Consider the following 144,179-nt stretch of genomic DNA (forward strand, 5'->3'; position numbering starts at 1 on the left):
TCGTCTGCTCGATTGGAATGACACTGACAGACATTGTCGCCACTCTGTATACAGTCACTCTAATTACCAGAAGAAAAAATGACAGGTGGTTGCTTGCATTCGAGTTGTCAAAATTTCTTCGGTAAATAGCAAGATTTTTTCTTGAGCTGTTTTCTTTTCAGCAGCGTACCCCGCTTTATAAAGTGCAACCATAGATAACAGACATCCAAGCTAGAACAAAAAGCTTCGTAAACCGTGTGTAAAATGACTCTAGCGACATCTAACTGCTTATTGCCACTTGCATTCTCTTAAGTGATTGAAGCGCCCGCTTGCGATACCTGCAGCTGGTGTTGGGCAGAGCTGCCAGATATCCCGCTTTTTTCAGCTTACCACATATTGTACACATATATTATAAATACGGCATGGTTAAAAGATATGTTTATATTAGAAATCAATATAATTCCAAATAGATGAAACAGAATGCACAAAATCATTGTTTCCGTGATTCGGCGTTAAAATTCGATAAAAAATAATTCTTTTAAAAAATATCTGGCAGCTCTGCAAAGTGTTGCTGATATTTTGAGGTTTGTTCATGACAAAAAAGGAAGGAAATATTTTTTCCTTTTGTTTATCTGCCCGTTTAAGATTTCGTGCAAGTGCGAGCAGGCTCTTCCGCGAAACTAAAAAAGGATGTTCAATTCTTTTCGCACTCACACGAAATCTCATTGTGGATTGGCAATGCGTGCGTGATGTCAAAAGTAAAATATTTCCTTCTGTTTTTTTCTCGCTAAAAAGCTAAACATCGATGATTCGCGGTTTTGCTGATATTGTTCAGGCGTGAGAAAAAAAGAGGGAAGTATATTTTTGATTTTTTCGTTACTCACACGTTGACAGTTCGTTACGAGGTTTCCTGTAAGTGCGAGCAGCCACGAAATCTCTTTTACTGCTTTCAACGCGAATTCGTGACTACAAAAGTGAATGAAATTTTCAAGCCTGTTCGCACTTACACGAAAACCCATGCCGAATTGTCAAAACTTGTGGGAAAACAATAGCAAAAATACTTCCTTCTCTTTTTTTCTTACAAAAACCAAACAAATATCAGCAACTTCGTAGTCTCGAATATGTGTCGACCAACATTTGAAAGGGGCGGATAAGCCAACTGTCAAACAGAACGAGTGAGAGTTCATTTTCCTATGCTGCTCCAGCAAAAAATAACTCTCGCTCGGTCTGTTTGACAGTTGGCTCTTCCGCCCCTTTCAAATGTTGGTCGACATGTATACAAGAGATCGTGTAGGGTGTAGCATCGTAGTCGCGAATGTGTACCTTATGGGGTTTCCTGTATGAGCGAGCGGGTGTCGATTTCTTTTAATATACACTAGGGCCCCCAGCTATATAGGATTTTGTGTTAGTGTGAGCAGGCTTCAAATTGCTTTTGCGCTCATGTCTTCGAATGAACATTTTAGGTGATCGCAGTGCCACCATACTGCTTATTGCCACTTGCGAAAAACCGTTGCAAGTTTTTACACACGGTCCAAGCCTAGCTTGGATGTCTGTTATCTGTGGCTTCAGTTTTCGGATGCAACACCCGCCATTGAGATGCGACCGTGTTTGGTTAGAAACGCACAGAAATTTTTGGTCTGCCGTTCGCTCTACTGCTGATTCACATCGGAGTAGCAGAACATACCAATCTGATTGATAATACGGTGCCAGTTTCGGTTGGCGTTTTTTTTTCATACTGTTCTGCGGGGTCGATTGTACCGAGATTATACTGTTGGCCATCAGTTTGACATCGTTTAGACATTCTTAGCGCAAACTAGATTTGGACAAAGCCTAGCACCGTGAATCGATGGATTGGAATACATTACCCGAATCAAAACTTTTATCCGATAACTAGTATAAATTTGATGTCCCACTTCCTCACGCACGACCAGCAAAACGCAGACAAGCACATCAAGAGACAACTGCGAAGCTGTAACTGTCAAAACGACCAGCTGCTCTAATGTCAAACCAGAGTTGCCAGTGAGAAAAAGTTCACGGAGCGAAAAAGCTCCAGTTTGTTTCAAACAAAATGATTGTTGCTTTAAGCCTCAATAAAATATTTTTATAACAACCTGAAAATATTGTTGTTTCAAAACGAGATTCTGATTGAATCAAGAAAATAACAGTTTTGAATTAAAAGTAAAGTATTTTCAAATTTGAAGTTAAGATTGATATAACAATAAATAATTTCATTTCAATCATATATTTCAGTTTGAAACAAAACGAAATTTTTGTTTGTGCGTAAAACAACCATAAATATGGTTGAAACTACATTTTTATTCTCCGTGTTATCATTGTTGCCAGAAACGTGTTATTTTCGTTATGTCAAGGAAGATCTCTACCCCCCGCTTAGGAAAAACTCGGATGCCCAGCAGAAATCGAACAGAATCAATATGGCGCCGGCAAAATTTGACATTCAGAACCGGTTCGTCTTCTTCGTTTTTCGCTCGCTTTTCTGTATGTCAAAAATGACATTTTAAAACGGGAGATACGTGCTTCACACGATGCTGCCTAATGTTGCAGTTCCGCATTATAGGTAAGAAAATAATATTCAACCTGTTTCTGCGGGATTTAGCCGCTTAGGCGCGTCCAGCAGAAATCGAACAAAAATCTGGCAGCGAAAAACTTTTTCTGCCAGGCATTCTGCCAGATTTCTGGTCGCCGTCACCCGTGAAAACTAGCAGAAATGCACCCAAGCAACCAAAAGTTCGAATATTACTTGACACGCGAACTCGAAAGTTCATAATTAGTTCAGATTCAGTTCCGTGGAACTTTCTTGCTGATTAGTAGTGTATATTAAGTATACGTGGAACCACAGATAACAGACATCCAAGCTAGGCTTGGACCGTGTGTAAAAACTTGCAACGGTTTTTCGCAAGTGGCAATAAGCAGTATGGTGGCACTGCGATCACCTAAAATGTTCATTCGAAGACATGAGCGCAAAAGCAATTTGAAGCCTGCTCATACTAACACAAAATCCTATATAGCTGGGGGCCCTAGTGTATATTAAAAGAAATCGACACCCGCTCGCTCATACAGGAAACCCCATAAGGTACACATTCGCGACTACGAAGCTACACCCTACACGATCTCTTGTATACATATTCGAGACTACGAAGTTGCTGATATTTGTTTGGTTTTTGTAAGAAAAAAAGAGAAGGAAGTATTTTTGCTATTGTTTTCCCACAAGTTTTGACAATTCGGCATGGGTTTTCGTATAAGCACAGAGAACAGACATCCAAGCGAAAGGTCCCCACTTGGATAAAACTTATGTCAAATTAGTTGGGAAACTATAGTGATGATGTCGCTAAAGGCGCATAAAATTCTACAATAAACTCACAACAGCTAGCTTCTGGCACTAGCATAACGGTTACAGTCCATATATACTAGCGCCAGAGGAGCCAAAGGTTGTCAGTGTGCAAATCAAAAGAATCATTTAGTTGGGAAACTATAGTGGTGGTGACGCTAGCATATTAGGTGATTTTAATTTGAAATTTTATCCAAGAATTCCCGAAAAATTTGTTCCTGAATGGATGTCTGTTCTCTGTGGTGTAAGTGCGAACAGGCTTGAAAATTTCATTCACTTTTATAGTCACGAATTCGCGTTGAAAGCAGTAAAAGAGATTTCGTGGCTGCTCGCACTTACAGGAAACCTCGTAACGAACTGTCAACGTGTGGGTAACGAAAAAATCAAAAATATACTTCCCTCTTTTTTTCTCGCGCCTGAACAATATCAGCAAAACCGCGAATCATCGATGTTTAGCTTTTTAGCGAGAAAAAAACAGAAGGAAATATTTTACTTTTGACATCACGCACGCATTGCCAATCCACAATGAGATTTCGTGTGAGTGCGAAAAGAATTGAACATCCTTTTTTAGTTTCGCGGAAGAGCCTGCTTGCACTTGCACGAAATCTTAAACGGGCAGATAAACAAAAGGAAAAAAATATTTCCTTCCTTTTTTGTCATGAACAAACCTCAAAATATCAGCAACACTTTGCAGAGCTGCCAGATATTTTTTAAAAGAATTATTCTTTATCGAATTTTAACGCCGAATCACGGAAACAATGATTTTGTGCATTCTGTTTCATATATTTGGACTTATATTGATTTCTATTATAAACATATCTTTTAACCATGCCGTATTTATAATATATGTGTACAATATGTGGTAAGCTGAAAAAAGCGGGATATCTGGCAGCTCTGCCCAACACCAGCTGCAGGTATCGCAAGCGGGCGCTTCAATCACTTTAGAGAATGCAAGTGGCAATAAGCAGTTAGATGACGCTAGAGTCATTTTACACACGGTTTACGAAGCTTTTTGTTCTAGCTTGGATGTCTGTTATCTGTGGTGGAACTAAATGCTTTAAGAAGTGCTGCGAGTACTTCATAGATACTTCAAAGCTATTAGGATGCTACATGAAGTTCTGAAATAACTTTAGTTGCTAACAAGTTCTGCGTGCTGCTTTTTTGTTTATATTTCTGGTGATCAAACCAGCAGAACCTGAAACTATTGGAGATTAATTATTTTTATTTCATTTGAATAAATTTAATCCTCGCACATTTCTAATTACAAATATAAATTAGAATGTAATGCTCTTCATTATTGTGTTGTGTTGTGTAGCATATGCTGTCGGTATCTCACTACTATAATTAATTGCCTGGCTCCAAACTTTATGTTCTATAATTAACTCGCGCTGCATAAAGCTGCTGCAAGTTCTAAAACGAACTTTTACTTAACAACTCATTGGCAAAATTCACATCGCTTGTATACGACAAAGGTGACGCAGTGGATCGGTATAGGTTTACAACGCGGAACACCCGGGTTCAAACCCACCAGCAGGCAAATGCAACGAATATAGAAGTTAGGTAGAAGTATAAAAATAGAACATAGAAGTGCTGCTAAATTTGTTTTTTCTTAAATTTTGACAGTTTATTTCGAAGCTGCTTAGCGTTCTATGCAGTGGACCCAAGACAGCTTGAAAGTTCGGTTAATTACTTAAAAGTGACGCTGCTTAGCAAGTTATAGATTGATACATACATAAAGCTGTTTAACGCTTGTTAGACACCATTATTCGAACTCTTGGTTACTTGGGCAACAACCGATTCTGGCAGAAATTTCGCCTAACGGTTTTGTCTGCCAGATTTCTGTTCGATTTCTGTCAGCCATGTCGAACAGAACCGTTACCGAAACCGATTCAACCGGTTTGTTTTTTGCGTAACTTTTTGATTAAAAAAAGCTGTCATCATAAATAAATACAATACATACATTTGCGCATTTCACACTACTTTATTGTTCATTCTTACGTTCAGCTTATTTTTGTTAGTTTTCGGTGCATTTCAGAAGCTGAAACCAGATGAGCGGGACCTTTGGTTTGAAAACAAAAAGAATGCACGGAGCACGCACGTTATTGGAATCGACCATTTAAAATGTTTCGTGAGGCTTTAAAAACAGAAACTAAATCCCGCAGAAACAGGTTGAATATTATTCTCTTACCTGTAATGCGGAACTGCAACATTAGGCAGCATCGTGGGAAGCACGTATCTCCCGTTTTAAAATGTCATTTTTGACATACAGAAAAGCGAGCGAAAAACGAAGAAGACGAACCGGTTCTGAATGTCAAATTTTGCCGGCGCCATATTGATTCTGTTCGATCCGCTGGGCATCCGAATTTTTCCTAAGCGGGTAATGTCAAGGGAGAATAAATTACAATATTTTTGTTTATTTAATTTTTTAGTGCTCTGCATCTTTTTAAAAAAGAAAAAACTATACTCTGGTAGTCATAATGGGAAGCTTTATCGTTCCTTCTAAAAAAATCATCTTTTTATCACAAATTTTAGGACCCAATTATCATTCCAATTTTGACATTGTCGCCACTCTGTATATAGTCACTCTAGTCACTCTATAGAGTGACTATATACAGAGTGGCGACAAGTCATCCCAAATGTATGCAATGCGGTTTTTCCAAGGTTTTTCTTTCTCTTTCCTGCATACGCGTTGGATAGGTCGTCTGCTCGATTGGAATGACACTGACAGATAATTATCATTCCAATTTCGACATTGTCGCCACTCTTAGAGTGACTATATACAGAGTGGCGACAAGTCATCCCAAATGTATGCAATGCGGGTATTCCAAGGTTTTTCTTTCTCTTTCCTGCATACGCGTTGGATAAGTCGTCTGCTCGATTGGAATGACACTGACAGATAATTATCATTCCAATTTTGACATTGTCGCCACTCTGTATATAGTCACTCTAGCCACTCTGTATACAGTCCTCTATAACTACAGACGGTCGATAATCTACAGACGCGCAAAGAGCGTGGCATAAAACACCAATCGAACCGTCAAATCGAGACACCAAATGAGCAAAGTAAACAAACTTGTGTTTCCTATAGGCAGGGAAGACTAAGTTTTGTAATCTACCTGAAATATTAAAACTTTAACTATTGATCTACTAACAACATATGGATTAGTTACACTCGATATATCATATATTGCTTTGAAAAATTCAATTGGCTTGTTCAATTTGCAAAATATGCGTCGCAATTCGCGAAGTTCCATGGAACATACCTCGCGATTCACGCAACTTACTGCTGATTATAGGGAGATTGATCCAATTCTGACTGGTTGCCAAAACTGTTTAAATAAAATAAACAAAAAAAAGTGTTGCCGAATTGGTAATTTTTCTCTTTGCGCGTCTGTAGATTATCTACCGTCTGTATCTATAACCAAGTCTAAAAATATCGATAATTTTCGTAATCCGAAAAGTTTATCGATATTTTTGATTCATCGGAAATATAGATATTATCGATAAGTATCGATATGTCTTCCATCCCTAATTTTGATTTGGTTTGCGGGATTTGCGATTGCGATTTGCATTTGGTAACAAGAAGTCTGGTTCTGACTCTCTCTCTTCGAAGAAGTAAGATAAAAAAGCTCGTAATTAATTACGTACTTCAGTTTTTCAGTAGCCAATTTGAATAAGAATGAACTACAACGCTAGTAGTCGCATCCGTAAGTTTTAAAAATAAGTTGGACGTGGCGTTTCATGATCAGATGTTTGCTCAGAGTATGCGTACTAAGATTGTATCAGTAATAAACTAATTGCTTCACTTTACTTTAATTTTGCAGCATTAGGTTCAGGTCCAAAAAAGCCCAAACGAGTAAGCGACGTAAACGCCATGGGTGCGCCGGTAGCGAGTTCATTTGATCAAACAATGCAACCTGTTACAGGCAGTATTGGCTTCGTTCCTCCAAACGCCGGAGCAAGTTCATACATGTCGAACAATACATATGAGTTTCAACAATACGCAAGCTATCCCGAAGTCTCACAGCAAACGCATGTGCCACAACGATCAACTATGCCTTCAAATCAACAGCCCGGAGTCGATCCAGGGTTCCCAAGTCAGTTTGTAGTTTTTCAACAACCAATTGTGCAAGATATGGCATTGCAGTATGGTCAGAAATTAGCTGACCAGGGTAAAGTCCTCATGAACACCCAATTCGAAAAATATGTTCCAGTCACTAAACTTAAGTACTATTTTGCGGTTGATAACAAGTACGTTATCAACAAACTCAGGCTAATATTTTTCCCTTTTTCTCAGCTGGTAAGTTTTTACGGTAGAAATTTTCATTATAATTCTTACATATTTTGATTTCAGGATTGGTCCCTAAAATACGACCATGACAATCCGGTTCAACCGCGATACGATATAAATGCTCCGGATTTGTATATACCAACCATGGCATATATTACGTATGTTGTTCTGGCTGGGTTGGTGCTAGGTAAAAAAATATTGATATTCCTATTAGTACATTTGCTATATGCTTTTTATATGTTCAAGAATTTGATATATCGTTACTAGTTGCATGTAAGTACACAATAGGAATTCCTTTCATTGTACCAGGGGTGGTTCGATCATTTTGATTCATTTTTGGTCCATTTGTCAGCACATAGTACCGTCTCTGCCTAGCAATAATATAAAAGGTTACGATTTGGAACGTTAAACGTAAAACGTAAACTAGTTACCGTGAACGCGGGTAATTCCGATCAGCACCTAATTCCGATCACTCAACTAAAGTAGTCGATTTTTAGAAGATGGAATCAAAAACCATAGTTTATGGGAATCCTCATGATCAAAGCTTGCCAATAAGCTATAGATTTCAATTCAATCTTTTAAAAATCAGTTACTTTAGTTGAGTGATCGGAATTACCTGCGTTTACGGTATTATCTCAATGTTGTTAAATAAACATTTACTGTATCTTTTGCATTTACGGTGCTACAATGCTGTAACCCCGTTGCGCTGGTAGCCAAGTGAACGGTTATCAACAGGGTAGCAGCCGTATGGCATTATAAATACAAAACATGCAGCCTAGATATAGGGGTAATAGGGGCAAAATGGGCCACCGTTCGTTTGGGCATATTGGACAATAAATTTCGCTAATTTGATTAATAAACTTGTTGACAGGGTTAATTTGCTCTTTTTACTTCTGTTTTGCAGCGCCTCAGCCAAACAGAATTCGGAAAAGTAATTTATAGAAGAAGTGTAGAGTTACTTATTATCTACAATATTATTGAAGAAAGTATAGTTTAATCTTTTGTATTTATAGCGTTACAGAGCTGCAATGCCATTGGTAGCAAAAAGAGTCCTCTTTTGGCTACCAGCGGGGTATCAGCCTCATAGCGCCATAAATATAACAGATAGAACTATACTTTCTTCAACAATATTGTAGATAATAATCAACTCTACAATTGGCCTATGCATTACTGTTTCGAATTTTGTTTGACTGGGACGCTGTAGTCAAAAGAGCAAAAATAAAGTAAAAAGAGCAAATCAAGCCTGATTGTTGATAATGTTCTTAATAAGCATCTCAACAAAAACTGCACCCAAATTCGTTGATATGTCTGAGATATTGAGTACAATCTCAAGCCGACTCAGGATTGTAAAAATACTATAAGAATTGCAACCCACAAAACAAGCTGTATAGCTATTTGTTGCGTGCTCTGGACTTCTCCACTCCATATATATGGTTACTATTACCATATATGAACAATCACTTTGTATAATTGAGATATTTTTTGTTTTATCGCATTATTATAATTATTTTTGATTAGCATAGCTGTAAGGGGCATAATGAGCATACCTGGCAATGTTAGCAACATAAGGCTGAAAATCATAAGGCCGAAATTCGAAAGGCTGAAAACTAAGTAACGCCTACATAAGGCTGAATGGACAAAAGGCTGAAATCTCATAAGGCTGAATAACGAATAGCTGAAACTTAGAATAAACAATGTGTAGGTCATGCTAAAGGCAGAAATTTCAGAATTTTTCACAATTTTAACTTAAATCGAAGAAAACTTAATTAATTTCCCTCCCATGGGTAGGTGGTTTGTCGTGCTCTTCGGCATCATCCTACAGCTTAGTTCCGCATGTAGAATGTAATATAGTTAAGGTTAGATATATGTGTAGTTATGTAGTATTGCATAATTTACCTTTACGTGTAGTATGTGTCTCGTTAAGCGTAATGGAGCGGAATTGAACGGATTTGATTTGAAATCAAATCCGGTCAGGCCGAAGCACCGGGAGGGCTTACTCAGTTCCCTAGATGAAATACTGGTATGCACAGAAATTTCTCTAGAACACTAAAACCAAATCCTACCTACCATTCATGAGATTTTGACTTACTCATGAAAATTAAAATTTATCGCTAAATAGAACGAACGAGTGTTCAAAAATGATGTGTTGTCTTTATTTGCTTAATCGAGACATTTTCTATGAGATTGCCATAAAATTTGTGGCTGTTATGCGATTATGGACAGCGCAGCACTGAAAAATATATACACACGTACATTGTATACATGTGTATGCATGTATGAGTGTGCATAGGTGTATAGGTATGAATGAATATATGTTTGAGTGTTCTATGATGAGTCGGATTTTTTTCTTATACCTATGCTGCCAAACTACAATTATTAATTGGAAAGAAGTTATAGTCAGTAGCTGTGTTTCCTGTGTCATTTTCCTATGTTATTACTATTATTACTAATATTGATATCATTGTTGTTACTGTCACGTCTATTGTATTGTTTCGGATGTACTTAATTATAATTATTATTGTTATTTTCTCATTTCCCTCCTTTATTAGAGTGATTTGCATTCATGATAAAACTATCATGAATGACGCTGCTGGTCTTCCAAAGTCCCTCCTAATGTTGATGAGCTACTGTTGAAGAATCCATAAAGTCGGACGGTGGCAACTCATCGTCGGACCTCAGTATACCATCATTGTTTCTTTTCAAAAAAATATGGTCGTAGTGCTTTAAATATGGCCATGATATTCATATTTCAATCGGATTTGTCGCTTCAATATAATTCTCACATAGGGTTAGCAACTTTGCTAACATCTTACCCAGTCTTGCTTCAGTGATTGTTTGCACATAACATGATATATATACATATCTCAAAGTAAAGTTCTACATGATCCATCACCCACATCCTATCTCAGTGATAGGGATGCTTCAGTTTGATGACTATCTGACGAGTATACCGATAAAATAGGTTGACTACCGCTACAAATACGCAATGACTACCGGGAATAATACGAACGAGTGCTAGGCCTCCATTATATCACATCTGCTCTGTTTTTCAATAGTTCAGTTTCAGTTCTGGCAGTTTTTCAATAGTTCTAAGCGATAATATTAATATTGCTCTTGAATAATGTTCCGCACAAAAATTCGGAAATTGACACCAACAGCTATAATACTACTGATGGCATGTAAGGTAACGGCTGTGGTTTTTAACCGTTATGTGTGTAACAGGGTACCCGGGTACCTTTTCAGTTTTAAAATTGTTATAACTCATTCAATTTAAAACATACATCATTGAAATTTTGCGACATCGTAAAACTCGTTGATCTTAAGTAATTGAGGTTTTTTTTGGTGCATATCCATAAAGGGGATTAGCAATGAGAGGCACTTGAAATTTTTTATTACGTAGGAGGGCGACAAGGGTACCCGGGTACCCATGATTTGCTATGTTCATAACTTTGGCTATTTTGAACCGATTTGGATGAAACCAGTGACATTTGATTCGCACATTTGTCTAGTTTCGATTAGATAAAGCATTTGGTCATCAAACGACAGTTAGTTCCCGGGAATCGGTAATTCCGGAACAATGTCCGGTAAAACGTGGGAAGCCGCTTGTTTTGAAAGAATATCAGCTTTCAGCAAAGCTATTAGCTTTGAACATGACATTGTGGACCCTTTTTTCATCTTATTATATAAATTGGTGACTGTAGATCGTACTGGACATTCCAGAATTGGGTTCCTGCAGGGTTACAGATGGCCAGTTGGGTGCCTAATCCAATATTAGAATTGGTTTAGCGGATCTTTTAGATGTTATGAACTGATTTGGCCAGTTTAGTGCTGATTAATAATTATGGAACTGGTTCCAAATGTATAACAGATGGTTCTACGTTTTGAACTGTTCTGATAATGCTAAGCATTATCTTGAATCCTGCGGTATCATCTGGGACCCCGTAGAAACCATTTTCGAAATAACCAATCAAAATACATCGAAATGTAAAAAATATCACCTACCGAACTAATTCCAAGAACTTTGATACCCATATTGTTAGGTTTTACCTCTAATTCTAGACTGGCCACGCATGACCCCACAGGAACCTACTCCGGAATGGCCAACCTGATTCATCTCGTTATATGAAATAGTACATTGTATGAATTTTTAAAGTTTTTATATCCGCATGACTGATTTTCCTGCACAAACAATCAGTTCTCTACCTCACAGCGGACACTCTGTCGGAATTCCGGATTTTTGAGCCCCGTATGTCTTATAATGGCCAAATGGCCAAATAATTCAAAACTAAATAAATTAACGAATCAAATGACACCTATTTCATCAAAATCGGTTTTAAAATTGTTGATGTTATAACAATATCAATTTTGGGTACCCGGGTACCCTTGTCGCTCTGCTAAAGGTGTTTTTTTTTGTCGCACACATAACGGTTAAGGAGCATAGGTGATTAAAGGGCGCTGGGTGGTCGTTGACACGGGTAGTTGGAGACATGAGTAGCGTCCATTCTAGCGAGTAGTTAATAGTAGGATACGGGTACACATAGAATCTTAGAATTCTCGTGATATTACTTACCCGAAAACTGCAATCATCGTGTTGAGTAAAATTCTCCCCTTTTCTTTTCCTTTTCTTTTTATTGTCTAATGTCTATTGCTACTCCTCACGACGATAATAATGTTGTCGTGAGGGGCGGCAAGAGACCAATCATAGGTGACTGCTATAGAGAGGACGGCCTGGAGACGTCGAAAGGCTAACATGTGTTTGGAAACGCGAACCAGACAGACTGAGATAGGCAGGAAGCGGATATACAAAAGGAAGGAGAACATCAAGATAAGTACATTCATTCAATTTAATACTATTTATTACACAATTATAACGGGTATGGAAAGAATCAGGTTCTGTCATTCTTCTTCCTCCTCATTAATTCATCATCACCAACGCATTATGGCGCTAGCGCTGTCCGCTTGGACTCTTTTATCATTATCACAACAACCTTATCTCAGCCCTGGACAGACTTGGCTTTAACTGCCCCACCTCGTGCTGCAAACAGAAACAGAAACAGAAATGGAAGAAAACTTAATTAATTTTTGATAATTTTTTATAAATTATGAAAAATAATTACACTAAATGTTATTGGACCCAACGGGCCGAACGTGTCATTTAAGCTTAACCTGTGCACTGAGAAGGCATTACATGCTTTTCATCTCGATTCAATGTGTTCCAGTAAATTTTTACAATGATCCCATGCTTAGGTACCAAACACATATCTACGACTACGTCTTTGTTTACTATACTGGGACTGGGTAGCACTTTGTGAAAAGCAAAATAGAAGTGTAACGTTTGAATGAAAGATTTCAAATGCTAATAAGTACTAAACTACTGAACGAAACTGAACAATTTCTATGTCGTTGGATAGATAAAAAGACCAGCAATTTAATGCGGGGATAAGAGAGCAATTTCAAGGAGGGCGTAAGAGGTGGGACTCCTATACAAATGAGACACAAATTTCCTCATAACTCGAGAACTAATCAAGCAAATGAACCAAGTTTGGCATGTGGTGGTTTTTGGAGGTAAGAGTTTTTTCTATGGTAAACTGAGACCTCTTCCCTTTCTAAAGTCAAGTGTCCACTATAGAGTTATTTTGGTAGAGTAAAAAGCGTAGAGCGTAGAGACCAGCTGTGTGTACACTATAAGGCATCTCTACCACTTTACCGCTCTACCTAGAGAAGCCGTAGAGAAATTTTACGTAGAGCTCTACCACGCACTCTACATGGTGTGTCCACTGGGGAAACTGTAGAGCGTAGAGCTCAACCACACAGTACATTAACATTCTTGAATATCGTGCCCGCGTGTTAATATCCGCTCGGTTCATAACACCTTGTAGCGCTATGGTGAACAGCAGGCATGAAAGACCATCACCTTGACGAAGCTCTCTGTGTGATTCGAATGAACTTGACAATCCACCCGAAATCCGAACACAGCACTGTGTACCATCCATCATAGATTTAATCAGTTTGATGAGCTTCCTGGGGAAGCCGTTCTCGTCCATGAGTTTCCATAGCTCTTTCCGGTCGATGGTATCATATGCGGCTTTGAAGTCAACGAATAAATGATGCGTGGGAACTCTGTATTCACGGCCCTTTTGGAGGATTTGCCGCAATGTAAATATTTGATCCGTAGTAGACCGACCTTCGACGAAGCCGGCTTGATAAGATCCCACAAATCTATTCGCAATTGGTGATAGACGGCGGAAAATGATTTGAGACAGCACTTTATAGGCGGCATTGAGAACGGTGATCGCTCGATAGTTCTCACAGTCCAACTTGTCGCCCTTTTTATAGATCGGGCAGATAACCCCATCTTTCCACTCCCCCGGTAGCTGTTCCGTATCCCAAATTCTAACAATTAGTCGGTGTAGACAAACGGCCAGCTTTTCTGGTCCCATTTTAATAGGCTCCGCTTCGATGCCATCTTTTCCGGCTGAACGCGTCATGGGACGCCATGGCCTAGGAGAGATGAGCGAAAACGGGGAGCTGTTTACAGAATTCTGTGGTAATAACGACATGGTCATTGGTGGATCGCTCTTCCCCCATAGACCAGTACATAAAGTCACGTGGGTTTCCCGCGACGGCCGAACAGAAAACCAAATCGACCACATCTGCATCAGCCGGAAATGGAGAAGGAGCCTTCTTGATGTACGCAACAAACGCAGCGCTGACATTGCATCCGACCATCATCTTGTTATCGCTGAGATACGTCTGCGCGTCGCACGTGTCCAACGACGGGAGGAGAAAGTTGGATGCCGCTACGACGTCCGCCGATTGGAGAATCCTGAGGTGAAAAGGGCCTTTGTTGAACAACTTGAATCTCGAGCCTCGGAGTTGCCATCTGGTGGAACCGTCGAAGAGCAATGGACCGGCATCAAGAACGCCTTCATCACGACCAGTGATGAAACCCTCGCGCAGTGGGCGGAGGGAGTGAATTTCGGATGAAACTTGGAGGAAGATCGACGAGCGGAGAGAGGCGAAAGCCGGCATTGAGCGAGCGCGGACCAGATCGGCTAAGACAGCTGCCCGTCAACGATACGCCGAACTGGAGAGGGCTGTTAAACGTGCTTGTAGGCGGGACAAGAGAGCCTGGACTAACTCCTTAGCCGAACAAGGAGAAACCGCCGCCGCCAATGGTGATATCCGCTTGTTGTACGATATTTCTCGCCGCCTTAGTGGTGCCAGGATGAATACAAAGATGCCGCTAAAGGACAGAGCTGGTCAGCTATTGACTGACCGTACAGAACAGCTTAAGCGATGGACTGAACATTTTGAACAACTCTTCCGAGTTTCAAATATCAGAGACCAACAAAACCAGCAGCGTACGACGCCTACAGTTCGTCGAATAAATCGCGTGAACTCGGAGGCGCCATCGCTGGATGAAATTGTAGCAGCCATCAAGAGTATGAAATCCAATAGAGCGCCAGGGAAAGATCGTATTTCAGCCGAAATGCTCAAAGCTGACCCATCTTTGTCAGCCCAGATGATGCATCAGCTTTTCAGCAATATTTGGGAAACCGCAACTTTTCCGGTGGACTGGATGCAGGGCATATTGGTCAAAGCCCCTAAGAAAGGAGACCTAACGGAATGCGGTAACTGGCGTGGCATCACGTTGCTCTGTATTACTCTCAAAGTACTCTGTAAGGTAATCCTCAACCGGATCCAGGAGAAGATCGACGCTACTCTCCGGCGGCAGCAAGCTGGATTCCGTGCTAGCCGATCATGTGTAGACCATATCACAACGCTCCGCATTATATTGGAGCAGATCAACGAATTCCAGGACTCTCTTCTGCTGGTGTTCGTTGACTTCGAAAAGGCGTTCGACCGACTCAATCACGAAAACATCTGGGGCGCACTTAGGCGTAGAGGAGTTCCAGATAAGCTAGTCCATCTCATCGAGGCTCAGTACGAGGCGTTCTCGTGCAAGGTTTTGCACGACGGCGTCTTGTCCGACCCCATAAGGGTTACTGATGGCGTGAGACAGGGCTGCATTGTATCACCGCTTCTGTTTCTCATCGTTATGGATGAGATATTAGTTGGAGCAATTGACAGTAGACCAAATCGAGGATTGTCTTGGAATCCTCTAACGATGGAGCAGCTAAATGACCTCGACCTAGCCGACGACATTGTCTTGCTCGCACAACGCCGAAACGATATGCAGAGCAAGTTAGACGACCTCTCCGAGAGCTCCCAGGCAGCAGGTCTCACAGTCAATGCAGCGAAAACTAAGTCTATGGTAGTGAACACTGACAATTCCACCAACTTTACAGTAGCGGGACAACAAGTTGAGCAGGTAGCCGTCTTTCAATATCTTGGTAGCCAAACAACGCCCGATGGTGGTGCCAAGACTGATATAGCCACACGGATCAGGAAGGCCAGGGGTGCCTTTGCAGGTCTGCGAAACATTTGGCGCTCAAACCAGATCACTCTACGTACGAAAACCCGAATCTTTAATTCAAACGTTAAATCCGTACTGCTGTATGCCTGCGAAACGTGGTGCGTCTCAGTGGAGACAACGCAAAAACTGCAGGTATTCATTAACCGGTGCCTGCGATATATTATTCGTGCCTGGTGGCCTGATAATTGGATATCCAATGAGGAACTCCATCGTCGGTGTCATCAACGGCCGATAGCCACAGAAATTCGTGAGCGTAGGTGGAAGTGGATCGGACACACCTTGAGGAAAGGAGCGAACGAGGTTTGCAGAGCAGCACTCGACTGGAATCCACAAGGACAGCGTAGAAGAGGCAGACCCAGAGGCTCATGGAGACGGAGCTTAGCCAACGACATCCGGGCTGTAGACGAGAACCTGTCCTGGCGACAGGTAAAAGCCATGGCGGGTAACCGTCAGCAGTGGAGATCTCTAATTTCATCCCTTTGTTCTGCCGGACCGGCGGACATGGACACATAAGTAAGTAAGTAAGTTGTTCTTTAGCTGCAAGATGGCCTCCTTAACTTCGCCTATCGTTGGGGCTGGCACCTCTTCCCCGTTTGTTGCACCGTCGAAATCGCTTTCCCCGCCGCCATGGCTCTCCGCATGGGCGCCATTCAGGTGTTCGTCGAAGTGTTGCTTCCACCTCACCATCGGTCACCTCACGATCGTCCGTCAGAATACTGCCAGTCTTATCCCGACACACTTCGGCTCGCGGCACAAAGCCTTTGCGGGATCCGTTTAGTTTCTGGTAGAACTTTCGCGTTTCCTGAGAACGATGCAGCTGCTCCAACTCTGCATATTCCTGCTCTTCCAGGTAGCGCTTTTTCTCCCGAAACATGTGGTTTCGCTGCATCTTCTTCTGTTTGTGTATTTCCACGTTCTGTCGTGTGGCACTGCGCATCTTGGCCGCCCGCGCAGCGTTCTCATCCATCTCCCTCGTACATTAATCGTCAAACCAATCGTTCCGCTGATTCCGGGCCACATGCCCGATGGAGCTCTCCGCTACACTGCTGATGGCTGTTTTGATAGTGCCCCAACAGTCCTCGAGAGGGGCTTCGTCCAGCTCGTCCTCTTCCGGCAGTGCAGCTTGGAGTGAATGCGCGTAGTTTGCGGCGACATCTGGCCGCGCGAGATCTAACCGAGGCTGGCGTCGGTACCGAATGTTGTTCACAACGGAGAGTCTTGGGCGCATCTTAACCATCACTAGGTAGTGGTCCGAGTCAACGTTAGCGCTTCGATAGGATCTGACGTCGATAATGTCTGAGAAGTGCCGACTGTCGATCAAAACGTGGTCGATCTGTGATTCTGTCTGATTTGGTGACCTCCAGGTGTACTTATGGTGGATTCTGTGCTGGAAAAAGGTACTACGTACGGCCATATTCTTGGAGGCGGCAAAGTCGATAAGTCTTAGGCCCCTTTCATTGGTCCGTGGGTGTGCACTGAACCTTTCAATTACCGGTTTGTATTCCTCCTCCTGGCCGACCTGAGCATTGAAATCCCCAATGACGATCTTGATATCATGTTTCGGGCAGCGGTCGTATTCACTCCAACTGCGCGTAGAACTCATCCTGTCATCGGTACTTCTGAGGTGAGTGCTGTGCACGTTGATGATGCTTATATTGAAGAATCGGCCCTTGATTCTCAACCTGCACATTCGAGGATTGATTGGCCACCACCCAATCACCCGTTTCCGCATCTCGCCCATCACTATGAAAGCTGTACTCAGCTCGTGTGTGTTGCCGCAGCTCTAGTAGATGGTATGTCCATCTCTGAACGTACGTACCGTTGAGCTCTTCCAGCACACCTCCTGCAGCGCTACGACGTCGAACTTGCGGCTCTTCAATACGTCGGAGAGCACTCGAGTGCTCCCTTGGAAGTTGAGAGATCGGCAGTTCCACGTCCCGAGTTTCCAATCCATAGTCCTTTTTCGCCGCGTGGGTCTATTCCGATTGTTCCAGTGAGAATTTATTTGTTCTTCGTTTCGTGCTTTAGTATTTTTCGTGGTGACGGCTTGCAAAGCCTGCTACACCAACCCCCTGTTTCGCCGGAGGGCCAACGAAGCTCGAAAGAGCCCTCCTTTCCTGTCAGCATACTACCGCGGTCAGTTACCCGATCTCCACCAAGGTTGCTCGTATCCCGGCTGGTACCACGAGGAGGTAGGAATAGGAATTGCTGAATAAGAGGCTATGAACCACTGTAGGGTCTATTTTATACCTACACGTGCGCAAGGCACCGACGGTATGCATTATTCAGCCGTTTACCAGCCGGACTACTTGACTGAACGGCTTGATTCAACTTGTCGATTCGACTGCTTGACTCGACTGCTTGATTCGACTGCTTGACTCGCCTGGTCGACTGGACTGCTCAACGTGATATCAAATCAGCTCATTTGAAACAGAAAATCTCGGTACCAGCTTTAAAAAAAGGCCTAACTGCAAAATGTAAACAAACCGAGTGAGGGTTCTTTTCGCTATACTATTCCAGCAGAAAACCAGCCTTATTCTTGTTTTCGTTCGAATGACATTCGTTCGAAAGTTAAGCCGATTCGTATTCTTGTTTTCGTTCGAATCAATTCGAACGTTCGAACGCCCCTTCCTTTTGCTCAATCGAATATGAGAATATCGTCCGATTCGTTCGAAACAACCTATTCGTGCGAATGCAGGATACGGTCGTAAACAAGAATAAAGGTGAATAACTCTCACTCGGTTTGTTTACATTTTGTAGTTGGGCCGGTTGGGTAGTCGTGCTAAAAACCCGCGCAAAATAGACTTTAGCGTATCACGGTTTTTGTAAAAATGAGAACCACCCTACAAGGCATAACCAAACTAATGGAAAACGTATTTAAAATAAATTAGTTAATTATATTAAAATTATTAAAAATTAGTTTTACAATTATTGCAAAAATTAGATCCACCCCAATAAATTACATCAAAAGGAAAGCCGTTCTGAATGAAAAATTTCTTTTCCGGATACTGAAATGCCGTTTTCTTCTTATTTCATAGAAGAATATAATTTTGAATTAAATGTCCATTTCTATGAAAAATAAAGAAATTTTTGACATTCATCTTATATACACACTTCATATATGCATATATGCATGCCAGATTTGTTTGCGTCGGTTGCATCAGCAAAATATGGCGTCATATTGCGAAATAGTTTCAAGAAGGAAATCGTTCTCTACCGAGTTCTCTACAGCTCTACCTAGCAGGTTAGATAAAGCGTAGAGTATATGTAGAGCTCTACCAAACACAAAACGAACGTGTATACACTTTAGAGTTTTTTGTAGTCGGGAACTCTCCCATAGAGTTGCTGTAGAGCTCTACCAGTGAGCTCTACAGGGTGTATACACTACTCTACCTAACTCTACGTGAGATTTTTCTCTAGCTCTACCTGAAAAACTATAGTGGACACTTGGCTTAAGAGGGGGGGCTTCCATACAAATAAAATACAAATTTTCTCATAACTCTAGAACTAGTCAAGCAAATGGAACCAAATTTGGCATGTGGAGGTTTTAGAAAGCAGGGTTTTTTCTATGGTGTACTGAGACCCATTCGTCTTTTAACAGGGGGGCTCATATACAAATGAAACACACATTCCCTCATAATTCAAGAACCAGTGCTGGAAAAAATCACTTTATCGAAACTCAAAATGATTGATTTTGAGTCAATACAATATCAAAAGTCCCGAAGGAATATGAATATCATTGGAATAAAAATTCATTGATAAACCAAGCCACTGAGTTTCGATGTTGCTGTATATTCGTTTCGAAAAATTCATAATGCGTTACAAAAAAGTCAGAGCTGAATATCATTTTCAGTTCCATGGCAGTGAATATGAATATCAGTTTCAGCGCCTTGCACTGAATATTTATATTCTAGTGGTTTGGGACGCAACAGATTGCAGTAGGCTTTGTGATAACAATTTACTTTAAAGTTGAGATAACTGTTTGTGCGGTTTGCGTTGAAATCAAACGTTTATGGTGAAAACAACGCTTAGTGAAAATATCAACACCTCGAGATGTAACTGACATTTCTGATACTGAGTATCATTTTTCTTTTCGAATTCGTTGATACTGATATTTGACATTCAGTTTTAGAGATGGAATAATGATTATCTGTTCCAATAATATCGTGACTGGATATTGAAATTGATTTTCTTGCTGATAAATATCAGCTACATAGGGAGCGAGTTGATATTCAATTTTATGAGTATCAACTGATAATTTTAAGCACTGTCAAGAACTAATTAAGCAAATGGAACCAAATTTTGGCATGGAAGGTGTTTTTGGAGGCAAGATTTTTTCTATGGTGAATTAGGACCTTTGCCTTCTTTAAGAAGGGGGGATTCCCATACAAATGTAATACAAATTATCTCATAACTCGAGTACTAATCAACCAAATGGAACCAAATTTAATATATGGGAGTATTGGAGGCATGAATTAATGTTATGATGGTTTGGGACCGCTCGCCCCTGTGGTAGGAGGATAAGGATTCTCATACAAATAAAATAGAAATTTTTGGATATGTGCCATATTTTCTGCTATGTAACAAACGGTAAGTTGTGAAAGTTAACCAGTAAAACCTTCTCGGAGCAAAAGACAGTGAATCGACGCCGCTAACTTACGTGCCAGTTGACATTCATGTCAAAAGTGAAGGACATTCGAATGACACGTCATATTTCCGATGAACGGGCTTTGGCCGTTAATGTTATTTGGAATCAATAACCCTTTAGAAGGTCACAAGCGAGTTAAAGTAAGATTATTGAAACATGTCAAGCTACGCATAATCATATTTAAAATAATAATCTGGGCTGGTCATTCATTACTATTTCAATCTTTATGATGCACACAAGTGATTTTCAAAAGAAATCTCTATGTCTCAATGGTTGCAGGCGTTGCACTTATGAACCCCACGTATTTTCAAAGCCACCATTGCATTCAACGAAGAGTTGAATCTGAATATTTCGCTCTTTTCTTTTAAACATTCACTTAAACAATGGCGCTCACAGAAAACAAACATACTTAGCCAGAAATGCAGTTTACATTAGTCTTTAATCTAATGATCTGGTATAGTCCTACGTCACCCTTTCGTACAACCCTCAGGGCTGTATACCTTGTAGTTTTTATACGCACAAAATTTGCACATATACCCAATTCTTTTTTTGTACGAATTTTTTTTACACGGATTTTTTTTGCACGACTTTTTTTGCACGGTTTCTCGAAATAACACGGTTTTTCTAAAATTTCACCAACAACAGTTGTACACCCAATTCTTTTTTTACACGGATTCTAGTACGCGGAATTTTTTTGCATGACTTTTTTGCACGGTTTCTCGAAATAACACGGATTTTTTTACACGGTTTCTCGAAATAACACGGTTTATTTTTGCACGTTTTTTTTTACACGGGACGCATCCCCCGTGTAAAAAAAGAATTGGGTGTACAACCGTTGTTGTTGAAATTTTAGAAAAACCGTGTTATTTCGAGAAACCGTGCAAAAAAAGTCGTGCAAAAAAATCCGTGTAAAAAAATCCGTGCAAAAAAAGAATTGGGTGTACTAGTTACAGTTTTCCGCAAAATGTATTCTTTATTTTCGATTCATTGTATTGCATTGTAATCATTTTATTGTTTGATCTCCTTAGCATCTCATGTGTTCTTGCTCTTCCCAAATCACACAGATAATTTAGATGAAATGGTATAAATTTAAAACGTGTTTAAAGCAATATTTTTCTGTGAAAGCGGTCATGCACCGCGGTTCGACTGCAGTTTTCTGGTCATATCACTTTTCCCAAAAAACTTTTTTCACGAAAAGGATTTTCCCGAATAAATTATCCTAATAAAGTCTTTCCCTAATAGACTACTTCGTCGAATTTTTCCCCGAACTCACTGTTTTTGCCGAAGCTGTACCTCGAATAATATTGATAAGAATAATTTAACCCCCCGCAGAAACCACCTCTATTTAGGTGCAAGCATTTTCTTAGGTTTACTGACTAGTAGGGGTTATCCCTTAGTTGAGTCCGAACGAGCGGCAGCGAGTAAGGACAGCATATAACGAACATTTGTTTTATATGACATACTCGCCCGTATGAATAAAACAGTTTGCTTTGCTATCCCCTGACAAACCTTATAGACGAAGTAAAGCATACTCATTCACTCATGCGGGAATTTTTTAACTGCAATAGTTAAATCCAATGACTCGAACTATTCCATTCTATAAATCACAAATTAATGCTTTGCCACTGCTTAAGTGATTTTTGGGACGCTGTTGATTAATAAATATTTTCAAAGAAATTTTGCACGAAAAAATTAGGTTTAGAGAACTGTAATGCAATAGGTCAAGTTATATGATCCGAGAACGATTTTTTCTTAAACATTTGAAAGTATTAAGGGACTCAAGAAAGCCAAGTATTTCAACTGGAAATTACTTTAAAGTACTCAAACACGAAAAAGCACTACCTTGGCGGATATTCTATACTCGTAACGTATTGTAATATTATAATCCTACTGATAATATATATTAAACGGTTTATGGGGTTTTTAAGCGAATTTCAGGAATTGCGCGATTTTTTACGCGAATTCCAGAATTTATGCATCTTTTTACGCGAATTTCGGGATTTTCGCAGAACGCACCCTTTGCGTAAAAAGTGACTTGACTATACAGTATTGCCGCATAGCGCCACTTAGGGTACGGGAGGGTATTTCCAGCAGGTTTCTAAATTCAGCCTGTTTGCCTCTTCTTTCGCCAATAAAAATACTTTGCCGACATACAATTTTAATATGTTATAACTATTTTCTCAAGACTGTAAGTAATATACTATTTTTTATTCATAGAACACCAAAACCACCTGTTCTTCCACTAGAACTAGGCCATAGACCGAAAAAATAGATGCCATCGCTTAATAGGCTGAAAATACCCTCCCGTGCCCTATATTGCTTACTGTTAAATAAATTTCTTGGAGAAGAAAAAAAAGCATGGAATTGCTATTTCCTAACAATGTAGAATGTCGCTTCCAAACCTAGAAGGAAAACCTATCCGTTTTAAAATCGTGTTCTATGAAAGTAGTCACTCATTTTCTACAACCTGCTTTTTGGGGAACTGGCATTCGAGAAACTTATACTTAAAATATTTTTCGGGGATATTGTTTTCGAGAAAAAGCGGTTCGGGAAATATTCGCGCATACGAAACTGTAAGGTGACGGACACGAATTTCCTATGGACGGGCATGTCAATTCTCATTTGTCCCTCCGTCTGCAGAGTGCTTTAATTTTAATTCCGAACGAGCGGCAGTGAACAAAGGATATTTCCGGAGTGATTCGCGATTGGGGCGCAACTTAATAATAGGCTTTAAAACTTCGCAGAGCTCTTTAATGTATTATATTGAAGCTGAGAAAAAATAATTTTTATTTCACTATTAGGGGTATTAATCACAATATAAATTCCAACAGACGATAGAACTTTTTATTTCAAGAAACTTTCAAAGGTTGTATGCGCATGTTTTTTTGGTGCATTCCTGCATTGTATCGTGACGCGTCCTAACTTCTTGCGGCTTACTTTGAGTGCCTCCATGCATAAAGAGGAAAGTTATTTATTTATTTATTTATTTATTCGCTTAAGATTCATCTGACGTTGTTGTCTATATGAATAAAAAACACTTACTTTATAACTTATCTAAAATCACTAGAGAGCAGTAGTTGTTGCTTAAAATTACTACTAAAATAGAAATCGAAGAAATTGTATACGCTATTAAACAAACAACACATAACATGAATGGGCTCATTCTGGCCATACTCGGTGCGTCTGAAGTCCGGTCGAAGAAACTCTCTAATACGAAGAGGGCGTGGGATGACACTGACGTTGATTTTAGCCAAAATTGCGGGGCAATCCAATTCGCCGACTAATACCTTCCCAACGAATACGACCCTTTCAATTTTTCGTCTTCTCTCCAGTGTGTCCATATTCAACAAACGACAGCGGTCTTGGTACGGAGGCAGATTAAATGTGTTTCTCCATGGGAGATATTTAAGCGCGTGTCGAATAAATTTGTGCTGAACGGCTTCCAACCTTGACGACCAGATATCTGTGTAAGGGCTCCACACCACAGCTGCATATTCAATTACGGAGCGCACGAGAGAGTAGTAAAGAGCGCGCAGGCAATATGGATCCCGAAATTCGTTGGTGACTCGAAATATAAATCCCAAATTTCTGTTGGATTTTGCAATTATGTAAGAGTAGTGCTCACGGAACGAGAGCTTTTCATCAAGGTGTACACCGAGGTCTTTGATAACGGAGACTCTATCCAATGACTCGCCATCGATGTTGTAGTTCCATATAATCGGACTCTTTTTGCGGCTGAAAGAGATGACCGAGCATTTACGCACACTGATGATGACCTCGTTTGTTTTGCACCAGTCGACGAACATATTGACAACCCGCTGGAGCTCGCGACAATCTTCAATGGACTTAACACTGAGGAAGAGTTTCAAATCGTCTGCATACAAAAGTCTGCATCCTCTCGGTAACACTGCGCATACATCATTGAAGAATAGTGAAAAGAGCAAAGATCCCAGATTGCTCCCTTGTGGGACACCAGATCGATTACAAAATGAACTTGACTGTGCGTTTCCTAGCCTCACAGAAAGACGCCGGTTAACTAGATATGATCTTAGCCAGTCTACAAAGTTAGACACCGCACCCATGTGCTTTACTTTGGCCAACAGCAAATCATGGTCCACTCGGTCAAAGGCCGCCTTCAGGTCTGTGTAAACAGTATCTATTTGAGTACCGTTTTCCATATTTTGAAGGCAGTGTGATGTAAACTCTGTGAGATTTGTAGTAGTCGATCGTCCTGGAAAAAATCCGTGCTGGTCACAGGAAATGTGACGCTTAGCTTCATGAAATAAAAGCTTATTTACAAGAGTCTCCAGTAGCTTAGATCCTGCGCATAAAGAAGTAATTCCGCGATAGTTTTCTACAGCTGTGCGATCGCCTTTTTTGAAAACAGGAAATAGAAACGATTCCTTCCAGGCATCTGGAAATGTTGACTGACTCAACGACAGGTTGCATATTACGGTTAAGGGTGTACATAGAGATTCTGCACAGTTCTTGAAGATGATTGGAGGTATACCATCCGGTCCCGGTTGCAATGACGGTTTAAGCTTCTTGATTGCTGCTGCAATATCTGTTTCGGAGAAGCGAATATCCCGCATCTCAAGTATTTCCTCTGGAACATTTTGAAGAGCTTCATCGATTATTCGTGTAGCAACTTTTTCAGTCTTAAAGACACTAGAGAAATGATTTGCAAATAAGCAACAGATTTCATCGACAGAGCTCGCAGTGTCTGCCCCATGTGACATTACCGATGGGAGGCCTCGCTCTTTCCGTTTTCCATTCATAAACGACCAGAACCGTTTGGGATTCCGCTTCAGGCTTCATTGAGTACGCTGCACATGTAAAGTGTAAAGCAATTGATTGTAGGTTCTGTAGCAGTTACTGGCTAACACGAATTCTCGTCTCGTATACGGGTTGCGATGGTTAGAGTAGTGTCGAAGCGCTTTAGCACGTCCTCTTTTTAATTCTCGTAATCTCCGATTAGCCCATGGAGGTTTCTGTTGTGGACGAGCGACAGGCACGTGAAAACTGAACATTTCATTTAACGTGTGTAACAGATAGTCAACCGCTTCATTGACATTGTTGGCATTGTACAATGGGGCCCAATCAACCATCATTAAGGAACGGTTCAACGCAACAAAATTAAATCTTCGGAAGTCGAACTGAAATTCCTCCTCAGGTTCGGAAAATGAGGCAGGCAAGGAACAATTCACGGTGGTTGTTATAGCTGGGTGGTAGGAATCAAGGTCTACAAGCGGTTCAACAGCCTGGAGTACAGCGCATTCACGGACGACATACTCATTTACAAAAACTAAATCGAGTATACGATTTTGGTTGTTCAAGACCGAATTCATCTGCTTCATGTCTAATAATGACATACCGTCGATAAGAACTGAGCTGGGACCGCTAAATAGAGATGTCGATGGATCTGGGAATAACCAATTTTCAGTGCCTTTTTTCCAGACGAGACCTGGCTGGTTATAATCACCATACAGAAGATGGGCGTCATGAGTGTCCAGTGAATTGACAACAGCGTCAACACATTCAATGTGCCGTGCAAGGTAACTAGAGTCTAGTTCAATGTGCCGTGCAAGGTGACTAAAGTCAGGGGAAACATATGTTGCACCAATGAATACATTCCTATCGGTAGTGAAAATGCGAACCCATAGCTGTTCAATGTCGTCATTGCCAGGTAAAGTTGGAATTTTTTTCGAACCCAGACGGTTCGACACTGCAATAAGGACGCCTCCGCCTCTCTTTTTCTCGGTACTATCTACATCACGATCCCTACGGTGTACAGTATAACAATGGCCAAACAGTAGCGGTGAAAGAAATTCCTCATTTAGCCAAGTCTCAGTAAGAACGATTACATCGTAGTCCGCATCCAATACAGCCAGATAAAATCTGTCGACTTTCGTACGGAGCCCTCTTGTGTTTTGGTAGTAGATGCTGAGAGTATTCACCGGAACTGGCATAGCGTCTTTGGTGTGTGTAGCAAAATCCGAAATTGTACTCGTGTCACGTGGAGATCCCGAGCTGGAAGCGGGAAAAGGAACACGACTATCAGCTGCTGGCAGGAACTCGGGGGATCTTATGATGCCAACATCAATGCCACTCATATGATATTGAGGTGATGACTGTCCAGAAGTTGGTAGAGGTTGAGATTGGCTGGAAGCGATCAATAGATCAGGCGAGGCAACGTTCACAACGGCACTATACTTGCCTGAGAGTGGCTGTCGGGAGATCCCGTCACCAACCACGACCGAAGGACCAGGACGACTCTGTTGGCTGGAACTGAATAGAGCTCGATGAATATGAAGGCAGCAACTATCAGGATACTCGACTTGGTCGGGTGGCTCAGGGACTCCCTTAGTATCGTGAGCAGTGCGTCCTGGTTGACCATGAAAGCAGCAATCAGAAAGCGAGTCGTAAGCAATGGGAACTTTGCTGATAACAGGTTCACTGCAGCTGTAACGTAAGAAGGAATCAGGCAGATGGACGATGCTGGAACTCGCATACTTGCCTGAGAAAGGTTTACGGAAGTACCCGTCACCAGCCACGACCAAAGAGCCAGGACGACTTTGTTGGCAGGAACAATTACGAGGATCCGGGCGATTATGTTGACAGGAACTACCAGGATGCGCAGCTAGGTCGGGTGGCTCAGGGACTTCCTTGCAGCTGTAGGCAATGCGTCCTGGTTGCGGTGTCAACTGGGTATGCACTAGTTGCTAGCAGGAATAGTCGATGCGCTGCTTTGCTAATTTTAGCCGTTTTTTATGAAGCGGGCAGTTGTGACTCCAGGCAGCATGGGCAACGTCGAGCGGTTCTTCATTCTGCTTGCAGAGACGGTTTTGTTCTTTGCAATTGATGCAAACTTCAGTCTGTGACGGACAATCGCGGACGTTATGCTCTCCGGAACACTTGGGGCAGCAGAAAGTGTTCTGACAGGAAGATGATTTATGGCCGAATTGCGAGCACTTGAAACAGCGCATTGCGTCGATGACTTCGTAGATCAGGCATCGTTCCCATCCAATATAGACATACCGTGACTTCATTAATGAATCGAAAGCCACTGCATTGCATTCAAAAAAGGCAGTGAATGTTTTACCACATACAAACTCGATAAGTGTTTTCGAACTCAATAAGTGTTACGCTGTACCAACGCTGTGCCGTGAGTTATAACGTGATAATTTGTTTGTGAGAAGGACGTGACATATTTCATTCAGACTTTAAGGACTCTGATTGGCAATCCACTCCATCATCCAGCCTTCCACATCACATATAAAATATTAATAATAATGATATTAATAATATGGTTACTTTTCTTTTTCGGCTACAATTCGCTTATTGAATCTATGCCGAATTCAGGAGCCGTCTTCACATTACTCGGTCTTGGGCTGCCGCTCTCCAGTCGCCCTAACACCCGCTGTTCCTCGCCAACAGCGCTCATCCAATGGGTACGGGGTCTGCCTCGAAGTCGTCGGCCTCTGTCGGGTTCTCTGCTAAATATTGTTTTCGCTGGTCTCTCATCCGGCATCCTTGCTACGTAGCCAGCCCATTGTAGCCTGCCCTATTTTAATTGCTTCACAATATCCGCATCTCTGAATACTTGGTATATTTCATGATTTATGCGCCTGCGCCACACTCCTTCGTCTAATATGCCCGCAAGAATTGATCGCAGGATCTTACGTTCGAAAACGCCAAGAGCTCGTCGCACAGTGGGACCATTCTGGAAAAAGGCGGTCAAAAGTCTTTTCTCGCTTTTCCTGACGTTTTCGAGCTTAGGTGTCTTAGGAGAAGTTTCATAAAAAAGTATTCTGCATCTAATGACATTTTCATATAATTATATATTAAGGGGATAACAAATTTGAAAATATTAATTTTTTATAAAAACTAGATAGCATGGTCATGTGTTCGGCAAAGTTGTAGAACTTTGAATTTCATTAAATTTTGCCGAAGATACTAAGTATCTGCATCATATGGTTTGTGAGATATAATTGACTTTCTGTTGTGACCCCCTTAAAATCAGTTTCTTAAACTTTTTGTACATAAAACCTCATCTAACAGGTTCGACATGTTCTACAAACTTTTGGATACTATCAAAATACGTAACTTTCTAGAAGGTGTATATATCATATGTTGCTTTATTTGCTTTAAAAATGGATTTGAAGCATAAATTCTACCGTTTTTACAAGTAATTTTTTCCGCAAATAGGCACCTACTGGCAGCTAAAGTTAGCATCGCTTGAACCGCCATAGAATGTAGTATAAGTGTGCCAAAAAATTTTGGCCGGGTCTGGCCGGGCATTTTGGTTATTTCAATTATGAATTACATACATATATGCTGGTTTTAGTAAGTTATCAGGGTTTTATTATTCGTACATGTTCATAATGAGCACAGGACCTCGTCCACGTCTGTTTCGCTATCTGTTGCAGAATTATTTTCGTTCTGGGATTTTTGTAAAAGTTTGTATGCTGCTGGTAACAACTGCTTTGATTTTTTTACTGTTGGTCTTCTTAAAGTTGAAATCAATGGACCTGACGTCATTAACAATTTTTTGAAAACATTTTCGTTTGTCGATATTCTGTTCAGAAATCAGATTATTTCAATAATTGCATACAATCATGATTCATTACTGTTAACATACCTTGAACATTTACGTGCACGTTTTTCTCTAAAACGTTTTATGTCTTCGATACGGCACTCTTAAGGTTCTTCCGAAAGACGACCGACTGGTAGAACAGCTGCATCTATTATTTTTTCTATTACCGTGAATTAACGACAATATCGACAAACGAAGCTGTTTTCAGAAGATTGTTAATGACGTCGGATGCATTAATTTCAACTTTAAGAAGGCCAACAGTAAAAAAATCAATGCAGTTGTTACCAGCGAGCAGTATACAAACTTTTACAAAAATCCCAGAACGAAAATAATTCTGCAACAGATAGCGAAACAGACGTGGACGAGGTCCTGTGAAACTATTATGAACATGTACGAATAATAAAACCCTGATAACTTACTAAAACCAGCATATATGTATGTAATTCATAATTGAAACAACCAAAATGCCCGGCCAGACCCGACCAAAATTTTTTGGCACACTTATACTACATTCTATGGTGGTTCAAGCGATGCTAACTTTAGCTGCCAGTAGGTGCCTATTTACGAAAAAAATTACTTGTAAAAACGGTAAAATTTATGCTTCAAATCCATTTTTAAAACAAATAAAGCAACATGATATATACACCTTCTAGAAAGTTACGTATTTTGATAGTATCCAAAAGTTTGTAGAACATGTCGAACCTGTTAGATGAGGTTTTGTGTACAAGAAGTTTAACAAACTGATTTTAAGGGGGTCACGACAGAAAGTCAATTATATCTCGCAAACCATATGATGCAGATACTTAGTATCTTCGGCAAAGTTTAATGAAATTCAAAGTTCTACAACTTTGCCGAACACATGACCATGCTATCTAGTTTCTATAAAAAATTAATTTTTTCAAATTTGTTATCACTTTAATATCCAATTATATGAAAATGTCATTAGATGCAGAATACTTTTTTATGAAACTTCTCCTAAGACACCTAAGCTCGAAAACGTCAGGAAAAGCGAGAAAAGACTTTTGACCGCCTTTTTCCAGAATGGTCCCACTGTGCGTCGGTCGCTCTGTTTCAACGTCCACGCTTCGTGACCGTAGAGTACCACTGGGAGAATTAACGTCTTATAGAGCGCGAGTTTTGTACGGAGTTGTAAGCTACGGGACTTCAGCTGGCTACGTAATTCGTAGAAGGCCCTGTTGGCAGCCGCTATCCGCCTTTTTACTTCACGGCTCACATCGTTGTCACATGTAACTAACGTTCCAATGTAAACAAATTCGTCGACCACTTCAAAGGTATCTCCATTTATCACCACCGCAGTTCCAAAATTCAAAGGGCCACCACGCTCTCTTCCAGCTGCCATATACTTTGTTTTGGTAGAATTTATGATAAGCCCTATCCTCGCAGCTTCCTCCTTAAGATGCGTGTACGCTTCTTCCGCAACTCTACGGTTAAATGATATCGATGTCGTCCGCGAACCCTAGGAGCATATGAGATTTCCTGATGACGGTAACGCTTCAAACAGCGCCTTTCTATGCAATGTTGAACAGCAAATTTGATAGTTCGTCACCTTGTTTCAAACCATCTAACGTCACAAACGAGTCCGATGTCTCACCCGCTATCCTGACGCTTGATTTTGAACCATCAACACGGTGGAAATTTTAGTTACGTCTTTTCATGTACCGTAAGTACGAAAAACAATGAAAAAACGACGAAACACTCATTGCAAACTACGTGTTAAACCACCAGTTCACGAAAAAACCTGTAGAAAGTGTTCTACACATTTCAGATTCAACATTACACGATCTTTACAGTTGCTGGAGAGTTTAGTTTGAAAGTTTAAAGGGCGTAAGTACATTTTATTAAATATCTAATATGTTAAACGTATAAATTCGACTACCATTAACGTTAATCAGTTCTATATAGAAAAGAACAATACAATTTATCAAATTTCACTTTGTAGTAGGTGTACTAGTGCCAGTGTTGACAAGTATCACCAGTTATCTTATATATAAAAATGGATTTCTGTCTGTCTGTCGGGATGTTTCTTATAGAATCGAAAACTACTGACAATCGGCGTGAAAATTCGCATGTAGAGGGTTTTGGGGCTAGAGAAGGTTCTTTTGATGGTTAGATACCCCTCGCCCCACTAAAGGGGGGGGGGGGTTCCCAGACAAATGCAACACAAATTTCTGCATAATTCGAGAATTAATCAAGCAAATGGAACAAAATTTGGCATGTGGGTGTTTTTGGTGACAAGAATTTTTTCTATGGTAAATTGAGACCCCTACCCTCTTTAGAAGGGGAATTATGACTCCTCTCCCCTTTAAGAGGGGGAGGGGACTTCCATACAAATGATATACAAATTTCCTCTTACCTCGAGAACTAAGCAAGCAAATGGAACCAAATTTGTCATGTGAAGGTTTTTGGAGGCAAGAATTTTTTCTATGGTGAATTAGGAGCCCTCCCCACTTTAGGAGGGGGGCTGGTAGGGGGATAAGGGCTCTCAAACAAATAAAACAGAAATTTCGAACCAAACCAAAAACCTCACCAAAAACTATCAATTAGGTTTATTTATTTTCCTAGGTCTACTGACCTCTATTCAGTTGGGTCCAAACGAGTGACAGTGAGTAAGGAGAGAATAGCCCCTGCGAAATGGTACTTTCCACGAAAACATTTTCCGTGAAATGGTACATCCCGCGAAAGGCTTTTCGCGAAATGGTATTCCGCGAAACTATATTCCGCGTTATGGTCAACCGAGAAGTGGTGTTCCGCAAAACAGTATGCGGCGAAATGTTATATAATCATGGCGAATATTTTAATGCTATCCGTTTTATTTTATCAGACTAAGCAATGTTTTCTACTTTACTGTGAGGAAAATTTGTATATTAAACCACCCATGAACTCCTCAGAAACTTGCAAAACTCGAGATTGTGACAAAAGGTCATCCGAGATTCACGATTTATGAACAACACAGTTTAATTTGTGGCAATACGAAGTTTGTCGGGTCAGGTAGTATCCTGTAAATTGAATTATTCAATTAATTTGTAAGTTTGAACCAATTCAATCAATATTCAAAACCATAACAATGCATGTCTGGCTGAGTGCGGATTTCTTCAGAACAAACACGTAATAAGTGTTGGTATTTTGTTTTAGGGAGGTAAAGCACTGTTCGTATACTTTTCGCTGCCTCTCCATCACTTGGCATCGTGAACGCGGTTTTCAAAGTAGTACGAAAAGTAGATAAAGGTCGGGCTGATTTGCGGGTGAACTATAGCCATGTCAGAAATCACAAGACCCAGACGGTCATTGATGGGCCTCCACCTAATGACACGCTTCATTTGTTTTCCATGTAATACGAATTCCAGGTGGCTTCGAGGTATGACGCTGGCCTAATAAGCCAGTCGTATGTTCGAATCTCGGCTAGGAGAGGTTGTTAAAGTCACTAGGATCGTAGCAACTGGCCCTGCGATTGTCCTGTACTCTAACAGCTGGCTGCGAAGTCTGTCGTATAAAAACAGAAGGTCAAGTTTCGACAACGGAATGTAGCACCTAGGCTTTGCTTTACGAATCCGACTCCATTCTTTGCTTTATATCCGCCACTGTAATAGATACTTACTTAATCAGCTTCAGGTCGTGGTTTCCTTTGCTGTACAAAGAAGTCGTCTCCATTCTACTCGGTCCATGGCCGCAATTCGCCAGCCACGTAGTTTGCGTAGGGTCCGCAGGTCGCCTTCCACTTGATCGATCCATCTTGCTCGCTGCGCGCCCCGCCGTCTCGTTACAGTCGGATCGTTATTGAGAACTTTTAACCGGGCTGTCGTCCGACATCCTCACGACGTGCCCAGCCCATCGCAGGTGACCGATTTTTGCGGTGTGAGCGATGGGTGGTACCCTAAGCAGCTGATGCTATTCATGTTTCGTTCGCCTCCTCCAAGTTCCGTCTTCCATCTGCACTGTAATAGATGTGTTACTTGAATGTCGTGCCTGCAATAGGATCTACGCGAATTCCGCGTTCTTTCGTCTTCGGCCATCGCACTTCCTAAATGGTTGCAACCTTTAAGGTACTAGTACACTGTTTGCTGAATCATCCAATATTTGATCTATTTCATCAAATAAATTTGAAAACCCGTGTACTGACCCAACCAAATATTCGAACAAATTTTATTTTTCAAAATGTCGCCGAGCTTTTCCAATAAAATTTGGCGGTTTGTAAAACAGTGTAATATGCCAATCAAATTAAATTTGTTTTCGCAACATTTTGCGCTGTTCGCCGGTTTGTTTGCTTGAAACTTATCAAAAAAGCTCTCAATGTTTATTATTTGAACTGCTGTCAAAATAGAATTTGGTACAGGAAAAATCGTGCAGAAAGGAAGTTTTGCAAAGGAAATGACACTGGAATAAATCAGGACATTATTAAATCAATAGTGAAAAGTTAAAAAGATTATGAATAATGAGGAGATCACTTAATATACCTGTTTTTCGAACATGATTTGTTTAACGGGAAAATAGCAGTCATTAACTTTTCGTCGGAGAGCCCAATTTCGAAAGCAGTTTTTGGGCCCAATAGCTGGGGTCTGGTTGTAAAAATATAAATACTGCCTTCTTCTTGCCAATCTGAACACAGCGAATATATTTTCATTAACAGAATTTTTGTTTCAAACAAAAAAACTGCTTTTGAAATTGGCAGAATCGATGACGACTAATTTCACCTTAAATACCCTCTAAAATTAGGCACTACCACGTATATAATACTACATATGTGAAACATTATTCTAGTAAATCTAGTAAATAGTCAGCATGTAAACGTTCATTTCATGATCGAAAGGCTACATTCTGTTTCTGTTAACATGGATAATTTACTAGAAAATATGAACAATAATTGTATGCATATCCACCTTTTCGCGCGCTTAATGGCGGTTAGTGGGTACGTTTTTCGACAATGTTTATTTGCTTTTGGGAACTTCGCTCACGTATGCTTGAAAGTTCTAAAACGACAATTAAGGCTGGAAATATTAACTTAACGTGAACAAAGCTGCCAAAAGCATGCTAACGTTTTCCGAAAGTTGTATCCAATAGCCGTCATTACGCACGCGAATAGGTGGATAGCTGTGTGACATTCAATTTTATTCTGGTTTTGTGTGTCGCAAGTAGTGCGCTGTAATCGCACAGTGATGCGCTATCCAGCTTTTTACACCATCTGACATAATAACGGACGGTATCAGGATTGCTAATGTGCGACCAATACAGTGGTTTGTGTGCATCGTGAAAAATATTTCGCAGCGAAAAAAAATTTGGAGATGCAAACAAACCGCGTATACGTATACGCGGCGAACTGTGCGTGCGGTAAATGTCAGCAATCTCTATAATACGTACTAGTACTTCATAAACTATGTACATTATAGCAAAAATTAGACTGCAAAAATGAAATACTGCGGAAAAATAATGTCCCAAATTTATGTGCATGCATAAATTTGGGACATTATTTTTCCGCAGTATTCATTTTTCTTGAATAGCAGGGGTATAGATTACCGGGTAATAAGCGCTTGATTAACTGTTATTCAACAGAAATGTTGGATATATCTGGCATCTGCTTACGACCTTTTGAAAAGTTGGTGCCGAACTTATTATATACCAAGCAATGCCCTTATGTAAAGAGCATTTTACGTGACAAAGCGACATGCTGACTTGTTGATATCGATGTTGCGCTTTCCCTGTGCTGTGCTGGTACTTTGACAATCCGCAGATGTCCCACGGGAAAGCAAAACAGAGCTGCCACAAATACAGATATTTGTGCATACATAAATTTGGGATTCATCAATTATTTCAGTTGCTGTGATTTCTGGCGCTACTAATGTTCCTGAATTTTAAAGTAGTCCATAAACTATTTATGTTATTTAAAAGAATTGGTGAATGACCAATTGGTTAAAACCACATTAAATAGCAATAAGCAATTATTTAAAAGATTAGATTGAGAAAATTAAATACTCCGGAGAAAACGGTAGGGTCCCAAATTTATGCATGCACAAATATCTGTATTTCTGGCAGCTGTGAAGCAAAATCAATATCAGCAATGTTGTTATGGTTCGTAAAATGGTCAATTCGGCTGATATTCCAATACCAATATCAGCGACACGGCTGACATTGGTATTGATATTAGTGATGTCCGAAATTTTTAATTATTCGATTGCCGATTAATCGATCGAGTAGGCACTGGTCGATTAGTTCAGTGTTCGTGCTAGTAGTAGTGTTCGACGTCGGAACGAAAATTGAGGTCCGGGTTCCGGTCCGGTAAAAATCGGCACGAATTTTCTTATTCCGACTTTATTCCGGTCCGATTTGGCTCTGTTCCGGTTCCGGAACCTGAACAGAGCCAAATCGGACCGGATTATTAGTTTTTATAGTCGGAATAACAAAGTTCGTGCCGCCTTTTAACCGGACCGGACCGGAACCCGGACTTCAATTTTCGTTCCGATGTCGAACACTAGCTACTGTGTTACCTGACTCACTGCGCATAGCGTTGTATTCGCGGTATCGTGTTGGTTCGAAAGGTTTCGAAAAATATCGCCCTTGTATCGAAAATATCGTTAATTTTGATCACTAAAAATAACGTACTTAAACGTTATATTGCAAGTGCTAGTAGTACGCAATAATTGTATTGTGAAACTGAATTGTTATTTATGCAACTTTTTACAAGTTAAATGCAATAACAAAAGCACAACTTATAAAAAATCGGTTGTTATCGATATTAGCTGCATATGCGTTATAAACGAATAAAACGCATGGTGACGTTTTATTTCAATAACACGCATATTCGCAGTGAGTCAGGTAAAACAGTAGTAGTATTCGACTATAAATATTCGAATATTTCGTTAAATTATTCGATTAATCTTACGATTATGAACGATTAATGGGGATTATTCTCATTTTTTTAATCTTATTTAAACTATTCGATTAATGAATTACTCGTGCCGGCAGTATTCGATTACAAATTATTCGATTATTCCATGCTGTAATAGTGATGTCCGTTAGAGTGACTATATACAGAGTGGCGACAATGTCAAAATTGGAATGATAATTATCTGTCAGTGTCATTCCAATCGAGCAGACGACCTATCCAACGCGTATGCAGGAAAGAGAAAGAAAAACCTTGGAAAAACCGCATTGCATACATTTGGGATGACTTGTCGCCACTCTGTATATAGTCACTCTAATGTCCGTTAATCGTTCGATTAATTCAACTAATCGAATAATTATAAAAATATTCGAATAATTTTTAATCGAATACTGCCAGCACGAGTAGTTGAATTAATCGAATAGTTCAAAGGAAATAATATGAATGCGAATAATCCCCGAATAATGGCCGCTAATCGTTTATAATCGTTCGATTAATCGAATTAATGAAAAAAATATTCGAATATTTCTAATCGAATACCACTAGCACGAATAGTTGAATTAATCGATTAGTTCAGACAACGCTCGCCGATTAATCGCTAATCGAATAATTGAAAATTTCGGACATCACTATGCTGTAATCGATTAATCGAGAAATTACCGGACATCACTAAATGTAGAAATTGAATTTACACTCAAGTCGCTTTTTACGCGAAGGATACGTCCCGCGTAAATCAAAACCGCGTAAATTCAGAAAACCGCCCAAATTCCGAAAACCGCCTAAATTCCGAAAACCGCGTAAATTCCGAAAACCGCGTAAAAAACCGCGTAAATTCCGAAAACCGCGTAAATTGCGAAAACCGCGAAAAAACCGCGTAAATTCCGAAAACCGCGTGAAAATAGTCGCGTAAAAAATCGCGTAAAAAGCGACTTCAGTGTATATAAATTGCATTTTTTCATACCGCAGTAATTTGTATTAATTATTTTGAATTAATAATAATGCCTGTATTAAAACGTGTTTAAAAAAATTAAAATGGCTTTCAGCTTCCTGTTAAATGAATAGCCTCACTTTCCGAGCGTACTTTTTTTTGCGTATTTGCTCTGTTTGATCTGTACAGAAATCTGCTGGCGCAAACATTTTCGGGCCGAATGTATTTGATAATCTCACGAATTTCATGCTGTTTTGCAAACAGTGTACTGGCCCCACAAAATATGTCAAAATTTATTTGATTTTGTAACACGGGTAACGTCTCAGATCGAATTTTTGACATCAAATTTGACAAACAGTGTACTGGGCAAGACAAATATGTCTGTCAAATACCAAAATTTGCCCAAATTCTGACAGGAAGAAAATTTGACGATAAAGCAAACAGTGTACTGGTACCTTAAGCTTCATCTTCTGCAGCTCTTGCCAGGATACCCGCGCGTGCTGGTACGAGTAAACTCCGGACCAGGGATGGAAAAAAATCGCTTCTAACGATTAAGATCATAGGAGCGATCAGATTCAGATTCATAGACATCACTACTCGTAAGCGACAAACACTTTGTCGCGATCCGTACAGATTATGACAAACCTCATGTCAGATCATGTTCATTGCATGATTGCGTTGAGAAATATAACATACAGACGATTGGTTGTGTGCATCGTATGAATCGCAATACAAACAACATGTTTGTCCTTTTTTCTCGCAGCTAGGTAAAATGTAACACTATGATCAACTGCTGAGACTGTTTAGAGAACAAAATCTTGTGATCAACGCTAAAGATTCACTGTTTGTCATGAACGTGTGGCGATAACTCAGATTTTATCAAAATCACTGATCTTCCATCCCTGCTCTGGACATTCCATTGGTTTAATCGAAATAGTGTCTTCAGCAAAGTTGTAGATAATAAAATTGCCCTTCTAAAAAAATATGTGCACTGTAAAAATTTTTTTTGTTGATAAAAAACAGAAATAAAATTAAAAACCCGAATTAATCCACCTAGCGGCGTGACCTAGCCTTTCTACTGCCGCAATAATCATTACATAATTTCTCAGGAACATCTGTAATTAACTTGACTATATTTTTAAATATCCGTTCTGTATTCCTCAAAATCCTTATTTGCCAGTAAAATTCACAACGTATTGCGTACAATAATTATATTTTCTTTCCTTGGGTGCAAAAATACTTGTAAGTGTCATTTATGTTACTTGATGAACACCTTATCTAGTTTTATAGTATTTACGTGATTTATAGAAATTTATAGATTTAGAGATTTATGTAAATACCAAAGATAATGTTTGCAGACTTGAACGAATATATATAGAAAATTAGAAATTAACCCTCTAACGGGTCTACAGACGGCCATAACTTTTGGGCTTCAGAGCCACATACGAAACTTGTTTTGAATTGACAATATGAAATATGTGTTCATAGCAGATTTTTTGATATTTTGATATTAATACCATGCGTTCAAAAGTTAGCATCTTTGAAAAACAAGAGTTCAGAAAAATTATTATTATGCTTCGCTTTTGAAGAAAAACGAAATCTACAACAAAATGATTAATCTCAAAACTTTGCTATTAGTTTGGTTGGCTTGAATTTTGCAATATATCTGAATTAGAAAAAATAATTGAATAAAGCATTAGATATGAAAAAGAGAAATTGAACTTTTTCTTAGTTGGCGCTCCTTCAGATAATGTTTTTGCATGAAAATCAAAACTTAAGCTTCTTTTGAATGTACTTTCATGAAAAGATAGTCATTAGCTTGATCGCATCGTTTTTACAATGTATCCCGTTAGAGGGCCAGGAAAACAAGATGAGGTCGAATAGTGCAAAAGCTGCGCCATAAAGACGCTTGAGAATGGGAAATATGATCGATATGATTTCCAGTGCTTGTCAATTCGATTTATTCATTAAAATATGATACATGACATAAGATTTCTGTCATTTAAAGTGTCACTAACGAAAACAAATCGTACAAAATTACTACCGTACAATCTTTTTCCTCCTATTTTTCATATAAAATTTCTAAGCTCTAGTACCTATTGATTGGAAAGAGCATCTATTGATGCGCCGAAATCGTTTGAAGTTTATTTGGAAAAATCAACTCACTAGTATTTTTAATCCCATACACCACAATACCTCATATGCTTAAATTAACTGCTTTTCTTCGCCTTTTGCTTTTCTTGTACAATTGTGAGTAACAGCAAGTGAAGAAAATGGCAATTGAAATCTGAAATCAAAGAAAAGAAAAAACTTTCCGATTGAATCCCACTACAGTGGGATTTCGAATTTGGCATGGTTCGGTTTTGGCAAACACAAAACATTTTACTTCCAAAAGTATGCTTAAATATCAGTCAGTTTCCGCATTACTTTAAATAACGAAAAATTATTGGCCTAAGAAAAGAAGTTTGCGGTTATAGAATGTTTCGAACAATAATATTTTTATTGCCGTAGAACTACGTCTTACCGTAGGTCGCCAAAAACTTACTTGCACCGCACGGATAGCTCTTGGCGGATTTTTTGACATAAAAAGGTTGCAATCGTTGATTTATAACATTTAGTCAATTTCATTCAAGATTTTGTCATATCAAAAAAAGATCTCGATTTTGGCACGGTTTCGACTTTGGCAACATAGGTGACACGCATTTCTTGCCAAATTCGAAATCCTGTATTTAATATTTTTTTGCGACAGATACGTAGTTCGCCTACAACGTGCAGGCTTCATTAGTATCTTATTTCGAAGCGTATACGTATCTGTCGCGAAGAAATATTAAATAGTGGAATTTAGTCGGAAAAAGTTTTTTCTTTTCTTTAATTTCAGAGTTCGTATTCCACATTCCACTAAGAGACTTCAAAAACTTCAGACAATTGACATGTTTCTCACTTTTCTTGAATTTCAATGCAAATTCTAAAATTGCAAATTGTCATCACAAACACACATGTACATACATACGTACATACATATATACATACATACATATATACATACATACATACACACATACATCACACACATTGAATACAATCAACATTTGATTGATATATTTTGCTTTTACACGTTTTAACGGTTTAATATACGGTGCTTAAGTGTTAAAGTTTGAATAACTTTTGAATGAACCGTCCGATTTTCAATAACTCGGTTTTGTTTGATAGATCTCAACAGTAATTTTCAAATAATAATAAATTGTGTGATGTTTTACATTGAATTAATGCTTATATGTTACAAAAATATGTTTTAACCTTCCGTTACTCGCGCCAACTTTTGTAACACGGATACTCGCGCGTTGTATTTTGTACAACACTTTTTATCTCGGAATATCTCGGAATCCTGGCTATATAGAAAACTACTGTCTTCAGCAAAGTTAATCAGTAGGCCAATACCGATCCTTTGGGGGATAATATTTTATAAGTTTGTCAGCAGACGGCGCTCAAAAGCGCTGTAAATTGTACATCCTACAATTGCAGCCATATACAGGTTGTTGCATTAGGAAAGATCATTTTATCATTCCTAAATGATGTAATATTCTATTGAATAGATATTTTTCTAGTAGTTATCATGTTTTCTTAGATGTTTTTCACATAAAACATAGTATGATATCATTTCTGCTGTTGGCAGCTTAAAAAGTAGGGCGATGGGGTGTTTTGATTCGCTTGGGCAGGAATGTTTAGAAAGTGTTTGCACAGTAATAATACATAGTGATTATTTAAAAGCGAAAATTTAAAACTTTCGTTCATCTGCCTAGCGTTTTTGGTCCACTAAAACATTGTCTGAAAGCAAGACCTTGCGAATAAACAGATTCCGTAGATACAACACATTCAGAAAGCTGACCCATACACTAGCGCCGTGCAATAACGAAATTGCGAACTTTTGCACACCTTCGGAATGATCATTAACTACTGAATAATTTTGCTGCATACAGAAACTATTTTCCCTTATGAAGAAACAAGAGAAAATTCCAGTAGAGAGACCGTTTGCGGTACCCCTCACACGTCGCTTGCATCGTTTCTGCGATTTCGATTTATGCTAATCTATTTTTCTGAATATTTAAAGCATTAATGTATTGAATAATTATATCATTTTGTTCATGATAAGTTTATTGAAGAATACACATTGGTTTGACATCGATCTGTTACTTTGAAACAAAATGGAATCCAAAAATCTACAAGTGTTGTACAAAATACAACAGCGCGAGTAACGGAAGATTAAATACAATTTTTTCACATTTCTTTATGTAACTTTTAAACTACAAGCCCAATCGTCATGAAATTTGGGAGTTAAGGTTTTTAGAAACTCCCCTTTCATATGCAATCAATTTTGTTCAAATCGGTTTAGGGACCTATCAGATATTGAAGTCCCATATTTTTCGTATTTTTATACATAACTTTTGAACTAAAAGTCCGATCAGTATGAAATTCAATAGCGACCTATGGGACACCTAGACCTTTCATTTGACAGATTGAAAGCGTTACATACACACACACATACACGCGCACACACACACACACACACACACACACACACACACACACACACACACACACACACACACACACACACACACACACACACACACACACACACACACACACACACACATACACACACACACACACACACATACACATACATACACACACACAGAAAATGCTCAGTTTTCGAAACTGAGTCGAATGGTATATGACATTCGGCCCGCAGGACCTTCTTTCCATTTCCGGTTTTCCGAGTGATTTCTATACCTTTATACTATATATTTATATAGTAGAAAGGCAAAAGGTAAATTTCTAAAAAAGTTAATTTTTTAAACATTTTACTTGTTGTATGAAAGTTAGTATTATCTACAGTGCACTCTCGGAAAAGTTAATCGATTGGGGAATGGGTCGATTAATTTTCCGAAATAATAACTTTTCCGAGCAGTCCTAACCATAATTGAAAATGATAAATACAAAAGCGAAAAACGCATTCCAGGATATAGGATACACATTTTTATGTATTTAGAAGTTGTAATAGAAAGCAATTTGTAGTAAGATCTTAATGAAATAATACTTAGTTCCCTGCAGTAAGTTTAAAACAGTCGGTTCACTAGTTACTTTTGTTTTTTCGTAGTCTGCGACTACGTTTTAATGGTTTTAATAATGTTCGCGCTTATTTTTAGTTCCTTCTATTTCATTTAAAATTCTATCTGAGTTTGAGTTTTTCCAGTATGTTATCATTAATCCTGAAGTAACTATGTGCCTGTATTGAACTAATGTTGGAACTGTCCGGTACAAGAGTTTAATGTATTGCCAGTTATGATGCGACTCTGCATGAAACTGTGGATAGGCGACAATAAACTGAAAAATGAGAAATAAAGATAGAAGGTAAACAAACACACGTGTGTGGCCGAACGCTTGGACAACCAATAAGGCTTATACAAATTTGGAAAAAAGTTTATGTCATGGTCTCGAAATATTGTTCAAGATAATAACATCAAACCTTCAATAACTAAACAAAGGAGAAGAAACCAGTGTATATTTTTCCATGTTAATAAAAGTTCATTACAAAAAAGTTGTACAGTACTTGAATTTTTGTTCAAACCAAAACAACTTTCCAAATTTTTTGAACCAAGCACATAAAGTAAGTATTCTGGCAGAGATGAATCAACTTGAAAATAGTAGAGTGCTACAGGATCACCTTAGAGAGCCATAAACGTGTAAACGTGTTGACTTTCATTTGAATTTTGTTTTTTACTTGCATGTCACTCGGTTAGTTAACTTGTATTTTAGAATAATCCAAATCTGTGTCACTTACTACATTTTTAAGAAAAAAGACACCATTCACGTTTGAAACCGCTTGTTTCTTGGTCAACCTTTTAGTCATATGAATATCAGCCTATTCCTCAGCTGATGCTAGTTCTCAACAATAACGTGTTTATCTTTAATATATTAAGGATACAAACGCACCACTATCAGAAACGATTGTCATTGTTTGACTAATAGCATTTGTGTGGAATGGATGAAGTGCAGTACTGCACTGGGAGTTGTTTTCCAAATATCAGGGCTTCTAACAACCCTCTGTCGAAGGACCTTGATCTTTAATTGAAAAATGCCGGACATCGGCATAACAGGTGTTCCGAGTCTTTTTTTCTGTGCCACAGAATCGACATATATCACCTTGCAGTTTCCCCATAAGTTTCAGATGATAGCGGTTTGGACAATGTCCTGTTATGTATAAGATCAGTATAAATGTTTAGATCTTTCTTCGAAAGCTCTAGAATTTTGCGAACTATTGAAATGTTTGGAGAGGTAAACTGAGGTAAAGTGTTATTCCAATTAAATTCCACTTTCGTACATTTCCATACTACAGCTCAGTAAAAAAGCAATATAACTTAACATGACTTGATTTGATGTAATGGTCGGGGCCACCGTGGATCCCAATGATAATCACAACGTGACAATAGTCAGAAAAGTTTCGAACAGTTCAGTGACATCCTTCCTGCATGCGTCCAATTCATGGTAAAAAATTGTATCTTTAAGTTTTTCGTCCCTTTTCATCCAAAATTAGGTACAAGGACACTACGGAATAAAACGATCAATTTGGAGCCCCGAAAGCTGATGTTCCGGAGTCTTTAATTTGTTGTATTTCTATTTTAATCTTATCTACTACCTATGACAGCAAAATATAATCCCACAGCAATTGGAATATCTCCGTCAAAAGTGGTAGCAAATTTCACTAATACATTGTTTAGTTGATTGATGCCTCAATCTAATTCGGTTCTTTTGAAGCAAGTTGAATTAAAATGGAACAAAATTTAAAGTAAATGGGGCCAAAAGTCTAATTCCAAGCATCCCAATTTTCGGCGTCGGAACTTAAAGGTTAAGCACAATAGTCGCCCTTGACCTGTAGCAGGAATCAGTAAGCATACATGGTTTAGGATAGTTGATCGAGACTAACGGGATAATTACTTCAACTTTGCACGAATTGGGTAGTTTAGAGATGTAAACTTGTTGAATTGTAAAAATCTGCTTACCATTAAAGAATGCAACATTATTGCACTTTATTTTTTCGCCCCTTCAAATTTCAAACGCAAAATTTTTGAAGGGGGAGGGGACAAACTTTTTTTCAAATTTGTATAAGCCTAAATTCAAACTCTCAGAAAAGTTAAGGCAAAAATTAACTTTTTAGGGCGTTGCATGTGAGCTGATATTTGCTGAACTTTTCTGAACAATTAACTTTTCAGAGAGTTAATTTTTCCGAGAGTCCACTGTACTTACTTACTTAATTGGCCTAACGTATTACGACAAGGCCTGCGCAGTATAATTTCTCCATCTGTTTCGGTCCATGGCAACTGATCTCCAGCTCCGCGGGCACACAGTGCTCGCCAGATTTTGCTCCTCCTGGTCTTGCCGCCTCGCTCGCTGTGCCCCTCTTCGTCTTGTTCCTACCATTTTTGCAGGATTTTTGTCCGGCATTCTAGCAACATGTCCTGCCCAACGTTTCCGTCTAGCTTTAACCACTTTCTGAATACTTGGTTCGCCGTAGAAACGCGCGAGCTCGTGGTTCATTCTTCGCCTCTATACACCGTTCTCTTGCACTTCACCAAAGATGGTTCTTAGCACCCGCTGTTCAAAAACTCCGAGTGCTCGTAGGTTCTCTTCTAGCAGTGTCCACGTTTCATGCCCGTAGAGAACAACCGGTCTAATTAGCGTTTTGTACAGTGTGCACTTTGTACGGGGACTCGGATTGTTCGACCGCAAGTGTTTGTGGAGTCCGTAGAAGGCCCGACTTCCGCTGACAATACGCCTTTTAATCTCACGGCTGGTATTGTTGTCCTCTGTTGCCAGTGAGCCAAGGTATACGAACTCGTCAACTACCTCGAATTCATCCCCGTCGATTACTGCCCAAGCGGGCCCTGTCGCGCTCGGTCCCGCCCGCCAGCATATACTTCGTTTTAGACGTATTTATCTTCAATCCAATCCAATCTTCTCTGCTTCGCGTTTTAATCTGGTGTACTGATCTTCCATCGCCTCAAATGTTCTACCGACAGTATCCACGTCGTCAGCAAAGCAGATAAATTGACTGGATTTATTGAAAATCGTGCCCCGCATTTCGATCGCCGCTCGTCTTATAACACCTTCAAGCGCAATGTTGAATAGCAGGCAGAAAAGACCATTTCCTTGTCGAAGTCCCCTGCGAGATTCGAATGGGTCCGACAATCCACCCGAGATTCTCACACAGCACTGGATCCCATCCTTCGTAGCCATGATAAGTTTAGTAAGCTTACCCCGAAAACCGTTTTCGTCCAAAGTTTTCCAAAGCTCTTGTCGGTTTACGCTATCATATGCGCTTTGAAATCGATGAATAGGTGATGCGTGGGGACTCGGAATTCGCGGCACTTCTGGAGGATCTGCCGCAGGGTGAAGATTTGGTCCGTTCTAGACCGACCCTCCATGAAGCCGGCCTGGTAACTTCCCACAAATCTATTGGCTATTGGCGATAGTCGATGAAAGCTGACTTGGGACAGCACTTTGTAGGCGGCATTCAGGATAGTGATCGCTCGGTAGTTCTCACAATCCAGCTTATCGCCTTTTTTGTAGATTGGGCAGATAACCCCGTCTTTCCACTCCTCCGGTAGTCGTTCTGTATCCCAAATCTTGACAATCAGTTGATGCAAGCAGCCGCCCAACTTGCCCGGGCCCATTTTAATAAGTTCCGCTCCAATGCCATCCTTTCCCGCTGCTTTGTTGTTCTTCAGCCGTTGGATAGCTTTTTTAACTTCCCTTATCGATGGGGGTGGCACATCTTCGTTGCTTGCTACACCAATGTGGTCACTTCCTCCGCTATCATGGTCTTCCGCCTGTACGCCATTTAGGTGTTCATCGTAGTGCTGCTTCTACCTTTCGATCACCGCACGGTCGTCAGTCAAGATACCTGGCCCGCGGCAAAATTTTACAATTTTCATTATTTTACAAATAGTCATGGAAATTTTTACTTGGATATATGCCCATGAAATTAAATTTTATATTGATATTTCTGATTCTAGTCTAAAGCAATCTTTTAAATTACTTTAGTGTCAGAAAGCAGAGAAGTCTTCAAAATATGTCTTATACGTATTCAGGACATGACTATGATCGTAGTAAAAATGGAGGAACGCTTTCAAACAAATCCTGTTACAGTCCTGGACTTTTTTGTCAAAAGATTTGAGGGTACCGTTACTGTTATTTTAAATTAGTATCTAAAATGTTCGTGAAAGTAATTCGGTAGTCTAGGAAATTATTTCCCATTCAATTCTATATTAGCTATATCGCTGTCTAGAATTTCACGCCAGAAAATTTAACCGGATTGCCAATTTGGAGGATGTGTTCAAACGCCTCCTGCTGTCGTCCGATCCAGTCATTGCAGTACAAAATCGTTCGTATTGTACACGTACCCTAGAGCTTCCACCAAGCGCAAACGCATTAATATAATAAATTATTATATTGCTAACAATAATAGAATATTTCGAAAACAAAACATTTATTGAATCTCTCAAATAAATTACTACCCTTTTTGTTTTCCAAATCAACGATATTCTGATATAAGGTGGTTGAAGTTTGCGAAAATGATCTATAGGTTTTTTTTCTCTCTTTTACCTTTTTGCCTGTTTTGATATACTAACCTGTGATTAAAAAATGATATATAACTAAAATAACAGTTAACAATATTACGTATAAAATAACCAATATTTTTTTTTGCTTTTTTATTGAAAATTATTTTAAAACATTATTGATGGTAGATTGAGCATATTTGCAAAATAATGAAAATTGAAAGATAGATATTTATCAAAAACAGCTGTCAAAAACTGATGTCATATCCGAAGTTCGAAGACTATTTCACGTGACAATCAGAAGAAATTGTGTCAAGGTACGACAAATTTCTTTTTTACTATTGATATGTTGACTTTAATCGTCTTCAAGAAGATATTGGAAAATACACCCAATTCTTTTTTTACACGGGGGATGCGTCCCGTGTAAAAAAAAACCGTGCAAAAATAAACCGTGTTATTTCGAGAAACCGTGTAAAAAAAATTCGTGTTATTTCAAGAAACCGTGCAAAAAAAATTCCGCGTACTAGAATCCGTGTAAAAAAAGAATTGGGTGTACAACTGTTGTTGGTGAAATTTTAGAAAAACTGTGTTATTTCGAGAAACCGTGCAAAAAAAGTCGTGCAAAAAAAAATCCGTGTAAACAAAATCCGTGCAAAAAAAGAATTGGGTGTACTGCATAGTAGAAAATGGTCAAACATGAAATAATTAAACTGAAATTAGTCGAGTTAGAGAAAAAAACAGTTTTTTATTTTCACATATGTTTGAGATAAAACTCCAAGCTTTCAGAAACGGCAAAGTTTGATTTTTTTCGTTTGCCCCTTTTTGAGATATTCTGTTCCAAAAAAGACTAAAAACCCTATTTAATCCACCTAGTGGTGAAAGGAACCTCTATCTCAAAGAGCAAGTAAGACCATATAACTTGCTCTTTGAGATAGAAATCGACACGTCTTCGGAACATAATTCATCTATTGGTTAATGTTGCGTAGAGCGTTGGTTTACAGAAAATTTTTGAAAATTTTGAAAGATCCTTTTTGCATGAAATTGCTGGGTAAGGATAAGTAATTTGCTACTAATTTGAGTAAGTGCAAGTAAAAGTAAGTTGTAAGAGGAAATATTATTCTTTCACATATACATTGCCTAGTAAAGGTCTAGTTTATAGATTTTTGAACTATGCATAATTTCCTGTAATGCCATTCTATTTGATTCACAACAATAAAGTTTTCTTGAATAAATTTCATCAATTTTTGTTTAACCTTCGGTTACTCACACTGTTGTATTTTTTACAACACGTGTAGGTTTTTGAACGCCATATTGTTATAAGGTTACAAATCGTTGTTTATCTAACGTATATTCGTAGCGTGTATTTGTATATAAACTTGTTATGAGCAAAATACAGTAGACTCTCAAAAAAGTTAATCGATTGGGGAATGGGACGATTAACTTTTCCGAAAGATTAACTTTTCCGAGTAGTCCTAAAAATCAGTGAAAATGATAAATACCAAAGCGAAAAATGCATTTCGGGACATAAGGTACACATTTTTATTGTAATGGAAAGAAAAATGCAGCAAGATCTTTATGAAAAAATACTTAGTTCCTTTAAGTAAGTTTAAAGTAGTCGGTTACACTAGCTTACTTTTGTTTTTTCGTAGTCTGCGACTACGTTTTGTTAATGTTCGCGCTTATTTTTAGTTCCTTGCTGTTCCTTCTTTTGCATTTAAAATTCAATCTGAGTTGGCGCTTTTCCAGTATGTTATCAATAATCCTGAAGTAACTATGTGCCCGTATTGAGCTATTGTTGCAACTGTCCGGTACAAGAATTTAATTTAATCGCAGTTATGATGCGACTCTGTATGAAACTGTGAAAAGGCGACAATAAACCGAAAAATGAGAAATAAAGATAGAATGAAAACACACGTGTGTGGACGAACGTTTGGACAACCAATAAATTCGAACTCTCAGAAAAGTTAAGGCAAAAATTAACTTTTTAGAGCGTTGCATGGGAGCTGATATTCGCTTAACTTTTCTGAACAATTAACTTTTCAGAGAGTTAACTTTTCCGAGAGTCTACTGTACCATAATTATTCAAAGCAGTAATACTTTAAATTGTTGGAAAAATAGATTAGCATAAACTGGCATCACAGAAACGAAGCAATCAGCACGTGAGGTGTACCAGAATTGGCCCCAACTGGAATTTTCTCTTGTTTCTTCATATGGAAAAATGGTGTCTGTATGCAGCAAAACAATCAGCAAATGTAAAATATTTAAAATGTATCCGTCTGCTGGTAGTCGAGTAAACCGGGGTCAAAATTAGGGTATAGGGTTTTTTATAGCAAAGTTTTACAGTTCCTAAACAAGTAAACATAGAAATATACTGTTTTCAGCAAAGTTGTGTATTTTTACTATTTGTACAATTTTGTAATACATGAAAAAGTCATACAACAATTACAAAAAGAGCTAAAATAGCAAAAATGATTTTACAAATTAATAAATAAGATTTCTCTATCTCCGCTGAAGAGATAGAACGCTACAGTCTTCAACAAAATTTCTTGTAATGACATGCTCTATAAGTTGGCAGAACACATCAATGTGTTATATTGAAATTGAAAAAAAATAATTATTTTATTTCACGTTTAAGGGGATTAATCAAAATTTAAATTCCACCAGACGATAGAGCTTTCAATTTTAAGAAACTCTTCCAAAGATTCGATAAACCTAAAACCAAGTTTTCCCAGTCAAAACTCTAGAGCGCATGTCTTTTTGATTTTGGGCCATTGTGCGCGCGAGTAACCGTATTACAAAAGTTGGCACAAGTGTTGAAGGGTTAATATCTTTTGATCGGCAAAACCAACTCTTCTGAAATTTTGCAGATATATTTGCAGCATTAAAATCTCTACTTTGATGCCAAAATAATTCAAACTAGATAAACCATCTTGGATGAAATCGTTATAAATTATTGTAAATTTTAATGTGTTGTATTCAATTGCTCATAACTTCCAAATTAAACGTCCAATCAAAAAACAAATCAATAGTGATCTATTAGGCTATGTTACCTTTCAAATGAGACTAATAGCGCCTAAATCGGTTTAGCCATCTCTAAGAAACAGGCGATAATTATTACCTTGTCAAAACAGTTTTTTTAAGCATAACTTTTAAACTACATGTTTGTTTTCAATAAAATTTATCCGAAAAATTTAGCCTTAATAAGAGCTTTCATTCGATACTAAGATCGTTGAAATCGGTCATTTGGTCCCGAAGAAAATAGTGTCACGTAATTTTCACGTTTTTACTTATAACTTTCAAACGGAATGTCGGACCACGAAACAATTCAATAGTGATATACTAGGCAATAATACCTTTCAAATGAAACTAATAACGAACAAATCGGTTCAGCCATCTCCGAGAAACAGGCGATAGAAAAGTTGCGCCCCGCAAATACATACACACATACACACACACACAGACATTGCTCAGTTCGTCGAACCCTGTCGATTGGTATATGTGGCTCTGCCCTCCGGGCCTCGGATCAATTTCGTGTTTTTCGACCAATTCCTAAACCTTTGTTATATAGTATAACAAAGGTAAAAATGTCACTTTAGACCTGAACGAGCCATCTCGCACGTTCAGTCCCTCTGTTCTGGATGCCGGTGGGGTTGTTGTGAAAAACTGTTTTCCTTACGATTTTCGCAAAATGTACGTCTCCCAAGCAGTATTTATTTATTTATTAACTTTTTTCAATGGGGCCTTCAACCAGTGGTTGTTTCGCCCCAAAAGCAGTATCTATTACCCTTGATTCATGCACCTCCGCTGCTCTTAGCTTTCAGCTTGTACTCCTCCAAATGTCGTCCGCAAAGGCGCCTATGCCCTGCATCAGTATTGTCAAATCTATAAAAACTATCGGTCTAGTAGGGGTTTCGTACGGCGGCTTATGCGTTATGCCTTTTGATCGTAGCGTTTTGCGAAGGGCAAAGCAGGTTCGATGTCCTGTTTGAATACGGCGCTTGTTTTATCTGAGATTGAGTGCGACGGAATCTATTACTGGATTCTCTGCGAGACAAATAGCTTTGTTAAATGTAAGAATATTAGAACAATGTAACGTCCGAATAAATAGAATACTGTTGTCCGAGATAGTTTAGTTTAGTTTAGAAGGTCAAGTACGATCATGCGGTATTTTATTCTGCCGAAAATTTGTCCTGTTTCACTGTCCATTGAAAGCTGATACTATTCGTCTTCTGGCCCACAGGATAAGTTCAAAGATAGTGGGTATCGTTCTTGCATCTGCGGATTTGTGCTGTCCGTAATTGGTGAACAGCAACACCGCTGGATCTAAAAATATAAAATCACGTTCGTTTCGTTTGAGCTTTTGTCATTCATGTATTTCATCTTCGACGCGTTTATTTTAGGCCGAATCCTTCTAGCCACTGCTTTCAGTTTAGCGCAAATGGTCTCTGCTGTGGCAAAGTTTCTGGTTTTAATATCAAAGTCACCTTCGTAGCCAAGAAGTTTGCTGCCTTTACTGAAAATCAAGAGCGAAGTTTAAAATCATGCAAGATAAGTTGTTAACAGCACCTTCACTGCGTTTCGAAGAGACTCGATCCTGTGGACTCTAACAGCCTCTCCCAGCCGAGATTCGAACATACGACGTATCTCAATGCCAACTGGGAGGCAAAATTTTAACATTTGGCTTCTATTATTTCAATATTATCTTTTTAGTCAAACACTCAATTTCAACCAAAATAGCTTTTAACTGAAAATAATTCCCCATTTCCTGATTTCCTTCACTACCATAGACTTAGTTTTCGCTACATTGACTGTGAGACCTGCTGCCTGGGAGCTCTCGGAGAGGTCATCTAACTTGCTCTGCATATCGTTTCGGCGTTGTGCGAGCAAGACAATGTCATCGGCTAGGTCGAGGTCATTTAGCTGCTCCATCGTTAGAGGATTCCAAGGCAATCCTCGATTTGGTCTACTGTCAATTGCTCCAACTAATATCTCATCCATAACGATGAGAAACAGAGGCGGTGATAAAATGCAGCTCTGTCTCACGCCAGCAGTAATCCTTATGGGGTCGGACAAGACGCCGTCGTGCGAAACCTTGCACGAGAACGCCTCGTACTGAGCCTCGATGAGATGGACTAGCTTATCTGGAACTCCTCTACGCCTAAGTGCGCCCCAGATGTTTTCGTGATTGAGTCGGTCGAACGCCTTTTCGAAGTCAACGAACACCAACAGAAGAGAATCCTGGAATTCGTTGATCTGCTCCAATATAATGCGGAGCGTTGTGATATGATCTACACATGATCGGCCAGCACGGAATCCAGCTTGCTGCCGCCGGAGAGTAGCGTCGATCTTCTCCTGGATCCAGTTGAGGATTATCTTAGAGAGTACTTTAAGAGTAATACAGAGCAACGTGATGCCACGCCAGTTACCGCATTCCGTTAGGTCTCCTATCTTAGGGACTTTGACCAATATGCCCTGCATTCAGTCCACCGGAAAAGTTGCGGTTTCCCAAATATTGCTGAAAAGCTGATGCATCATCTGGGCAAAGATGGGTCAGCTTGGAGCATTTCGGCTGAAATACGATCTATCCCTGGCGCTCTATTGGATTTCATACTCTTGATGGCTGCTACAATTTCATCCAGCGATGGCGCCTCCGAGTTGACGCGATTAATTCGACGAACTGTAGGCGTCATACGCTGCTGGTTTTGTTGGTCTCTGACATTTGAAACTCGGAAGAGTTGTTCAAAATGTTCAGTCCATCGCTTAAGCTGTTCTGTACGGTCAGTCAATAGCTGACCAGCTCTGTCCTTTAGCGGCATCTTTGTATTCGTCCTGGCACCACTAAGGCGGCGAGAAATATCGTACAACAAACGGATATCACCATTGGCGGCGGTGGTTTCTCCTTGTTCGGCTAGGGAGTCCAGGCTCTCTTGTCCCACCTACAAGCAGGTTTAACAGCCCTCTCCAATTCGGCGTATCGTTGACGGGCAGCTGTCTTAGCCGATCTGGTCCGCGCTCGCTCAATGCCGGGTTTCGCCTCTCTCCGCTCGTCGATCTTCTTCTAAGTTTCATCCGAAATCCACTCCCTCCGCCCGCTGCGCGCTTTGTCGAGTGTTTCATCACTGGTCGTGATGAAGGCGTTCTTGATGCCGGTCCATTGCTCTTCGACGGTTCCACCAGGTGGCAACTCCGAGGCTCGAGATTCAAGTTGTTCGACAAAGGCCCTTTTCACCTCAGGATTCTCCAATCGGCAGACGTCGTAACGGCATCCAACTTTTTCCTCCCGTCGTTGGACACGTGCGACGCGCAGACGTATCTCAGCGATAACAAAATGATGGTCGGATGCAATATCAGCGCTACGTTTGTTGCGTACATCAAGAAGGCTCCTTCTCCATTTCCGGTTGATGCAGATGTGGTCGATTTGGTTTTCTTTTCGGCCGTCGCGGGAAACCCACGTGACTTTATGTACTGGTCTATGGGGGAAGAGCGATCCACCAATGACCATGTTGTTATTACCACAGAATTCTGTAAACAGCTCCCCGTTTTCGCTCATCTCTCCTAGGCCATGGCGTCCCATGACGCGTTCAAGGTCCGCGTTGTTTGAGCCAATCTTCGCGTTGAAGTCGCTCATGTGAATTTGGATGTCCCCCTTCGAGATTTTCTCAACCACGCTGTTCAGCTGGCTGTAAAAGCTCTCTTTCTCCTGCAGGTCGGCAGCATTTGTTGGCGCATAGCACTGGATTGCCGTAAGGTTCCTAACCCGTGTTCTGAATCTGGCAACGATTATTCGCTCATTTATCGGTTCCCACTTCATCAGGGTCGCATGCGCCCCTGGGCTCAGTAGGAATCCAACTCCTTTCTCGAGTAGCATCTTCACCTCGTATGCCAGAGTAGAGCAAGACTTGCCCGGATGATGTCCTGTGTTCGCCAGTACCCGGCCAGCGGACCTCGCTCAGCCCCAGGATTTCAAGCTTCAGGCGGCTAGCTTCCCTTGCAAGTTGAGCCAGCTTGCCCTGCTGGGCAAGGGTCAGTATATTCCATGTTCCGATTCGTGTCCGTGTTTTCATGCTAAAGGTCGTTGCCAATAATCCAGAGAGATTTCTTCTTTCATTTTCGGTAACTTTTTTATGTTCTGGTACAGTAGGCTGTTAACCTAAGGTTATTATTATTAGAACTTGTTGATTCTTTTCGGTGAAAATCATGTTAACCATGTTTTCATGTTAATCATGTTCATGTTAATCATGTTAGGTCGTTGCCAATAATCCAGAGAGATTTCTTCTTTCATTTTCGGTAACTTTTTTATGTTCTGGTACAGTAGGCTGTTAACCTAAGGTTATTATTATTAGAACTTGTTGATTCTTTTCGGTGAAAATCAATGTTAACCTAAGGTCCTTATCCCGCTGATGGGGCTGCCATCTTAATGTGGGCGGGAGCCACTGTGCCCCCTTTCCTGTTAGCATACGACAACCGAAGTTGCGTACCCAGCCGGCACCTCGTGGAGGTAGGAATAGAAGTTAACGAACAGAGGTTATGGAATGCACATGTTCACCCTTTGCCAGCCAGCAATCATAGAGGTATACTATTTTCAGCTAAGTGTATTGTGTATTTTTACTATTTGTACAATTTTGTAGTACATGAAAAAAGTCATGCAACAATTACAGAAAGGGCAAAAATAGAAAAACTGATTTTACAAATTAATAAATAAGATTTTTCTATCTTTGCTGAAGAGATAGAACGTTACAGTCTTCAGCAAAATTTCTTGTAATGACATGCTCTATAAGTTGGCAGAACATATCAATGTGTTATATTGAAATTCAAGAAAAATAATTATTTTAATTCACTTTTAGGGGGATTAAACAAAATTTAAATTCCACCAGACGATAGAGCTTTCAATTTTAAGAAACTCTTCCAAAGATTCGATAAACCTAAAACCAAGTTTTCTCAATCAAAACTCTAGTGCGCACGTTTTCTTTGGTTAGGGGCTATTGTGCGCGCGAGTAACTGTGTTATAAAAGTTGGCGCGAGTGTTCGAGGGGTAATATCTTTTGACCGGTAAAACCAATTCTTATGAAATTTTGCATATATATTCTTGGTGTCAAAACCTCTCATTTGATATTAAAATAATTGAAATTAGGTAAATTATCTTAGTTCAAACCGTTACAAATTATTGTTCATTTTGGTGGGGTGTACACGGTTGCTCATAACTTTCAAATTAAACGTCCAATCAAAAAATCATTCAATAGTGATCTATTAGGATATATTACCTTTCAAATGAGAGTAATAGCGCATAAATCGGTTCAGCCATCTCTGAGAAACAGGCGATAGAAAAAATCATTACATTAACACAAACACACACACACATACATACACATACACATACATACACACACACATACACATACACACACACATACACACACAGACATTGCTCAAATCGTCGAACCCTATCGATTGGTATATGTGACTTGGCCTCGGATCAATTTCAACATACAATGTTCTACAAAAATATGTCTTTTGATAAGATAACCAACTTTGTAAAACATTCTGATGCAAAATAAAACCACTGCATTTGAAAAAATCAGCAAAAACGTTATTTTTGACAGGTCTTGTTGTAAGTTAGAAACGCCTAAAACTACGCCTACTATGTCTTTGGCAAAGTTACTTATATAATCTTTAGCTACAACTCTGTCGAAGAAATTATCCTTCTGTCTCTTTCTTATAAAAAGTTATTATGGATTATGTGTTTATAAGCCAAACTGGAACTTAGTCGTTGATTTCGCATTATTTGTCTTTTAGTGTTGTACAACTTTGCTGAACATTGTAGGGAGCTATTATAAATTGCTTAGCCGCAAAAGTAAGTTTCCACTTAACTTTCGTTTCTGGACCACTGTGCATTGTTGAGTATGCTGATGGGTCGAAAACGACTCAAATTAACTAGGAAGGTTAAGAAGCACCTGCGATGTAAGTTGGTTCCCTTGGTTAACGCTAACAGTTTGGAGCAAGTCGCGGTGTGCGTATCATTGTCAATGCAGTCTGTTTACAGTATAGATTTATATAACGCGGTGGGTGGTGCTGTACGCGCATCGCGATATGTCAGCTGTCCATCAACCAATAAAGTTGATTTTGTTAGCATATGGTGTAACCAGGTCAACTACAAAAATCAACTTTATTGGTTAACGGGCAGGTGAGATATCGCGATGGGCGTACAGCACCACCCACCGCGTTATACAAATCTTTACTGTATATATGTTGTGTCTACAATAGACTAAACTCAGATTCACTTGTGTAATCTGACCATACATTCTGAGTGCAGCAACTATGCAGTCATTGCATTGGGTGGCTACAATTTGCCTATGCTCTCGTGGGAATTTGACGCCGACATGCCCAAGTAACCAGTGAGCACTTAAAGCAGCAGAAATCTAGCTTTTTATTAGCCTATGGTGCACACCATATCGTGCAGCATAGTTTAATATGCCTATAAAAAGCTACTAGAAAGCCGGTTTTGGCGAAATATCCGGCTACATTAGTGCTTGGAGATTTACAAATGTCATAAAACGTAACGCCTGTTGCGTAACGTCAAACATAAAAAATGCGAAAAATATTATACATCCTTTTTTATCTTCCCTCTCTGTTATCCTTAATACTTTGTTGACGTTTCAAGATTGCTTTTTTGTTATTTTTCTTCTTCGGTTAGAATTGAACCGCCAGCCAAATCTGTCGATTACGTGGCTTGCAGGAGTAGGGCAACGCCTTTACCAGTTGATCTGTAAATGGTAGTTGCGAGTCAGCTGCCAATAGCTCTACTTAAATTACCGAAATTCTTAACTCGGATGTTTGATTTACTTATCAAGGTGGAATGGAGGGAAAGATTTTATTTTTCACATTTCTTCCCAGGTTTCTTCCATAATATGCGCTTTGGGAGAATTACCTACCTTTTATTTTCTTTTTATGTGATGGCATACATGTACCATAGAAATATTTCTTGTAAATTATCCGTATGCATATGCCATATAGATTCGTGTTGATGTTTATTTTATCGGCGGTGCAGGATTTTTCGTAAGACAAAAAGAGAGGAAAGCATTTTTTCTTTTATCACACGTACGTTCGTAAGGAGATTTTCTGCAAGTGTGAGTAGTGTTCAATATCTCTTTTGATGCCGGTAACGGCAATAAAGCTCGCTTAGAGCATCTAATCAGCTTTTCATAATGCTTCAAGTGAATTTTAATTCAGCATTGAGAATGCCATTTTAAAGCTGCTATGCATTGACAATGCTGAATTATATGGCAGCATGTAACTTGCAAGTATAGAGCAGCTTTCAAGCTTAATTCAGTGCTTAGCGGTTACCTGGGTGCATTGTTACATTCCTATTAGCGCCTCGTCTGAACAAGAAACTGTCCTGACTGCAGGAATGGTTCGATCACTTTGACTCAATTTTGATTCATTTGACAATACCGTCTTAACGGGGCCAAATCTGACAAAGTTATATATGGGACATTTGTAGAACAGGTTATTATCTATAATTTTGCTGAATAAAGTTTTGCTCGAACCATCCCTGCCTAACTTAATCCATTCTACCATGTGGGTTACAACAGATTCAGGATATTCATAATGTGAATGGCATACTACTTGACCTGGCTTTCGTTAGCGACACTGACAAAATTGAACTCTTCGAATCTCCCAGTGGAATTTTAAAACTTGACGCTCGTCATAGACATTTTATTGTTAAAATTGACTTCATTCGCTATTGCTATGACTATGATTCCTGCGATGACGCTGCAGTTCATACACGCGTTCAATCCTTAGACTGGGCAACAGTTTTAGCAGATTGTGATGTTGACCAAAATATACGCCGATATTCAGTAAATATTATTCTATCAACTGGTATAAAAATCTTGTCTCGTATGAATATAGTTTCACTGTAATTCCTGAATATTGTAGCCTGCTTAATGAGCTGAAAATGCCATCTCGTACCCTAATTTAATTTTTACTTCTCGGTTAAACCACTCTATAATAAACTCAACAACAATTTTTACTTCTGGTATCCACGAGCAGTATTTAAACTTGTTTCAGCCAAAGTTTTCATTGTACAGTATGCTTCATGAGCTAAAACGAAACAAATAATTAAAATAACGTATATTAGGCTTACCTACTAACGAGACCATGTGACTTTTTTTGTATGCCAGAAGGGCATTGGGTTAAAAGGCCACTGCGACAGTCTTAATGATCGTCTTTTGTGGCAGGCCCCGATTGCTGTACACAGTTTACGGACCGGTCATACCCATTGATGGAGTTGAGCGGGATAGTTGTAATCCTGTGCCCCAATTCGGTATTACATGGTTTATAAAGCCAATGACCGTTTTGGGATTTAGGCTCCATACCTGATATGGAGTAAGAAGGAAACTTCCTAAGAAGTTGTGCCTTGATAATGCAAGAGCTCCGCAATAGCAGAGCAGATGTGCTGAACTTTCAGGTTCAGAGTTACAAAAGCGGCAGGTGTCGGATGATACCTTGCCGATATTCTTTAAATGATAAAGAGCGGGGCTGTGTCCTGTTAGGAGTCCCGTGATTGTGCGTAGTTCACTACGAGTTAAATGGAGTAGTTTTTTAGCTACTACAGGGTTTGGGTAGATAAACTGTTTGGCTTGTCTACAACCCTGTGTTTGATTCCAACGGGATGCTATTTCTAGCTTTTCCCATGTCATCAGTTCGCCTTTCACGGCGGATGTGGAGGTGCCCAGAAACGGTTCAGGACCAATAAATTGCTGAGCTGATCCTTGTCTTGCTAGGTTGTCAGCAAATTCATTGCCGTCGATTCCGCAGTGACCGGGCACCCAAAGTAATAAAACTTGGTTTTGGCGGGAGAGCTCCCTCAATGCTGTGCTGCACTCCCAAACTAATTTGGACATGCATTTGGCGGATTTGAGTGCCAGTAGTGCTGCTTGGCTGTCCGTGAAGATACCGATTTTCGCATGACTGTACTTTCGTTTCAAGCATATTGTTGCACAGATGTATATTGCATATACTTCTGCTTGAAAAACGGTGGGTCACTTTCCTAATGAGATAGTTTCCCTGATGCCGGGTCCGTAGACTCCGGAGCCTGAGCAGGCCCCCATTTTTGAACCATCTGTAAAAAACAGATAGTTCCAGATGGAAGATCGGGCCCTCCATTATTCCATTTTATTGAGCGATCTATTTCAATTACCTCATATGGAACGTCCATATTGGACCTGGCTTCCATGCAGTCAGTAACTTCAGTCACTAAGGGTGTCAGATTGAACTCCCGAAGTATGCGAAGATGGTCGATTTGGTCACCTTCGAGAATAGTTTTACTACTTTGCAACCGTAGTGCGCCGAGCTCTGCTTCCTTCTTCACATGAAGATGCAAAGGCAGTAAGCATAGCATTGCCTCCATGGCTGCAGTAGATGTTGTACGCATGGCACTGGTAACTGTAAGACAGGCCAGGCGCTGAACTTTGTTTAGTTTGGCTTGGGCTGTCATCTCATTCACCTTTGGCCACCATGCGACTGCAGCATAGGTTATCCTAGGCCGTGCAATAGTAGTATATGACCAAAAGGCTAGTTTCAATTCCCAGGTTTTGCCAAACAGTGAGCTGCATGCCCAGATAGCCGAAGTTGCTTTCTTAACAGCATAATCTAGGTGGGCAGCCCAGTTCAGTTTTTAATAGAGAATTATTCCGAGGTGTTTGACTTCATTACTGAAGCCCAGTCTGACATCATTCAGTATAGGGGGAGTAATGGTATGCTTCCTTCGCCTAGTGAATGGTATAACGACTGTTTTGGTGGGGTTAACATTAAGTCCCTCTTAACTCAAACAACATATGTTCGTACGAAAATATTAGAGAAATTTAGGAAAATTGAGTTAGTCTGCTCTGGTTTCACGTAATGCTAATGGTTGACGTTATTTTTCCGCATAATCAATCAGTATAGCAACCTATTTGTTTTTGTAGCTTTACGCCAAGTTATGTGAATAATCGTTCAAAAAAACAGTCTGTTTATTCGCATAAACTGGCGTTCGCATTTTTTAAACACAATAAATGAGGAATGAATCATAAAACCCCATCAGTCCTGTTCTGATCAATAAACTCTACCAAATTGACAGATTATTCGATTGAAAAAGATTAAGGTAAAGATTATATGGCTTTAAACGTTTTTCACGATGAAAATGCGTTTTCTCAACAATCATGGTGCTGGTCGTTACGTCGATTATGCATCCATGGGCAGTATATCATTGTCACGGTGCTCCCCAGACCGTTATTATGAAAAAAATTCTCCATGAAATTTGAGTACACCAGTCGATTTGTAGTACTTGCCACTATATTTGGGTGAAATTTAAAAAAAAATCGTAGGTACGGTTTTGGAGATACGCCCTTTTAAAATGAAAGGAGCGCAAATTCTAAGAAAATTTACTCAATAGCTATACAAATACGCTTGTTTAGTGTGCACAAGAGTACCAAATATCGCTAGAAGTATTTTAATATTTTTGAGATATGCTGAAGTATGAGTGACTTGATGAGTTTTGAATAATACTAAATTATTATGCGACTTTCTCAGATACGTCCGTTTTGGCTAGGACTTGTAGCCTTCTTTAGTGAGTGGCAAGCTTTGGACATAAAATATTGTAGAATTAAAAAGAGTTTTTCAATTTTTTCTCGTATATTAATGAATTTTGCTTTAATTAACTGTTTATGTGTGAATATGGTAGAGTAAGGAGGGGCAAAAGTGCAATTCAATGGTTTATCAGTGCAGATAGCGCATAATTTGACATTAGTTACTTACTTACTTACTTATCCAGCCGAGAGCCGGGGTGGCTCTTGCCGTATCAAGAATTCCTTTCCATTGTACTCGGTCCTGGGCTACTCGTCGCCAATTCGTTGCGCGTCTCGACACACGCAAGTCGGCTTCAACCTGGTCGAACCATCTAGCACGTTAAGCTCCTCTATTCCTGGTGCCGGTGGGGTTCTTGAAGAGAACGGATTTCACTACACAGTCGTCCGGCATCCTTGCGACGTGACCGTAGTCTCCCAACTTTCGCCAGGTGTACGATGGGAATCTCTCCAAGCAGTGCCTGTAGCTCGTGATTCATACGTCTCCGCCACTCTCCGCTTTCCGTCTGTACTCCGCCAAAAATAGTCCGCAACACCTTTCGTTCAAAAACGGCAAGTGCACGTATGTCTTCCGTAAGTAAAGTTACTGTCTCAAGTCCGTAGAGGACTACTGGTCTGATTAGCGTTTTGTACATCGTCAGCTTTGTGCGGCGGCGTATGCTCCTTGATCGAAACGTCTTGCGAAGGGAAAAGTAGGCTCGATTTCCAGCTTGAATGCGTTGGATCTCCCTACTCGTATTATTGTCGGTGGTGACCAGAGATCCCAAATATACGAACTCATCAACCACTTCCAGCTCATCGCCGTCAATAGTCACTGTCCGTGGGAGGCAAACGTTACTATCTCGGGTGCTCTTCCTACTATATATTTGGTTTTCAACGCATTAATTTGTAACCCTATCCTCCTAGCCTCCGATTTTAGTCTGGCGTAGATTACCTCCGCCGTCCCACGGTTTCTAGTAATGAAGTCGAGGTCGTCTGCAAAGGCTAGGAGTAGGTTACTCTTACTGAAGATCGTTCCCCTCGTTTTAATAGCGATATTGAATAACATACAGGACAGTCCATCCCCTTGCCGTAACCCTCTGCGCGATTCGAAAGGGCTTGAGAGTGTCCCCGAAACGCGCACGTAGCACATCACTCGTTCCAGAGTAGCTTTGATCAGCCGCGTCAGTTTGTCCGGAAAACCGTACTCGGGCATTATCTGCCATAGCTGTTTGCGTTCAACGGTATCGTATGCTGCTCTGAAATCCACGAAAACATGATGCGTGGGCACGTTGTACTTTCGACATTTCTGAAGGATTTGTCAGAGAGTAAAAATTTGAGCGCGTCAGAGAGTAAAGATTTGAGAGCGTAATGCCGCGGTAGTTACAGCAGTCTAGCCGGTCGCCCTTTTTGTAGATGGGACAGACTACGCCTTCCATCCACTCCTCCGGTAGTTTCTCTTCTTCCCAAATCCTTGAAATTAGCCAGTGAAGTGCCGTTACTAGCGGTTCTTGGTCATTTTTGAAGAGTTCTACCGGGAGTCGGTCCTTCCCGGCTGCTCTATTATTCTTCAGCAGACCGATTTCTCGTCGGATTTCTTCGAGATCGGGAGCCGGTACGCTGTTGTCGTTTGTAGGTACTCCGAGGTTAACTTTCATTGCGTCTCCTGCTGCTATATCGCCGTTGAGGTGTTCATCGAAGAACTGCTTCCACCTGTCGACCACCTCGCGCTCGTTTGTGATAAGATCCCCTCCCTCGTCCCTACACATGTCAGGATTTGGTGTGTGGGCCTTGCGCGTTTGGTTCACCTTCTCATAAAACTTGCGGGTATCATTAGCCCGGAATAGTTGTTCAAGCTCCTCACGATCTTTGTCCTCCTTCTGGCGCTTTTTCCTTCTCAGGATCGTGGTCAACTCATTCCTCGCTCGTCGATACTTGGCCAAATTCTCTCGTGGATATGCTCAGATAGTTTTCCCAAGCTCTTTTTTCCTCTCTATCGCTTCTTGGCATTCCCCGTCAAACCAATCATTTCGTGCACTCGAGGTTTTCACACCTAGCACCGTGGTTGCGGCCTCGTTGACGGCCGAGCGTATCCTACTTCATCCGTTTTCGAGGGTCGAAGCATCTAGCTCCACAGAAGAAGGCAGAGCTTCATCCAGCACGCGCGCGTAGTTTTCGGCAGTTCGCGGGTTGTTCAGTTGCCGAATGTTTAGCTGAGAAGGGCGACTTTGTCGCGAGGTATAAACCGTCGATATTTTTGAGCGCACATGTACTGCTACTAGGTAGTGGTCCGAGTCAATATCCGCACTCCGCAGGGAGCGTACGTTGGTGATGTTCGAGAAAAACCGGCCCTCGATGAGAATATGGTCGATTTGGTTCGAGGTTCGTTGGTCAGGTGATCTCCAGGTGGCCTTGTGGATATCTTTGTGAGGAAAGAAGGTGTTTTTGATCACCAAGCCTCGGGAAGCCGCAAAATTGATGCATCGCTGGCCGTTATCATTCGTGTCGGTGTGCAGGCTGTGGGGCCCGATCACCGGTCTATACATTGCTTCCCTGCCGATTGGGCGTTCATATCCCCGATGACGATCTTGATGTCCCGTGGTGAGCAGCTGTCGTACGTTGCCTCCAGCTGCACATAGAACCCTTCCTTCTCGTCGTCGGGTCTACCTTCGTGTGGGCAATGCACGTTTATGATGGTGTAGTTGAATAAACGACCTTTTATCCTCAACACGCACATCTTCTCGTTGATCGCTTTCCAATCCATAACGCGATCTTGCATTTTGCCCAACACTACGAAGCCCGTTCCCAGCTCGTTGGTCGCTCCACCACTCTGGAAAAATCGGGCTCTGCCGCCACGGATCCTCCACACCTTCTCGCCCTTGCGACAGATCTCCTGCAGCGCCACGATGCCAAACTTTCGGAGTCCTAGCTGATCGAGCCGCACCCGGTCGCCACCAACGAAATTTAGCGATCTGCAGTTCCAGGTACCAAGTCTCTATTCCATGTCCTTATTTCGTCGCCTTGGTCCATGCCGAATATTCCGAGAAGATATTTCTTGACTCTTGTTGTAAGTTTTTTTTGTTTAGATAGGTAGCTGTACTAGTGCTTACGCTATCGAGTCTCGTGATGGAGCTGCCATCTTGCAGTGTCGAGACACACTGTGCCTCCTCCCCTGTTGGTATACGACCTTAGTTTCCACCGGGGTTGGTTACTCGATCTCCGCTGAGGTTGCTCGTATTCCAGCTGGTACCACGTGGAGGTAGGGGTAGGAGTTGCTAGATAAGAGGCTAGGGACCACAATGGGGCCTGTTTTACGAGTTATCCAACCATTTACCAACCTGACAACATTAGTATGAACGGCGAATTAGGCGAATACTTAGATAGTTTGAATTTATCGTAAACATTTGTTGTTTATGAAGCATAGTTACTGAGTTAAGTGTAAATGCTACTTTGGAGCGGTTTTGATGTAATATTTCGTTATATGATAAATACGGCTACTGTTGATATCAAGGCCATTGGTTGTTGAAACATTGTAGCAGTGTTTTACATCACTCAAACACTTTTTTTAAAAATGCGGTGAGAAAAATTCTCAAAATATATTTCTATTTTCAATATTTTGATCAAACCCCGTAAAACGTCTTGCAGGGCAAAAATTCGATTCACAGAACAGAGCAAAAGTGCGATTCATGGACAAATAAATAATGCATTGGTAATTATGAATTGGATTTAAACTTGGATTCATACTTCGAACTGTTGCCCGCTAGTGGGCATTTTTATTGTTTGTAAAACTTTCCTGCGATTTTCTTCGTGATTAACCATTAGAGTAAGGTGGGGCATAAGTGCGACTTTTCAAGTTGTCTTTAATCTTCATGGAATAAAGCACAACTGTTCCTCTTCGGTGGAACAAGCAAAATGGACTGTAGGGCTTCTGTCGGAAGCAGCAAACAAGGCAACGGAATAAGGATTCCTGGTGGACACCTTGCTTTCACAGGATCACTACTTGCAGAGCACTAGGTTGCTTCTGCAGACTCACTGGGGTGGAAACACTTGCACTAGAGTCAGGACTATTACTGTTCTTCACCTTTGGACTACACTGCTAGTAAAACACTGGTACTGGTTATCGAATATAAACGCGGTATATTTCACTTCAAACTTAAACTCTAACGTACAAGGAGCGCTGTCTTAACCTAAAGTGCACAAGTCGCACAAGCGATTTATTAAAATATATAATGATGTACATAAGTAAATACCCCCACCACTCGCGTTCGATGTTCCACGGGAGTTCCATTAAATGGTGCAAATTCATATTGGAACAAAAACGGCTGCGCAGATAAAGTTCCAACTAGACCGTTGTCGACTAAGCGGGTAGAGTACAAATGTCGCATCGGTAAAGCAGAAGAAAGGCACGTTGATTAAACAGGACAAATGTCGCTACACTGGATGTAAACAAATGTCGATAATGCAGAAGTATGATTATCGATGTTGCAGAAGCAAGATGAATGTCGATAATATTGCAATGAAAAAACAGTTGAACTTCCAACTGGAACATACTCCGCCCCGTTGAAATATCTTTTCGATTCGTTCCTTGCCAATTTTATACCTTTTTAGATTAGCATTTGTCATGCAGCAAGCAGCTTTGTTGTCGTCAATCGGCAAAATTGATAATTTGGCAATCGGGCGACGAAAAGTGGTGTTTTCACTGCGAACGTCTGCAGCGCCTACTAAACCGTCGGTGCCTGGATAAGTTTTAGTTACTATGCCCAATTTCCATGGAAGCGGTGGCAAGTTTTTATTGTGAATCAAGACAATCGTTCCTTGAATGATGTTTGTATTTACCTTCCAATTTTTCTTCCTAGGTTGAAGACTGCTAAGATAGTCCCTGTTCCAGGCCTTCCAGAAATGTTCTCGTAACATCTGTAAATGCTGCCATTTGTCCAATCGATTAACCTTAATGTTCTCTAAGGAGGGCTCCGGAATTGCCGTCAGTGGACGACCGATAAGATAGTCTGCCGGTGTTATTATTTTAATCTGGTCTGGATCCGATGCAGTTGCGAAGGGAGGACGTGAATTCAGGACAGCTTCAATCTCCGTCAAAACAGTTGCAAATTGTTCGAAATTGAGAGATGTGTTTCCCAATACTTTCTTTAAATGAATCTTGGTACTTTTTACTGCTGCCTCCCACAAACTACCAAACTCTGGAGCATCCGGTGGTATGAAATGCCATTCAATAGCCTTTGACAAACAGAAATATTCGTTATTATGTGCTTGCTGCTCCCTTTGAAACATCTTGTACAGCTGATTTAATTCATGTGAAGCGCCACGAAAATTAGTATCGTTATCGGAATGCAATGGCTTAACGATACCTCGACGAATGATGAACCTCTGAAGGCCAGCCAAAAACGCATTAGTTGACATGCTTGACACTAACTCCAAATGTATTGCTCGTGTAACCATGCATACAAAAACTGAAATATAAGCCTTCACTGTAGCTTCCTTTCGTATACCTTTGTGGGATGTAGGAATGTTCCGGCGGGCGAACGTGACACGTCCGGAAGGTATATGAATGACCGAAACAAACGCGTTGAATACGATTACTTAACTTCACACTTTATTGCGTCAGCCTTTTCTCTACAATGATCAAGCACAGAATGAACATGGTTGTTCTTGGATTTTCAGGTAGTACTCTCGCTCTCATGGGCAGTGTTGCCACAGTATCCCCCTCCAGCTACACCAGGAATCTCACGCGATAACCGGAGGGTGTAACTCGAGTGTAGCTATCGTTGCTTGGGCTGGCCTACTAGATCTCTGTTGAACATGTACGCTGCTTTTAAACGATCGACTGAGATTGTCTGCTTCTTACCGTTGACGTTCAGTTCCATGTGCTTATTGTTCCGCTGTAGTACCTCAAATGGTCCGTCATAGGGGTGCTGCAACGGACGCTTGACGGTGTCTACTCGAACGAAGACGTACTTGCAAGTTTTAAGCTCCTCTGGTACAAATACACGTTTCTTTCCGTGGTGCATGTTCTCCGCTGGTTTTATTTGTTGCATAACCTGGCGAAGAGACTTGACGAAATCCGAACGACAACATTCAGATACGGGCGCATCGAAAAATTCCCCGGGTACACGAAGTGTTTGTCCATACAGCATTTCAGCAACTGAGCAGCCAATGTCCTCTTTAACGGTTGTACGCAATCCCAACATGATTAAAGGAAGTTTGTTGCACCAGTGCTTCACATCGACACATGTGATTGCAGTTTTCAAGGTGCGGTGAAACCTCTCGACTAATTCATTCGCTTGTGGGTGATAAGCTGTTGTACGGATTCGAACGGCTCCAAGCAATCTCGTGAGTTCACTGAAAAGTTCCGATTCAAATTGTCGGCCTTGGTCGGTGGTGATTGTTTCTGGTACTCCGAAGCGGGATATCCATGTATTGCAAAAAGCGGCAGCCACTGTTTCTGCCAACATATCCGGTAAGGGTACTGCCTCCGGCCATCGGGTAAACCGATCCACCATTGTCAGGAGGTATCTGTTGCCAGCTGATATCGGAAGGGGACCAACCAAATCGATGTGTACGTGTCTGAAACGGCTGGTTGGATACTGAAACGGCTGTAATGGGGCTGCAGTGTGACGTTGAATTTTCGATCGCTGGCAATCTTTGCATGACTTAACGAAATGAGCAACGTCACGGTTCATTGCCGGCCACACGAACCTATCCGCAACTAGCTTCCTTGTCGCTCGCACTCCCGGGTGTGAAAGGCCATGAATGCTTCGCAGGATATTACCACGTGACATCTTAGGCACATAGGGACGTATTTGATTATTAAACGACGTATCGCAATAAATTTGCTGAGGCGAGTGTGCCGATTTCATCAGTTTCAATTTTAACGACGACTTGCTGCTAGTTAGTAATTTTTGCAATTCAGGATCGTTCTTCTGGTTAATAGCAATATCGTGAAAGTCGACTGTAGACGGAATTGCGATTGTTTCAACCCGTGAAAGCGCGTCTGCTACAAAGTTGTCCTTACCACTGATGTGTTCGATCGACTTGGTAAAACTCGATATGTACTCGAGATAGCGCTCCTCGTGCGGAAGATGACTGGACTTAGAGTTCAATGCGTAGGTTAGTGGTCGATGATCGGTGTAAATCACAAAATCGCGGCCCTCGACGAGATGACGAAAATATTTTAATATTTTTTGAAACGATGGTTCTACAATTGATGAAGGGACGGTAGGGAAAGAAATGAAATTTTTTTTTTGGTGAAGGTGGGGAAGAGCGGAAAGGAAGGGGGGGGGGGTATTGGTAGCTATGCTTGACAAGTAGTCATTTTGACTCCTACCTTTTGTCCAATACTGGAAGGTGCATGAGTCGAACCAAGCTGTAATCTGAGATTATAACCGGATTCGAATCCACAACACCCGCCAGGGCATGTGGTTCGCTGGTACTTGTACCTTTGAACCATAGAGGCGCTGGACAAAAGGAGACCGCAAAATCCACTTCTCAAGCATAGCGACGCGTTTGGTTGGGTTATCGACACATATTGTGCCGCTTCTTGCATCAATTGCAGATTACCACCGCGTCGCTATGCTTGAGAAGTGGATTTTGCGGTCTCCTTTTGTCCAGCGCCTCTATGGTTCAAAGGTACAAGTACCAGCGAACCACATGCCCTGGCGGGTGTTGTGGGTTCGAATCCGGTTATAATCTCAGATTACAGCTTGGCTCGACTCATGCACCTTCCAGCATTGGACAAAAGGTAGGAGTCAAAATGACTACTTGTCAAGCATAGCTACCAATACCCCCCCCCCTTCCTTTCCGCTCTTCCCCTCCTTCACCAAAAATTTTCATTTCTTTCCCCTACCGTCCCTTCATCAATTGTAGAACCATCGTTTCAAAAAAATATTAATATATGTATGACCTCATTTCAAGGTCAAGACTAAAAACCCGATTTAATCCACCTAGTGGTGAACGGAACCTTTGTTATACGGTCTTACTTGCTATTTGAGATACAAATCGACACGTCTTCGGAACATAATTCATCTATTGGTTATCGTTGCGTGCGTTAATTTACATAAAATTTTTGAAAATTGAATAAGTTTACAAAATTTGAACAAAATAGGAACACTTTTAAATTTTGATAGATCCTTTTTTCATGAAATTGCCGAGTAAGGATAAGTAAGTTGTTATTAATCTGAGTAAGTGCAAATAAAAGTAAGTTGTACGTGGAAATCTTATCCTTTAGACAATGTATATGGTCTAGTAAAGGTCTGGTTTATAGGTTTTTGAACTATGCATAGTTTCCTGTAATGCCATTCTATTTGAATCACATCAATAGAGTTTACTTGAATAATTTTCATCAATTTTTATTAACTCACGCTGTTGTATTTTATACAACACGTGTAGGTTTTTCAACGCCATATTGTTATAAAGTTACAATAAATAAGATATTTCTATCTTCGCTGCAGAGATAGAAGGTTACTGTCTTTAGCAAAATTTCTTGTAATAATATGGTCTATAACTTTGCAGAACACATCAATGTGTTATATTGACACTGAAGAAAAATAATTTTTTCATTTCACTTTTAGGGGGATTAATCAAAATTTAAATTCCACCAGACGATAGAGCTTTCAATTTCAAGAAACTCTTCCAAAGGTTCGATAAACCTAAAACCAAGTTTTCCCAGTCAAAACTCTAGTGCACACGTTTTCTTTGGTTTGGGGCTATTGTGCGCGCGAGTAACCGTGTTACAAAAGTTGGCACGGGTGTTCGAGGGTTAATATCTTTTAACCGGTAAAACCAATTCTTATGCAATTTTGCATATATATTCGTAGTGTCAAAACCTCTCGTTTGATATTAAAATAATTCAAATTAGGTAAATTATCTTGGTTGAAATCATTATAAATTATTGTTAATTTTGGTGTGGTGTATACGGTTGCTCATAACTTTCAAATTAAACGTCCAATCAAAAAACCATTCAATAGTGATCTATTAGGATATATTATCTTTCAAATGAGACTAATAGCGCATAAATCGGTTTGGCCATCTCTAAGAAACAGGCGATAATTATTACCTTGTCAAAACAGGTTTTTTAAGCATAACTTTTAAACTACTTGTTTGTTTTCAATTAAAAATTCCTGAACAATTTAGCTTTAATAAGGGCTTTCATTTGATACTAAGATCGTTGAAATCGGTCATGTAGTTCCGAAGAAACCCGTGTCACGTATTTTTCACATTTTTGCTCATAACTTTTAAACGAAACGTCGTATCACGAAACAACTCAATAGTGATCTACTAGACAATAACACCTTTCAAACAAAAGTAATAACGAACCATTCGGTTTAGCCATCTCTGAGAAACAGGCGATAGAAAAAATCATTACATACACACACACACACACACACACACACACACACACACACACACACACACACACACACACACACACACACACACACACACACACACACACACACACACACACACACACACACACACACACACACACACACACACACACACACACACACACACACACACACACACACACACACACACACACACACACACACACACACACACACACACACACACACACACACACACACACACACACACACACACACACACACACACACACACACACACACACACACACACACACACACACACACACACACACACACACACACACACACACACACACACACACACACACACACACACACACACACACACACACACACACACACACACACACACACACACACACACACACACACACACACACACACACACACACACACACACACACACACACACACACACACACACACACACACACACACACACACACACACACACACACACACACACACACACACACACACACACACACACACACACACACACACACACACACACACACACACACACACACACACACACACACACACACACACACACACACACACACACACACACACACACACACACACACACACACACACACACACACACACACACACACACACACACACACACACACACACACACACACACACACACACACACACACACACACACACACACACACACACACACACACACACACACACACACACACACACACACACACACACACACACACACACACACACACACACACACACACACACACACACACACACACACACACACACACACACACACACACACACACACACACACACACACACACACACACACACACACACACACACACACACACACACACACACACACACACACACACACACACACACACACACAGACATTGCTCAAATCGTCGAACCCTATCGATTGGTATATGTGACTTGGCCCTCCGGGCCTCGGATCAATTTCGTGTTTTTCGACCAATTTTTAAACCTTTATTATAGTATAACAAAGGTTAAAACTTGAGATTAGTCTATAACGCTTATTGTCCATATATAGTAGCGTCAGAGGAGCCAAAGGTTGTCAGTGTGCAAATCAAAAGAATCATTTAGTTGGGAAACTATAGTGGTGGTGACGCTAGCATATTAGGTGATTTTAATTTGAAATTTTATCCAAGAATTACCGAAAAATTTGTTCCTGAATGGATGTCTGTTCTCTGTGGGTTACCCATGTATTGCGATGTTTCTGTCGGTTGCATCCTGAAATATTTAATGTAGGCTCTTGTCACTGAGCGGATGGCGGAATTATCATTAACTACCCAGTAATTTCGCCGAAGAACGTTTAATAAACCTGGACCTAGATGAAGGTGCTCAACATGTAACTGGCGAATAAAGGATCTGGTAATAGGACTATTATTGGGCAAAATGATTTGGTGCATAGAAGCAAATGGAAGTTTAGAGTGTTGAACTCGCCCTCCAACTCTTAGCAATCCATCCACTAAAATCGGACCGAGAGCGGCTAGTTTCTTGCACATCCTACCAGATTGTACTCTCTTAATTTCATCACTATACTCAAGCTTTTGAGCCACCTTGAAGATCACGAGCAAAGTCTTTCTTTGTTCGTCAATTGTTGGTAATTCCTTGAAGACTCGTGCCGCTGGATCTCGTTGCTTGCAGTTATGAATAAATCGCAGCGTCAGAGCGATGATTCGTTGCAATTATCTAAATGAACTATATATATCTATACCTATAAAGAAGGATTTCTGTCTGTCTGTCTGTCTGTCCGTATGTTCCTTATAGAATCGAAAACTACTGAACCAATCGGCATGATCATATGCATGTAGAGGTTTTTTGGGGCCAGGAAAGGTTTTAGTGATGGTTAGAAACCCCTTCCCCCACTAAGAGGGGGGGCTCCCATACAAATGAAACACAAATTTCTGCATAATTCGACAACTAATCAAGCAAATAGCACAAAATTTGGCATGTGGGTGTCTTCGGTGACAAGAAGTTATTCTATGGTAAATTGAGACCCCTCCCCTCTTTATAAGGGGAATTATAACTCCTCTCCTCTTTAAAAGGGGGGGCTTCCATACATACATTCCATTTCCTCATAACTCGAGAACTAATCAAGCAAATGGAACCAAATTTGGCATGTGAAGGTTTTCGAGGGCAAGAATATTTTCTATAGTAAATTAGGACCCCTCCCCACTTTAAGAGGGGGGGCTCCTGTACCAAAGAAACACAATTTTCCTCATAACTCGAGAAGTAATTAAGCAAATGGAACCAAATTTGGCACGTGGGTGTTTTTGGAGGCAAATTTTTTTTCTATGATGAATTGGGACCCCTCCCCACTTTAGGAAGGGGGGCTCCTATACAAATGAAATGCAAATTTCCTCATAACTCGAGAATTTATCAAGCAAATGGAACCATATTTGGCATGTGAAAGTTTTCTAGGGCATGAATATTTTATATGGTGAATTGGGACCCCTCCCAACTTTAAGAGGGGGGGCTCCTATACAAACGAAATACAAATTTCCTCATAACTCAAGAACTAATCAAGCAAATGGAACCAAATTTGGCACGTGGGTGTTTTTTGAGACAAAAACTTTTTCTATGATGAATTGGGACCCCTCCTCACTTTAGGAGGGGGGGATCCTATACACATGAAATACAAATTTCCTCATAACTGAAGAACTAATCAAGCAAATGGAACAAAATTTGGCATGTGAAAGTTTTCGAGGGCAAGAATATTTTCTATGGTGAATAAGGACCCCTCCCCACTTTAAAAGGGGGGGCTCCTATACAAATGAAATACAAATTACCTCATAACTCGAGAACTAATCAAGCAAATGAAACAAAATTTGGCACGTGGGTGTTTTTGGAGACAAATTTTTTTTCTATGATGAATTGGGACCCCTCCCCACTTTAGGAAGGGGGGCTCCTATACAAATAAAATGCAAATTTCCTCATAACTCGAGAATTAATCAAGCAAATGGAACCAAATTTGACACGTGGGTGTTTTTGGAGACAAAATTTTTTTCTATGATGAATTGGGACCCCTCCCCACTTTAGGAGGGGGGGCTCCTATACAAATGAAAAACAAATTTCCTCATAACTCGAGAACTAATCAAGCAAATGGAACCAAATTTGACATGTAAGTGGTTTTGGACGCAAGATTTTTTTCTATGATGAATTGAGACCCCTCGCTTCTTTAAAAAGCGAGTTATGGCCCATCTCCCCTTTAAGAGGGTGGGCTGCCATTTTTTTTTCCATGTTGGGTATTTTTATCACGGCGACCACTTGTTTGATCTATTGTGATATATTCCCCGTTTTATTATAGCTATGTTGTCAAGATGACGCACCACTAGCAGAAGTGATTGTCATTGTTTGACTAATAGCATTTGTCCAGCCCGGTGATGCACTTCGGATGAAGTGCACTACTGCGCTGGGAGTTGTTCTCCAAATATCAGAGGGTTCTAACAGCCCTCTTTCGAAGAACCTTAATCTTTTATTGAGAATTGCCGGACATCGGCATAACAGGTGTTCCGAGTCTTCTTTTTCTATGCCGCAGAAGCGACATATATCATCATGAAGTTTTCCCATTAGCTTCAGATGATAGCGGCTCGGACAATGTCCTGTTATAAGACCAGTATAAATGCTTAGATCTTTCTTCGAAAGCTCCAGTATTTTGCGAGTAATTGAAACGTTTGGAGAGATGAAACGTTTCGACTGCCTAGCATTGAAAGTGTTATTCCAATTTGATTCCACTTTCATACATTCCCATGCTTTTAGCTCCATTTTTAAAGCAGAAGCAGATAAGCAACAGAAGGGCTCAGGTCCTACAAATTGATGAGATGATCCGAGTCTTGCTAGTGCATCAGCTCTCTCATTTCCATCAATTCCACAGTGACCTGGGACCCAGTACAAGTCGACTTGGTTACGACGAGACAATTTTTGGAGTGATTGAATACATTCCCAGACAAGTTTTGATGTGCATGTCGCCGACTTTAGAGCGTTTAGAGCTGCTTGGCTGTCGGACATGATGCATATATTTGAATGTTTATAGTTCCTGCGCAAGCACACAGTCGTACATTCTAGAATTGCTTGTATTTCAGCTTGGAATACAGTTGGCCATCTGCCCATAGAAATTGACATGTCTATTCCTGGGCCAGTGACTCCTGCTCCCACTTGATTGTCCATTTTTGAACCATCTGTATAGAAAACTGTCGAGCCTGGACGAATATCGGGACCACCATCTTCCCAGGAATCACGTCTAGGCTCAAATACACGAAATATTCGGTTGAAGTTGTATTTTTTCTCCATCCAATCTTCATTACTGGTTACAAGAGGATTTATACTAATAGTTTTTAGAATACTGAGATGACCTGTTAAGTCCCCTTCAAAAAGGTTCTTTGATCTTTTGATCCTCAGAGCACTTTTTTCAGCTTCTAATTGTATAAACTGATGCAATGGAAGTATATAGAGTAAAGCATCCAATGCCTTCGAAGGTGTACTTCTCATTGCACCTGTTATTGAGAGAGTGGCTAGCCTTTGAAGTTTTTCCAGCTTTGTTTGGGTAGTTTTCTCTTTCGTTTTTGGCCACCAGACCAACGAAGCTTGGATAATCCTGGGTCTGACAATGGCCGAATAGATCCAATGGATCTTCTTCGGTTTCAGTCCCCATTGCTTACCAAACGTTCTTTTACATATCCATAGAGCATTTGTTGCTTTGTTGCTTTGTTTACTGCTTGCTCTAGATGTGTGTTCCAATTGAGTTTTCTGTCAAGAAATACTCCAAGATATTTAACAGTGTCTGAAAGTTTTAAAAGTGTTCCTTTCAATCTGATGTTATTTAATGTAAATTTTTTCCTTCTCGTAAATGGTATGATAGTAGTTTTATTGGCATTTATGCTGAGACCCTGCCTATCACACCATGATGAAATCAAATTTAAAGCCATTTGCATTCGGTCAGCGATAATAGAATCAAATTTTCCTCGAACAATTATGACTATATCATCTGCGAAGCCAATTATTTCAAAGCCTAGCGCCGTCAACTTTTGAAGAAGATCATCAACTATTAAAGACCACAGTAGAGGTGATATTACGCCTCCTTGTGGGCAACCTTTTACTGCTCTAATGCTTATAGATGAGCTTCCAAGGCTTGCTGATATCTCCCTTTTTGATAACATTTCGCTAATCCAGTCGATAATGGATATATCGAAACCACGTTTCGTCATAGCCGTAATCATTGAATTATGAGATGAATTATCAAATGCGCCTTCTATGTCAAGGAAGGCACCTAGTGAAATTTCTTTCGCTTCAAAAGACTTTTCTAGTTTTTTTTACAACAGTTTGTACTGCTGTTATTGAAGATTTGCCTTCTTGATATGCGAATTGATATTCGCTCAAAGGATCTTTGGCTAAATATGATGATTTTATATGCTCATCAATTATTTTTTCCATTGTTTTTAACACAACGGACGATAAGCTTATCGGCCTGAAGGATTTTGGTGAAGTCTTATCCTTCTTATTAGCCTTCGGAATGAACGTGACCCGTACTTGTCGCCATACTGCTGGTATATGACCTAGTATCAGGCTTGATTGAAAAAGGTTTGTTAGAATAGGTGTTAAAAACGCCTTGCCCTTCTGTAGTAGTACAGGAAAAATTCCATCCCTACCCGGTGATTTGAAGGGTTCAAAAGTGTCAATCGCCCATTCAACCTTGCTTCTTGTAAAAATTTTTTTGGCCAAAGTACAAGCATCATTCCTGTTTCTATCTAACCCAGTCATTTTACTCGCTATTTCGAGAATGTCTGTCCTGGTTTCAAGATTTACAGTTCTCAATGCCGGTGCACTTTGGTCTCCGCATGTATTAATGATTGAACAGGGAAAATGTGTTCTCATCATTAACTCTAATGTTTCCTTAGTTGAGTTAGTAAAAGAGCCATCCTCTTTTTTCAAGGTACCTAACCCATTAGAATGATCTTTAGCGAGGATTTTCTGCAATCTAGCAGTTGCTGGAGTATTTTCAATGTTTTCACATGTGTGCCTCCAGTGAATCCTCTTTGATCTTCGTATTTCCCTATTATAGGCAGTGAGAGTTTGTTTATACTCCTCCCACTGTTGTGTTCTTTTTGCCCGGTTAAATAATTTCCGAGTTTTCTTTCTAAATTTCTCCAAAGTTTTGTTCCACCAAGGTACATCTCTATTCGTAGAGCGTTCCTTTGCAGGACAGCTTTCGTGATAAGCTTGTTGGATCAGGTTTGAAAGTTGTTTTGAGTTGTCCTCAAGTTCTTTACATGTCCTTGAGCAGCCTTTCAAGTTCTTGACTCTAACCTTCAGTTTCAAATTATACTGATCCCAGTTTGTTTTCCTGGGATCTCTTATAATTTCCTTAAGTTGCTGATTAGCTTCGTAATCAAACATGATTTGCTTGTGATCGGACAAAGATTCTTCATCCGATACGTGCCAATTTTTTATTTTATCAGTCATCGTTGGACTGCATAGTGTTAAGTCAAGTACTTCTTGCCTTATTGCGTTTACAAAAGTTGGCTCTTCCCCTTTATTGCATATATCTATATCATTTGATGATATATAGTCTAAAAGAAGTTCACCTCTGTTATTGGTATCTGTGCTGGCCCAAACAGTGTGATGGGCGTTTGCATCACATCCAATTACAAGTGCTTTGTTTTGTTTCTTGCAGTAAGAAACCAAATTTACCACTTCTGGTGGAGGTACTTCACCCAAATCTCCTGGAAAATATGCAGATGCTACGCAAATTTCAGTCGTGCCATGGGTCGTTGGAACCTCCATCATTATTGCTGTGAGATCTTTTGTAATCAATTCTGTAATTGGAAAACTTTTTATGCTTTCACTTACTAAAATGGCAGCTCTTGGCGTGAGCTCACCTTCGGCGTAAATCAATTTACACGACTTTGTAGGAATTCCTTGTATCCTACCTTTATAGGTCCAGGGCTCCTGGATCAGTGCTACATCCAGGTTGCTTTCTGTGAATCTTCTACAAAGTACAGCAGTTGCTCCCTTTGCATGGTGAAGATTCACCTGGACAAATTTAACATTTTTTCTTTGTAATTTTATATGTTTTGTGGTACGACCGGGCTGTTTTGGGTTTAGTCCTGCACCGTTGACACAACTGGGTCCTGGGATTTGACTGATTATATCAGCATCGCCAGTTTCCTCTTGGGTCTTATCGATGTCAGGGTCCCTCCTGAGTGCTGATCCCCCACTTGATTTGTTATTTATATTTATATTAAAAGTTTTATTAATTGTTTCCATCTCAATGGTCTTAATTTGCTGGGAGAAAGAATCAGGTGTCCGTTACCAGCTTAGAACAAAGGGAGCAAATTACTGCACGGGGTGCCCTGGTACCATGCAGGCTCCGTTCGACCTTGGGAGACTTAATTAGACCCCCCCAAGCATTCATCCTTAGGCACGGGTCGCGTTACACCGAGGATTGGGGTCCTCCTCCGCAATTTACTCAGAATGCAGCATGCTCCAATGTTGCTTGCTACATTGGGAGCAAACGTTTTTTTACAAGATTTGCCGCGGAAGAGATTCGGTGCAGACCTTTTTGCAAGACGGAGGATCGGAAATCTGGCAAAAATCTGGCACATTGCCAAATATCTGGAAGATTTTGAGCTTTGTCTGTTTGTCTGGCCCGCAATCAAAAATCTGGCAAAATCCAGATTTATCTGGCGTACTGGCAACCGTGGTTACCAGCAGCATACAAACTTTTACAAAAATACCAGAACGAAAATAATTCTGCAACAGATAGCGAAACAGACGTGGACGAGGTCCTGTGAAATTATTATGAACATGTACGAATAATAAAACCATGATAACTTACTAAAACCAGCATATATGTATGTAATTCATAATAGAAATAACCAAGATGCCCGGGCAGACCCGGCCAAAATTTTTTGGCACACTTATACTGCATTCTATGGCGGTTCAAACGATGCTAACTTTAGCTGCCAGTAGGTGCCTATTTACGGAAAAAATTACTTGTAAAAACGGTAAAATTTATGCTTCAAATTCATTTTTAAAGCAAATAAAGCAACATATGATATATACACCTTCTAGAAAGTTACGTATTTTGATAGTATCCAAAAGCTTGTAGAACATGTCGAACCTGTTAGATGAGGTTTTGTGTACAAGAAGTTTAAAAAACAGATTTTAAGGGGGTCACGACAGAAAGTTAATTATATCTCGCAAACCATATGATGCAGATACTTAATATCTTCGGCAAAGTTTAATGAAATTCAAAGTTCTACAACTTTGCCGAACACATGACCATGCTATCTAGTTTCTATAAAAAATTATTTTTTTCAAATTTGTTATCCCTTAATAAATAATTATATGAAAATGTTATTAGATGCAGAATACTTTTTTATGAAACTTCTCCTAAGACACCTAAACTCGAAAACGTCAGGAACAGCGAGAAAAGACTTTTGACCGCGTTTTTCCAGAATGGTCCCACTGTGCAGTGGGCGGCGCTTCCGACGGCGGGTCACCGGCAACACTCGCGACCGGCTCGTCCTGAATGATCTAGTGTTACTATAGATAGTTTTTGTGGTCTTGTTATTGATTAAGGGGGCATAGTACTTTTTACACCATATTTTTTGCCTTATTTCAAATATTTTTTTCTCGATAACGCGAAAAGCGAATCGATTCGGGTTTATTGCTTGCTAAACATTGCACTTTATACTAATATTTGCAGTTTTGTTTGCATATGTGAACCTCTTCCCCTCTCCCCTACGGCTCCTTGAACATGATCATTCGAAAAAAACATGATTTGCGGTACCATGGATTGGCGCTGGGGGGCTTATCCGAATTGAAAAATTCCAAAACGACATGAAAGAATATTAAATTATCTCGTGTTTGACCCATCCTTTTTTTAAAATTCGAACGCATAACAAAATGGCAGACATTCAAACATAAAAGTAAGGTTTTCAGTCGAAAAAATTGACTTTAAACATTTCTAAAAAATACAAAAATTGTAATATCGAAAAAAGGATGGGTCAAACACTAGATAATTTTGTTGGCTTTGAAACAAAAAAAGAATCATGAGAATTGCTTCAGCCGTTCTTGAGATATTTATGGTACCGACTTTCAAAACCTGGTTTCGAGAAAAACGACGTTGAAGTTTTTATTCGCTGTGTAATCGCTCCAGACATGCGCGGTACAAATAGCTGTAACTTTGTCAATTTTTGGAATTCATCGAAATGACTTGAAACACATATGGTCAAAATATTAATCTTTCGAAATAATCAACAAAAAAAATTTCGATTTTTTTAAATTGCAAAAGTACTATGCCCCCTTAATGTTTTATGGAAGAGTCTCGAATTTCTCGAGTTGGATTAGTTTTTGAGTTTCGCAAAAATTTCTGTTTTATTTGTATGAGAGTCCATATCCCCCTACCACAGGGGTGAGAGGTCTCTAACTATCATAAAATAAATTCAAGACTCAAAAATCTCCTACATGCTAAATTTGGTTCCATTTGCTTGATTAGTACTCAAATTATAAGGAAATTTATATTTCATTTGTATGGGAGCCCACCCTCTTAAAAGGGAAAGGGGTCGTAATACACCACAGAAAAAAAATTCTGCCATCTAAAACTCTCACATGCAAAATTTGGTTCCATTTGCTTGATTAGTTCTAAAGTTATGAGCAAATTTGTATTTCGTTTGAATGGGAGCCTCCCCCCTCCTAAAAAGGTAAGAAGTCCTAATTCATAATGGGAAAAATGGTTGCCTCCAAAAACACCCACATGCCAAATATGGTTCCATTTGCTTGATTAGTTCTCGAATTATGAGGAAATTTGTATTTCATTTGTGTAGAAGCCCCCCCTCTTGAAGTGTGGAAGGATCCTAATTCACCGTAGAAAATATTTTTGCCCCCAAAAACCTCCACATGCCGAATTTGGTTCTATTTGCTTGATTAGTTCTCGAGTTATGGGGAAATTTGTATTTCATTTGTATTGGAGCCCCCCCTCCTAATGTGGGAAGAGGTCCTAATTCATCACAGAAAAAATTCTTGCCTCCAAAAACACCTACACGCCAAATCTGGTTCCATTTGCTGGATTAGTTCTCGAGTTATGAGGAAATTTGTATTTCGTTTGTATAGGACCCCCCCTCTTAAAGTGAGGAGGGGTCCTAATTCAACATAGAAAATTTTCTTGCCCTCGAAAACTTTCACATGCCAAATTTGGTTCCATTTGCTTGATTAGTTCTCGAGTTATGAGGAAATTTGTATGGAAACCCCCCCTCTTAAAGAGGAGAGGAGTTATAATTCCCCTTATAAAGAGGGGAGGTGTCTCAAATTACCCTAGAATAAATTCTTGTCACCGAAAACACCCACATGCCAAATTTGGTTCTATTTGCTTGATTAGTTCTCGAGTTATGCAGAAATTTGTGTTTCATTTGTATGGGAGCCCCCCCTCTTAGTGGGGGGAGGGGTCTCTAACCATCACTAAAACCTTTCCTGGCCCCAAAAACCTCTACATGCATATTTTCACGCCGATTGGTTCAGTAGTTTTTGATTCTATAAGGAACACAGGACAGACAGACAGACAGACAGAAATCCTTCTTTATAGGTATAGATTTCCATATTTTCCAGGGAAAAGCCTGTTGAAGTGTTGTACCTTTCGAGCAACTTCTTCAATAGGGATAAAAACCCTTTTCATTTTATAAACATTATTACAATAACTGAGGCACCTTCCAGTGAGCGAAGCTCTTTTAAGGAAGTGTGCTGAGATAATAACATTTCTAAGTATCACACTGGATTTTTATACATGATTACGGTATGACGGTGTTGGGCTGCGATGATCTATGGGTGGCGTTTGTTGGTGGTGAGTGGCGATGTGTGGTGGGTGTTGGGCGGTAGGCGGTGGGCGGTGGTGGTCCTAGGCGGAGTCGGTGGAAAGAGCAGAAGAAATAACGCGCATCAGCGTAATTAGGTGAGGAATCGACGGATTTGTTGTTTGAAGGCTTGTTTCATCAAAAGTTTGAAGTTTTTTAAACTTCTGGTGGTTTTGTATTTGCCAGAGCATTGTAGTGTTTACTGGCGGCATACGTAAACCTTTTTTCCAACTTGGGTTCTACATCTGGTGAGGGCAAGGTTTCCAACTTGTCTTGAGGCACGTTCACTGTGGATTCTGCTGATTATCATGTTGTGATGGGTTGTTGTCGTTGATAGTAGTTGGTGCGTGAAAACTGCATTTTGAAAACTACTTTGAGGCAGCGATTTTGTATGACTTGTAGTTCCTTCAGCCTGGTTTTGTTTGCTTGGCCCCAAATTGCTATAGGTACTGAAGTCTTGAATGGATCAGTGCGATGTACAATTTGGTTAACCAGTTACTTAGAATGAACGTAGAAATTTTTCTCAGCAGCCCTCAGCAGCCCATAATTTACTTTTGAGTTGAGGAAGAGCGTTCTGGAACTGTTTCCATCTTAACTGGTGCTCTATGTCGACTGGTTCGTCCCAACCGACCTTGCTGCGCCATAAATCTTGCATCAGTATCTTAGCCAATACAATCACGGGAGAAAAGAGTCCTAACGGATCAAATAGTCTCGCGATTCCCGAAAATTTTATCCGTTTGGTCGGTACATCAAAGAATTGATTCGCTTCAGAAGGCTTCGATAAAAACATGAACGGATCAAACTACGGATCCCACATTATTCCTAAAACCTTAATAACTGTGTTCGCGTTGGTGTCGCGTTGCTAAAACGTTATTTTGTTCCCATTCGTCAGCAGGAATATATGCCAGTAGCTCGTCTGAATTCGGGCACCTTTCCTGGATTGGAAAACCATTACTTGCTAATAGTTGCTTGACCTGCCTTTGTCGCTCTAATGCCAATTCTAATGTATCATCGCCTGAAAGGACATCATCAACGTAGAAATCGTTCATTGCAGTAGAAGCTCCCATCGAATAATGGGAATCTCGCCAGAAGATTCTTTGCAAACTGGTTTGGCTAGAATCTACAAAAATTTGGCGATTCATTTTGCTAATGTCTGCGGTGAATGCATATTTATGTTTACGGAACCGTAATACTATGGAGAACAAATCAGATTGAACAGTACCACCTACCATTTGGACATCATTTAAAGACAAACTGGAACTTGAAGGCTTAGCAGATGCGTCGAAAACAACCCTGCATTTTGTCGTAGTACTGTCTGGATGAATTACGGCATGGTGAGGCAAATAACAATTTCGCTGAGCTGGAAGATCCATCCGCTCGTCAACTTGCTTGCAGTGGCCAAGACTTTCGTATTCTTGTATGAATTTTACATATTGCTCCCGAAGCGCTGAGTTACGAGAGAGACGATGTTCTAGCATAAAATCGCTTTAATGCAAGATCTCGGCAGTTAGACAGATGAACAACATTCTCCTTCAACGGTAGCTGAACGATAAGCCGTCCTGAAGAATCTCGCTTATACGTGGCACGAAAATGCTCCTCACATTCCTGCTCCTCTGAAGACAAAACTGCTTCGGCGACATCTTCAATTTCCCAGAAACGTTGCATAGCTTTATGAACGTCTTCAACGGTTATCTTATGAGAATACACGGAGTCAGCTTCGACTAATGGCTCATATACTTCTCCAGTTATAACCCAACCAAGTCGAGTATCGCGGAGTACTGGATAATTCGCTCCAAGCTTATGCTGACCTGGTTTCAGCAACGCAAAGAAATGACTGTTACCTATAAGCAAATCGACCGCTTGCGGAGCGTTGAAATAAGGATCGGCTAACTGGAATTCTGGAGGTATACACTATACACCAGTTGCGAGTATCAATAAACGAGCTTGGTATTAAACCGGTTACTGACGGTGTTACGATACATTCTAGGACTGTTCGAAAATCGTTGTTGGTTAGCAAAATCTCCACATTGGCCTTTTTGTCGCTTTTACTTGCCTTGTTATTAACACCAGCAATCAAAACACTGGTGGGAAAAGTTTTCAAACCGATCAAATCAAACATTCGCTTGGAGATAAGGTTGACTTGCGATCTAATAAAGCGCGACAAGAATGAGCCTTGCCTCGACGATCGATGATGTTGACCATTGCCGTTAAAAGCATGACAGTCCGCTTAGCATTGGACTTGGCGATTGAACAAGTTGTTTCTACAGCATCGCTAGTATTAATTTCTGCACTAGATGCTAGTACAGGAGAACGATCAAATTGTGGCTTACCAGTAACTGATGGATTTGAATTCTGATATCTCGATGATCTCGACACGCTATCATCATGCAGTTGCGTGTGATGACGCTGTCGACATTGTTGGCACTTACGATCGGAAGGACAATCTTTTATACGATGCCCTTTCCGGAGGCAGTTGAAGCACAAGCCTAATTCACGCACCTTCTCAACACGTTGCGATAAATTCATGCCTCTGAAGATGTCACACTGAAAGTTTTTATGAACACCTTTACAAAAATCACACAACTCGCTAACACTGTCTGTTGCTGCGAACGCTTTCGTGGTTACTCTCGGGGAAAATGCTAATTTCTGTGCTGACTTGGAACTACTTGGCAACTTAACTACCTCTTCTCAATTTTCTAGTACGTTGCACTGTTTTTTCAGGAATGTGATTGTGCCATCGTAGCTTGGCAGCTCACCCTTCGCAATTGTTCCTTCCCATTGCTTTCGCGTGTTTCGATCCATGCTCAGGGTGTCGATTACCTGGAAAATCAGGGAAAACCTGGAAAAGTCAGGGAATTTCATTTGAAGTCAGGGATTTTTGACATGTGAAGAAAATATACCGGAAAAGTTAAGACTTCGCAAGAATAACATTTACTTCAAATATCTGGCACCTTTTCATTCAAGGCTTTCGCGTATGCCTTAATCAATTAGAATACGACACGTTATTTTTACTCACGTGCAACCATCTCCTGTGTATGAATTCCCGAGTTTCGAAATGCATGAATGTGCGACTGACCTGCTTTAAGGGGGCATAGTACTTTTTACACCATATTTTTTGCCTTATTTCAAATATTTTTTTCTCGATAACGCGAAAAGCGAATCGATTCGGGTTTATTGCTTGCTAGACATTGCACTTTATACTAATATTTACAGTTTTTTTTGCGTATGTGAACCTCTTCCCCTCTCCCCTACGGCTCCTTGAACATGATCATTCGAAAAAAACATGATTTGCGGTACCATGGATTGGCGCTGGGGGGCTTATCCGAATTGAAAAATTCCAAAACGACATGAAAGAATATTAAATTATCTCGTGTTTGACCCATCCTTTTTTTAAAATTCGAGCGCATAACAAAATGGCGGACATTCAAACATAAAAGTAAGGTTTTTAGCCGAAAAAATTGACTTTAAACATCTCTTAAAAATACAAAAATTGTAATATCAAAAAAAGGATGGGTCAAACACTAGATAATTTTGTTGGCTTTGAAACAAAAAAAGAATCATGAGAATTGCTTCAGCCGTTCTTGAGATATTTATGGTACCGACTTTCAAAACCTGGTTTCGATAAAAACGACGTTGAAGTTTTTATTCGCTGTGTAATCGCTCCAGACATGTGCGGTACAAATAGCTGTAACTTTGTCAATTTTTGGAATTCATCGAAATGACTTGAAACACATATGGTCAAAATTTTAATCTTTCGAAATAATCAATAAAAAAAATTTCGATTTTTTTTAATTGAAAAAGTACTATGCCCCCTTAAGGTGAAATTAGTGATCATTAAGATATCATCATTTTATATTTGTATTGTTTTGCGAATAGAATAGAAACTGTAAGCGACAAATAACCAAACGCATTGTGTGTGTACATGCAGTTTGACGAGAAATGTTATTAAAAAACGGGAGTATTGTATAACATATGATGAACATTTCAGCTAAAGTCACGCGAGAGCTTAACACAAAATTCGCCTGTATTCTTTACCCAACGTAATGTTGCCATATCTTCCGTTAGATTTCTTTACTACATGTCGAAAAAGCCACAATCTTAGCATTTTGTATGGCACCACTGTGTTACTACGAGCAAGAGACAAAAGAAAGAATACAAGAATCCCCCTGCCGCATGAAATAGATGCACGCTGAAAAATCGATACGCTCATTTACCGGAATGATTTTGGAATCATCTGGTTTGCAGTCGGCATGCATTTCGTCTTATGTTTAAGAATAAAGTAAATAAAACCTGCCAGATTTTTATATGGAATGGCTTATATGAGTAAAAGTCGTTAAAATGCAAATTTTTGGTGAAAAGTTCGGTGGATGAAAACTGCGCAAGTTTTTACGCCAGTTGTACATACATATTTTTCATAGTGCATGCAGAGTGTCTTTTGCATGCGCAAATGTAGATTAGCTGCTCGTGTGCTTTTATATTTTGTAAATTTTTGCCAGCTGCGGAGATATATTGACAGAAAGTGAGCCAGATATGGATGTGCTACAATTAAATGTTTCCAACTACTGCTTTTCAAGTGAAGTGAAGGGCCGGTTTTGTTTAAAATATGCAAGGAAAATGCGATACGCGATGAGGCTAGTGTTGTGTGTGTGTTTTATGCTTTATGTTTTATGCTGAGATGATGTTGAAGGGCATGTGCTCATAAGCAGTTTTTTGATCAGAAAAGCATTTTTGTCGATGGAACTGAGTTGCATATTAAAGATTATCGATAATGTGAGACAAATAAACATTTATCCTAGCGAATCTACTGTACTACATTTAAAAAATTGCAACTAAAGAGCCATTAAGACCTATTTACCAACACACTCAAAGCAATCAGGGTAGTCATGAATACATGATGAGGGCTAATTTCTCGTTAAACCTCAACAACGGTTAAACCGATTTGATCGATTCAGGTTTCAAAGGAAAGTGCTCACAACCTAATCGATCATTACCAATATCTTTTGGATTCTTTGTTATTAATTGGATATTTAGATAAAAAATTGTGGATACAAAATTTGCTTATTTTATACGGAAAGTGGCATAAAAAGGCCATACCAGCAAATTTTGCCTCTAGATAATTCCAGACTTCCGGACCAAGATCGGACTGTAACTGGAACGAGAACTAATCAAACTGAACCTAGCGTTTGAAAATTTACTACGATGTTCAACCTGAACGGGCCGGAACCCGGACTTTCATTTTTATTCTCATGTCGATCACTAGTGAAACCCTACGTATGCGTATTCAAATGAAAGACCCTCAGCTTCAAAATTCTGATTTAGTCTAACAATTTAGTAATATTTTCGAAATTCGACTTCGAGCAAAGGGTCGATAGCGTCGCAAACCCGCAGTTTTCCTGAATATCAAAAGCTGGCTACAAGTAGGTCGAATAAAAACAAGGTCAGGTTCTAAATAATATAACGATGCTGCAATGCTCGTTGAGACATTTGGGCTTTTAAATTTTTATATTCCTGAGGAACAACTATTTCCTCAAATTTTGATAACAAAACGAAATAGCTGCTCAGACAAATCGAACTTTGTGTTCGAAAATATCTTCAGATTATGTTCTAAACTAAAGACCAACTTTTATGTTTATTGTTTTGCATAGTTAAATCACAGACAAACAGACGGGACACTCGCGTTAATTCCATCGTCCAATCAAAAACTACTCATTTTTTAAAAAAGCATGTTTCGCAACATGGCCACACCGCGGCGCGCGAGTGTTGCATCGAGTTTTCATTATAAAACCATACAAACGTAAAAACCCTACAGCATGAAGCCCTACAAATGTAAGCTACTCCGCAACATGCATAACAGAGGGTTCTAGTGTGCAGGCCAAATGTGTAGGACGATGGTTTTTAAAGGATTTTCTTCTATGTGTCATGTCAGTTCGTCAGTGCTTTTAGCAACCATTTTTTTCAACAGGCATTGTTCCGGCATTTCCGATATCTGTAATCCAGTGCTTACAAGTGCATATAATTTAGGTGCTTTTGCCTTGTCCATGAATTGCACTTTTGTCCCATTTGGTGCTTGACGAGATTTGATCAAAATGTAAAACAAAAATATATTTTTTAAATTTTTTCTTACCGCATTTTCAAAAGAGACGTTTGAGTAATGTGAAATGCTACTTCAACTATGTTTCGCTTGCGCTTGCGTTTGTTTCCCGTATAACGAAATAAAATATCCAAACCGCACAAATTGAATATTTCCATTGAACTCAGCAACTATGATTCGTAAATAGTAAATGTTTACGATGGACTTTAAGGTGAAATTAGTCGTCAACGATGCTACCAATTTTAAAAGCAGTTTTTTTGTTTGAAACAAAAATTCTGTTCATGAAAATATATTCACTGTGTTCATATTGGCAAGAAGAATGCAGTATTTACATTTTTATAAACAGAATCCCGCTTTTGGGCCCAAAAACTGCTTCCGAAATTTGGCTCTACGACGAAAAGTTAATGGCTGCTAATTTCCCGTTAAGCTGTCAAAGTATTTACCAATCCATACCAGTGTTGTCAAATTATGCGGAATTGGCACTCGTAAGTCATTGAATCAGACTTTTGCCCCTCCCTACTCTTTCACAAAAAAAATCTCTCATTAACTTTTGTTGTAGTGCAGAACAACGCGTGCTATGTTCTTTTTATGATAATGACAGCAGTATGATTATTTCAAATCATTGTGCGATAAAATAAGCACAATTGTATATGTATTTTATCTTTTTCTTCGAGATATATGCCGTTTTGACTTTAAATTGCCGTTTCCCCAAAACCGTGCCTACGATTTTTTTTTTAAATTTTGACTGAAGATGGTGGAAAGTAATACAAGGGTATGAAATGAAGTAGGCAAATAAGAAAGTGTCCAACATAGCTTTCGCCAGCCCAAGCTCCTACCTAGCGCCTCCACGCGACCATACCCGGTAATACTCTATTGAGTAGCTAAGCTAGGAGGTGCGAAGCTGCGTGGCTCACGGTTGCCTGATCTCAAAACTGAGATTTTAGGCAGTCGGTTGAGCCGCACGGTCTTGTTATCGGGTAAGCTTAATATGTTATTTTAATTCAATTATTTGTTTCGTTTTAGTTGAACAAGCACCTATACCTATAGCACCTATAAAAGTTTGGCCGTACTAAGTTTAAATAATGCACATGGAAAGAAGGAAAACTTAATTATTTATTGGCTATTAGTTGCACTGATGGAAACTCAAATGACGCGATAAGTAAGAAAATGTTATATTGACTCAATCAGCAATTTGGTAAGATCATTTCAAGTCGAATTTTTTCACATGTTACCATATACGGGTCGACTCTTTTGGTAATAACATACCAAGCGAGTGGAAAGTCCAAATGTAATAGTAAAATCCAAATGATTCTAGTATTATCTTCTGGCGGGGCTTACTGACTAGAAAATGATTCCGGAATGCGCTGCAAGTACTCAGTCATTCTTCATGGGTCTTTGGATAGTCAGTAGAGCTAACACCATCTATAACCCGAAACTAAGATAATTGCATGGACTAACCATCACTGCAGTTACCTTTTATATACACACATACATACACACAAGATGGTGGAAAGGGGCCATTCAGATACCACGTGGACACAAAAATGCCAATTTTCAACACCCCCCTCCCCCTCCGTGGACAAGCGTGGACATCGACTCAACCCCCACCCCCCTCCATGGTTTGTCCACGTGGACATTTTTTTTCTTATGTGAAATTCTGTGCTCAATTCTGTTTTCATTTGCGTTATTCTGTAATATAAAAAATTAAGAAAAACGCTTACGTAAAAGCAAACTAAACTAGGTATGTTATCTAGATCTAGTTCTTCTATCCATGCTGATCTTGTCCACTGCAAATAAATGATGGACTACAGGAAAGCCTGTTCCAGCTTGATCTTTACTTGAAGATTCATCTGCTTCAACCCCTGTTCAACCTGAGTTCCTTAGCTTGGTCGCTGACTTTAACACATCATGAGACCTCTCCGTTGTGGTTCGTGAAATTTTAGGAAGACGAGTTATTTTTCAAATACGTTATCAATGGATTTTCTTTTTCATGGCGAGCTGCATTTGATTGTAAGGCAAAATACAATACACGTCGTGACCTAATTTTAATTAATTCAAAAGGCACAAATGAAAGTTCTATTTATTGCAAAAAATGTTGCTTGTCCACGTGGACATTTTCTATACCCCCTCCCCCCCTTCCGTGGACAAGCGTGGACATTCACGTACCCCCACCCCCCTCTAAGCTGTCCACGTGGTATTTGGATGGCCCCAAAGTAATACAAATTGACTGGTATACTCGCTCTTTAAAGCACCGTGTGGTATTTAACCCCTTTATATGTATTAAACATGATATTGGATATCTATATAACACCCATTTTATATATATATATATATATATATATATATATGTATTTGTTATTTTTCAGGATTTCAAAACCGTTTCTCTCCAGAACAATTAGGAATTCAAGCATCCAGTGCATTAGCATACAGTATTTTTGAGTTAGTAATATATATGCTGACACTTTATATTGCTAATATATCAACGACGTTGAAGACTCTGGATTTGTTGGCTCTCAGCGGTTATAAATATGCATCAATTGTTCTAATTCTATTGTGCAGTATATTTCTTAAAAAAATCGGCTATTATCTTTCGTGGTTGTATACCAGTGCTAGCCTTGCCTTCTTTTTGGTAATATAAGCAGTGTTATAGCGAATTTATAAATTAACCTGGGTTCGTGCTAGCTCGAACCCGAAATTTATGAACGGTACGGGCAGTTTGACAGATCGAACCGTAAACCGTAATGCTAGACGGTTTTAACCTGCGCTTCAAACTGAATGCTGTCAGTTTACCCGAAATGCGATCTCGGTTAATTTATGAACGCTTTGACAGCACTTCGATTAAAACTGAGTGCTAATCGACCTGAGCCAGGTTAATTTATGAATTCGTTATTAGATGTATTCAAGCAATAATTTATGTAAATGTATGTATTTCTAGCTACGTACACTGAAGGCTAAAGTACTGTCGGAACCAGCACAAACCCATGAGCCACCATCTTATGATCCATACCGTCAGCAACAGCAGCAATTTGAACACAATATTGGTCGCAAGAGAAAACTCTATTTCTTGTTTCTGGTTACCGGGTTGCAGCCACTGTTGGCATTTTGGTTGTCCATGCATTTAATTCCTAATGATGTTGCTCCATCAATAGTTAACTGAATTCCAGTGGTATGTTGTTGAATTGTGTTTACAAAATATGATCCAGAAGTTTGGTTCACATTTTTATTAATCACTATATAAAAATAAATAAAATAATCGATGGACGTGTTGTATTTTGTGCGTATCGACATTTTATTATCCTATGTTTATCCTATGTATATGTTTCTAATTTTTTTTATTGGGGTAAATATTCGACTACATTTAACTACTTAGGAGTAACTATCCTATATCATATTGTATGTTCAATCACAAGTGGTGAGATTTGAACATTATTATAATTGCATGACTTACTATTATTACGATTAATTACGATTTGTTACAATTAAAACTATTTACTAGTAGGGAGGTTAAAACCTACGTGCCATGTAAAAAAGAAAAACAGAAAATCTTAACCTATTTTTATCTAACTTATGAACTATAAAGTGACCTTAGCATCGCAAGAGAGGATTGCAATGACATATAGCTTGTAATGTAATTGGAAAATTAAAATTGAGCAATTTCGTGATTAACCCTCTAACGAGCAACATCGTAAAAACGATGCGATCGAACAAATGATTACTTTATTATGAAAGTACACTTAAAAGAAGCTCGAGTGTTGATTTTCATTGGAAAATATTTATCTGGAGGATCGCTAGGTATGAAATAGTCCAATTTCTCTTTTTAGTTTTTCATGCCTAACGCTCTACCCAAATATTTTTTCGGTTCAAATATACCACAAAATTGAAGAAAAAGCATGTAGATTATTCGTAGGAAAAATTTGAGATCGAACATTTTGTTCTAGATGTCCTTTTTCTTCAAACGTAAAAAAGGGAATATTCACATCATAGTTTTTTTTCGGAATTCTTCGGAATTCTTGTTTTTGAAAGATGATAACTTTTGAACACATGGTCAGAATGTTGTGATATTTGCATCAACATGTCAGGAAATCTGTTCTGAGCATATTTCTCATATTGTCAATTCAAGACAAATTTCGTATGTGGCTCTGGAGATCCAAAAGCGAAGGTCGTCTACAGACGGTCTTACCCGTTAGAGGGTTAAATGCCAAACACTACCGAATGCTTTTTCTATGTCTAGAAGAGCAACTCCAGTAAAAGCCGTCGGCTTTATTAGCTCGTATCATATTAGTAACTCTGAGCAATTGATGACTGGTGGAATGCCCATGATTGGTTTTCGACATTCAACATTGTTCATCTAAAACAATTGAATTTTCATTAATGTGTGACATCATTATGTTAAGAATTATTCTCTCAAATAATTTACTTATGGAAGGAAGTAAACTTATTGACCTATAGCTTGAAGCCTCCGTTGGGTTCTTATCTGGCTTTAAAATATGTGTAATCTTAGCAGTCTTCTATAAATTAGAAAAATATGCTAATGTAAAACAGTTATTAAATATTTTCACCAAACATTAACAAGTGATTTCCGGGAGTTTTTTTAATTAAAACTATAAAATATCCCATCATCACTAGGTGCTTTCATATTCTTGATTTTTTTGATAATTGAACGAACTTTATCCAAACCGTCGCTTTCAAATACTTCATTAGTTTAGACGTTATGAGCAAAAATATGATCATATTTTTGGGAGACATCGTTTTCAACTGAGCTCACCACATTCAATTATGAACATTTTCAAACTGCTGAGCAAGTCTTTAAGTCTTTTCTTCATTTGTTAAAAGAATATGATCGCCATCTTTTCTTGCTGGAATAGACTTTGTAGGTTTTTTCAGAATTGTTGACAAATTTCAGAAGGGTTTTTAATAAGGTTTCAACTGCTCAAGTGCACTTATTCGCAAACTTTTCATCCCTCAAAGCAGTAAATTTCTGATTTATCTATTTTGCAAATCTTAATAAATAATTTTGGGGGGAATGCTCATCAACTCTTCCGGTCCACCTCTAGCTTGGGGTGCCAGGTGAAAACGCACTGATTACCTGTCGCTCTACCTATCTAAGGAAGTCGTCTGCACTGAATTATCTCAGTTTGAAATATTCCGCCCACTATTATCACAGTAGCAATAGTGATAGTAGCTGAGCAGAATGGAGATAAGGACGGCAATGGGTACAGCACCAAGTCCCCCCCGGCTGGCGCTAAAAGATGAGCACGCGAATGCTAGGCCGCTGCAGCAACATCAACAACAACAAGGAATCCCCACGAGACATGGAAAGACCACAGCATACAGCAAAGGGAACGAAATCAGAGATCTCCACTTCCGGTGGTCGCCAGGACAGGTCTTCGTCAACAGTCCGGAGGTCGTTGACTAAGCTACGTCGCAAGCAGCCTCTGACGCACCAAGTTTCCAGGCGTGCAGCAGTACAGATTTAACGTTTGAGTTAAAAATTCGGATTTAGGTATGTAGAGTGATCTGGCTTACGCGTCAAATGTTTAGCAGACATGCAAAGGCACCGCTGGCCACCGCTCGGGCATGCACATGGTATGTCAATCACATAAGACAAGTTCTTCTTCGATTTGAAGAAACAAATACATTGAGTATACAATTGTAAGTAAGATTGCATATTCCATATTCAATTAATTATTTTATCTCGCTACAGCAAACCAAAAACTCTACTCTATTATTTCACTTTCTATCTCTATACTCTATCTCTATTTCACTTTCTATCTATACGGTCTAGTGCATATCCAAGTAACAAAGCTTGGTAGATCACGAGAGAACTATCCCTTATGGCTTATATAAAACTAGCTGACCCGACAAACTTCGTATTGCCACAAATTAAACTATGTTGTACATAAATCGTGAATCTCGGATGACCTTTGTCAAAATCTCGAGTTTTGCAAGTTTCTGAGGAGTTCATGGGTGTTTTAATATACAAATTTTCCTCACAGTAAAGTAGAAAACAACTCCCCCCATCGCTCAGCCTGATAAAATAAAGCGGATAGCATTTAAATATTCGCCATCATTACGAACCATTTCGCCGAATACCATTTTGCGGAACGCCAATTCTCGGTTGACCATAACGCGAATATAGAGTTTCGCAGAATACCATTTCGCGAAAAACCTTACGCGGGATGTACCATTTCAAGGAAAATCTTTTCGTAGAAACTACCATTTCGCAGGGGTGACTCAAGTGAAGGAAAGTAATAGAGGTCAGTAGATCTAGGAAAATAAATAAACCTAGATAGAGGTGATCTCTATGGGGGGCTGCCCCCCGCAGTGGCCGGCGCTTCCGACGGCAGGTCGCCGGCAACCCTCGCGGCCTATGGCCGACTCGCGCTGAATTATCTTACTTTTACTTACTTAGGTGGCTTGCCGTCCTAAGACAAAGCCTGTTGAACAAAATTTCTCCATGTAACTCGGTTGAGGGCTACCGCTCTCCAATTCCTCGGACACCGAGTACTCTCCGCCAGATCTCGCTCCACCTGGTCTAACCATCTTGCTCGCTGCACTCCTGGTCGTCTTGTTCCTACCGGATTTGAGGCGAACACCATCTCTGCATGGTAGTTGTCCGGCATTCTTGCAACATGGCCTGCCCATCGTATCAGTCCAGCTTTAGCTACCTTCTGGATACTTGGTTCGCCATAGAGCTGTGCGAGTTCATGGTTCATCCTCCGCCTCCATACTCCGTTCTCCTGTACGCCGCCGAATATCGTTCTTAGCATTCGTCGTTCGAAGACTCCGAGCACTCGCAAATCCTCCTCGAGCATTGTCCATGTTTCATGCTCGTAGAGAACAACCGGTCTAATAAGCGTCTTGTACAGGGTGCATTTTGTACGGGGACTTAGTTTGCTCGACCGCAATTGCTTGTGGAGCCCATAGTAAGCATGACTTCCGCTGATAATACGCCTCCGAATCTCACAGCTGGTATCATTGTCTGCCGTTACCAGTGAGCCAAGCTAGACAAATTCATCGACTACCTCAAACTCATCGCCGTCGATCAATATACTACTGCCCAAGCGTTGTCGTTCGGCCTCGGTTCCGCTGGCCAGCATGTATTTTGTTTTAGACGTATTTACCTTTAACCCAATCTTTTCTGCTTCGCGCTTTAGTCTGGTGTACTGTTCAGCCACCGCCACAGATGTTCTGCCGATAATATCCATGTCATCGGCAAAGCAGATGAATTGACTAGATTTGTTGAATATCGTGCCCCGCGTGTTGATATCCGCTCGGTTCATAACACCTTGTAGCGCTATGTTGAACAGCAGGCATGAAAGACCATCACCTTGACGAAGCCCTCTGTGTGATTCGAATGAACTTGACAATCCACCCGAAATCCGAACACAGCACTGTGTACCATCCATCGTAGATTTAATCAGTTTGATGAGCTTCCTGGGGAAGCTGTTCTCGTCCATGATTTTCCATAGCTCTTTCCGGTCGATGGTATCATATGCGGCTTTGAAGTCAACGAATAAATGATGCGTGGGAACTCTTTATTCACGGCCCTTTTGGAGGATTTGCCGCAGTGTAAATATTTGATGCGTAGTAGACCGACCTTCGACGAAGCCGGCTTGATAAGTTCCCACAAATCTATTTGCAATTGGTGATAGACGGCGGAAAATGATTTGGGACAGCACTTTATAAGCGGCATTGAGAACGGTGATCGCTCGATAGTTCTCACAGTCCAACTTGTCGCCCTTTTTGTAGATCGGGCAGATAACCCCATCTTTCCACTCCTCCGGTAGCTGTTCCGTATCCCAAATTCTAACAGTCGGTGCAGACAAACGGCCAGCTTTTCTGGTCCCATTTTAATAAGCTCCGGTCCGATGCCATCTTTTCCAGCTGACTTGTTGTTCTTTAACTTCGCCTATCGTTGGGGCTGGCACCTCTTCCCCGTTTGCTGCACCGTCGAAATCGCTTTCCCCGCCGCCATGGTTGTCCGCCTGGGCGCCATTTAGGTGTTCATCGAAGTGCTGCTTCCACCTATCCGTCACTTCACGATCGTCCGTCAGAATACTGCCAGTCTTATCCCGACACATTTCGGCCCGCGGCACAAAGCCTTTGCGGGATCCGTTCAGTTCAGTGGTAGAACTTCCGCGTTTCCTGAGAACGATGCAGCCGCTCCAACTCTGCGTATTCCTGCTCTTCCAGGTAGCGCTTTTTCTCCCGAAAGATTTGGTTTCGCTGCATCTTCTGTTTGTGTCTTTCCACGTTCTGTCGTGTGGCACTGCGCATCTTGGCCGCCCGCGCAGCGTTCTCCTCATCCATCACCCTCCTACATTCATCGTCAAACCAATCGTTCCGCTGATTCCGGGCCACATACCCGAAGGAGCTCTCCGCTACACTGCTGATGGCTGTTTTGATAGTGTTCCAACAGTCCTCGAGAGGGGCTTCGTCCTCTTCCGGCAGTGCAGCTTCGAGTGAATGCGCGTAGTTTTTGGCGACGTTTGGCTGCTTCAGCCGCGCGAGATCTAACCGAGGCTGGCGTCGCTACCGAATGTTGTTCACAACGGAGCGTCTTGGGCGCATCTTAACCATCACTAGGTAGTGGTCCGAGTCAACGTTAGCGCTTCGATAGGATCTGACGTCGATAATGTCTGAGAAGTGCCGACTGTCGATCAAAACGTGGTCGATCTGTGATTCTGTCTGATTTGGTGACCTCCAGGTGTACTTATGGTGGATTATGTGCTGGAAAAAGGTACTACGTACGGCCATATTCTTGGAGGCGGCAAAGTCGATAAGTCTTAGGCCCATTTCATTGGTTCGCTGGTGTGCACTGAACCTTCCAATCACCGGTTTGTATTCCTCCTCCTGGCCGACCTGAGCATTGAAATCCCCGATGACGATCTTGATATCATGTTTTGGGCAGCGGTCGTATTCACTCTCCAACTGCGCGTAGAATTCATCCTTGTCGTCATCGGTACTTCTGAGGTGAGGGCTGTGTACGTTGATGATGCTTATGTTGAAGAATCGGACCTTGATTCTCAACCTGCACATTCGAGGATTGATTGGCCACCACCCAATTACCCGTTTCCGCATCTCGCCCATCACTATGAAAGCTGTACCCAGCTCATGTGTGTTGCCGCAGCTCTGGTAGCTGGTATGTTCATCTCTGAACGTACGTACCGTTGAGCTCTTCCAGCACACCTCCTGCAGCGCTACGACGTCCAACTTGCGGCTCTTCAATACGTCGGAGAGCACTCGAGTGCTCCCTTGGAAGTTGAGAGATCGGCAGTTCCACGTCCCGAGTTTCCAATCCATAGTCCTTTTTCGTCGCGTGGGTCTATTCCGATTGTTCCAGTAAGAATATATTTGTTCTTCGTTCCGTGCTTTAGCATTTTTCGTGGTGACGGCTTGCAAAGCCTGCTACACCAACCCCCTGTTTCGCCGGAGGGCCAACGAAGCTCGAAAGAACCCTCCTTTCCTGTCAGCATACGACCTTGGCTTCCACCGGGGTTGGTTACCCGATCTCCACCACAGTTGATCGTATCCGGCTGGTACCACGAGGAGTTAGGAATAGGAGTTGCTGAATAAGAGGCTATGAACCACTGTAGGGTCTATTTTATGCCTACACGTGCACAAGGCACCGACGGTACGCATTATTCAGCCGTTTACCAGCCGCTGAATTATCTAATGTTACTATTGATAGTTTTGGTGGTCTTGTTTTTGATTAATGTTTTATGAGTCTAAAATTTCTCGAGATTGATTAGTTTTTGAGTTACGCAAAAATTTCTGTTTTATTTGTATGAGAGTCCTTATCCCCCTACCACAGGGGTGAGGGGTCTCAAGCCATCATTAAAAAAATTCCTGCCTACAAAATCCCCCACGCGCCAAATTTGGTTCCATTTGCTTGATTAGTTCTCGAGTTATGAGGAAATTTGTATTTCATTTGTATGGGAGCCCCCCCTCCTAAAAGTGTAAGGGGTCCTAATTCATCATAGAAAAAATTCATGCCTCCAAAAACAATCACATGTCAAATATGGTTCCATTTGATTAATAAGTTCTCGTGTTATAAGGAAATTTGTATTTCATTTGTATGGGAGCCCCCCCTCCTAAAAATGTAAGGGGTCCTAATTCATCATAGAAAAAATTCATGCCTCCAAAAACAACCACGTGCCAAATATGGTTCCATTTGATTAATTAGTTCTCGAGTTATGAGGAAATTTGTATTTCATTTGTATAGGAGCCCCCCCTCCTAAAGTGGAGAGAGGAGTCATTCCCCTCCTATAGACGGGAGGGATCTCAATTCACCATAAAAAACAACTTGCCTACAGAAACACCCACATGCTAAAAGTGGGTCCATTCCCTTGATTAGTTCTGGAGTTATGAGGAAATTTATTTTGCTTTTGTATGGGAGCCCCCAGTATAATCAATATATATAGAATGCCAGTGTCGCTGCAGTGCGTGTGGTAAACATCACACATGTTTAGATAATGTATTTACGTTATATATGCATATGTGTGTGTGCCTGAGATTCATCAAAAGAGGAATCTCATTGTCAAACTTTGACAACCAGTTTAAAATTTCAAATATGGCTGCCAAGTAATATGATTGAAAACTTCGCTTGCTTCAAATTTTTGAAAAAAATCGGTGCAAAAGGACGCAGTTGTAGGATTCAATTCAAGAAAAAGAACGTTTGAAAACATTTCACTGGCATGAAAACACAGCGATGAGCGCACTGATGACAGCACCAACCAGCGCACAGATAAAGAACAGATAAATAACAATGAGCAACTTTGACAATGAAGTTCCCGATTCACAGACTTGATACAGATTGTTAGCATCATGTTTACCACAATGAGGCCTGTAGAAAAACAGCGACACTGGCATTCTATATATTGATTCTACTGAGCCCCCCCTCCTAAAAAGGTAAGGGGTCCTAATTCATCATAGAAAAAATTCCTGCCTCCTAAAACACCCACATGCCAAATATGGTTCCATTTGATTAATTTGTTCTCGATTTATGAGGAAATTTGTATTTCATTTGTATAGGAGCCCCCCTCCTAAAGTGGGGGAGATGTTTCAATTCACCATAGAAAAAACTCTTGTCTTTAAAAACACCCACATGTCAAATTTGGTTCTATTTGCTTGATTAGTTCTCGAGTTATGAGGAAATTTATATTTCATTTGTATGGAAGCCCCCCCTCTTAAAAGGAAGAGAGGTCATTATTCCCCTCCTAAAGAGGGGAGGGGTCTCAATTCACCATAGAAATTGGCTACAAAAACACCCACATGCCAGATTTGGTTCCATTTGCTTGATTAGTTCTGGAGTTATGCGGAAATTTGTGTTTCATTTGTATGGAAGCCCCCCCCCCCTTCTTAGTGGGGGGAGGGGTCTCTAACCATTATAAGAACCTTCCCTGTCCCCAAAAACACCTATATGCAAATTTTCACTCCGATCGGTTCAGTAGTTTTCAATTCTATAAGGAACATACGGACAGACAGACAGACAGACAGAAATCCTTTTTTATAGGTATAGATTAAAATGAGGCGTGATCATACTTGCAGTGTCACTTTGGATAACGGTCAGGCTTGGTAGTTTCTCACCCAACATATGCGTGCATATGTAGATTGGCAGAAAGCGTTCTGCCAGGGTGTGGACTGATAAATTATAATTACAATTACAATTTGCAAATCTTTATAAATAATTTTCAAAGCGGGGTCTCGAGTTCGTTGATATTGTCGCCTACGTACATTTTTCAGTCTAATAAGCAATTGAATATTGTCATCAACAATTGAAGTACCGTCATCCGGGGCGAGATGGGCGGCATTTATCCCAATCAGGTGATGCATTTCGTATGAAATTTATCACCTGATTAGGAGCAGCATTCCAAATATCGCAGGGCTGAGTCAACCCCTTATCAAGATAGCTACGTCGTTTATGATATAGTGCAACACAGTCGCACAACAAATGTTCGGAGCTTTCAATCTCATGATTACAAAAACGACAGTTAGCTTCATTAAGTTTACCGATGAGTTTCAGGTGGTACTTACAAGGACAATGTCCTGTTATCAAACCGGTGTATGTGCTCAAGTCGGGTTTTGAAAGGTTTAATAGTTTTTGTTATTGAAGAGCATTTGGCTCTATAAAACGTTTCGATTGCCGGGCATTCGAGGTAATATTCCAGTTAGACTGTACCTTTAGTTTTTCCCAATTCCTAAGTTCCATTTTAAGGGCACATGAAGATAGTCCAAAAAAGGGTTCGGGTCCTATGAACTGCATAGATGATCCCTTCTTTGCCAATTGATCAGCGGTTTCGTTCCCTTTGATTCCGCAGTGACCAGGAACCCAATAGAGGTTGACCATATTGCGACAGGAAAGTTTTTCCAACAGTTTTATGCATTCCCACACCAGTTTAGAAGTGTGAGTTTTTGATTTCAAAGCATTCAATGCTGCTTGACTATCCGAGCAAATACAGATATTTGCATTTTTGTAGTTTCTTTTTATGCATATCGATACACACTCTAGTATTGCATTTATTTCTGCTTGAAATACAGTGGGATGTTTGCCCATTGAAACTGAAACGTTAATCCCTGGGCCTGTTATACCAGCACCTGCCATGTTATTTTGTCTTGATCCGTCTGTGTAGAACACCAGTGATCCTGAGCGAAAGTTAGGTTCTCTTGCATTCCAATCAGAGCGAGTAAAATCAAGAACATGAAATTTGTGATCGAAGTAGTTGTAACCGGTGGTTCCTATTTATACGGTCTTGTGACTCCATCCCAAGAAATCACTTTTTCTTTGCCATAAAAACATCAATCCCAATACCCTAATTACGCCTCTGACCGGACTGACATTGATGTGAGAGCGACGAGTGGGTATCTCAGACATCGCTCTGCTGTGTACCGCAAGTCACATTCACACTGAACAATCTTCATGAAGAGGGTGTGAACGCACTCCACCAAAGTACTTATAGTTAGCGCTAAGGGGACATTGATTGGCAACGTCACCAACAGTTACGGAACCAAACGGATGTGGCCAGATCTGTCAAAATTCAACAGTTGGTTGAAGTGAGGCCCATCTAATAAAGTTTAGCTTATTAAACTTGGTATCTGGTGGATGCTTTCTTTCCGTTCTCGACTTCTGAGCAGAAGTGCGCGTCTTGAAGTAGTAGCTACTAGTAACAGTAGTTAAATTACTAGTCAAGTTACAACTAAAGATTAATTACTCAAATGAAATTTATTAAGTGCTAGTTAGGACCAATACAACATGCTAAAAGCTAAAATTGTTAGTTAAACGAAAACGAACAACACGTGTAAGCACTACGAGCAAAAATAAGAAGTACGAAAAAGGTTCACAAAGGGCCTTTTTCTTTACATCGGATCGAAATCTCCGACTTTTCTTCGTAGTAATTCTGATTAACTAACCTGTCAGTTTCTTTGTTTATCGCGTCTATGCTTGTTTACAGTGATGGTATGAATATGCCAAGAGAATCCAGAAGACATAATTGGTCAAAAAAGGCATTGCAAGCGACCTTGACCACTATAAGGCGAGACGGAATATCCACAAAATAAGTCGCCAAGTTCCACGGCATTCTGAGGCAGGCGTTAGCTCGGTATGTGAGGCCATACGAAAGGGCAATCTCGGGGCAAGAGGTGGACCAAATTGATTCCTTCAAAACTGTCTGTTTTCATTCCCGCTGCAGAACAAGAACTGGTGGTCCATATTTTGTAAATGGAGGTTCGATGCTACGGTATTATTACCCGTGAAATCAGAATCCTCGTATACCAGCTGGCAGAGGGAAACGGAAAAGTATATGTCTTCAACACTAAAATACAGCTAGCCTTAGCGTCATCCGAAGCATTCTTTGTGTGCTCCAGAGGCAACCTCCGCGGCTCAATTGACTTCAAGCGGCTTACGGTCAATAGTTTTTTCGACATTTTGACACGTTTTATGTTTGTGTATGTATGGGTGTGTATGTGTATGTATATCTGTGTATGTATGTGTATATGCATGTGTGTGTGAGTGTGTGTGTGTGTATGTGTATGTGGGTGGTTGTTGTACTTATATACACCCTTCAAGCATGTGTTTATAAAGGCCCAAACAGAATGCAGCGTTAACGCATCCGTCAGCGTCAATTTGACAGTAAACCCATGGGAAAACTGTCAGAATAACGCTGACGGACGCGTTGACGCAGCATTCTGTTTGGGCCTTAAGGGTGCTCATTATGCCCCAGGGGGTGCTCATTTTGCCCCACACGCTGACCGATTTTTAGTTTTTGAAGCATAAGTTTAAATTGCAATTTTCGTCATCAAATCAATTATTTTTCAATTTGTCAACAGTATGCCTTTAATTATCGATAGTGAATGTATGTTTTGCAATGACGACCCTTTAAAAATTCAGTCATTTTGGGTGCTTAAATCAGCCAACAAGTTAGGGTGCTCATTATGCCCCTAATACCCCTATATCTGAATTGAAAAAACATCTGGGCAGAGCGTTAGACATGAAAAAAGAAAAAGAGAAATTGAACTTTTTCTTACCTGGCGCTCCTCCAGATAATTATTTTTGCATGAAAATCAGAACTTAAGGTTTTTTTGTATGTACTTTCATGATAAAATAGTCATTAGCTTGATCGCATCGTTTTTACGGTGTTGCCCGTTAGAGGGTTAACTATTGCTGTGTATATCCAGTAAATCATATTTGGTTTAAGACCCCATTTTTTACCGAAGGTTGTTTTACAGACCCAAAAAGCATTTATTGCTTTACTTGTTTGTTGTTCGATATGCGTGTTCCAACAAAGTTGTTTATCTAAGGTACTTGATACCCAAATACTTGACATCTGTAGATAGAGACAACTTAACGTCTCCTAGTTTTAGATCAGTGAAAGACACTTTGCGTCTTTTAGTAAATGGCACAATTGTTGTTTTCGTAGGATTTATGCTCAATCCCTCGCTTTTGCACCATGATAATGTGAAGTTTAATGCGCTTTGCATTCTGTCAGAGATGATAGTATCGTACTTTCCGCGGACTATGATAACAATATCATCCGCAAATCCGATTGTTTCAAATCCTTTGTGCTTCAGTTTAACGAGAAGATCATCAACTACTAGAGACCACAAAAGAGGGGATAGGACACCCCCTTGAGGACAGCCTTTGACAGCTATTACTTTTACTTCTGTGTCTCCAAGATTGGCTGATATTTCGCTGTTTGATAGCATTTCCACAACCCAATCGATTATACTTACATTGAAGCCACGATTTCTCATGGCATTCTTCATCGATAGGAAAGATGCATTATCAAAAGCACTTTCAATATCAAGAAATGACGCTAAAAGAATTTCTTTGGTAGATTTTTCAATTTTTGTTACAAGAATGTGAAGAGCTGTTATCGTTGATTTGCCTGCTTGATAAGCAAATTGCTCTTTGGTTAGTAGATTTTTAGGAAGTATTTCAGATTTAACGTACTCATCGATCAGTTTTTCCATTAATTTCAAGAAAATTGACGAGAGACTAATTGGTCTGAATGCTTTGGGAGAGGACTTATCTTTTTTATTAGCTTTTGGTATAAATATTGCCCTGACTTTCCTCCAAATTTTTGGAATATATCCCAATACAAAACTTGACCTAAATAGTTTTTCTAAAGCGGGAATTATTATCGGTTTGCACTTTTGAATAAGTGCCGGGAAATTCCATCTGGACCAGGTGATTTGAATGGACTGAAAGAATCGATAGCCCATTCAATTCTAGAGTATGAGAAAATTAAGTTTGCTAAATTTGTAGGTTCTTCGCTGAACATATCTAGGGTCCTAGTAGGTTCATTCCGGACCTCTTGTTCTTCTGTAGCATTTTGCATGCTATTAAAATTTTGCACTTGATCGGTGAGTAAGAGCGATCCTGGAAAATAAGTATGCATTATTAGTTCCAGAGTTTCATTTACGGTTTTCGTAAATTGGCCGTTGGTCTTTTTGAGGGATCCAAGGCCATTTGAATGATCTTTCGAGAGAACTTTTTGAAGTCTTGCAGTCTCAGGAGCGCTCTCTATGTTTTCACACATATGCTTCCAATCTTTCCGCTTCGATCTTCTTATTTCTCTGTTGTAATTACTCAGGGCCTCTTTGTACTCAGATCAGTTTGACGTTGTTTTAGCACGATTAAACAGCTTCCGTGCTTTCCTGCGTAGTTTCCCTAACTTATCATTCCACCATGAGACATCTCTGTTAGTCGTACGCTGTTTTAGAGGACAGCTGGCAGTATAAGCTTGATTAATATTTGTTATTAGGTAATTAGAACTATTTTCCAACTCTTGGATGGTATCTACATCACTTAAGATAGGTTTATATTGATTAATATTAGAGATATACAGATCCCAATTTGTTTTTCGGGCATCTCTATAGGTTTCCTTGATTATATCACTAGCTGCAATTTCAAACAAAATTTTTTTAATATTTCGGACAACGAAGTAAAACGCGTGCACGTCGTATCGAATCAATCACCCTTATTCTGCGAGTCACATGACTCAATACGACAATTGTCTTTTGGGTGACTCGCCACGGCGAGTCGAGTCACCTAAGTGACACTCGTGTCACCTAGGTAAGAAACCCTTGTCACCTAAGTGACAAGGCGAGTCACCTAGGCGACAATTGTCACCTGATTCGCGGTGACTGCAACATAGTCTCGTCACTCGCCTCGCAGAATAAGGGTAAATGACAAAAGAGAAAGATTTATTTGACACTTTAATACACGTTTAATGTGAAAGTTCAATTGTGTTACACTCTTAACTTAATTTTAACATCCTCGCTCAATTGAACAGCCCCAGCTGACCACGAAGCTTTCGAAATTTCGGTGACGCCAACTCCTTGGTCATCACGTCTGCAATTTGTTGTTCGGTTGGTATGTATTCGAGTCGTAGTTTACCGTCATCTACGAGCTCTCGCACAAAGTAATGCTGAACTTCGACGTGCTTCATTCGTTTCTGCTTCCGAGGCTCCTTTGTTAAGGCAATACACGGTTGATTGTCCTCGAACACAGTAACCGGCTCCTTAACTTGTCGTCCAATCGATTTAAGTAAATTCACTATCCATATCACTTCGCAACTTGCCTAGCAAAGAGCCATCATCTCTGCTTCTGTAGTCGACATGGCTACCGAAGATTGCTTCCTAGTCGCCCATGCCACCGTTGAGCCGTAAAGCTTAATAACGAATCCCGAAACTGAACGACGATCGTTAGGGTCATTGCCCCAATCGGCATCTGCAAAAGCTACAAGATCTGCAAACGAATCCTGTCGGAGATATACGGGCTGACAGTCGACTGTTCCACGCAAGTAACGTAACACTCTCTTCAAATGTATCCAGTGCTCTTCCGTAGCACAACACTGGAAACCAGCAAAATAATTCACTGCCTCACAAATGTCCGGCCTGGATGTCACCATCAGGTACATAAGACAGCCAACCAGTTCTCTGTATGGCTTAGTAGTAAATTTCACGGCACTCTTCTCCTTCCCAAGTTTCAGATGTGGCTCCATAGGAATGGCCGAAGGTTTACATTCATTCATTCCGAACCGATCGAGAACACTTTTTATGTATGGCTTCTGATCGATACTCATGGATCCCTTCTCTCGATCGCGTTGTATGGACGGACCAAGAAAACATTTTACTTCATGTAGATCCCGCATCTCAAACTCGGCAGAAAGCTGTCGCTTAAGCCAAACTATTGACTTGTTCGAATTTCCAGTGATGAGGATGTCGTCAACATAAATCAGAATGTACATCACTATGCCATTCGTCGTCGACCAAGTGTACAAACAAAAATCATGTTCACTTCTTCTAAACTCCAGACGAGTCATAAATTCATGAAACCGTTCATTCCACTTCCGCGATGCCTGTTTTAGACCGTAGATCGCCTTATTCAGTCGACAAACAAGCGATCTACCCCGTTCAAACCCAGACGGCTGCCGCATAAACACTTCCTCATCCAAAACTCCGTTTAAAAACGCACACTTTACATCCATTTGGTGGATGTCCCAGTCTTCCTGATTAGCAAGAGATAACAAAATTCGCAAAGTGGTCATTTTTACTACCGGCGAGTAAGTATCCGAATAATCAAATCCTTCACGCTGTGAAAAACCACGGGCCACGAGCCTGGCTTTGTAGCGTTCGATTTCACCTTCACTATTTCTTTTAACTTTAAACACCCATTTGTTGTCAACCACTCTCCTTCCTTCAGGTAACTCTACTAAGCTCCAGGTTTTATTTTTCTCCAGGGATTCAAGTTCGTTTTCTATTGCTTTCTTCCACATTGACCAATCACTACGCTTTTTCAGTAACCCAACATCTGACGGTATATTTTCTACAAACTCTTCAGCACTGAGAGCAAACGCCGTCATATCGTAATCACGATGCCACGCTGGCGGAACCACTTATCTTCGGCTTCTCCGAATACCTCTCTCTTGGTATGCGTTATGTTGGCGTATCGTGACAACGTGGCATATCACGCCAGATGTTTGCACCAATAAAGGTGCAGGTAGGATAATTTAGCTATGTAAGCATATTTAGCAATAAAACCGCTTGCGCGTGAGGTGCTAATCCTCTTTCATCGCGCAGCAGTCTAGGTGTACATTGTGTTGTAAGTTTTTAAAAAGAATACCGAATCACTTTGGTAGTTTTGTGGCGCAGCCGGTAGGATTTGCGGAAAATCCACCCAAGTAACCAGTAAGCACTTAACACTAGTCCTTGGACAACATTATATAAGCATACAGAACTATGATTAAAAGCATATTTTTCTTTATATACTTCTGTAGAACTCACATAATGCTAAAAAGGCGAAATAGCGGGTTATTAAAATGCTACACCGCAAGCATCAAATAAACATTATCAGTGTTTGTTTGAGGCTTAATCGAAATGTCATTTTGGTGCTTATTACCGATCTCACTTCACGGTGAAATCAACGTGAAGTGAATTCGGCCCTATTCCGAAAGTCACGCAAGTGAGATGAAAAGTGATAAGACACACCTCCCGTGAAATCAGGGTTATTCCCAATGTCATGCGACCTGCGTGGAATCGAAAAAAATGACATTTCGCGTGAAAACATTCCACTTGGTTTGTAGATGGTGAAATGATTCCACGAAAAGAGGTAAGTTTTGTTTATCAATTTTTTATCGATTTATTAGTCAGCGGAGGGCTGGTTTTAGTATTTATAATATGGCAAAAGCTAATTGCAACTAATATTCTATTGCAGGACCGTTATGGACTAATGAACTATGATCAAAACAGTCAATACGACGGGACGTTTTCAGTCAGCGAAAAATCTGAGCCGATCGCTGCCAGGTGTCCAGTACAGAATCGTCACGGTCCGGGTAATTTTAGTGCAAATTAATTCCAACTAGCAGCACCAATCCGTTCAGAGTGATAGGTATGTTAAACGACACGACATGCCAGCAGCGGTATAGCGGCAAGGAAGTTTACACCACGTTGTTCAGCATATCAGGTTTACGTGTCGCTTGTCGAAAATGGACCGGAACTATACACCGTGCAACTCAAGCAGCAGAAGAATCTCTCAATGAGATAATCCATGCATTAGTGCGAATTTCGCAGAAACATTTTCCCCCCAAACCAACTTTGGAAACAGCTTACGCCGCCTGTTTTCAGAAGGCCAAACCTCCCTCTAATCCGTCGTTCTTTTGCCAGCTACAGGACACACTGGACTTTAGCGCTCATTTCACCGGCAATGGTGCTGTCAGTAACGACAGTGACGAGGACGATCAATTCCTGGACAGCAACGGTGACATCAGTGAAGTAGGAACTGTAAGATCACGATCTACATCGAGGCAGAATAACCATGACGTCGACGTCGATATTCAATTCCTGCCTATGTTGTGCGTGCCGATGGCTGAGAGCAACGATTGTTAGGAAGGACTACCGCAACGAATATGAAAAGAAAGATGCTCATAGTGATCGTCCAAATGCAAGTGACTGTCATTTGTCAGCTGGAAGTTTCTCAAATCAGTTTTCAGAGTTTTTCTGGAAAAGTAAAGAGCCGGCCACCTAACTGAGGCGAAAGAATCACGCTGCTGTTTGGGATAGAACTCAAACAGAGCTTAATAGTTTGTATTACTTTCCGTAGACGAACAACTATGACTGTCTTTGGAAAGCCTTACTGGAGTAGCAAGCTAAGGTATTCTAAGGTAGCTAAGGTATGGGACGATTCAATAATGACGTCCACCAAATTTCTGCTTTTTTAGACCCACCCTCTGTCCGATTGTGTCACAAAACTCAACCTCCCCCCCCCCCCTTTGGACGTCACACAAACCCAAAATAAATAAGAAAAGCGTGTTGAAAACAAAAACCGGTTTATAAAAATAGCTTAACCTTTTAAGAGTTAGACTATGATTAAAAAAACATCTATTTATATAAAAGGCTTATGTCTGTCGCCAAAACGAGGGGCGCGATATGTATTTTCGTGGTAATAATCGCCCACATTAAGCAAAGACTCAAACCAATCATACCAAATTACATTCAAGACTACCATACCAATTACATTACCAATTACATACCAGACTGGTCGATTAGACTACTCGATTTGATTGCTCGACTGGACTGCTCAACTGAACTACTCGACTGAACTGTTCGATTCGACTTCTCGACTCAACTGCTTGATTGGACATATCGACTTGACTGAACAGCTCGATTTAACTACTCGAGTGGACTACTGCTCGATTCAACTGCTTGATTCCACTGCTCGACTGGACTACTCGACTCAACTGCTCGAATGAACTGCCTGACGCAACTTCTCGATTGGACTATTCGAATAAGCTGCTCGACTCAACTGCTCAACCTGATTGCTAGATTCAACTGCTCGACTAGACTACTCGATTTGATTGCTCGACTCAACTGACAGCTTGATTCTATAGCTAGACTGCTCGACTTAGCCACTCAACTCGACTGCTTGACTCAACTGCTTGACTTAACTGTTTGATTCGACAGCTCGACTTGACTGCTCGATTCAACTGCTTGACTGGAATACTCAACTGAACTGCTCGACTTAACTGCTCGACTAGACTACTCGATTCAACTGCTCGACGAGACTACTCGATTCAACTGATCGACGGGACTACTCGACTTAACTGCTCGATTAAACTACTTGACTGGACTGCTCGATTAAACTGCTCGGGTAAACTGGCCATCTCGATTGCTCGACTCAACTGCTCGGCTGAACAGCGTGACTGAACAGCTTGATTTGACTGCTCGACTCAACTGCTTGACTTCTGTTTGATTCGACAGCTCGTCTTAACTGCTCGATTCAACTGCTCGATTCAAATGTTCGATACTACTGCTCGACTGGTCTACTCAACTCAACTGCTCGCCTGGACTACTCGACTCAACTGCTCGACTGGACTACTCGACTCGACTGCTCGACTAGACTACTAGACTCGACTGCTCGAATGAACTATTCGACTCGACTGCTCGATTCGACTGCTCGAATGAACTGCTCGGCTCGACTACTCGAATGAACTACTCGACTCAACTGCTCGAAAAACTGCTCGACTCAACTGTTAGACTTAACCGCTTTATATTTATATTTTCCGGATCGTAAGATTCGGGCTCAACTAGTAGAAAATAACAGTCGAGTATTTTCTCGAAAAACATAAATTTAAATTTCGAGATTTTTCCGGATAAACTGATCTTAGAGTTATCTTTTTAACGAAATTATAAAAAGATTCCACGTTTTTTTGTTAACTTTCTTTACCCGGCGAGTAGACTTTTGCTGCTGTTTTACAGATTTTTTTTATCGAATTGCTGACTTGCTTGTATGTAATTTTGTAATTGTGCCTGACTGTCAAGCGCCGTCAGTTGGAACAATTACTAGTTTCAATAGAAAGATTCTGTTCAACCAATCAAACAAGTCGCTTCTTGAGTGAAGCAAAGGTAGGAGAGAATCAGTTTCATTTATTTGTTTCGATGATGTCTGAAGATAATGAGTAATAAATGACCGAGAAACAAATTTTTGCAACCTTTTGATGAAAATAAAATTTTCTTCGGCGGATGTCACATTTGCCTAGACCCCCTCCCCCCCTTTGTCACAACCTGTCACAAAATTGCCACCCCCCTCCCCCCATAAGCAATGGACGTCATTATTGAATGGTCCCAAATAGGTACGTTGTTACATAACCGATTTTGCACACTACACACGAAATTGGTGATCAATGAACAATGAATTCAGATCGAACTTGACGCTGGAATATGAAAGGCAGAAACACGATTGAAGTTGTAAACAACTATTGAAAAATGTGATCTACTAATAGAATAAATTTCAAATTATGTTATATTTCTTATTGTATTTGGAGTGTGTGTGCGTGCGTGCGTGTGTGTGTGTGTGTGTGTGTGTGTGTGTGTGTGTGTGTGTGTGTGTGTGTGTGTGTGTATGTGTGTGTGTTGTTTTTTTTATTTAGCGAGTAGGGAAATCTGCTATCAGACACCTGAGAAGACAACTCAGGGAGTGGGGTTTGGTATCCCGACCCCCCTACTGGGACGTGAGGATCCAGACCCACTAAAACCCTACTCGAGTCTCCAGCCTCAATCCCCTCTGGCACCAACTTATCGGTATTACTTCAGGGAGGGGCTATTGTGGTTAGGTTGTTTATTCGCCGTTGATCGGCTTTCCAGCGGTTTCGTAGCTCAAGTACGATCTGGGTAGCAGCCGCATTGACCGCTCCCCAGACGTCCGAGCTAGAACACATCTTTTGGACTAAGTTATCCGGAGTAGTGTCCTGCCCGCTCACTGCCATCATGTTGCTTCTCACGCCCGCGAAACGAGGGCATATGAAGAAAGCATGTTCTGCGGTTTCCACAACGTCCACGCATTCGGGACACGCGGGGGACTCCGCCTGCCCAAACTTGTGCAGATACTGTCTAAAACAACCATGCCCTGACAGAATTTGTGTCAGGTGAAAGTTGACTTCGCCGTGGCGCCTGTTGACCCACCCGGATAGTTCCGGGATAAGTCGATGTGTCCACCGGCCTTTTGTGGAATTAGACCATGCCCGCTGCCATGTTATCATCGAGGCCGATCTTGTGGTGCTCCGTATGCATCTAGTTCCACGTTGGTTGAAGTACTCTACTTTCTCGTTGATAATGATGCCAATAGGCATCATACCCGCTAAGACGCAGATTGCGTCATGTGAAACTATGCGATACGCACTCGCCACTCTTAAGCACATGAGACGATAGGTGCTGTCCAGCTTGGCTAGATAGCTTTTGGTACCTAACACCGATGACCACACCGGCCCGCCATACCTGAGTATGAACTGGACCACGTTGGCTCATAGCCTTCGCTTGCTGCCGTATACCGCAGAGCTATTGACATCATACGAGACAATGCCGAAATAGCTGTGGAAGCCTTCTTGCAGGCATAGTCGACGTGGCTCCCGAACTTGAGCTTGTCGTCGATCATTACTCCAAGGAGTTTTAAGGACCGCGTTGACGAAAGAGTGCAGTCCCCGACGCTGATATTTGCTTGCTGCACCAACTTGCGGTTGTTTACTACGATAACCTCCGTTTTATGATGCGCTAGGTCCAGTTTCCTGGATCGCATCCAATCTTCAACAATGCTTATAGAGTGGGCAGCCGTCAACTCAACCTCTCTGATAGATTCACCGTAGACTTCCAAGGTGATATCGTCCGCAAAGCCGACAATCACCACCCCTACCGGGAACTTTAGCTTCAACACCTCGTCATACATGACGTTCCACAACACCGGGCCCAGTATGGAACCTTGCGGAACCCCTGCGGTGATTGGAACGCATTTCTGACCCTCCTCCGTGTTGTAGCATAGCACACGATTCTGGAAATAATTTTCCAGGATCCTGTATAGCGACACCGGCACCTAGACGTTCCGAAGCGAGTTGGCTATGGAGTCCCAGCTAGCGCTATTAAACGCATTTCTCACGTCGAGCGTAACAACTGCGCAATAACGAATACCTGTCCTCTTGGGCTGGATTGCCACCTCGGCTGTCTTAGTGACAGACAAGATGGCATCCACCGTAGATATGCCTTTTCGGAAGCCGAATTGGTTCCTTGACAGACCGTTTGTACCCTCCGTGTACTGTACGAGTCTGTTAAGGATAACCCTCTCCAGTACCTTGCCGGCAGTATCGAGCAGACAGATCGGCCTATATGACGAGGGGACACCCGGAGGTTTTCCCGGCTTCGGCAATAGGACCAGGTTCTGTCGCTTCCATCTGTCCGGGAAGTGGCCATCTTCCAGGCATCTACTCATTACTGCCCCGAATAATTCGGGAGCCTCTAGAATAGCCGCTTTAAAGGCCATATTCGGGATACCGTCTGGCCCCGGTACCTTGCTCACCTTTAGGGATTTGGCGATCTCGATGAGCTCCTCGTTCGTAACCGTCACTTCCTCCCCGACCTCCAAACCGCCGTCGCCGATGTTACTTTGGATGTTCGGCTGGGAGGCCGACCATCCTACGCTATGGTCTGAGATACTGGAACGTCGGCCGTGGGACGATTCAGCGGCCTGGGGCCAGGGCCTTGGCTCGTGGCGCGGAAAGAGGCCCTCGATGATCCGCTCCAGCATCTCTGGCGATTGCTCTGTGGGCGCCATCACGCCCTTGGTCTTTGCCATTACGACCTTGTAGGCATCACCCCACGGATTCACATTGGCACTAGCACATAACCTTTCAAAGCAGGCTCGTTTACTAGCTTTTATCCCACTCTTAAGCGCTGCGCGTGCAGCAACAAGTGCTACTCGACATTCAACCCTGCCTTCGCCCGAACGAGCTCTTTGCATAATTCTCCTCGCACGAAAGCACGCTCCGCGGAGTTCCGCAATTTCAACTGTCCACCAGTAAGTCGGTGACCAGCCATACCTAGGTCGATCTTTCCTAGACATGGTAACATCACACGATCGCGACAGTACCTCAACCAAATGATCAGCATTCGGATCGGGCATACCGCGATCACCGCACTCTCTTCGGATCGCTTCCACAAATACTTCGGGATCGAAGTATGATGTCTTCCATCCACGGGTGGTTGGAGTGTTGGCTCTACTCGCCACCTACCGCCTCGTTATCTGACCGACACTATAGCGGACCGCCTGATGGTCACTGTGAGTGTAGCCATTGTCTACCCGCCAGTCTCCTATCAGACCAGGACTGCCGAATGTCATGTCGATGATAGACTCCGCACCGTTCCTACTGAAGGTACTTGTGGTGCCGACGTTGACCAAATCTACGTTGAGCTTTGCCAGAGCCTCAAGCAGAATCCGACCCCTATGGTTCGTGCGACGACTTCCCCACTCTACCGCCCAAGCGTTAAAATCTCCCGCCACAACCACCGGAAACTGCTTGGTGTAACAGCTGCTGAGCCGTGCTGCAGTGGTTCAGGTTGAGTTGTGTCACTTGCACTATGATCGTGGCTTGGTCGCCGGCACACCAGCCGGGCACCTTGGACCCCCCGTTACGTGCTTTGCGTCCCTTTTACCGGTACAGATCAAGCACTGGGGAGGCTCCGCGCAGTCCCTTGCTTTATGGCCAGCACTGCCACATCTCCTGCACGATTGGCTCCTATCTGGCCCTTTGCAGTTCCAGGCCTTATGCCCGTCCTCGAAGCATCGGAAGTAAGCCTCCGATTGCTTCAGCACGCTTAGTGGGCATACCGACCACCCCACTTTCAGCCTAGCAGCTTTCAGGGCTTCGTTTCCGTCCGCCAGCGGAAGTCGTAAGGTGGCTACCTGGGTTCCGACAGGACCCTTACGCAGGCGAACCGCCTCGGTTGCCACCACCACTCCACTTTGCTCTTTGAGGGCCTGTACGACCTCACACACATCGGTGTTCTCATCCAGGTTTTTATCCCTCCCCGAACACTCCTTCCGCTATCGACTTGTATGCGGAACTCTTCTTGGAGGCGTCCTTCTTCAACTCAAGGATCATTTCGCCCGTGCGTGAGCGGCGGATGCTCCGCATGTCCGCGCCCAGGTCCTTGAGTAGGGCATCTCCTCTCATGGCCTTCAGAACCTCCAAGTATTTATGAGCTATGAGTATGAGCTCTTCCAGCACACCTCCTGCAGCGCTACGACGTCCAACTTGCGGCTCTTCAATACGTCGGAGAGCACTCGAGTGCTCCCTTGGAAGTTGAGAGATCGGCAGTTCCACGTCCCGAGTTTCCAATCCATAGTCCTTTTTCGTCGCGTGGGTCTATTCCGATTGTTCCAGTAAGAATATATTTGTTCTTCGTTCCGTGCTTTAGCATTTTTCGTGGTGACGGCTTGCAAAGCCTGCTACACCAACCCCCTGTTTCGCCGGAGGGCCAACGAAGCTCGAAAGAACCCTCCTTTCCTGTCAGCATACGACCTTGGCTTCCACCGGGGTTGGTTACCCGATCTCCACCACAGTTGATCGTATCCGGCTGGTACCACGAGGAGTTAGGAATAGGAGTTGCTGAATAAGAGGCTATGAACCACTGTAGGGTCTATTTTATGCCTACACGTGCACAAGGCACCGACGGTACGCATTATTCAGCCGTTTACCAGCCGCTGAATTATCTAATGTTACTATTGATAGTTTTGGTGGTCTTGTTTTTGATTAATGTTTTATGAGTCTAAAATTTCTCGAGATTGATTAGTTTTTGAGTTACGCAAAAATTTCTGTTTTATTTGTATGAGAGTCCTTATCCCCCTACCACAGGGGTGAGGGGTCTCAAGCCATCATTAAAAAAATTCCTGCCTACAAAATCCCCCACGCGCCAAATTTGGTTCCATTTGCTTGATTAGTTCTCGAGTTATGAGGAAATTTGTATTTCATTTGTATGGGAGCCCCCCCTCCTAAAAGTGTAAGGGGTCCTAATTCATCATAGAAAAAATTCATGCCTCCAAAAACAATCACATGTCAAATATGGTTCCATTTGATTAATAAGTTCTCGTGTTATAAGGAAATTTGTATTTCATTTGTATGGGAGCCCCCCCTCCTAAAAATGTAAGGGGTCCTAATTCATCATAGAAAAAATTCATGCCTCCAAAAACAACCACGTGCCAAATATGGTTCCATTTGATTAATTAGTTCTCGAGTTATGAGGAAATTTGTATTTCATTTGTATAGGAGCCCCCCCTCCTAAAGTGGAGAGAGGAGTCATTCCCCTCCTATAGACGGGAGGGATCTCAATTCACCATAAAAAACAACTTGCCTACAGAAACACCCACATGCTAAAAGTGGGTCCATTCCCTTGATTAGTTCTGGAGTTATGAGGAAATTTATTTTGCTTTTGTATGGGAGCCCCCAGTATAATCAATATATATAGAATGCCAGTGTCGCTGCAGTGCGTGTGGTAAACATCACACATGTTTAGATAATGTATTTACGTTATATATGCATATGTGTGTGTGCCTGAGATTCATCAAAAGAGGAATCTCATTGTCAAACTTTGACAACCAGTTTAAAATTTCAAATATGGCTGCCAAGTAATATGATTGAAAACTTCGCTTGCTTCAAATTTTTGAAAAAAATCGGTGCAAAAGGACGCAGTTGTAGGATTCAATTCAAGAAAAAGAACGTTTGAAAACATTTCACTGGCATGAAAACACAGCGATGAGCGCACTGATGACAGCACCAACCAGCGCACAGATAAAGAACAGATAAATAACAATGAGCAACTTTGACAATGAAGTTCCCGATTCACAGACTTGATACAGATTGTTAGCATCATGTTTACCACAATGAGGCCTGTAGAAAAACAGCGACACTGGCATTCTATATATTGATTCTACTGAGCCCCCCCTCCTAAAAAGGTAAGGGGTCCTAATTCATCATAGAAAAAATTCCTGCCTCCTAAAACACCCACATGCCAAATATGGTTCCATTTGATTAATTTGTTCTCGATTTATGAGGAAATTTGTATTTCATTTGTATAGGAGCCCCCCTCCTAAAGTGGGGGAGATGTTTCAATTCACCATAGAAAAAACTCTTGTCTTTAAAAACACCCACATGTCAAATTTGGTTCTATTTGCTTGATTAGTTCTCGAGTTATGAGGAAATTTATATTTCATTTGTATGGAAGCCCCCCCTCTTAAAAGGAAGAGAGGTCATTATTCCCCTCCTAAAGAGGGGAGGGGTCTCAATTCACCATAGAAATTGGCTACAAAAACACCCACATGCCAGATTTGGTTCCATTTGCTTGATTAGTTCTGGAGTTATGCGGAAATTTGTGTTTCATTTGTATGGAAGCCCCCCCCCTTCTTAGTGGGGGGAGGGGTCTCTAACCATTATAAGAACCTTCCCTGTCCCCAAAAACACCTATATGCAAATTTTCACTCCGATCGGTTCAGTAGTTTTCAATTCTATAAGGAACATACGGACAGACAGACAGACAGACAGAAATCCTTTTTTATAGGTATAGATTAAAATGAGGCGTGATCATACTTGCAGTGTCACTTTGGATAACGGTCAGGCTTGGTAGTTTCTCACCCAACATATGCGTGCATATGTAGATTGGCAGAAAGCGTTCTGCCAGGGTGTGGACTGATAAATTATAATTACAATTACAATTTGCAAATCTTTATAAATAATTTTCAAAGCGGGGTCTCGAGTTCGTTGATATTGTCGCCTACGTACATTTTTCAGTCTAATAAGCAATTGAATATTGTCATCAACAATTGAAGTACCGTCATCCGGGGCGAGATGGGCGGCATTTATCCCAATCAGGTGATGCATTTCGTATGAAATTTATCACCTGATTAGGAGCAGCATTCCAAATATCGCAGGGCTGAGTCAACCCCTTATCAAGATAGCTACGTCGTTTATGATATAGTGCAACACAGTCGCACAACAAATGTTCGGAGCTTTCAATCTCATGATTACAAAAACGACAGTTAGCTTCATTAAGTTTACCGATGAGTTTCAGGTGGTACTTACAAGGACAATGTCCTGTTATCAAACCGGTGTATGTGCTCAAGTCGGGTTTTGAAAGGTTTAATAGTTTTTGTTATTGAAGAGCATTTGGCTCTATAAAACATTTCGATTGCCGGGCATTCGAGGTAATATTCCAGTTAGACTGTACCTTTAGTTTTTCCCAATTCCTAAGTTCCATTTTAAGGGCACATGAAGATAGTCCAAAAAAGGGTTCGGGTCCTATGAACTGCATAGATGATCCCTTCTTTGCCAATTGATCAGCGGTTTCGTTCCCTTTGATTCCGCAGTGACCAGGAACCCAATAGAGGTTGACCATATTGCGACAGGAAAGTTTTTCCAACAGTTTTATGCATTCCCACACCAGTTTAGAAGTGTGAGTTTTTGATTTCAAAGCATTCAATGCTGCTTGACTATCCGAGCAAATACAGATATTTGCATTTTTGTAGTTTCTTTTTATGCATATCGATACACACTCTAGTATTGCATTTATTTCTGCTTGAAATACAGTGGGATGTTTGCCCATTGAAACTGAAACGTTAATCCCTGGGCCTGTTATACCAGCACCTGTCATGTTATTTTGTCTTGATCCGTCTGTGTAGAACACCAGTGATCCTGAGCGAAAGTTAGGTTCTCTTGCATTCCAATCAGAGCGAGTAAAATCAAGAACATGAAATTTGTGATCGAAGTAGTTGTAACCGGTGGTTCCTATTTATACGGTCTTGTGACTCCATCCCAAGAAATCACTTTTTCTTTGCCATAAAAACATCAATCCCAATACCCTAATTACGCCTCTGACCGGACTGACATTGATGTGAGAGCGACGAGTGGGTATCTCAGACATCGCTCTGCTGTGTACCGCAAGTCACATTCACACTGAACAATCTTCATGAAGAGGGTGTGAACGCACTCCACCAAAGTACTTATAGTTAGCGCTAAGGGGACATTGATTGGCAACGTCACCAACAGTTACGGAACCAAACGGATGTGGCCAGATCTGTCAAAATTCAACAGTTGGTTGAAGTGAGGCCCATCTAATAAAGTTTAGCTTATTAAACTTGGTATCTGGTGGATGCTTTCTTTCCGTTCTCGACTTCTGAGCAGAAGTGCGCGTCTTGAAGTAGTAGCTACTAGTAACAGTAGTTAAATTACTAGTCAAGTTACAACTAAAGATTAATTACTCAAATGAAATTTATTAAGTGCTAGTTAGGACCAATACAACATGCTAAAAGCTAAAATTGTTAGTTAAACGAAAACGAACAACACGTGTAAGCACTACGAGCAAAAATAAGAAGTACGAAAAAGGTTCACAAAGGGCCTTTTTCTTTACATCGGATCGAAATCTCCGACTTTTCTTCGTAGTAATTCTGATTAACTAACCTGTCAGTTTCTTTGTTTATCGCGTCTATGCTTGTTTACAGTGATGGTATGAATATGCCAAGAGAATCCAGAAGACATAATTGGTCAAAAAAGGCATTGCAAGCGACCTTGACCACTATAAGGCGAGACGGAATATCCACAAAATAAGTCGCCAAGTTCCACGGCATTCTGAGGCAGGCGTTAGCTCGGTATGTGAGGCCATACGAAAGGGCAATCTCGGGGCAAGAGGTGGACCAAATTGATTCCTTCAAAACTGTCTGTTTTCATTCCCGCTGCAGAACAAGAACTGGTGGTCCATATTTTGTAAATGGAGGTTCGATGCTACGGTATTATTACCCGTGAAATCAGAATCCTCGTATACCAGCTGGCAGAGGGAAACGGAAAAGTATATGTCTTCAACACTAAAATACAGCTAGCCTTAGCGTCATCCGAAGCATTCTTTGTGTGCTCCAGAGGCAACCTCCGCGGCTCAATTGACTTCAAGCGGCTTACGGTCAATAGTTTTTTCGACATTTTGACACGTTTTATGTTTGTGTATGTATGGGTGTGTATGTGTATGTATATCTGTGTATGTATGTGTATATGCATGTGTGTGTGAGTGTGTGTGTGTGTATGTGTATGTGGGTGGTTGTTGTACTTATATACACCCTTCAAGCATGTGTTTATAAGGGTGCTCATTATGCCCCAGGGGGTGCTCATTTTGCCCCACACGCTGACCGATTTTTAGTTTTTGAAGCATAAGTTTAAATTGCAATTTTCGTCATCAAATCAATTATTTTTCAATTTGTCAACAGTATGCCTTTAATTATCGATAGTGAATGTATGTTTTGCAATGACGACCCTTTAAAAATTCAGTCATTTTGGGTGCTTAAATCAGCCAACAAGTTAGGGTGCTCATTATGCCCCTAATACCCCTATATCTGAATTGAAAAAACATCTGGGCAGAGCGTTAGACATGAAAAAAGAAAAAGAGAAATTGAACTTTTTCTTACCTGGCGCTCCTCCAGATAATTATTTTTGCATGAAAATCAGAACTTAAGGTTTTTTTGTATGTACTTTCATGATAAAATAGTCATTAGCTTGATCGCATCGTTTTTACGGTGTTGCCCGTTAGAGGGTTAACTATTGCTGTGTATATCCAGTAAATCATATTTGGTTTAAGACCCCATTTTTTACCGAAGGTTGTTTTACAGACCCAAAAAGCATTTATTGCTTTACTTGTTTGTTGTTCGATATGCGTGTTCCAACAAAGTTGTTTATCTAAGGTACTTGATACCCAAATACTTGACATCTGTAGATAGAGACAACTTAACGTCTCCTAGTTTTAGATCAGTGAAAGACACTTTGCGTCTTTTAGTAAATGGCACAATTGTTGTTTTCGTAGGATTTATGCTCAATCCCTCGCTTTTGCACCATGATAATGTGAAGTTTAATGCGCTTTGCATTCTGTCAGAGATGATAGTATCGTACTTTCCGCGGACTATGATAACAATATCATCCGCAAATCCGATTGTTTCAAATCCTTTGTGCTTCAGTTTAACGAGAAGATCATCAACTACTAGAGACCACAAAAGAGGGGATAGGACACCCCCTTGAGGACAGCCTTTGACAGCTATTACTTTTACTTCTGTGTCTCCAAGATTGGCTGATATTTCGCTGTTTGATAGCATTTCCACAACCCAATCGATTATACTTACATTGAAGCCACGATTTCTCATGGCATTCTTCATCGATAGGAAAGATGCATTATCAAAAGCACTTTCAATATCAAGAAATGACGCTAAAAGAATTTCTTTGGTAGATTTTTCAATTTTTGTTACAAGAATGTGAAGAGCTGTTATCGTTGATTTGCCTGCTTGATAAGCAAATTGCTCTTTGGTTAGTAGATTTTTAGGAAGTATTTCAGATTTAACGTACTCATCGATCAGTTTTTCCATTAATTTCAAGAAAATTGACGAGAGACTAATTGGTCTGAATGCTTTGGGAGAGGACTTATCTTTTTTATTAGCTTTTGGTATAAATATTGCCCTGACTTTCCTCCAAATTTTTGGAATATATCCCAATACAAAACTTGACCTAAATAGTTTTTCTAAAGCGGGAATTATTATCGGTTTGCACTTTTGAATAAGTGCCGGGAAATTCCATCTGGACCAGGTGATTTGAATGGACTGAAAGAATCGATAGCCCATTCAATTCTAGAGTATGAGAAAATTAAGTTTGCTAAATTTGTAGGTTCTTCGCTGAACATATCTAGGGTCCTAGTAGGTTCATTCCGGACCTCTTGTTCTTCTGTAGCATTTTGCATGCTATTAAAATTTTGCACTTGATCGGTGAGTAAGAGCGATCCTGGAAAATAAGTATGCATCATTAGTTCCAGAGTTTCATTTACGGTTTTCGTAAATTGGCCGTTGGTCTTTTTGAGGGATCCAAGGCCATTTGAATGATCTTTCGAGAGAACTTTTTGAAGTCTTGCAGTCTCAGGAGCGCTCTCTATGTTTTCACACATATGCTTCCAATCTTTCCGCTTCGATCTTCTTATTTCTCTGTTGTAATTACTCAGGGCCTCTTTGTACTCAGATCAGTTTGACGTTGTTTTAGCACGATTAAACAGCTTCCGTGCTTTCCTGCGTAGTTTCCCTAACTTATCATTCCACCATGAGACATCTCTGTTAGTCGTACGCTGTTTTAGAGGACAGCTGGCAGTATAAGCTTGATTAATATTTGTTATTAGGTAATTAGAACTATTTTCCAACTCTTGGATGGTATCTACATCACTTAAGATAGGTTTATATTGATTAATATTAGAGATATACAGATCCCAATTTGTTTTTCGGGCATCTCTATAGGTTTCCTTGATTATATCACTAGCTGCAATTTCAAACAAAATTTTTTTAATATTTCGGACAACGAAGTAAAACGCGTGCACGTCGTATCGAATCAATCACCCTTATTCTGCGAGTCACATGACTCAATACGACAATTGTCTCTTGGGTGACTCGCCACGGCGAGTCGAGTCACCTAAGTGACACTCGTGTCACCTAGGTAAGAAACCCTTGTCACCTAAGTGACAAGGCGAGTCACCTAGGCGACAATTGTCACCTGATTCGCGGTGACTGCAACATAGTCTCGTCACTCGCCTCGCAGAATAAGGGTAAATGACAAAAGAGAAAGATTTATTTGACACTTTAATACACGTTTAATGTGAAAGTTCAATTGTGTTACACTCTTAACTTAATTTTAACATCCTCGCTCAATTGAACAGCCCCAGCTGACCACGAAGCTTTCGAAATTTCGGTGACGCCAACCCCTTGGTCATCACGTCTGCAATTTGTTGTTCGGTTGGTATGTATTCGAGTCGTAGTTTACCGTCATCTACGAGCTCTCGCACAAAGTAATGCTGAACTTCGACGTGCTTCATTCGTTTCTGCTTCCGAGGCTCCTTTGTTAAGGCAATACACGGTTGATTGTCCTCGAACACAGTAACCGGCTCCTTAACTTGTCGTCCAATCGATTTAAGTAAATTCACTATCCATATCACTTCGCAACTTGCCTAGCAAAGAGCCATCATCTCTGCTTCTGTAGTCGACATGGCTACCGAAGATTGCTTCCTAGTCGCCCATGCCACCGTTGAGCCGTAAAGCTTAATAACGAATCCCGAAACTGAACGACGATCGTTAGGGTCATTGCCCCAATCGGCATCTGCAAAAGCTACAAGATCTGCAAACGAATCCTGTCGGAGATATACGGGCTGACAGTCGACTGTTCCACGCAAGTAACGTAACACTCTCTTCAAATGTATCCAGTGCTCTTCCGTAGCACAACACTGGAAACCAGCAAAATAATTCACTGCCTCACAAATGTCCGGCCTGGATGTCACCATCAGGTACATAAGACAGCCAACCAGTTCTCTGTATGGCTTAGTAGTAAATTTCACGGCACTCTTCTCCTTCCCAAGTTTCAGATGTGGCTCCATAGGAATGGCCGAAGGTTTACATTCATTCATTCCGAACCGATCGAGAACACTTTTTATGTATGGCTTCTGATCGATACTCATGGATCCCTTCTCTCGATCGCGTTGTATGGACGGACCAAGAAAACATTTTACTTCATGTAGATCCCGCATCTCAAACTCGGCAGAAAGCTGTCGCTTAAGCCAAACTATTGACTTGTTCGAATTTCCAGTGATGAGGATGTCGTCAACATAAATCAGAATGTACATCACTATGCCATTCGTCGTCGACCAAGTGTACAAACAAAAATCATGTTCACTTCTTCTAAACTCCAGACGAGTCATAAATTCATGAAACCGTTCATTCCACTTCCGCGATGCCTGTTTTAGACCGTAGATCGCCTTATTCAGTCGACAAACAAGCGATCTACCCCGTTCAAACCCAGACGGCTGCCGCATAAACACTTCCTCATCCAAAACTCCGTTTAAAAACGCACACTTTACATCCATTTGGTGGATGTCCCAGTCTTCCTGATTAGCAAGAGATAACAAAATTCGCAAAGTGGTCATTTTTACTACCGGCGAGTAAGTATCCGAATAATCAAATCCTTCACGCTGTGAAAAACCACGGGCCACGAGCCTGGCTTTGTAGCGTTCGATTTCACCTTCACTATTTCTTTTAACTTTAAACACCCATTTGTTGTCAACCACTCTCCTTCCTTCAGGTAACTCTACTAAGCTCCAGGTTTTATTTTTCTCCAGGGATTCAAGTTCGTTTTCTATTGCTTTCTTCCACATTGACCAATCACTACGCTTTTTCAGTAACCCAACATCTGACGGTATATTTTCTACAAACTCTTCAGCACTGAGAGCAAACGCCGTCATATCGTAATCACGATGCCACGCTGGCGGAACCACTTATCTTCGGCTTCTCCGAATACCTCTCTCTTGGTATGCGTTATGTTGGCGTATCGTGACAACGTGGCATATCACGCCAGATGTTTGCACCAATAAAGGTGCAGGTAGGATAATTTAGCTATGTAAGCATATTTAGCAATAAAACCGCTTGCGCGTGAGGTGCTAATCCTCTTTCATCGCGCAGCAGTCTAGGTGTACATTGTGTTGTAAGTTTTTAAAAAGAATACCGAATCACTTTGGTAGTTTTGTGGCGCAGCCGGTAGGATTTGCGGAAAATCCACCCAAGTAACCAGTAAGCACTTAACACTAGTCCTTGGACAACATTATATAAGCATACAGAACTATGATTAAAAGCATATTTTTCTTTATATACTTCTGTAGAACTCACATAATGCTAAAAAGGCGAAATAGCGGGTTATTAAAATGCTACACCGCAAGCATCAAATAAACATTATCAGTGTTTGTTTGAGGCTTAATCGAAATGTCATTTTGGTGCTTATTACCGATCTCACTTCACGGTGAAATCAACGTGAAGTGAATTCGGCCCTATTCCGAAAGTCACGCAAGTGAGATGAAAAGTGATAAGACACACCTCCCGTGAAATCAGGGTTATTCCCAATGTCATGCGACCTGCGTGGAATCGAAAAAAATGACATTTCGCGTGAAAACATTCCACTTGGTTTGTAGATGGTGAAATGATTCCACGAAAAGAGGTAAGTTTTGTTTATCAATTTTTTATCGATTTATTAGTCAGCGGAGGGCTGGTTTTAGTATTTATAATATGGCAAAAGCTAATTGCAACTAATATTCTATTGCAGGACCGTTATGGACTAATGAACTATGATCAAAACAGTCAATACGACGGGACGTTTTCAGTCAGCGAAAAATCTGAGCCGATCGCTGCCAGGTGTCCAGTACAGAATCGTCACGGTCCGGGTAATTTTAGTGCAAATTAATTCCAACTAGCAGCACCAATCCGTTCAGAGTGATAGGTATGTTAAACGACACGACATGCCAGCAGCGGTATAGCGGCAAGGAAGTTTACACCACGTTGTTCAGCATATCAGGTTTACGTGTCGCTTGTCGAAAATGGACCGGAACTATACACCGTGCAACTCAAGCAGCAGAAGAATCTCTCAATGAGATAATCCATGCATTAGTGCGAATTTCGCAGAAACATTTTCCCCCCAAACCAACTTTGGAAACAGCTTACGCCGCCTGTTTTCAGAAGGCCAAACCTCCCTCTAATCCGTCGTTCTTTTGCCAGCTACAGGACACACTGGACTTTAGCACTCATTTCACCGGCAATGGTGCTGTCAGTAACGAAAGTGACGAGGACGATCAATTCCTGGACAGCAACGGTGACATCAGTGAAGTAGGAACTGTAAGATCACGATCTACATCGAGGCAGAATAACCATGACGTCGACGTCGATATTCAATTCCTGCCTATGTTGTGCGTGCCGATGGCTGAGAGCAACGATTGTTAGGAAGGACTACCGCAACGAATATGAAAAGAAAGATGCTCATAGTGATCGTCCAAATGCAAGTGACTGTCATTTGTCAGCTGGAAGTTTCTCAAATCAGTTTTCAGAGTTTTTCTGGAAAAGTAAAGAGCCGGCCACCTAACTGAGGCGAAAGAATCACGCTGCTGTTTGGGATAGAACTCAAACAGAGCTTAATAGTTTGTATTACTTTCCGTAGACGAACAACTATGACTGTCTTTGGAAAGCCTTACTGGAGTAGCAAGCTAAGGTATTCTAAGGTAGCTAAGGTATGGGACGATTCAATAATGACGTCCACCAAATTTCTGCTTTTTTAGACCCACCCTCTGTCCGATTGTGTCACAAAACTCAACCTCCCCCCCCCTTTGGACGTCACACAAACCCAAAATAAATAAGAAAAGCGTGTTGAAAACAAAAACCGGTTTATAAAAATAGCTTAACCTTTTAAGAGTTAGACTATGATTAAAAAAACATCTATTTATATAAAAGGCTTATGTCTGTCGCCAAAACGAGGGGCGCGATATGTATTTTCGTGGTAATAATCGCCCACATTAAGCAAAGACTCAAACCAATCATACCAAATTACATTCAAGACTACCATACCAATTACATTACCAATTACATACCAGACTGGTCGATTAGACTACTCGATTTGATTGCTCGACTGGACTGCTCAACTGAACTACTCGACTGAACTGTTCGATTCGACTTCTCGACTCAACTGCTTGATTGGACATATCGACTTGACTGAACAGCTCGATTTAACTACTCGAGTGGACTACTGCTCGATTCAACTGCTTGATTCCACTGCTCGACTGGACTACTCGACTCAACTGCTCGAATGAACTGCCTGACGCAACTTCTCGATTGGACTATTCGAATAAGCTGCTCGACTCAACTGCTCAACCTGATTGCTAGATTCAACTGCTCGACTAGACTACTCGATTTGATTGCTCGACTCAACTGACAGCTTGATTCTATAGCTAGACTGCTCGACTTAGCCACTCAACTCGACTGCTTGACTCAACTGCTTGACTTAACTGTTTGATTCGACAGCTCGACTTGACTGCTCGATTCAACTGCTTGACTGGAATACTCAACTGAACTGCTCGACTTAACTGCTCGACTAGACTACTCGATTCAACTGCTCGACGAGACTACTCGATTCAACTGATCGACGGGACTACTCGACTTAACTGCTCGATTAAACTACTTGACTGGACTGCTCGATTAAACTGCTCGGGTAAACTGGCCATCTCGATTGCTCGACTCAACTGCTCGGCTGAACTGCGTGACTGAACAGCTTGATTTGACTGCTCGACTCAACTGCTTGACTTCTGTTTGATTCGACAGCTCGTCTTAACTGCTCGATTCAACTGCTCGATTCAAATGTTCGATACTACTGCTCGACTGGTCTACTCAACTCAACTGCTCGCCTGGACTACTCGACTCAACTGCTCGACTGGACTACTCGACTCGACTGCTCGACTAGACTACTAGACTCGACTGCTCGAATGAACTATTCGACTCGACTGCTCGATTCGACTGCTCGAATGAACTGCTCGGCTCGACTACTCGAATGAACTACTCGACTCAACTGCTCGAAAAACTGCTCGACTCAACTGTTAGACTTAACCGCTTTATATTTATATTTTCCGGATCGTAAGATTCGGGCTCAACTAGTAGAAAATAACAGTCGAGTATTTTCTCGAAAAACATAAATTTAAATTTCGAGATTTTTCCGGATAAACTGATCTTAGAGTTATCTTTTTAACGAAATTATAAAAAGATTCCACGTTTTTTTGTTAACTTTCTTTACCCGGCGAGTAGACTTTTGCTGCTGTTTTACAGATTTTTTTTATCGAATTGCTGACTTGCTTGTATGTAATTTTGTAATTGTGCCTGACTGTCAAGCGCCGTCAGTTGGAACAATTACTAGTTTCAATAGAAAGATTCTGTTCAACCAATCAAACAAGTCGCTTCTTGAGTGAAGCAAAGGTAGGAGAGAATCAGTTTCATTTATTTGTTTCGATGATGTCTGAAGATAATGAGTAATAAATGACCGAGAAACAAATTTTTGCAACCTTTTGATGAAAATAAAATTTTCTTCGGCGGATGTCACATTTGCCTAGACCCCCTCCCCCCCTTTGTCACAACCTGTCACAAAATTGCCACCCCCCTCCCCCCATAAGCAATGGACGTCATTATTGAATGGTCCCAAATAGGTACGTTGTTACATAACCGATTTTGCACACTACACACGAAATTGGTGATCAATGAACAATGAATTCAGATCGAACTTGACGCTGGAATATGAAAGGCAGAAACACGATTGAAGTTGTAAACAACTATTGAAAAATGTGATCTACTAATAGAATAAATTTCAAATTATGTTATATTTCTTATTGTATTTGGAGTGTGTGTGCGTGCGTGTGTGTGTGTGTGTGTGTGTGTGTGTGTGTGTGTGTGTGTGTGTGTGTGTGTGTGTGTATGTGTGTGTGTTGTTTTTTTTATTTAGCGAGTAGGGAAATCTGCTATCAGACACCTGAGAAGACAACTCAGGGAGTGGGGTTTGGTATCCCGACCCCCCTACTGGGACGTGAGGATCCAGACCCACTAAAACCCTACTCGAGTCTCCAGCCTCAATCCCCTCTGGCACCAACTTATCGGTATTACTTCAGGGAGGGGCTATTGTGGTTAGGTTGTTTATTCGCCGTTGATCGGCTTTCCAGCGGTTTCGTAGCTCAAGTACGATCTGGGTAGCAGCCGCATTGACCGCTCCCCAGACGTCCGAGCTAGAACACATCTTTTGGACTAAGTTATCCGGAGTAGTGTCCTGTTCGCTCACTGCCATCATGTTGCTTCTCACGCCCGCGAAACGAGGGCATATGAAGAAAGCATGTTCTGCGGTTTCCACAACGTCCACGCATTCGGGACACGCGGGGGACTCCGCCTGCCCAAACTTGTGCAGATACTGTCTAAAACAACCATGCCCTGACAGAATTTGTGTCAGGTGAAAGTTGACTTCGCCGTGGCGCCTGTTGACCCACCCGGATAGTTCCGGGATAAGTCGATGTGTCCACCGGCCTTTTGTGGAATTAGACCATGCCCGCTGCCATGTTATCATCGAGGCCGATCTTGTGGTACTCCGTATGCATCTAGTTCCACGTTGGTTGAAGTACTCTACTTTCTCGTTGATAATGATGCCAATAGGCATCATACCCGCTAAGACGCAGATTGCGTCATGTGAAACTATGCGATACGCACTCGCCACTCTTAGCACATGAGACGATAGGTGCTGTCCAGCTTGGCTAGATAGCTTTTGGTACCTAACACCGATGACCACACCGGCCCGCCATACCTGAGTATGAACTGGACCACGTTGGCTCATAGCCTTCGCTTGCTGCCGTATACCGCAGAGCTATTGACATCATACGAGACAATGCCGAAATAGCTGTGGAAGCCTTCTTGCAGGCATAGTCGACGTGGCTCCCGAACTTGAGCTTGTCGTCGATCATTACTCCAAGGAGTTTTAAGGACCGCGTTGACGAAAGAGTGCAGTCCCCGACGCTGATATTTGCTTGCTGCACCAACTTGCGGTTGTTTACTACGATAACCTCCGTTTTATGATGCGCTAGGTCCAGTTTCCTGGATCGCATCCAATCTTCAACAATGCTTATAGAGTGGGCAGCCGTCAACTCAACCTCTCTGATAGATTCACCGTAGACTTCCAAGGTGATATCGTCCGCAAAGCCGACAATCACCACCCCTACCGGGAACTTTAGCTTCAACACCTCGTCATACATGACGTTCCACAACACCGGGCCCAGTATGGAACCTTGCGGAACCCCTGCGGTGATTGGAACGCATTTCTGACCCTCCTCCGTGTTGTAGCATAGCACACGATTCTGGAAATAATTTTCCAGGATCCTGTATAGCGACACCGGCACCTAGACGTTCCGAAGCGAGTTGGCTATGGAGTCCCAGCTAGCGCTATTAAACGCATTTCTCACGTCGAGCGTAACAACTGCGCAATAACGAATACCTGTCCTCTTGGGCTGGATTGCCACCTCGGCTGTCTTAGTGACAGACAAGATGGCATCCACCGTAGATATGCCTTTTCGGAAGCCGAATTGGTTCCTTGACAGACCGTTTGTACCCTCCGTGTACTGTACGAGTCTGTTAAGGATAACCCTCTCCAGTACCTTGCCGGCAGTATCGAGCAGACAGATCGGCCTATATGACGAGGGGACACCCGGAGGTTTTCCCGGCTTCGGCAATAGGACCAGGTTCTGTCGCTTCCATCTGTCCGGGAAGTGGCCATCTTCCAGGCATCTACTCATTACTGCCCCGAATAATTCGGGAGCCTCTAGAATAGCCGCTTTAAAGGCCATATTCGGGATACCGTCTGGCCCCGGTACCTTGCTCACCTTTAGGGATTTGGCGATCTCGATGAGCTCCTCGTTCGTAACCGTCACTTCCTCCCCGACCTCCAAACCGCCGTCGCCGATGTTACTTTGGATGTTCGGCTGGGAGGCCGACCATCCTACGCTATGGTCTGAGATACTGGAACGTCGGCCGTGGGACGATTCAGCGGCCTGGGGCCAGGGCCTTGGCTCGTGGCGCGGAAAGAGGCCCTCGATGATCCGCTCCAGCATCTCTGGCGATTGCTCTGTGGGCGCCATCACGCCCTTGGTCTTTGCCATTACGACCTTGTAGGCATCACCCCACGGATTCACATTGGCACTAGCACATAACCTTTCAAAGCAGGCTCGTTTACTAGCTTTTATCCCACTCTTAAGCGCTGCGCGTGCAGCAACAAGTGCTACTCGACATTCAACCCTGCCTTCGCCCGAACGAGCTCTTTGCATAATTCTCCTCGCACGAAAGCACGCTCCGCGGAGTTCCGCAATTTCAACTGTCCACCAGTAAGTCGGTGACCAGCCATACCTAGGTCGATCTTTCCTAGACATGGTAACATCACACGATCGCGACAGTACCTCAACCAAATGATCAGCATTCGGATCGGGCATACCGCGATCACCGCACTCTCTTCGGATCGCTTCCACAAATACTTCGGGATCGAAGTATGATGTCTTCCATCCACGGGTGGTTGGAGTGTTGGCTCTACTCGCCACCTACCGCCTCGTTATCTGACCGACACTATAGCGGACCGCCTGATGGTCACTGTGAGTGTAGCCATTGTCTACCCGCCAGTCTCCTATCAGACCAGGACTGCCGAATGTCATGTCGATGATAGACTCCGCACCGTTCCTACTGAAGGTACTTGTGGTGCCGACGTTGACCAAATCTACGTTGAGCTTTGCCAGAGCCTCAAGCAGAATCCGACCCCTATGGTTCGTGCGACGACTTCCCCACTCTACCGCCCAAGCGTTAAAATCTCCCGCCACAACCACCGGAAACTGCTTGGTGTAACAGCTGCTGAGCCGTGCTGCAGTGGTTCAGGTTGAGTTGTGTCACTTGCACTATGATCGTGGCTTGGTCGCCGGCACACCAGCCGGGCACCTTGGACCCCCCGTTACGTGCTTTGCGTCCCTTTTACCGGTACAGATCAAGCACTGGGGAGGCTCCGCGCAGTCCCTTGCTTTATGGCCAGCACTGCCACATCTCCTGCACGATTGGCTCCTATCTGGCCCTTTGCAGTTCCAGGCCTTATGCCCGTCCTCGAAGCATCGGAAGTAAGCCTCCGATTGCTTCAGCACGCTTAGTGGGCATACCGACCACCCCACTTTCAGCCTAGCAGCTTTCAGGGCTTCGTTTCCGTCCGCCAGCGGAAGTCGTAAGGTGGCTACCTGGGTTCCGACAGGACCCTTACGCAGGCGAACCGCCTCGGTTGCCACCACCACTCCACTTTGCTCTTTGAGGGCCTGTACGACCTCACACACATCGGTGTTCTCATCCAGGTTTTTATCCCTCCCCGAACACTCCTTCCGCTATCGACTTGTATGCGGAACTCTTCTTGGAGGCGTCCTTCTTCAACTCAAGGATCATTTCGCCCGTGCGTGAGCGGCGGATGCTCCGCATGTCCGCGCCCAGGTCCTTGAGTAGGGCATCTCCTCTCATGGCCTTCAGAACCTCCAAGTATTTCGACCCGTCGGTTTTCAGGATAAGAGCGTCGCCCTTGCTCGCTCGCTTTCCTGTCGGTTTAGGTGAAGCTTTCTTGTTGGTGGAGCTTCCTCTTGGCCGTGACCTCGATCCACGGGCCACCCGTCTTGGTGTTTCCCACTGCTTGGTCGGTTGGCTCCACCAACTCGCTAACCTGAGGGCTTTTACCGATCAGGCGTTTTTTTTTGGTCCACCAGGGGTGCTATCCCCCGGGGACTGTCTCAGATGCTTGGCTGATGCCTTACCGCTGTTGGTAGCGCTCTCCGTGGCTTCCAGGGCCACGTTGCGACACGCCGTCAACGAGCAGGCATCCGTTTTTACTGACTAGAACGTAACTAGACGCTAGACTAGACGTAATGGGTAGAACGAAACAAACCCATTGATGTGCCACGGCACCATGAACAGAGGGACCCAACATACAAGATGGCTCGACCATGTCGAAAGCGACTTGCGACTTCTAGGACACCGGAGAAAACGGCGACGAATGACCCAAAATCGACTTGAATGGAAACGACTGCTTGATTAGCTACCGTGGTTCTCTGATGCTGATGACGACGATAGCAGGACATATTAAATGGATTGTTTGCTAAATTTGATCAGTAGTATATAATAAATTTATTTAAAGACAGTTTAATACAAAATTACATAAATTTTTCAGTTGAATGAACTTACTTCAACAATAATTCGTATACCTATAGAGAATTTTTTGAATAGTTCCTATAACTCACAGTAGCATTTCAATATTCAACTGACACGATAAAGAAATTAATCAATGCGGGACCATTTTTTGGGACACATGGTAATCCGGAACAAACCTTCCAAATCCGGTACAGTCCCGCAAAATCCATCACGTCTGGTCAGTATGATTTCAAGTCCAATTTGATGTCTCCGCGTCTCAAGTCCCAGCTGGCCAGGCTAAAATTTAAATACACACCTCTATTCTACATGCCGACAGGAGTCGGATCCGATCAGAAATTGCGCTTCGATCGGAATACATCCTATGCTATAAAACACGTCGATCGGGACGTTTCTGATCGGCACGAGCCCGATCGGAATGCAGAATCAAGGATGATGCAGAATCAGATGGAAATATGGCACATGTGCACTACTGTACTAGCACTACCCTTTGAGCACAGGCCGTCCGTCCGGCAAGGGAAATAAGAAGGGCATCCCTTCTATTCCACGGACCATTGATAAGGGACCGTAGATTTTATTGCACAAGTTCACATGAGTAGGCAAATGAAACAATCCGACGCTATTCCGTCAATCTTGTCAATGGGGTTATTATGCAACTCACTTCACTGCCAATCTAACTTCACGAATGAAATTTTTTTCACTTCACTCTACGTGGAATCGGGAATAGGTCAAAAAAAGTGACGTGAGTTTGGAAGTGAAATTTATTTCACCGTGAAGTGAGATTGGTAATAAGCACCTTTGTCTACATTATCGACGTATCGAAAAAGTATCGACGGCATATCGTTTGCTTGATATGGAAAATAAAAATAGATTCGGTCGGGATTTAAAAAACTAAAAAAGCAAGCGATTTTTTTTTGCTGCATCTCAAGGGGAGCAGGATAAACAGAACCATTTTTTGAAATGCTGGATAATGTTACCACCTAGACAGGGCTCGAACCGGGAGTTAGTCATGCAACCTCATTCGTTTCCTTGCACCTTTGCTATCTGAACCATAGCGGATGTGATTGAGTGAGTTGAAATTAGTCGTATTTAAATCTTGGTGATATTCCCTCTCATATCATAGTTACTTGTCCTGCATTACCAATAGGGTAGAAAAAGACGGCATTCGTTAGGTGGAACAGGACACGAATAGTGGCCGTAGAATAGCAAAATAAGAAGTCAAGTACAAGCCGTTTATCAACACTTACGGCTCATTTTAATGCAATTGACTAAATGCATTATATTGTTACGTTATATGCGCATATATTGCTTTCTTTAATGCTGATTTATGTTAATGCTTCTATGCATCAACAATGTTATTATACGTTTTATAAGCATTAAGATTGCTAATATACAAAAGTTTGGCACTAGGGATGCGGAATTATTTTCAATATACGGTTTTAGATTAATGCTTGTGGTTACTTGGGCAGTGGTGTGAGGAAATCGATACAAAACCAAGGAGGTTTCTAAAGCGATTGGAACAACAGATATCTTTAGCTGGTCACGCTAGGCAACAGTTGGAGCAAACAACGCAGCAGCGACACCGGTAACAGAACAACAGCTTACCAATCCGCCACTCACCCGCATCAGATGTTAACAGTTATAATACTGTAAGTATCTTACCTACACCTTATTTTCTTAAACATAATCATGCCTGAAACAAGACTCAGTGAGATCGAGCAGCTGAGAGCCCAGCTTTTTTTTTTTTTTTTTTTTTTTTTTTTTTTTTTTTTTAACGAGTAGGGAAATCTGCTATCAGACACCTGAAAAGACAGCTCAGGGAGTGGGGTTTGGTATCCCGTGAAGATCGTGGAGATCCAGACCCACTAAAACCCTACTCGAGTCTCCAGCCTCAATCCCCCCTGGAACCACCTTATCGGTATTACTTCAGGGAGGGGCTATTGTGCTTAACGCACGCTCTTAGATAACTACTGGACTATGGTAGTTAGGCTGTTTATTCGCCGTTGATCGGCTTTCCAACGATTTTGTAGCTCAAGTACGATCTGGGTAGCAGCCGCATTGACCGCACCCCAGACGTCCGAGCTAGAACACATCCTTTGGACTAAGTTATCCGGAGTAGTGTCCTGTCCGCTAACTGCCATCATGTTGCTTCTCACGCCCTCGAAACGAGGGCATATGAAGAAAGCATGTTCTGCAGTTTCCTCAACGTCCGCGCATTCAGGACACTCGGGGGACTCCGCATGCCCAAATTTGTGCAGATACTGTCTAAAACAACCATGCCCTGACAGAATCTGTGTTAGGTGGAAGTTGACTTCGCCATGACGCCTGTTGACCCATCCGGATAGTTCCGGGATAAGTCTATGTGTCCACCGGCCTTTTGTGGAATCAGACCATGCCCGCTGCCATGTGATCATCGAGGCCGATCTTGTGGTACTCCGTATGCCTCTAGTTCCACGTTGGTTGAAGCACTCTACGTCCTCGCTGATGATGATACCAATAGGCATCATACCCGCTAAGACGCAGATTGCGTCATGTGAAACTGTGCGGTACGCACTCGCCACTCTTAAGCACATGAGACGATAGGTGCTTTCCAGCTTGGCTAGATAGCTTTTGGTACCTAACGCCGATGACCACACCGGCCCGCCATACCTGAGTATGGACTGGACCACGTTGGCTAAAAGCCTTCGCTTGCTGCCATATACCTCAGAGCTATTAGACATCATACGAGACAATGCCGAAATAGCTGTGGAAGCCTTCTTGCAGGCATAGTCGACGTGGCTCCCGAACTTGAGCTTATCGTCGACCATGACTCCAAGGAGTTTTAAGAACCGCGTTGACGAAATAGTGCAGTCCCCGACACTGATATTTGCTTGCTGCACCGACTTGCGGTTGTTAACCACGATAACCTCCGTTTTTTGATGCGCTAGGTCCAGTTTCCTGGATCGCATCCAATCTTCAACAATGCTTATAGAGTGAGCAGCCGTCAACTCAACCTCTCTGATAGATTCACCGTAGACTTCCAAGGTGATATCGTCCGCAAAGCCTACAATCGCCACCCCTACCGGAAACTTTAGCTTCAACACCTCGTCATACATGACGTTCCACAACACCGGGCCCAGTATGGAACCTTGCGGAACCCCTGAGGTGATTGGAACGCATTTCTGACCATCCTCCGTGTTGTAGCATAGCACACGATTCTGGAAATAATTTTCCAGAATTCTGTACAGCGACACCGGCACTTGGACGTTCCGAAGCGAGCTGGCTATGGAGTCCCAGCTAGCGCTATTAAACGCATTTCTCACGTCGAGCGTGACAACTGCGCAATAACGAATACCTGTCCTCTTGGGCTGGATTGCCACCTCGGCTGTCTTAGTGACAGACAAGATGGCATCCACCGTAGATTTGCCTTTTCGGAAGCCGAATTGGTTCCTTGACAGACCGTTTGTACCCTCCGTGTACTGTACGAGTCTGTTAAGGATAACCCTTTCCAGCACCTTGCCGGCAGTATCGAGTAGACAGATCGGCCTATATGACGAGGGGACACCCGGAGGTTTTCCCGGCTTCGGCAATAGGACCAGGTTCTGTCGCTTCCATCTGTCCGGGAAGTGGCCAGCTTCCAGGCATCTATTCATTACTGCCCCGAATAATTCGGGAGCCTCTAAAATAGCCGCTTTAATGGCCATATTCGGGATACCGTCTGGCCCCGGTGCCTTGCTCACCTTTAGGGATTTAGCGATATCAATGAGTTCCTCGTTCGTAACCGTCACTTCCTCCCCGACCTCCAAACCGCCGTCGCCCACGTTACTTTGGATGTTCGGCTGGGAGGCCGACCATCCTACGCTATGGTCTGAGATACTGGAACGTCGGCCGTGGGACGACTCAGCGGCCTGGGGCCAGGGCCTTGGCTCGTGGCGCGGAAAGAGGCCCTCGATGATCCGCTCCAGCATCTCTGGCGATTGCTCAGCGGGCGCCATCACACCCTTGGTCTTTGCCATTACGACTCTGTAGGCATCACCCCACGGGTTCGCATTGGCACTAGCACATAACCTTTCAAAGCAGTCTCGTTTACTAGCTTTTATCCCGCTCTTAAGCGCTGCGCGTGCAGCAACGAGTGCTACTCGACATTCAGCCCTGCTTTCATCCGAACGAGCTCTTTGCATAATTCTCCTCGCACGAAAGCACGCTCCGCGGAGTTCCGCAATTTCATCTGTCCACCAGTAAGCCGGTGACCTGCCATACCTAGGACGACCTTTCCTAGGCATGGTAGCGTCACATGCTCGCGACAGTACCTCAACCAAATGATCAGCGTTCGGATCGGGCATACCGCGATCACCGCACTCTCTCCGGATCGCTTCCACAAATACTTCGGGATCGAAGTATGATGTCTTCCATCCACGGGTGGTTGGAGTGTTGGCCCTACTCGCCGCCTGCCGCCTCGTTATCTGACCGACACCATAGCGGACCGCCTGGTGGTCACTGTGAGTGTAGCCATTATCTACCCGCCAGTCTCCTATCAGACCAGGACTGCCGAAAGTCACGTCGATGATAGACTCCGCACCGTTCCTACTGAAGGTACTTGTGTTGCCGACGTTGACCAGATCTACGTTAAGCTTTGCCAGAGCTTCAAGCAGAATCCGACCCCTATGGTTCGTGCGACGACTTCCCCACTCTACCGCCCAAGCGTTAAAGTCGCCCGCCACAACCACCGGCCTTAAACCAGTCAGCACAACTGATACTCGGTCTACCATCCGCGTAAACTGCTCGATAGACCAACTCGGCGGAGCATAACAACTGCAGTAGAACACTCCACCCACTTTGGCAACCGCAAATCCCTCGTCTGCAGTTGACACAACCTCCTGAACCGGGAACCTGCTTGTTGTCCATATAGCCGCCGTCGCAGACCTATCCGAGACCCAGTTGCCGTTTCCGGCAGGGACGCGATATGGATCCGAGACTATGGCAATGTCCATTGCTGACTCAGAAACTGCTTGGTGTAACAGCTGCTGAGCTGTGCTGCAGTGGTTCAGGTTGAGTTGTGTCACTTGCACTATGAACGTGGCTTAGTCGCCGGCGCACCGGCCGGGCACCTTGGACCTCCCGTTACGTGCTTTGCGTCCCGTTTACCGGTGCAGATCAGGCACTTAGGAGGCTCCGCGCAGTCCTTTGCTTTATGGCCAGCACTGCCACATCTCCTGCACAACTGGCTCCTATCTGGCCCCTTGCAGTTCCAGGCTTTATGTCCGTGCTCGAAACACCGGAAGCAAGCTTCCGACTGCTTGGACACGCTCAGTGGGCATACCGACCACCCCACTTTTAGCCTAGCAGCTTTCAGGGCTTTGTTTCCGTCAATCAGCGGAAGTCGTATGGTGGCTACCTGGGTCCCGGCCGGACCCTTGCGTAGGCGAACCGCCTCGGTTGCCACCACCACTCCACTTTGCTCTTTGAGAGCTTGTACGACCTCACGCACTTCGGTGATCTCGTCCAGGTTCTTAAGCTGGAGAGTCACTTCTGGTGTGAGAGCACGTACCTTCACTCCGTCCCCGAGCACTCCTTCCGCTATTGGCTTGTATGCGGAACTCTTCTTTGTGGCGTCCTTCTTTAACTCGAGGATCATATCGCCCGTGCGTGAGCGGCGGATGCTCCGTACGTCCGCGCCCAGATCCTTGAGTAGGGCGTCTCCTCTCATGGCCTTCAGAACCTCCGAGTATTTCGACCCGTCGGTTTTCAGGATAAGAGCGTCGCCCTTCTTCGCTCGCTTTCTTGCCGGTTTAGGTGGAGCAGTTTTTTTACTGGAGCCTCCTCCGCCTTTTCTCTTGGCCCTAACCTCGGTCCACGGGCCACCTGTCTTGGAGCTTCCCGCTGGTTCATCGGTTAGCTCTGCCAACCCGCTAGCCTGAGGGCTTTTACCGATCAGGCGTTTTTTCGGTCCGCCAGGGGTGCTATCCCCCGGGGACTGTCTCGGGCGCTTGGCGGATGCCTTACCGCTGCTGGTAGCGCCTTCCGTAGCCTCCTGGGCCGCGTTACGACACTCCGTCAACGGGCAAGCGTCCGTTTGTACTGCCTTCGACGCCTTCACGGTCACCTTCTTAGCCTCTCCTGCACGCGCCACGAGGTCGTTGTGCGTTTTGGTCGCTGCATTCAAGGTTCTCCGAAGCATGAGCAAGCTCTGCTTCAGGTCCTTGGAGAAATTTCCGCGACCTGACGTGAACTCGATTATTACCTCGAGCTGCTGTGACGCTGCTACCACTTTAGGTACAGCATCTCTATTTTTCTCCATCGCCCTGATAAGCGCTGGGCCGTTCATCGCTGTGTCCGGCGTGGTAGGCATACCGCTGCCTTTGCCACCCACACTAGCGCTCCTAGTTGCATCCTTCTCCACCCTTGGTGGAGAACGCTGGATGCCTCCTCTAGCGAACGGGTTTTCCACCGTATCCACACTTGTTATATTTTTGATTTTGTCTTCCATAAGAATCCCACGAGTTGAGGGGAAAGAAAAGTCCGCCACATGAGAGCCCAGCTTAACGAGCTCCAATTGAAAATTGAACAGAGACAGGGTAATCAAATCCCTGACTCAATAAAAAACATGTCGGAATTCACCGGCAATAGAAAGGAACTCTCGTCATGGCTAGAAGAGCTAGACGAGATTTACACCGACTACGCCATAAAGGGCGAAAACGGTGAACCTGATACCTTAGACCGCTACTATCTAGGAGCTATCAGGAACAAAATTAAGGGAGAAGCCCGCACAATCTTATGTGCAAATGGCAGCCCCAAATCCATTGCGAGTATCAAAGCGATACTCACGGAGAATTACGGAGATCAAAAGGATCTTTCAACAAACTTAACTCTCCTATTCCACTTGAGGAAAGGAGAGAAGAGTAATTTGAAGTTCTTCAGCGATACTAAAGAGCTGAACACTAAACTAAAGACCAACCTGCAACTAAATCCGATGACGGTAAACGAATTAATTGACGCGATTACCGTGACTAAATACTTAGACAACATTGGCGAACCTTTGGCATCAATTATTCGTCGATCAAATCCTAAATCCCTTGAAGCCGCATATCAAGATGTCTGCATCAACCAGAATGCGGAAATTCGAACAAAACCTTTCAAACATTTTGAAAGGCATAAACATAACAATAACCCTAATTACAGCGGCGCCAGCCACAACGTAAAAACAAATTTTAAGCCGACTACCGAGCGGAAACCGCCACCTAATCGAAAAATGAAAACAGAAACCAACGCAAACGAAGTGAACGGACACGCGAGTGATCTCAGTGAAGAAGAAATTGAAGCAGAAGAAATGTCGAGTGAAGAATGTGACGAATTAAATTTTCAGCGAGTCCGTGTGAGAAAGTCGAAGACGTAAACTTTTTGCCATATCTTCGACTACCAACAACAAAAGGTTATTTAAATATTTTAGTTGACACTGGCGCAAACAAATCGTATTTGAATCCAGAACATGTCAAAAATGCAAAAACGATCAAACAATCCGCCGTCGTTAAGAATAAGAATGGAACCTTTGAAATTGATAAAATGGTAAACGTGAACCTTTTCCCAGAAGCAGGTGATGAAAAATTGCCTTTTCATGTATTTCGTTTCCATAAATTTTTTGATGGACTTTTAGGCTATGAAAACCTTGCCATCCTAAAAGCCAAAATTAATACTAACAATCATGCGTTAATTATTAAAAACCAAATCTTTCCGTTTTCTAAATACCGCGTAAATTCAGTAAACTTTCACGATCAGAAGGAAAACCTTTTTGAAATATGCACAACAGCAAACGGTTCTTTCCTCATTGATAGGGACATTTACCTCACAAACAAAATAATACTTAAACCGGGAGTGTAAGAAGCGATAAACAATAAAGCCACGGTGCATCTCATAGCGAAAGAAAAGAATGTGATATGCTCTCTTAGGCCGTTTGCATGTGAATGTTTTTCAATGACGCAGGAGGGAAAAGATTTCAAACTTAATTTTCCTGCTGAACATATGAATAAGGAAGAGAGGAGGCTGCTAAGCAAGACTTTGAAACCGTACAAAGATGTTTTCTTCGCGGAGAACGATAGATTAACGTTCACCCACGAAGTCAAACACAATATTAAAACCACTGATGAATTACCAATTCATCAGAAAACTTACAAATATCCATATCATCTTCGAGAAGAAGTCTCGACGCAGATTCAAAAACTGCTTGAGAGTGGAATTATTAGGGAGTCCTCTTCTCAATGGACGTCCCCTATATATGATAACTCGGGTAGACGTAAGTTTCGCATAGTGGTCGACTATCGAAAACTCAACGAGAAAACCCCGGCAGATCGATATCCGATCCCCGAAATTAGTGAAATACTAGACAGACTTGGTAAAGCACAATACTTTACGGTTTTAGATTTGGCAAGTGGTTTTCACCAAATTGAGGTGAACCCCAAAGACGTGCCAAAAACGGCATTCAATGTTGACCACGGCAAATACGAATTCGTTCGTATGCCGTTCGGGCTGAAAAACGCCCCAGCAACATTCCAACGGCTGATGGACTCGGTGTTAAGGAAACACCTAGGCATACGCTGTTTTGTATACATGGATGATATCATTATCTATAGTATTAATTTACAAACTCATTTGAGTGATATACAAAAGATTCTTCAAACTTTAAGAGAAGTTAACCTGAAAGTGCAATGTGACAAATCCGAATTCTTGAGAAAAGAAGTTGAGTTTTTAGGACATCTGGTCACAATAGAGGGTGTTCGTCCGAATCCTCAAAAGATTGAATCAATTAAATCCTGGCCTTTGCCGAAAAATCGAAAAGATTTGAAATCATTTTTAGGGACCATCAGTTACTACAGACGGTTTATCCCTCGCTTCGCCCATATTGCAAAACCAATGACCTCACAATTGAGGAAAGAAGTGAAAAATATCAACATTAGCCCCGAATATGAAAAAAGATTTGAACTACTTAAAGACATCATGTCTAGTAATCTGCTTCTCACTTATCCTAATTTTGAGGAACCGTTTATTCTGACAACGGATGCCTCAAATGTCGCTATTGGTGCCGTCCTATCCCAACTTGTGAACGGAGTTGAACGACCTTAGCGTATTTATCCAGAACATTGTCGAGAGCGGAGGAAAATTACTCTGCCACCGCCAAAGAACTTTTCGCAATCTATTTTGCAGCAAAGACATTTCGACCTTATCTATATGGAAAACAATTTACAATTTATACTGATCATGAGCCGCTCACGAAAGAACTGAAGCTCACAGATGCTACAGGAAGGGTGACGAGACAGCGCTTGTATCTTGAACAATTCGATTTTAAAATTTTATATACAAAAGGTAAACAGAACGTCGTAGCGGACGGCCTATCCAGGATCCCAAAGGCGGAAATCAACAACCGGGAGATGGAGAACGAGGTTCACGAGGACGACAACCTGTATGGAACTTCACCTGTGAATAGGTTTAAAAATCAAATCTTTTTTAGGGTAACCGATAATAAACGAAAAAGCCCGTACTTATTGGTTCAAATTTTTGCAGGCTACACCAGGCACGTTTATCACCGAGCATACTACGATGAGGAAAGTCTGACCGGATTCCTTAAGGAACATATCAATCCAAAGATAACAAATGGTATATTCGCACCCTTGGAGGTGGTGAGACCCTGCACAAAGGTTGCGGACAAAATTTTTCGAAAAAAAGTCAAAATTGAATATTGTTTATTTTGTTTATTTTGTTTATTTTGTTTATTTTCTATGGAGTAGGGAAAAGCCCTCGGGAGTGATACTCTATGTCGTTGTATCTTCTCCCGTGGGCACAAAACCTCTCATCTTTTAACTGTACAACAGATAACATGTCATCCTACAGTACAACATTGCTTATATACTATCCTATGCGCTAATTCACAAATAATACACCTAATTTATACACACTGAATAAATACTTATGAGGCAGATATAACAAGACAAAAATTCTTCTTTAACGTAGCACGAGAGACATTGAAATCGAATTCTTCATTACAAACGTTAAACACGCGACATACACTTACTAACGGTTCATTGTGGCCGTAGTTTGTGCGAGAGCCAGGGATGAACAGGAGATTATTACGACGTAAATTTCGAGGCCTCACATTGAAATTGAGACGGTTAAGCAAATCGGGGCAGTCAATATCCGAGCGAATTAGATCGGCAACAAAGGTAGCCTTAGCAACATCGCGACGAACGCTTAGCAGGTCAAGTCCAGCTAGCTGACATCTACTTTCATAAGAAGGTAAGTTGTTAGGATCATTCCATGGAAGGAAGCGAAGGGCAAACCGCAAGAATTTGTGTTGAATTGCTTCAATTTTCTGAATGCCATTTTGGTAATATGGTGCCCAGATAATAGATCCATATTCCAAAACTGAGCGGACCAGAGAACAGTAGACTGATTTAAGACAATGGACGTTTTTGAATAATTTAGTTGCACGAAACATAAAACCTAGAGCGCGCCCAGCCTTTGCAGAAATGTAAGCGATGTGTTCTTTGAAGGTAAGCTTAGTATCCAATAAGATGCCTAAATCTTTGACTACAGTTACTCTATTCAATATTTGGCCAGACACTTTATAATCGTATGGCAATAGAGAGCGTTTTCGAGAAAATGAGATGACAGAGCATTTCGAAGCATTCAAAACCATTCGGTTGGTAACGCACCATGAGTAAAAGCTATCCAGTTGCTTTTGAAGAAAGATTTGGTCGTCTACGTTTTGTATAATATGAAACAATTTAAAGTCATCGGCATAAGATAATTTCTGGCATTCAATAGGTAGGTGGATATCATTCAGGTATAGTAGGAATATTAAGGGACCTAAATGACTTCCTTGCGGAACACCAGATGTTACGGCAAAAAATATCGATTGAGAGTCACCGATTTTTACTGCCATCTTGCGGTCATCCAAGTACGAGCGTATCCAATTCAGTATGGAGCCGGAAAATCCAAAACGTTCAAGCTTAGCAATTGCAATTTGGTGGTTTAGTTTATCAAATGCAGCAGAAAAATCTGTATATATAGCGTCAACTTGGAGACGTTGTTGCAGCGCACGGATGATTGCAGATGAATACACCATAAGATTAGTGTTTGTAGAGCGCTTAGAAATAAACCCATGTTGTTCCTCCGCTATAAAATTACGGCAATAGTGAGTAAAAAAGTCGAGTGTAATCTTTTCGAACAATTGGGAAACGGAGCTCAGAGACGCGATTCCACGGTAGTTGCAGCAGCTTGCCTTATTTCCTTTTTTGTGCACTGGAAAGACGAAGGATTGCTTCCAGCATTTTGGGAAGGTACCTGAGCCGAGTGATAAATTGAACAGGTACGTTAAAGGAACAGAAAGGCTATTTGAGCATTTTTTGAGTACGATTGCAGGGATTCCATCTGGGCCAGAATTGGTGGAGCATTTCAGTTTGGCACAGGTACTACTGGTTGTTTCGTTTGAGATGTTGGGATGCATGGTTAGTGATATGTGACATGGGACATTTGCGGAAGCCAGTTCTACTTGATCACTAGTTAAAGTTTCGGAAACAAAAACACTGCTAAATTGTTCGCGAAATAAGTCGCAGATACCTTGAGTGGTGTCAGCTGTATTATCACCGAAAGACATGGAGGTGGGCAAACCGGATTCTTTTTTCTGCTCATTCACGAACTTCCAAAACATTTTTGGGTTGCTTTTCAGACTTAGTTGCACTCGGCGTTGATAAGCTCGAAAAAGTTTTAGGTTGAGGTTTTTATAGCGTTTGTTGGCGGAAACGTAGTATGATCTGGTGTGAGCTGTACGATGCTTGTTGAACTTTTTCAAGGCAGATCTTTTTAGTGATTTGAGATGTCTAAGTCGATCATTCATCCAAGGAAGCTGAGGTACGGGTCGAAGTGTCCTTTTGGGTACAAATTGATCAATGGCGTACAGGACGATATGCGTAAAAACCTCAGCGGCTCTGTCAATGTCTTTATCGTCAAAAATGTCATTCCAGTCTGTTTGTTCAATGAACTGATTAAAGGCACGGAAATCTGCAGCGGAGTAGTCGTAAATTAGAGGCTCAGATATATCCTGGTACACTAGTTGTGTGCATTTCGTAATCGTTATTTGCAAAGGAGGGTGGTGCTTGCAAATCTTGACAAGCGGAGCTGGCGCGGTCGTGATCGAGCAAGAATTTAAGAAATCCGAGCTAACGAAGCATAAATCAAGGATACGATTATTCGAGTTAAACACTTCATTAATTTGGCAAACCCCGGCTGTGTTGTAGACATCAATCATATCGGATATACTGGGACGAATTGAAGAGTGGCTAACATCGGGATATAAATAGTTTGATGAGCTGCGTGTCCACCGTATTCCAGATAAATTAAAATCGCCTAATATGATTATCTGGTCATTCATCTGCAGTTGTGATACGACCCATAAGAGCGAAGCAGAATGATGAGCAATATAAGTTACGTCATTGATGCGATCGGGTGGTATATATAAAATGCACAGGTAAATATTACGTTCAGCGAGCGAAATGGCGATCCAGATCTGTTCAAGCATAGCACAATTTGGGGGACAGATCTCTTTCGCTTTGATGTGGGAACGAACGGCTAAGAGAACGCCGCCACCGTGTTTTTTAAGACTGTTAACCGCGTTACGGTCTTGCCGAAAAACGCTATATGAAGGAGTGAATAATTGATGTGAAGATGTATTATCATTCAACCACGTTTCGGTAAAGGCAAAGATGTCATACGTATCATCCGAACAAGCTATATAATAATCACTAATGCGGGTGTTCATCCCTCCAGCATTTTGATAGAATATCGAGATATCATTCATACCAACGATTCTGCTACTGGACGATGGTTGTATCGTTGAGGAGGGTAGCGGGGACTGAACGGATGAGGGGGATCGACTGTGCGCTGTGCTGGCATGTGCGAACTGTTGATTAGATATCTGCGTGGAGCGGGGGACCGAGCTATTGCATTCCGAGTGTCGGTGACTAGTTGTAGTGGTGGGTATATGGTTTGGTTGAGCGGTCGGTAACGGTTGCCTACAATTGGGCGCTTCTCTAAAAAAGGTGAGATTGTCACACCTATTGGCCAAAATAGTTCTGAAAAAATTGCATTTTCGAATTGGGCAGGAACAGAGATTTTAAAAGATACGTATGATAGTGGCATAAAGCTTGCGCGATTCTGACGTATAAGTTTGTGACACTGAATTTGGTGCGGATTACAATTGGTCTTACTTGCTATGTACATAATAATATTATCTTCCGTTTCATATGGTTGAAATTTGGTAACATAGAACCAATTTTGATTTACAACTGAAGGTGCCACAGAAAGAGTAACAGCGGTCGGGTTGGTCATGTGGCTACGATCATACATACTACTTACATTCAAATTATCCGATATACTACCAGATGCTGTTCGATAAGATGGTGACGGTTGAGCATAATTTCCATGTGTTCTGGCGATCGAATACGTAGGCCGATTTGTGTGTATAACTTGTAGAGAAGCAATAGTCGTGTTTCCAGCAGCAGTAGCAGGTGCAAAATGGTTAGCGTTGTTTGTCTGGGTCCTAGCCGTTGAGATGGTTGAGAATGGTTGGTTGGTAGAAACAGCAGTTTGCAGATTGAAATTGAAGCCGGTAGCTTGGTTGGTGACTGGCAGAGGGCGAGGTGGAAACGCAGTGACGGGCGTAACAGTGTTGGCGTAGTTGGTGGGAATAGCAGTTTGCAGATTAAAATTGAAGGCGGTAGCGTGGTTGGTGGTTGGCAGAGGGCGAGATGGTAGAGCAGTGGCGAGCGAAGTATTGTTGATGTTGGTGTTCTCGGTGGCAGTGGGATTGGCGGTGACGTTAGCGTGCAGCGGTGGGACAGCAGTAGTGGTCCTGGTATTGGTTTGAGCGTGCGGTGTACTAATGGTGGGAGCTTCGTTGACTAGTGCAGGTAGAAGCATACCAGCGACATTTGATTCAGTGATTGGAACGGGTTGTAAGGCTGGCTGACTGAGTGGAACTTGATCCGGATTATCATTGTTTACATTGGACTGATTAGTGCTGGCAGTGAC

General features: G+C 41.6%; 1 protein-coding gene across 2 annotated transcripts; it reads left to right on the forward strand.

Annotated features, from left to right (window-relative positions):
• The first annotated feature begins 6,837 nt into the window (after positions 1-6,837).
• On the forward strand, positions 6,838-89,978 carry LOC128735427 (protein YIF1B). 2 transcript variants are annotated; one of them, XM_053829923.1, is made up of 5 exons: positions 6,838-7,087; positions 7,150-7,625; positions 7,680-7,803; positions 89,086-89,348; positions 89,655-89,978. In XM_053829923.1, the coding sequence occupies exons 1-5, from the start codon at positions 7,075-7,077 to the stop codon at positions 89,874-89,876; spliced, it is 1,098 nt and encodes a 365-aa protein (XP_053685898.1). In that variant the 5' UTR covers positions 6,838-7,074; the 3' UTR covers positions 89,877-89,978. The 2 variants fall into 2 exon arrangements, with proteins under 2 accessions (XP_053685898.1, XP_053685890.1); XM_053829915.1 differs by having other exon boundaries at positions 6,841-7,032.
• The last annotated feature ends 54,201 nt before the right edge of the window (positions 89,979-144,179 follow it).

The sequence above is a fragment of the Sabethes cyaneus genome, chromosome 1, assembly GCF_943734655.1.
Source record: "Sabethes cyaneus chromosome 1, idSabCyanKW18_F2, whole genome shotgun sequence".
Taxonomy (NCBI): domain Eukaryota; kingdom Metazoa; phylum Arthropoda; class Insecta; order Diptera; family Culicidae; genus Sabethes; species Sabethes cyaneus.

Coding starts and splice junctions, on each gene's coding strand:
- LOC128735427 (XM_053829915.1), top strand. CDS start 7,005: ATGAACTACAACGCTAGTAGTCGCATCC. Junction 7,626..7,679: donor TTTTCCCTTTTTCTCAGCTG/GTAAGTTTTTAC, acceptor TTTTGATTTCAG/GATTGGTCCCTAAAATACGA. Junction 89,349..89,654: donor CTAGCCTTGCCTTCTTTTTG/GTAATATAAGCA, acceptor ATGTATTTCTAG/CTACGTACACTGAAGGCTAA.